At 37.8% G+C, this 144179-nt stretch overlaps 1 protein-coding gene across 1 annotated transcript; it reads left to right on the top strand.

The window, feature by feature from the left end:
* Nucleotides 1-28028: 28028 nt before the first annotated feature.
* Nucleotides 28029-111354, top strand: LOC131064726 (uncharacterized). Its single transcript, XM_057998989.2, has 3 exons — nucleotides 28029-29148; nucleotides 110657-110790; nucleotides 110906-111354. Exons 1-3 carry the CDS (start codon nucleotides 28092-28094, stop codon nucleotides 111095-111097), a joined length of 1383 nt encoding a protein of 460 aa, XP_057854972.1. The 5' UTR covers nucleotides 28029-28091; the 3' UTR covers nucleotides 111098-111354.
* Nucleotides 111355-144179: the final 32825 nt, after the last annotated feature.

Genomic DNA, 144179 nt, shown 5'->3' with positions numbered 1-144179 from the left:
TCTTAAGTGTAATATAGTAATAAGGAACCTACGTAATTAATAATAGATTAATCAATTATTTGGTAATATCCTAATTACATCAACACAAATTATAGAAGTGAAAAACCATACTAACACCAATGGTGTTATTGACATCATTTACGAAATCATTAGGAGTTTAAACCTAGTCAACCACCCTTTCACAAAGTGTCATCAAAAGAACTACCAAGTTCTTCGAGAATTATATATAAATGTAAAGGTGGAAATGTGAATATGCAAAAGGAAAACTTTGTTACTTTGAGAGCCAATTTCACTACATACATTCAAATATATCATGTTAGTGTGAATGAGATTATTTCCTATCTAGTTATTAGTGGGAACCTATTCACACATTAATTTTACTTAGGATCAAAATTATTTTTCCTTATATCCTAGGTGGCATTCTAGAAGTTAGTTATTGTTAGAGTTATCATGTATTAGCTAATAATTATTTATTCAATTATTAGTCTATTATCCTCTACGCTTAAGCTAAACTTAGGCATTTAAAAATATGGTAGGTATTTAATAATATTCTAATTATTAAATACACTTTATCCCTTTAGGGTTTCTTTAGGGTGACACAACTTTAGGGTTGCATATTCTCCTTTTGTAAGGATTGTATTGTACTTTTTATTTAATTCCCTCTCTGAATGATAATCTTCTTCTTCAGAGCCATTATTGCTTTTTGCCTCCATTCTTCTCTTGTGATAGGTATTTTTCTTGCAGGTGTTCTTGGGATCTCTGAAGTTGTATTTCTCAACTTCTTCATGGTATTAGAGCCTACATTTGCTATTACTTGTTCCTGATTTTTCAGAAGATTTTTTGGAGGCCAGGGTTCTAAGTTTTTTTCAGAGTTTTTATTTGCATCTGGGGTGGTTCTTTGTTTTTGGGAATTTTGGGCTCAAATGGACCTCACCATTGAGCTCAAAACACCCAAAAACCCCTCATTTTCATATAAAATTTGTCCAATTTAACTTTGGCTCTAGCAATTTTTATTATTATTTTTGCCCTTATTGGGCACGATTTTTGAGAAAAAAATAATTAAAAAAAAAAATCAGCCAATTTTATGGCGTACCTAGGCTGCTAACAACACCAGCGACCATCGACAATCTCTTAACCGTTGGGGCCAGCCTTGGCGGTTACCGCCGACCTTTCCAACGGTCTTCACAGCAGTTACCGTCGGCCTCCTCACCGCCCGACGATCTCCAAACTGTCCACTGCCCTGCTCGGAGCACAACTGCCACTCAGAGCACCATCATTGCTTGACAACCACAGCATCCCCTGGCCACCACTGCCACCCAGCCTGAGCGCCACCTCCGCCTAGTCACCTCTCCTAGCTCCTCTTTGAAAGCCTTTTGACAGGTGGGTAGTTTTTTCATCATAACTTGGGCAAATGGAGTTGGATTTTCGAAAACGAATAGGCGCTAGAAATCTCTCTTCGAGCTCTATTCAGATCTGGAGGCGAGATTTGCTGATTTTTTTCATTTTGTACCTTTTTTTTATGTTAAAGTCAGAGCTTTTTTTTGCACTTCGGGAGCCATAACTTGGGTAAACGGACTCTGTTTTCGGCAAATAGATAGGCATCGAAAAGGTCTTGGAGAGCCCTATTCAAATTTATGGTTCATTGTTCTAGAAATTTTACCAAGTACACAAGATGTTGTCTGAAGCTTTTTTTGCTCTTGCCTTTCTTTCTAGCTTTCAAATTGTACTGGGGTTTGGTTTTTCATCTTGTGGGGGGTGTTATTTTCTACTTTCTGTAATTTACTTTAGAAAACCAGAACACCTAAAACTCAAACAACAAACCCCTTTCTGCATCCTCTATCTAGTCTAAAATATCACTTAATTAAAAAACACAAGAGCAGGAGAAGGTATAGTTATAGGTACACATGGCAGATTCTTCAGTTGAGCTTCTTACATCTCAGAACTATCATATCTGGAAAGCTCGTATGATGAGGCTTCTCAGATCAAGAGGATTGTGGTTTTGTTTGGATGAGGCTTAGCCTCAATTGCAGTGTCCTTTTGAGATTCTTCAATACATGAATAAGATGGATGAGGCTATGGGTGTCATCTCCTTACATGTTTCAGACAACTTGCTTTTTCACCTTGATGGTTTGTTCACTCCTCGGGCTATGTGGTCCAAATTTCATGATCTCTTTGGTACCATCAATGAGTTTAGAGCATTACAAATTGAGGCAGAGCTCTCTTCCTTGTTACCCGAGTCCTTTCCTCACATTGAGGACTTTCTGAAAAAGTTTAAAACCACCAGATCTATCCTCCATAGTTATGGTAAAAATAAGACAGACACAGAGTGTATCTACCTGATTCTCTCTAAGCTTCGTGGTCCCTATCAGATATTTGCTTCTACATTTTATTCTACTATGGATGCCTTAGGTGCACGCTTCACCATGCCTACATTTGATGTGTTTTGTGATTGCTTAACTCGTGAGCAGGCTCACCTATCTCAGTTGGACACTCTCACAGGTTCAAAGAACAAAGCATTGGTTGCACAGACATTTTAAGAGAACAAGAAGCATAAACTGAAGTTTAAGAAAGATTCAGTTGGCAGTGAGAGTTCCTCGAATCCACCACCTAAGTGTGATTATAAACCAAAGTCCTATCCCAAACAGGATAAATCCTCTAAGTTTGGTGAGTCTTCCTCCAAGACTAAGAAGAAATCAAATGAACTTTGCAGTTTTTGTGGCAAGGAAGGACATCTAGTTTCCCGGTGTTGGAAACGATTAGAGGATTTGGAGGAAGTCATGCAGCAGCATCATATTTCTTCTCCTCAACCTCCCTCTTCCTCTTCAACAGGGAAAGGACATGCTCTTTCTGCACGAGCTATTACTTCTGCATCCACTTGGATTATTGATTCAGGGGCTTCTCACCACATGACACACTCTTAGTAGCTTGTTACCTCACTTGGTCACAGTGATACTTTACAGATTGTAGTTGGTGACTTAGCACAACTTTTAGTTTCAGGTTTAGATATTGTTCCATTGATAGGTGGTTGTATTTAGGATGTTCTTCTGGTTCCTGACATTTTGACAAACCTCCTCTTTGTTTATCGGATTTGTCATTCTGGCTCTGGTAAAATAGTTGAGTTCTCACCACATGATGTGAATATTAGAGAGCTCCATGATCTTGATTTGGTTATGGCTACTGGCATTGTTGATCTTGATTCTTGGTTATATAGGTTTGATGGCTTTGAGAGTCTAGATGGTTTAGGTGTTTCTCTTGTAGCACATGCAGATTCATTGAGCAGACTTTGGCATGAGCATTTTGGCCATGTCAATTACAGATACTTACAACAGATGAGCACATAGGCACTTGTGAGTGGGCTCCCTCAGATATCCTATAGTGATGGTGTATGTCGAGGTTGTGCACTTGGAAAACATCACTGAGATCCCTTTCCTAGAGCCACACGTACTAAGGAACCCTTGGATTTGGTACACGGTGATCTTATGTCATTTCTGACTCCATCCTTTTCAGGGGCTAAGTATGTGCTCACATTCATTGATGACTTCTCCAGACATACATGGGTGTACTTTCTTAAGTACAATTCTGATGTCTTTGATTCATTTAAAGTCTTTAAGGTATTTGTAGAGAAGCAGTATGGTCTTTCTATTCAGAGGATACACACAGATAATGGGAGAGAGTATGTGAATCAGGCTTTTACAAATTTCTGCGCAGAGCATGGTTTGCAGCATTAGTTATTAGTTCCTCACACTCTCAATAGAATGATGTTGCTGAGAGAAAGAACATAACACTATAGGAAATGACCAATTGTATGCTTCAGCCACGTTCTATGCATCCTGCTTTTTGGGCTGAGGTAGTTAATTGTGCCACTTATATTCAGAATTAGATGCCTCATAAGGCATTGCACCAGATTACTCCTAAGGAGTTGGTCCCATGTCAAGCCTGATGTTTCATCATTCCGAGTTTTGGGTAGTGAGGCTTGGGCATTTATTCCAGATGCTTAGAGGAAAGCCATGGAGAGGAAGAGCTGACCACTGATATTTGTTGGCTACTATGAGGATGTTAAGGCGTACGGGTTGTTTGATCTTGATTCCCGAAAGGTCCTGTTTAGGCAGGATGTCCAGTTTTATGAGCGCCTTCCTCAAATGGATTCTCCATCACCAACTTCTCCCTCACTACCTCCTCCTCCCTCTTCATCTTTTGATGATTCCTTATTCTTTGAGGATGATGCAGATGATGGTCCGCCATCTCCACAACCACCACCACCTGTAGCTCAGCCTTTGCCCAAGTGGGTCCGATTTACAATTGATGTTGTTGGTTCTATGACAGGTGATCCTTCAAAGACTCGTCGTACTCATGCACAAACATTTGGTTATATTTTTCTAATTCATGCCATTTCAGATGATCCTCATAAATTTTTAGAGGCGACAAGTCACCCAAAGTGGGATAGGGCCATGGATGAGGATTATTCTTCTTTGATGAAGAATCATACCTGTGATCTTTGTACTCTTCCAAAAGGAAGGAAGTTGGTTCGGTGCAAGTGGGTGTACCACACTAAGTATGTTGTAGATGGTTCTATTAATAAGTATAAGGCTCATCTTGTTGCGAAGGGGTTTTCTTAGGTGGAGGGTATTGATTACTCTGAGACCTTTGCTCCTGTTGGCAAGGTGAATTCTATTTGATTTGTACTTTCACTTGCAGCTTTAGAGGGATGGACAGTTTTTCAGATGGATGTGAAGAGTGCCTTCTTGCATGGAGAACTTCATGAGGAGATCTATATGGAGCAGCCTTAGGGATTTGTGCAAGATTCCTCTTTGGTTTGCAGACTTCGACGTTCATTATATGGTCTCAAACAGGACACTTGGGCCTGGTATGAGAAGATGGACTCTTTTTTGCTCTCCACACTCTTCGCACATTGTCATTCCAATCCCACGGTTTATATTCAACATCAGGGGAATGATATAGTTATCCTTGTGTTATATGTTGATGATCTTATCATTACCGGTAGCTCGTCCTCCTTGATTCAGGATATTCAGAGAGCTTTGATGGAGCAGTTTGAGATGACAGATCTTGGCCTTCAACACTATTTTTTGGGCCTACAGGTTATTCAGTCTTCCGATGGGATTTCCATACTTCAGCAGAAGTATGCTCTTGATATGCTTCACAGATTTGACATGCTTGCTTGCAAGCCTGCACCCACACCTTTTCAGTCAGGTGTTGTTTTGTCTACCACTTGTTCTACACCTTCCATGGATCCTACCTTATACAGGCATTTGGTTAGCAATTTGTTGTACCTGACACATACACTCTCGGATCTTTCCTTTGCGGTTGGTCTTGTCTCTAGGTTCTCCCATGATCCTCATGAGATCCAATGGCAAGCTGGCAAATGTATTTTGAGGTACATTTGGGGCACTACACAGTTTGGCATTCACTATACTTTAGGATCCCCTCACGTTGTTGGCTTTACTGACTCAGATTGGGTTGGTGATTCTCATGATCGAAAGTCTACTTCTGGCTTTGTTTTTTGCCTTGGTTTTGGCCCTATCACATGGTCTTGCAAGAAGCAACCTGCTCTTGCATTATCATCTATAGAGGATGATTATCGAGCAACGGTGTTATCTAGTCGGGAGGTTTTATGGCTTCGATAGTTGATGACTGAGTTTGGGTTCCCTCCTGATAGTCCCACTATTCTTTGGTGTGACAATCACAATGCCATTCACATTTCCTGTAACCCAGTGGAGCACCAGAGGACTAAACACATTGAGATTCACATGCACTTCATCAGACAGTTGATTCAGGATGACTTTCTCATCTTGGAGTACATTCCTATAGAGGAGCAGGTTGTTGACATCTTCACTAAACCTTTCACGTCTTTATGCTACCTTCGGTTCTTCTCTATGCTTGGGGTGAAGGAAGTTATCCTTGGGGGTCTCATTGAGGCCTTCCTTCCTTCATGTTTTTTATAGCATGATTTTTCCATCTTTTTTTGGAGTAGAGTTTTTCCCCACGTGGTTTTCTCTATTTCTCCGGCTCATAGAGATTTGGTTGTGATTGGTTATCTCATCAGGCCTTGTTGCCGGGACCCAAATTTGCCTTCATCATGTAGTTGCATTTTTGCTTCATGCATTTAGTTTTTTAGCTACTCCCTAAGTTCATCTTAAGGGGGGGTGTTAGAGTTATCCTGTATTAGCTAATAATTATTTATTTAATTATTAGTCTATTATCCTCTACACTTAAGCTAAACTTTGGCATTTAATAATATGGTAGGTATTTAATAATTATTCTAATTATTAAATACACTTTATCCCTTTAGGGTTTCTTTAGGGTTGTATATTCTCCTTTTATAAGGATTGTATTGTACTTTTTATTTAATTCCCTCTCTAAATGATAGTCTTCTTCTTGAGAGCCATTATTGCGTTTTGCCTCCATTCTTCTCTTGTGACTGGTATTTTACTTGTAGGTGTTCTTGGGATCTTTGAAGTCGTATGTCTCAACTTCTTCAGTTATAATGGGGCCATGTTCACCTCATTTATTTTTAGACACTTAGCATTTAATATTTGCATCATGCATTTAATGTTTGTATCAAGGGTAGTTGTAATACTACCTTATCACCTTATCTTTATAAGCAAGGCTCCTTATGTACATTTGTATGTCCAATTATGAATATTCAATTGATCTTGTATTGTTAAAACAATCTATTATTTCCATTCTCTCTTATGGAACTTGTTTTCATCTTGTAGGGATCTTGGGGGTGATGTGGAGTCACCTATTTACTCCAACAGCTCCAACTAGTGAAAATAGTGAAAATATATATTTTTAAATAAACACAATAAAGTTTTTGAGTATGGGAATGGAAAGTGCAAACGATAGAGATTTTTTAGTTCAAATATGAGCATCTTGGCCAAGGATGATAGTGAGACCAAGGATGACAATGCAGTGCGTAGATGTCTACACACAACACTATAGTCTCATACAAACTACAAATAGAAATATGCATGGAGAACAAAAAAAATCCAACTCTACGCTTTGGCTAACTTGCAAAACCATGAAGTAAGAAATGTAACTAGAAATATAAATAAATGAATCAATAATTAGATTTAAATGATAAAATGACATAAGTAAACTAAATAACTACAAGAAAACCTTTGTGTGGTTGACTACTCATGAAACTTACACTCATAAAGAACAAGAAATGTGTTTGGAGATTTTGGGGGACTTGCCTTAGTCAACTCCTTGCTTTGGTGTTTCAAAATCCAAAGAAGCCACATAGATAGATAGATAAAATGAATAGACACAAATGATAAATTATTTATAGCCACTGGATGTGATAAATCCCAATATGCTTAAAGACACAAGATGATAGAAATATATTACCAAAAAGACTTGAAGAAGCCAAAAGAGTTGTAAAGACTGAATTGTGAGATCTTAAGACTGTCATAGTAAGTTGTAGAGAGTTGTTAAAGCTTGAGGGAGATAAAGAGAGGGTTTAAGAGCCAAGAGAAAACTAGATAACACTCAAGAGATTTTTTCAGAGAGTCGGTGTGGAGTGAAAAAATATGTAAAGTGAGAAGAGGAGGGAAAAAAGGTCGTCAAACCATTATAGAACATTTTGAATTGTTTCACTGACATGGGTAGGTGACAAGTGGAAAAATGCTAATAATACACTAACACAACACATGAACGTCTATGCTAGGCACTAGTGTCTAGACAAATCATGCTAAAAATGGTGGGATGTGAGAGAAACACATGGTTAATGCAAAACTAACACAAAAAGGGAGTTGTTGAAAAGGACCTTGAGTATCTTGAGAAGGAAAAATGCCTAATGCAAGGGCTAAAATGATCCTACACAAATGTTAAGGAAATGGACACTAAAGTTGATACAAAAGTGTAGGTGAAATTGCAATGGAATGCAATTTTTGACTCTACAACCAATAATCAAAAGATGCTTCTTATACAAATGAACTAGGGTAAAGGAATAATTTTATGTGGGTGACTAACCCTAGAATTTAAGGAGTTAAGATAATGTATAAAACTAATTAAAATTTTGAAATGACAAGAGAGACATCAAGGACTTAGCTTTGGAAGTAGTGAAAGGATACTTTATTAGGGACTTCTCTATGATGAATTTTTTTCTTAAGGATTGGATTTATGATAGGTAAGATTTAATTGATGGTTGAATGTGATATTTTTTTCTTATTTGAATTTATGCCTATGGAATTGGTCTCCATGCTTATGAAAATGGACCTATCATGTGGATTTGATCTATGGTTGTACAAATAAACTCCTTTTGGCTGCTTAGAATATGTGTGTCTTACCTCTTGGAATCTAAATTTACAAAATAAGCATTGTTAAAAAAAACTATTGGGAATTTGTTGGGATAGGATATTCTCCTTTGTTTAAACCCTTGAGTTCTAGTATAATTTCTCTGTAATAAGGACCCAAGATAATAAGCAATTATGTTGTATGCTCTAGTTTATCACTAAATATAGATGTGTCACGCAAAATTCTATAGATTCTAGAAATGAGAATATTGCCTTCCTATTATATAAGAATCCAACACACAAGTTGATGCATTTCACACTCAAGTCAACAAATAATGACTGATTGGGAAGGAATTAAGTTGGTATTGAATTTAACTTTGAATATAAAAGTTATGGGAAGGTTCATTTCCAAGCTCATGAATTCAACCTAAGTGAAGGAATGGGTAAACTAAATATATGACTAGTCCCTATTGATATCGATAAATGCTGATTTACCTCTAGGTTTAGATCATTTACCAATTTTTATATTGAAGTACACCACTTGTACACTAGTCATTAGGTAAAAACACATATTTGTGTCACATTTTCAACTAATGAAATAGTTTCTAGTGAATTGATTTTTCCCTAAATAGTTTTGAGGAAAATAGCTTTGCTTGAAACTACATGGCAAATATGTGGCACATATAGTTTCGAGTAAAACCCTTACACCTAAAACTATAAAATAATTTTTTCCTATTGAAATTTTGAATTACAGTTAAATTTATGCGCAAAGTTTTGGACAAAACCCTTTCAACCAAAATTGTTTATGTGGTTTTCTATGTGGTATCTTAACACTTTTGTGGAACAAATTTAAAAATCAATTAAAATTTCAAATTTCTTCATCTAGGCTTACTTTTATGGAAATATTGAAATACCCTTTTATAAACCTCGAAGTCTAGAATCCAATTTTTTTATATTTTGATTAGTTTTATTATGATATTATGTAATTTTATTGTAAGTAGGTTTTTATAATCAAACATGATACTAATTAGAAATTAAAAAATATATACTAAAACATTTTGAAAAAATATAAGGTGCATTAGAGGAGAGAATCCTCTCTAAAAGGGTATACTTTATTTATTTTAAATGATAAAAAAATTAAACAAAAGTTGATATCCCATTAAAGCTATAACTTTTTGGTGAAGTCTAATTTCAAAAAGTTATTACAAAAAAACTAACAAATTTATTTTTCATGCACTAGATATTGAAGTCGGTTATTTGATAGAAAAATATATTTACTCTTTTTTAGTGATGTTCCATTGACCTCACTTTTTATTGACATTTTTAACAATTCAAATAATACTCTTAAATTTGTACAGATAAATCATTTTATATTTTTATTTTCAAATTAAAAGCATAAACTTTATCAAGAGTTCTGCATTTCATTAGTTTATGTCATTTGAAATTCAAAACATAAAGACCACTTTTATGCAATCAGAGTTGAAATTTTTTATTTATGTTGGTCATTTTTTATTTATGTTGGTCATTTTTTATATAAAAGTATAACACAAATTTTTACTTTTACCCCATTGCAATAGGAACAACCTCAAAGTGAGGCCAAATGAAGGAGAAAAGTGCAGGGTATGCATTTTTCACCATTACAAGAAATAGTAAATGTATACTTATGACCTATTATTTTTTAGTTATAAATTTTGTTAGGCTATGATCATTATTTAGTGATTTCTTTGATAACTTGCTTGTCACTTTGCTTGAAGTTTTTTTAGAATCAACAAATTTGGAAAGCATTTATCTAACACTATAGGTAACTTTCTCAAAGTATGTCCAACTATGATGGCTCTATAAAAAAATTATTCATGTTGATTTCTTATATGTAATGTGTAGGATTTGAGAAATACAAATCCACAGAACCCAAAAGAAACCTGCATGCAAGAAACCTGTCACAGAGAAAGAGAGAGAACGAATACAAGGGTTTTGGCTCTGACAAAGAGAAAAGATGTATTATCAGAGAAAAATGAATCAAGAATATGAATAATACAAGAGATCAATCCTTATAAAGGAGATCAACACCAAAAGGAAAACCTAACCCTAAGGTGTGAGCATTTAATAATTAAATATTAATTATTAAATGACTAATATGTGCATAAAGGGAAATCTTAAGAGGAGAGCAAAGTTAATTAATTACTTTACTCTAACACCCCCCCTTAAGATGAGCTACAATGCAGCTACAAACAATGCAGAAGAAAGCAAAGGAACTACAATGCAAAAGAGGGTCCCGGCAACAAGGCCTGATGAGGTACCCAAATACAAGAAAATCTCTATAAAGTGGAGTAAAGGAGAAAACCCAGTGGGAAAAAACTCCTCTCCAAAAAGAGATAAAGAATCATGCTGAAAAGAAAACATGAAGGAAGGAAGGCCTCACTGAGACCCCCCAAGGACAACTTCCTTCACCCCAAGCATTGAGCGCAACTGAAGATAGCGCGGAGATGCCAAAGGTTTAGTGAAGATGTCAGCAACCTGCTCCTCTGTAGGAATATACTCCAAGATAAGAGAACCATCCTGAATCAACTGTCTGATGAAGTGCATGTGGATTTCAATGTGCTTTGTCCACTGATGCTCCACTGGGTTGCGTGAAATGTGAATGGCACTCTGGTTGTCACACCAAAGAATAGTGGGACAATCTGGAGGAAACCCAAACTCTGTCATCGACTGCCGAAGCCATAAAACCTCCTGACTGGCTAACACTGCTGCTCGGTACTCAGCCTCTGTAGATGATAATGCAATAGCGGATTGCTTCTTGCAAGACCATGTAATAGGACCAGAACCAAGGCAAAAAATGAAGCCAGAAGTAGACTTCCGATCATTGACATCACCAGCCCAATCGGAGTCAGTGAAGCCAATGATATGAGGGGATCCTGAAGAGTAATGAATGCCATAATGTGTGGTGCCCCGAATATATCTCAAAATATGTTTGGCTGCTTGCCAATGGCTCTCATGAGGATCATGGGAGAACCGAGAGACAAGGCCAACCGCAAAGGAAAGATCAGGACGAGAATGTGTCAGGTACAACAGACTGCCAACCAACTGCCTGTATAAAGTGGGGTCTACTGAAGGAGTAGAGCAAGTGGAAGACAAAACAACACCTGACTGAAATGGAGTGGGGGCAGACTTGCAATCAAGCATGCCAAATCGCTGAAGCATATCAAGAGCATACTTCTCCTGAAAAATGGAAATCCCATCCGAAGACTGAATAACCTGTAGACCCAGAAAGAAGTGCAAGAGACCAAGATCGGTCATCTCAAACTGCTCCATCAAAGCTCTCTGAACACTCTGAATCATGGAGGATGAGCTACCTGTAATGATGAGATCATCTACATATAGCACTAGAATCAAAAGATCACCCTCCTGACGCTGAATATAGACTGTGTGATCGGAATGACAGCGTGTGAAGTGCGAGGAAAGCAAGAAGGAGTCCATCTTCTCATACCAAGCCCTGGGGGCTTGTTTGAGACCATACAATGAACGTCGAAGTCTGCAAACCAAAGAAGTGTCCTGCACAAAACCCTGAGGCTGCTCCATATAGATCTCCTCATGTAGGTCTCCATGCAAGAAGGCACTCTTCACATCCATCTAAAACACTGTCCATCCCTGTGAAGCTGCAAGTGAAAGTACCAGGCGTATAGAATTCATCTTGGCGACAGGAGCAAAGGTCTCAGAGTAGTCAATACCCTCTACCTGAGAAAACCCCTTCGCAACAAGACGGGCCTTATACTTATCAATAGAACCATCTGCAGCATACTTGGTACGATACACCCACTTGCACCGAACCAACTTTCTTCCCTTAGGAAGAGGACAAAGATCCCAAGTATGATTCTTCATCAAAGAAGAATACTCCTCATCCATGGCCCTATCCCACTCTGGGTGTCCTGTCGCCTCTGAAAACTTTTGAGGATCATCTGAAAGGGTATGACTCAAAAGACTAGAACCAGATGTCTGAGCACGAGTGCGACGAGTATCTGAAGGATCACCTGCCAAAGAACCAGCTGCATCAACAGTATCACGGGCCCACTTCGGCAAAGACGGAGCAACTGGTGGTGGTGGAGATGGTGGATCATGATCTACATCATCCTCAAGAGATAAGTAATCCTCAAGAGATGAAGAGGAAGGAGTAGGCAATGAGGGAGAAGCTGGTGATGGAGAATCCATCTGAGGATAGCACTCATCAAACTGGACATCCCGCCGAAACAAGACCTCTCTGGAATCAGGATCAAACAACCTGTATGCCTTAACATCCTCATAGTAGCCAACAAATATGAGTGGTCGGCTCTTCCTCTCCATGGCTATCCGCTGAGCATCAGGAATAAATGCCCAAGCCTCACTACCAAAAACTCGGAATGTAGAAACATCAGGCTTGACATGGGTCCAAGCCTCCTCAGGAGTTATATGTCGTAATGCCTTATGGGGCATCCGGTTCTGAATATAATTGGCACAATTGACTGCCTCAGCCCAAAATGAAGAACTCATAGCTCGAGACTGTATCATACAATTTGCCATCTCCCGTAAGGTTCTGTTCTTTCTCTCAGCAACACCATTCTGTTGAGGGGTATAAGGAACTGTAAACTGATGCTGTAAACCATGCTCAGTGCAAAAATCTCTGAAAGCCTGATTTACATACTCCCCCCCATTATCTGTGCGTATCCTCCTGATAGAAAGTCCAGATTGCTTCTCCACAAATGTCTTAAACTTCCTGAAAGAGTCAAAGACATCAGACTTGTACTTAAGAAAGTACACCCATGTACGTCTGGAGAAGTCATCAATAAAAGTGAGTACATAACGGGCCCCTGAAAAAGAAGGAGTCGGAAAGGACATAAGATCACTATGTACCAACTCTAGGGCTGCCCTAGCACGAGAGGCTCGACCCTTAGGAAAAGGATCTCGATGATGTTTACCAAGGACACAACCATGACATACACCATCTGTACAAGAAATCTGTGGAAGCCCAATCACAAGTGCCTGTGTACTCATCTGCTGTAGATATCTGTAATTGACATGACCAAAACGCTCATGCCAAAGCCTGCTCACTGAATCTGCATGTGCTATAAGAGAGGAACCAACAGTGTCTGAACTCTCAAAGCCATCAAAACTATATAAGTGAGATGCAGAATCCACACTCCCAGTAGCCACAACCAAGTCAGGATCATGAAGATCTCGAATAACCACATCATGTGGAGAGAACTCAACTGTCTTACCAGAGCCAGAGTGGCAAATCTGATAAACAGATAGAAGGTTTGTCGAAATGTCAGGAACCAAAAGCACATCCTGAAGACAACCACCATCCAATGAAACAGTACCAGAACCCTGAACGAAAAGTTGTGCTGAGTCACCAACTGCAATATGTCGAGTGCCTGTAGGAGCAAGAGCGGTGACCAAATCCTGTGTGTGTGTCATATGGTGAGAGGCACCAGAATCTAGAATCCAAGTGGACGCTGAGGACAATGCTCGTGCAGAAAGAGCATGACCTTTCCCTGTGGGCTGTGAAGGAGGCTGTGGTGCACTGATATTATGCTGCTGCATGGCTTCCTCCAAAGCCTCTAAACGTTTCCAACACCTGGAAACGGGATGTCCTTCCTTGCCACAAAAACTGCAAGGATCACTTGATTTCTTCTTAGTCTTGGAGGAAGACTCACCAGACTTTGAAGATTTGCCCTGTTTAGAATTGAATTGTGGTTTTGAATCAGACTTAGGTGGTGGCTTGGAGGGATTCTCACTAGCCTCTGAATCTTTCTTAGGCTTCGGTTTCTGCTTCTGTTTTCCTTTGGAGGACTGGGCTACCAATGCTTGGTTCTGTGAACCTGAAAGTGAATCCAACTGCTTAAGCTTAGCTTGCTCACGAGTCAGACGATCACAAAAGACCTCAAAAGAAGGCATGACATGTCGAGCACCCAAGGCATCCATGGTGGAATAGAAGGTCGAAGAGAAGATCTGAAATGGACCCCGAAGCTTGGAGAGAATCAGGAAAATGCACTATGTATCAGTCTTAGTCTTACCACAACCCTGCAAGATAGATCTTTGTTGTTTGAACTTCATCAGAAAGTCCTCAATAGAAGGAAATGAATCAGGTACCAAGGAAGTTAACTCTGCCTCAAGCTGCAAAGCTCTGAACTCGTTGACAGTACCAAAAAGTCCCTCAAACTTGGTCCAAATGGCTCGAGGAGTGATACAACCTTCAAGATGAAACTGGAGACTGTCGGAAATGTGTAAAGCCATCAATCCCATAGCCTGATCCATATTGTTCCTGTGCTGCATAATCTCAAAAGGACGTGTCAACTGAGGCTGAACCTCATCCAAACAGGACCATAACCCTTTTGACTGGAGAAGAGTCATCATGCGACCCTTCCAAGTGTGGTAATTATGCGGTGTGAGAGATTCAATAGGTCTGTCTGCCATCCTGTGAACTGTGCCTCAACTGCTCTGAATTTTTAATTATTATTAAGTGGTCTTTCAGAACTAGACAGAAGATGCAGAAGGGGGTTTGATTTTTTTTGTATTGGTGTTTGCAAATTCTAGTTTTCTGATGTAAATAACAGAAAGCAAGAGAAAACACCCCCCCACAATGCAAAAAACTAATCCCCAGTACAAACTGAAAGCTAGAAAATGATAGAAAGCAATAATAGGTTGAGACAAAATTTGGAGCACCTGAAGATTTTTCTGATGAAATAGACTGTAGATCTGAAAAGAGCATAGAACCACCTTTCCGACGCCTATTCGCTTTCGAAAAACGGAGTCCGTATGCAAAAGATATGGCTCCTGGAGTGCAAAAAACTTGTTCTGACTTCGACTGGCAAAAAACACTACAAAACGGAAAAATCAGAAAAAAAGATCTGCATCTTTTAGATCGGGCTCAGAACCAGCTTTCCAACACCTATTTTCATTCGAAAATCCGAGCTAAAATGCCCGAGTTATACCCGATTTAGTAAAACTGCTCCAAAAGAGCCCAAATAGGCCCTTTAAGCCCTCAAGGGCTTAAAAAAATAAGCCCCTGGTCCTCTGGGCGACCAGGGGCGGGTGCAGGAGGCGGCGGTGCGGGGGCGGCGCTGGGGCGGCGCAGCTAGCGGCGGGCGGCGCGCTGGCTGCAGGCGGGCGGCGCTCGGGCGGGGGTTCTCGATGGGCGGCGCGGTGGGCGGCAGGCGGTGCAGCGGGGGCGCGGCGGGGGTTACCGCCGGGCTGCGCGTGCCTCCAAAAGAGGCTGCGCCCGATTTAAACAAAAACTGCGATTTTTGTTTAATTTTTTTGAAATTTTCGCCTCGGTTGTCGTGCCCTAGGGCCGTACGGCCTTGGGGCCAAAAAAAATTTGCCTCCTGGTGCAACTGTGTCCAAATCGGACGAATTTTATATGGAAATAGGGGTTTTTGGGCGCTACGAGCTCAACGGTGAGGTCCGTTTGGGCTCAAAGTGCACCGAAAAAAAAATACCCCCCTATTCCAAAATAAAAAACAGAAGACAAACACAGATCTGATGCAACCAAAACCTGGATCTCAAAATCTTTCAAAAGTCTGAACAAGCTGCAGCAGATCCAGCTCTGATACCATGTAGGATTTGAGAAATACAAATCCACAGAACCCAAAAGAAACCTGCATGCAAGAAACCTGTCACAGAGAAAGAGAGAGAACGAATACAAGGGTTTTGGCTCTGACAAAGAGAAAAGATGTATTATCAGAGAAAAATGAATCAAGAATATGAATAATACAAGAGATCAATCCTTATAAAGGAGATCAACACCAAAAGGAAAACCTAACCCTAAGGTGTGAGCATTTAATAATTAAATATTAATTATTAAATGACTAATATGTGCATAAAGGGAAATCTTAAGAGGAGAGCAAAGTTAATTAATTACTTTACTCTAACATAATGCCCTTCCCATTTGCATCTTGGAGTTATATAGATCTTGATATTGATTCAATTATGTATCTAGGGATGCATAGGTGGTGGTTGTGTTTTTCTTTTGGGTGATTGCTTAGTGTTTTTGCTTCATTGTGTTCATGGTGGATTATGTTCTTATCTCTCTTGGTGTGTTTCGACCTGTTATCACTGTTTTAAAAATGGATGTTCTCAGTCCATAATTGGCTAATTTTGTTGAAATTTTGAGTTTGGTATTGGCCTTGTTACCTCTGTTTTGTTGTAAGCCAATGGGAAGGTTTAAGGGTTTTAAGTTTTAACCTTTAAGGTGTCTGAGTAAAACCTGGTTCTAATTCTGCGTTACTTTTTACCACTTAAGTGATGGGTCCGTTTGTCATGAGAAGTGTCTCCCCATTGGTATTTCCCTAGGCGACCCCTTAATTCTTCAAATTTATTCGCCTTACTTTGCCTTTTTTCTAATGTTTATCGAGCCCTGTAAGTGTCATACAACTCTTTGTTGACCCAACGGCCTGCATTGATTTGTAGCTGGGAGACGCTCATGGTTTACCTTTCGCGAAGCAGTGAAAAGATGGCGGGTCCCAGAAGCAGGCAGGTTTTCCAATGAGTAAAGAGTGGTTGATTCAGAGAATGATCAACAACCTACGTTGATTCGCAGCCAAAAGGTGCTCGAGATTTAGCCTTCACGAAGTAGCGAAATGACATGGCAGTCCAGTTAGCGGTCCAGGTGGTTTAGGTGGCAAATCAGAAAGTCACACGTGGCCTCGAGGTTAAGTAAATCAAATAATAAAGTCGACGACCAGATGGATTGACCATTGGATAAAAGAATTGCATCTTGATTGTGATCCAACGACTCGCGTTGATTTGCTAGCCCGAGATACACATGGTATATGTTCTGCAAAACAATGAAAACACGTGGCGGGTCCCAAAGACAAGCGGTCTTCCTTAATTAAAGGGTGATCAAGTTGGAAAAGGATCAATGGCTCGCGTTGATTTGCGACTGGGAGATGCACGCGTTCTACCTTTCGCGAAGCAGCAAAAAGGTGGCGGGTCCCGCTAAAGGTGGCAGTAAAGGTGGTAGGTCCAGCTGGCAATGACAAAGCAGTGACGGGGCGTTCAGTTGGCGGTCCGCAGTGGGCCCGGGCGAGGTGGTCACAGAAAGAATAAACAACGAACAAGTTCTTGAGATCTGACGGCCCGCGTGGATTCGCGAAGATAATATGCTAGTAAGTTAGTCATCGTGAAGTGGCAAAAAAGGCCAGTGGGCCCAAAGGACAGGTAGGGCACGAAGTTAAAAGCCGATCAAGTCTGTTTTGATCCAATGATCCTTGTGGTTTTGTGGCCGCAAGCTAAACGAAGATTAATATTTGTGAAATGGTGAAAGACAGGTGGAAATCACACGAAGGCATGACATGGTAGGACAGATGGTGTGTTTCGTAGAGTAAAAGATGACCTGTTCAGTATACATGGTTTTAAACGGCAGTTGAGGGCTCGCCTTGGTGCAATTGGTAGTTATGTGGAGAATAGTGAAGCAAAACACATGGTGGACTCAGAACAGAACCCAAAGGAGCTTCCAAAGCTAATGGTCGACTTCCATGTGGCATTTGTTAACCGGTGAATAAGTAGAGTAAGTGATTTCCGAATAAAGGGCCCACTTAAAAGGTTTGAAGCTTGTTAAAAGATATTCATCTCATGGTCAACCCAACGGTTTTCGTTGTTTCGTGGCCCGAAGATGCCTGCAGCTTAACCTCTACGAAATGGCAAAAACCGTTAGCCGTCAAGATGAGGCGCAGTTAGTAAGTGAGATTGACGCTCCTGGTTAGGGTTAAAAGTTGGGCAGTTAGAGCTTGATCTAAGGGCTAGCGTAGCTTCGCAAAGGAAAAGTACACGAGTGTTAAAGCCCGCGAAATAGCGAAAGAAGGTGGGGCCCAACATTAACAAAGAGAGATCAGACGGAGGTAAAGGCGGTGTAAGTTCTTGTAATCTAATGGCCAGCGTTGTTTCGCGAAAGAAAGGTGCAAAGGTTTTATGCACTGCAAAAGAGCGAAAGACCGAAACAGAGGAAAGACTCAGAGAAGTTATGACCCGTTGGAGCCAGTTTTGAATTCGATTTGGTGAATTCAATTATGAAAAGATAGCCTAAGCATGCGGAGTTAATTTCTAAAAAAATTCAATGCCAACTTGTCCTTTAGAGTCCGCATCAACTTGATTGTTAGTATTGTTTCATCGAAGTCTGTTGCAGAGCAATTGGTGCGGAGCGATTCTTTTCAGGTGAATAATCAGGTTTTTTGTGCTCTTCTTGATAATTCTAGTCCGTTTCTAGTCATTGTTGTGTGAATTATTTCATTAGAGGTTTGTGCTAGTTTCAAGTGGTATAGTTGCTTATTCAGAATGGCACCAAGAAGAGAGCTGACAGGAAAAGTGAATTATCAGGAGAGGAACATCTGTGATGATTTTTTAGAATAGTTAACCATGTCCACCAATGTCGGGGATAAGGCCAAAGAGTTAGTACCAAAGAACCCTCGTTTGAAAATCGGGGATGGCCTGTATGATAAAGGCAATTGGTTAAGGGACCCCGAAAAGGGATATCAGGTCTAAGTCTATTCAAAGTCGGTTTTGGGAAGAGGCATTCCCCAGCTCCTTTAAATAGCATATGGGAACTGGATGTAGGAAAACTTGTGGTCCCTGGAGTATTCATGGATGTAGATCTATTGACCCTAATCGCACAAAATTATGACCCTGCTGCCAGATGTATCAGAAATATAAAGGGATTAGCCCTAGTTGAAATCAAAGATGATGAGTTTAGAAATGTTTTCAAGCTTAGTGAAGCTTCAAATTATCTTGAGCCTATTGATTTTGAAGCATTAGCTCAAGTCTACAATGCACAAAGAGATCGTCTTAGGAGTGGCCCATTGAGAGAATTCTTTGTTAAAATAGGAGGGTTAACGGTTGTAGGCCCTAGTACAATGGAACCATTTTCCTTGAATTTGTTTACTTTAAGAGCTAAGGGAATGTATTGGACACTGTGTCAGATCTTTGGAGAAGATGCTGAGAAACATATGCGAACCCATTATATGCTGATGATTGCCCAAATTCTAAACCCTTCCTTGGCAATAACATTTGATTTTGCCCCATACCTCACTGATGCTATTCACGTAGGGCTTGTAGGGATTAAGAATGGTAAGGTGGATAGGCCATTTGGATGGTACTCCCTGTTAATGCACATGTTTTTGTTCAAAGGTGCTGATTATTTTGCAAAAGATATGGATTTGGTCAAGGTTAAAGATAAAGAAGAGATGCCTGTTCAACTTTGGAGCACTCTCTTATCCTGGGATAGAGAAGATGCTAGTTTTCTGAAGTTTGATAGATGCTTTGCATCTAAGATTAGAGTTCTTTTATGTGTAGAAAACCCTAGGATTCCTAAGGCTCTTTTGGAATTCCTTAGGCCTAAAGAGTTTGCAGAAGATATCAAGATTGTTCACAATTGGGGAGACATGTATTTGTACCTTGTTTCTACTATTTTCAGAGTGTATGGTTTTAGAGGTACTCCCTATTTACTGCCCTATCAGGTCCCATTGAAGATAGGGATTGCAGAAGTGTTGAGACAGATTGGAGGAGTACACGAGGCCGAGCTGACCAATAGGGGTAAAGGGACCATTTTCCCAACTATTACCATGGCCCATCATTTTGTAATTACTAAAGGTGGATGGAAATATTTTGAAGAATTCCTTAAGCCATATAGGCTATCAACTGCAGTTTCAAGATGTGCAGACCCTGAGGATTTCTTCAATGGCATGTTCAGAAAGAGGGCAGTATATAAAAGTAGGCCTCACCAATTTCAATTTCCTGAAGATTTAATTAGAAATGAATCCAGCTTAGACGAGCAGGAATTAAGAAAGGAGAAGTGGGTTGCATACAAAAGAGGGCTTGATTTTATTCATCAATTTGACTCCAGCTATGACTCTCTTTGTAGCTTCAACCCTTTTGAGGAGAAAATCAAATTCTTGATTCTCTATTTTGAAGACCTCATGCAGACCTTAAAAGAAAAAAGGGAGGCTATAATGCAAAATGATCTTGATAGGGTTAAGCTAGTCTTGGCTAAGCCTGCCTTCACTAAGGCTATCCCACCTGGTGACTATGTAATGCAGAAGAAGTCAAAGTACACTGTGATGATGCCAGTGACAGGTGAGCCTTCCACTTCACAAGGGAAAAGGAAAATCGAAGATGTCATTGACATTCAGGATTCCCCTAAAAGGAAAAGAGTGGGAAAGGAGGTTGAAACTGATGAACCTCAATATTCTCCATCTCAGTCCCCTATCCACATAGGAGATGGGCAAGCAGTGGCCGAACAATTGCTACAGTTAGGGAGTCTCGGTGAGATTGCCTATACTTATGAGGAGACCCAAGAGGGGATGCCTGAAGAGCCACCTAGTGCTGCAATGGATTTGACTGATGGTGAGCTAAAGGGCCAAGAATTGGACCTTACTGTTAAACAAGTCAGTGAAGAATTCTTGGCTGACAGTAACTTTGTTACAACAGGGGCTTTCATGCAATTTGTGTGGAAGCAGAACATGGAACAATTCAAGAACAGATGTGAGCAGAAGAAGAGTGAACAACCTCTCAGAGATGCAACTCAGGTGGAAGAAGAAATAAAGAAAGAAATTATGGAAGAGTTTAAGACAATCACCCCTGAGAAAGGAAGAGAAATGGTAGCAAAGGTTGGTGTGTTGATTCTCCCTGAATGGGATATAGCTGATGCTTTAGTTCTTGATGTAGTAAGGAAGGAAACAAAGCCAATGGAAGGAGTGACCTTCAGCAAGGATAATGCTGCTCTTGTCATGTGGTCATGATGAGAACAAAAGGAGGAAAAATGCATCAGATTCTAGCCTCTTAGGAGGCATGATTGTTAAGAGAGTCCAAGATACGGGGGTAGTGGAAGCTGCAAGCACAGTTTTGGAAACTGCAAAGTTTAATGTGGCAGTAGCAGAGAAAGAGGCAAAAGAAAGAGCTAATCTCCAATTGAAGTTGGAGACTATCTTAAAGGCTTGTAATGAGGCTAAAGAAGGAATAGCCAATAGGGACATCATCATTACTAGACTCTAGAGTCAGTTGGCAGGTCAGCACCATCCAGGTGAATCCTCTACACTCATGATAGCCTCCTCTGCAGCAAGACCCCCTCCTACTAGTCCCATTATAGAATACCCCCTTCTCCTATGCTTTTCAGTTTCCAATCAGCTGAGACTGTCCAACATGAGTTGGAAAAGTTAAAACAAGCTCAAGCCTTGTTTGCAAACAAATATGAAGAGAAGGTGAAAGCCACAATTTTGAAGTTTGTTGACTCAGTCAAGGCTTCCATTGTATACATAAATATGAAGAGGATTCTGGAGGTTATGATCAAATTCAGAGAAGATGAGGCCACTTTGGAACCAATCCTTAATAAGTGGATGCCCAGAGGTAAGGAATTGGAGCTCATGTGTTCATCCCATACAAATGCAGAGGAGAACGACCTTCTAAGGTCCACCAGTGAGTTTATAAAAGAGATGAATATTCTCTTAGAGGAAAGGGCAGATATAAAAAGAAAAGACCAACTATATAGAAAAGAATATTCGGATCACAAATTTGAATTGTTTCCAAGAGCTTTCATTGGTCGAATTCAGTTAAAAGAAGAGAAGACCTGGTTAGAGGAGCTAGACCACAATTTGTCCCAAAGGGTCAATCAAATTATCAACACTGATGACACATCTTTATTTGTCCAAACAATTGAAGAGATTGAAAAGGTGAAATCTCATTACGGTTTCATAGAAACAGAAATTGGACATTTAAGAGTCACTTGGAAAAGGCTAGAAGACATGAAACCAGAAGGTTGTTAGTTTTGCTTATCCAAGTGATGATGTTTTTCAGGAATGGAAGGATAGTTATGTGGGACATAAAGAAGATGCTCCGGAGTAGTTAGAAGAGGTTGCGACAGAACAAAAGGCACATGAGGCTGTGGATGTTGAAAAGGACTTGTAACCGCTTCTTGGAGAAGTATGCGGTTGTAACAAACCTTTTTGAAAAGGGTTCGAAGCTTGTATGCATCCATACTTTTATAAATGGATACCAGGACTAATGAGAAATGATCGCAAGAATTTGTAAAGAAACTCTGCATAAATTTATCTGGGCTTTTCTAAAGTTTACAGAGAACTATCTGAGTTTTGTAAGATTTTCCAAATTGAATATAAATATATAGACCATTAACTTTGAGCCTAAAATTTGTGTTGTCTTCTGGTATGCTTTCAAATATTTTACTAGTTTCATTTGGGTAACTTAGGGTTATTTAAATTGAACAGGGATTGTAATGCAATCTTTATAGATATGTTTCTTAGCTTTCTTCTTCAGGAGGGGAATTAAATATGCGAGAAATATCTTTATCAGTAGGTTATTTGTTGGGAACTTTGAATTTGATGAACACTGTTTAGTATAACAAGGGAGGATTCTTATACATGTCAGGCATGTATGGAGTTGGTAGAAGCCAAAGTGATTGAGATGCATGGATATGTTTAATTCTGAAGTTCTTGTTTAACATAGATGACTCTATAGCCTGGATAAGGCACTGGTATCTGTTAATGTTTTCTTTTCTAAATCTCTTGAGGATCAACACTGAAAATGAGCCTAAGGTTTCCTATATTTTTTTAGTTTTTTGTTTAAGGCGATAAGATCCATTGGTTTTTGGACAATGATTACTGTGGATTTTGTTTAAAAAATGTGAAAGTATTCACATAAGGTATACCCGCCTGAACTTTGGATAAGTTCGAAGTGTAGAAGGTTATTAAAACCTTGTCATATGTTGCTCTAAGGTTCTTGTTCCTTGATTTCTCCATTCACATACAGAGTTATTCTTTCTCATAAAAAGGGGATAAGAAGGGGATAAGAATTTGAGAACAACAGGACCACCTACATGTTTGAGATAAGGATTCCTTAAATGTCATGTATGACATTGTGTCAAGCTCCTTGTGAGGGCTAGATGTAATCTTTTAGGGTGATATTTCCTATGATGTGTGTGAGATGGTAGTATACCCAGTTATTATTATGCTTCAATTTAATGATGTGTGAGACATTATTTAGACGTGGTTACAAATTTATGATATCTGAGGCATTAACATTTATGTTGTAATTACATTTTAACATGATTTATATCAGTTAAATGAAATGAAATTATGTATACGATGTACCCCATTGGGTATTTTTCTATGCTTTTCTTATATAAACATTGAGTAGGTACCCTTGACATTTGTGGAGTACTTATAAGGGGTATTTCTTCACCTAGTCACATAGGTATGAGTTATACCTCATCAATGGTTATATGAGAGATGTAACATTGGTTGTAACTATGCAACCTTACCCATCATACTCGGTTTGAGTACAATTTCCTTTTATGTTGCTTCCGTAATTTACCCCAAATGCTGATGATTGGTATACTTCTAGAACCTCGACCCTGTGTGAATATATGATTTAATATTTGGGTTAAATTCATGTTTTACACAAATTAAAAAATTTAAATAGGCCAATTTGGTTTCAAATTGTAGAATTAAATGTTTAATGCTAAATGAAGACTTAACTAAATATCATTTGGGTTTGGGTGAAAAAAGGTTATTTGTAATCAAATTGGGAAATAAATATATTTTTTATTTTATTTTATTTTAAAAAGATATAATTAAAAATTGGAGTTGAATAGGAAAAAGGTTATTCATTTTCATACTTAGCATTTTGGAAGAAAAAAGGGCATGGTGAAAACCCTCTTTTGGATGAAAGTTGATTTGTTGATTGAGAGAGCATTTAGAAACCAAAATGCATGGTATCATTTGCAGTGGAATAGGAATGGGAATGGGAACATGTGTGCATTCATTCAAGCATTGGTAGATCAGGTGTCGAAAACTTCTCATTTGAATCTTTTACTAAAATTGAGCTATTTAAATTGATTCTTTCAATATACTCCATCTTTTTCATATTGAAAGGTTAGATTGTAACCATTAGATGATTAATACTTTTTCATGCTTCTCGATTTATAAAAAATAATAAAGTAGAATTTATTTGTATAAATTTTTGAGAAATATTTAAAAAACGAGGTTATAATGCTAAATTTTTAAAGAAATGATCAAAATGTGTAATTTATGTCAAAAAGTGGGTGTTGAGTACTTTATTTCCAAAAGGATATTTCTTAAAATTTTAATTCGTGAATTTCATTTTTAGTGAAAATTAAAGCTATTTTAATAGAGTTTTAGTGAAATTCCTTGATCTTTGTGCTTTTGAGAATTTTTTTTTTTATGATGGGTTGTGATAAATTATTACGTGGGAATGAAGGTGTACTTTATAGAATGTGAAAATGAGCCCTTTTGGATCATTTTATAAAAACATGAGAAATTGGGAAAATTATGGATTGTATTGGTTTCTTGAGAAATTTGTGCATTGTGTTGGTTTCATGCCATGCTCATTGCATAATGTGATGAGCCTAGGATGTAGATATTAGAGAGGGTTTCTAGTAGTAGCTTCCAATGAAGGATGAGACATAAAGGGGGTGTTGGGATAACTATTTGAAAAGTTGTGGTAATAAGTGAAAACTAAATAAAACATGGGTAATGAATTAACTAATATAATAGATGCCCCTCTCATGCCTTGAGTGATAATATAGTCTTAAGGTGATTTGGGAAGACTTGTGCACTGGTGGGGTATTCATCTGGTGCAATTTAGTCTTCTCATCTCTTGGAGAGGACTACTTGATTCTACATGAGTCATACCTTCGAGCTACATGATGCACTCCCTTTCTTGCTCTCTAATATCTAACCTTACGTAGTTAAGTACTATTCAAAAAATGAGATTATATCTTTCTATGTTGATTTTGATTTTATTCTTGCATTCTTGAATGCTATGTATTTCTTGTGATTGGATGCCATGTATTCATCATGTTTAGATGAGTGTATGCCTTCTCCCCATGCGTCTTATGTTTGTTTGGCCCTTTCAACTCTCCTAGCATGGGGGGGTGAATCTTTTGATTCCACATGGTTGGATGACATGTAAACCACCATTTGGGTCTGAAGGATAGTGAACCAAAATTGCTTAGTGGATCCTTCTATTTTTGTGGTTATTTTATATGCTTAATTTTATCTAGTAAATGCAAATTGTATAATGAAGGATATTTGAGTCCTCATTGATGAAATTGTACTATTGATTTATGGACCTCTCATTGAGATGAAATGTAATTTTTGATGGATTGTGCTAGTGAATATGAATTGGATTGCATGACTTGGTGTTGGAGCCAAACGCAATTGCATTATGAACTGTTCTATGCTTATGATTGGTTAAGGTAGAATGAATGTAAGAACTTGAATTTTGGGATTAAAATGAATCTAATGAGTTTCAAAGTTGTCTTAGATGGTGTTTGTAGACCCACCTTGTAGTTGTTTTGTCCCCAAGCACTAGACCCTATAGTGTTGTGAAGGTTCCAGGTCAATTCAAAGTCTCTTGTTACATTTTGTAAAGTCTTGTGAAAGTCATAAAGTGTCATAAGTGTTTGTGCTTATATCTGGTCTTAGTGCAGGAGGTAGGAGTGTTGATGATGTCATTACACACCTCCTTGCCTTTTCCTTCATGTTTTGGTGGTGTCTAGCACTCAAGGGATTCATTATTTTTATTCTTCCTCAAGTCAAGTTTTGATGTTTTAGGGTACTTAGGGTATTATAAACCTTTTTGTGTGAGCCCTTTATGCATGGGGTGCCCTGGTGATTAATAATCCCTAACTTTGGATTGCTCACTGGCTAGGAAACTAGTGCCAAAATTGGAGTACAACACCCAAACAAATTGCAATGTCCAAACAAGACTCTAGCACCAAAATTGGACACCGATGTTAGACTAGGATTCCAATGCCTAGGCTCTAGTGTCCCTCTAGGGAATTAGAGTCTCATTTGGATGCTAGTGTCCCTAGGCTACCCAATTTTGTTGTTTCATTATCATTTAAGGTGTTTGCTAACTATTTCCTGGGGAAACCTTGTATATGAAAGTCAGTCCCCTTGATCTCTCAAGTCTTTCTAAGTTGTTGTTATGATAACAAGTGTCATGCATCAATAATTAGGGCATCTCCTTGCCTTAAGAAGTGTGTAGTTGCTTGAAAGTGACTCATCATCCTGCCATTTAGTGGAGAGTTTGTACCTTTAGGTTAGGCAATCTCTTATGTAAGTTGGTCTTTATGTTTGAGGATCATCCTTGGTCTTGTTGAGTGGATGGGCTAGGCCCTTGTCCCACTCCTTGTCTCAAAATTTATAAATATTGTTATCTGGTAGAGTAGTGTTGGCTTCTAGGCATCCTTTGTTGGTGCTAATATTTTGAGTGTGTTGAGAGTGTTGTGAAGTGTGTATTGGTGTGGATTGGAGGTGGGTGTTTCCTTCATCCCACCCTTGTGTTTTTTCATGAGAGAAAACAATCATGGGTTTTACCAATCGCTTTTTGGATGCTGTTCCTTTCCTCTCATCGGTTCATCATGGTTGAATTATCTTGTGATTGTTAGTCTTTCAATGGGCCACCTTGCTTATGTAATGGTGAGGTTGTCTGGTTGTCATGACCTTTGTGTCGTCATGCTTCATACAACACTTGTCTACATGTTGTAGTGCAAGTGCAACATGTTGTTGTCGTTTCTTTGGTGTTGTTGTTTGTTGTTTCAAAACAAAAGTTGTTCTATTGGGCTTTGCCTTGGTCATTCGAACAAGGCATTACACAATATTTTTTTGCTCTATAATTATGTAGTCATGAATATAAGAGTAGCCACTAGATTAAATAGATAAATAATGTGTTGTTAGGAGAGGTGGGCTACGATAAAGGAATTATTCTCCTAAGCTTATTATGTAGCTAATTTCCTATCTTGAGATTCAAGATAACTTGTATCAACATATGCTTTATTAAGAAATGTTTAACTTGCAACCTGCTTTGCATTAAAATTAAAATTTTGTTTCAACTTTTGTAGAAAGGAGATACTTAATTGAACTTAGTAAATACATCAATATTACACAAACTATTTTCTTGGTAAGAAAAAGTGTCCAAAGGACTTAAACATTGAACCCGTGCCTATTGTACGTTTCTTTTGCTTTCATGTTTGGATATGATCTTTTGTTTCATAAGATTTAATAATAGTTTATTTGGATATGAATATTATGAATATAATCTTATGCATAATTCTAAACTAAAATGAGAAGAACTAACAAAGGGTTGTAGTTTAATAGGTTGAGTACAAGTGGGATGGTGAGGTTATGTTCTTTGATTACACCATCTACCAATGTTCAAATCTCTTAGAGGTACAATAAATAAGGAATGAATCCCAAATTGGATCTTGACAACTTTAATAAAATAGTTACCTCCCATCCTTAAACTCATAGCTATAAAAATATCACCTTAGACTTATGCTTATTTTAATGAGAAACATGATGTTTTCAAATGAGATATGATTTATAGCTTGTATATCCTACTAAGAATGAAGGTTTTTAATAATGTTCATTCGATATAAAGATTTAAATATTTTATTTGTCCATTCTTTCTTTAGATACCATCCTTTCAAAGTCACACCTACCTAAACATCAAAAGCTAATTGTCCATAAAATCTTAAGAACACGCACTTTGGGATGCACCATTGAGCAAATTTATTAATTAATTGATAATAAAAATTAGAAGAAAATGAGAAAACAGTGCTGCATATACAACTCGAGGAGCGACTGTTATCTGTTTTCACACTAGATAAATCACATCCATACGTAGGGCCCCGAGTGAAGGAGAGTCCAATCGTAGGGGCGAGTTCAGCACAATATACTGAAATCTGTCGTATTAGAATATGTACACCTCTTTCCTTGTACTCTATAAATTGGGTTTGAATTTGCTGTTGTTGAAGTTCATTTTCTTCGATTTCCAATGGCCTCGCTTATGGCGTGTAAATTCCCATCAATCCTCCAAGCACCCCCTCATACAATTCGCCTCCTGTGCAATCACTCTAAACATTCCTTTTGGACTTCATTGGCCTATCAAACCGCTGCTTCCAAAACATGCAGTCTACACATAATTCAAGCTCAAAATCCATCCACCCAATCTTTACAGTCCACAGAATCACTGACCTCTGTAGTAACAGATGAATCTGTACCAGAGGGCCATGCTGGCTTACATGGTTTCCTCTATGGAGACAAAGGTGCAGAAGTTCACGGCTTCAACGCCCAACAAATCATAGCAAAAGCAGGAGAAGATGACGGCTCTTCCATCCTTACCTTCCAAGACTATGTCAACAGCAGGGACAATCTCAAGTTTGGTGGTGTTTATGCAATCTATGATGCACAGGGTGAAATTCAGTATGTGGGCTACTCTAGAAATGTAATTCTGTCATTGAAATCCCACATGGAGAGGGTTGGTGAGTCCATGTGCTGCTCAGTTAAGGTAAAAATGTTCACAGATTCATCAATTATTTCCAGGGGGAAATTAGAGGAAGAGAAGCAAAAGTGGATTAATCAATATGGTGTGCCACCTGGAAATTCTATCCACCAGGAGCTTTGGGAAAATGGGAAGGGAGCATTCACCAGGGCCATGTCTGAAGAGGAGAGGGAGATTTACGAGGAGAGGAAATTGAAGATGAGGAAGGCTATGGGCGAGAATTTGTATGATGAAGTTGAGGGAGAGGATGAGGATTCTAGGAATAGAAGACTTAATCTTCTGAGGGCCACTGAGGGGGATGATTGGAGCGGTGTCATTGATGGCCAGACTAAGGATACCTTAGGTGAAGCTGCTGCTCAGCCTCAAAATGATATTGTCAGTCCCTTCAGTGGAAATGGAAAATCAGGCCTTTATTCTGCTGCAACTTATGATCTCACGGCAGAGAATGTGGATATGGTTCTAAATGACGTGAGGCCTTATCTCATCGCTGATGGAGGCAATGTGGAAGTCGTTTCTGCCGAAAAAGGTGTCATCTCCTTGAGACTTCAAGGTCAGTATGTCTTAACGTTATTTTCCCAAGGCTATGGTGGATTTCTAGTGGCAAACTTCCATTACAACGAACTGTCATATGCTGTTTACTATTAATGCATGTGTATATGCGTATAGACAAATGGATCTAAATGAGAAGACCAACATGATTAGAGAGAAATTATACCTATCTTATCCTTTAATAAAACAATTGGTACGCAATTTTGAAAATGAACGCGGATCTTCAATTTTCAAAATTGTCAGCACAGATCTTTCCAACAAGGCTTTTTTGACAACAACTATAGACGGTGGAAGATACAAAATTTTATTAACTAGTGTAGATAAGAGTAACCACTTCCTGGCTTCCTACAACTCTGGCCAGAATGTCTGCCTACTTTTGTGAGTTCCAAAATGTATGTATGTGAGACAGGCAGGCAGATAATTTGCTAGTCCGAACTAGAATTGCAATATGTGGGTGTATGAGACAAACAGGCAGATAATTTGCTATTCCAAACTTGAGTTTCGATATGTATGGGCGAGAGACAAGCAGACAAATAATTTGCAGATTATCCTTTTATTCATTAGCATATTTTTTCTGTCTCTTTACTTGATCAGCCTGAGTTTGGATAAATAGTTTTTTATTTTGGAATTGGAATCAAATACATAGTTGAAATGTCAGAGTTATATTGTTTTGTGACTCTCTCTAGTCTTATCCTTCTTGTAGTAATTACTGAGAACCAGAGGAACTTCTTTTCCAAGGATATATCACTATTTTACTCCCTAATGTCTCGATCCAAGTTTGTTCAATTGAATGTATCAATTTCTGTATGTAACGTTCTTTTATATTATGTATTAAACCTAATGTTTTTTGTAATTCAAGGGATGGCTTGTTCTACCTGGTTTGTAAGTATTATTCTAAAACTGTTTTCAAGTAAATTCCTTATTCTTAGCAAATGAGGGTTCATGTAGAGAGAGCTCTACAAGGGTTTTCATTTTGTTTGCATGTTTAGTTTCGCTTCCATCTTTGTTAATCTTTCTGCACAGTGTAAGTATTTTATAGTAAATCAAATGAATTAATTGTTTATTTCATTGTATTTCACTTCAATGCCTGGACTTTGTTAGCATACAACATAAAATGAAATATTGTGTGAGGTAAAAGCTTTCTTCAAATTATGAAGGGAATCTCCATAAATATAAACTAAACTAACCCTAAAAAACTATTTACATGATATAGGTACTGGACTTGTAACGGCTGTAATGCACACTTTAGAAGATTTCACTGTAGGGGTTTGCGTAAATGAAAAGGATTAATTCCCAATGTTTTTGCCTTTGATATAGGTACTGGACTGTTAACGGTTGTGCCTCACAGGCAAGATTTTCTGATCTTGAACGAAATAAACTATCAGTCTAGACACAAACAAACACAACAACTTCCTACTGGCTAGAGCATATATTAGTAATCCACTGCAAACAAGATTTGAAGTAATTTCCCTTTGAACAACACAAGATTCCAGGAATTGAGAATAGAAAGTTACAACTTAGATGGATGAATACCATCAATACAAAGCCCGACTCAGTACAATCTACTTTCCATCCAATTCATGAAATTATAAACATAAGTTCCACAATAACTTATGCTGAATAATATTTTTTGTTGTATAAGCTCAACTTTGATTATCATTGAGAATGTCTTGTTTACAATGAATAACTTTTAGGGATTTGAGAATAATAAATAAATATCACAAAAAGAAATGTTATAAAGCAAATCTATACAAGAGTTGAAAAAATAGCGGAAAGGAAGGAACTTTAAAGAAAATCTATCCTAAAACAAGTAATAAATAACAAAATCGACCTCCTCATTCATTCCTCGTAAATAGAACACTAGAAAAACCCACAGTTTGATATGGCCACTACTAAAAATAGCAACTTGCATATGAGTAACCTCTGGGATTTTGAAATAAATCTTCACTCTAAATATTGTCAGATTGCTCTGAAGAACTAGAAACCCCAACCACCATGGATCCATCCTCAAACTGAGAAATAATTCCAAGGGTACTGACAACATATTAACTCAAGTAGAAACATGCAATTTTTAAAGCTCTAGAAAACTCTTCTTTGATCTTGTCACCCATATTCTTCATCAGGTGAAATATTCACTATTGTAGGAAGCAATTTTGATGATTCTATCTTATTTCTCTTAAACTGGTTATGATTGTTCACACCTTCAACTCGGTCACTTGAATTGTGCAAAGCCATTAGGAGGGTTATTTCATATGCTGACTTTCACATCTGATGTGATCAAGTAAATGAGTCTTAGAGTATCAGTGGCATTAGAGGCATTGCTTTGCAATTGGAATGAATAAAAACTCATGTAAGATGAAACTTCAAACATTTTGATTGGAATCTTCCATAGTGACCTCATTGTTTGGAAGTTGCTGGACAATTTGTTTGTAGGACTCTATGCTGCTGTTGATACTGTCTTTCTTGACAATTTTTTGGAGATTTGCTGAATTCTGCTAACATTTGTGAAAATAGAAGAAAAGATTGCCTTGTTTCTGCTGGGAATCATCAATAAAGTGCTGCATTAAGTTTGAAATAGTGAACAATTTGCATATACAGGAATTTGGCTTCTCGCTTTGCATGTGTTTATTTGGCCTTTTGTTTAAATGGGCCGACTAAACATGGTATAGCACCACCTTTCATTAGAATTTTCCCTCAACACCTAGACATGGGTAGAACTTATGCGTTTGTTAGCCGATTGAGTGCACTTGGGTAGAAATGTTTAAAGGTTGAGCCATGTCTAAATGCCAAGGTGAGAACAACTAATGGTCCAGCCATCAGCAAATGCTCCTCACAAACACTTACCTTATCACCTTTAAGGTAGGTAGAGTTTGATGGTGTTTTAGCCTTCTTAATGCTGCTAAGGTGGAAATGACTAATGGTTCAACCAATGGACACGCACGTAGATGGAGAAGATAGTTGGTTTATCCATCATGTAAGTGTGTTGGGTGGAGAACTTGTTGGGTTTGGCCAGGCTAGTTGCATGCTTGGTCAACTTAAGCCACCTTTCATTATTTGGTGGAAAAGACTGATGGCTTAACCATCCGTGAAGTGCACTTGACTAAGGTTTTTTGTCACCTATTTGGATGGAGCTGATACTCCTTATTGCCAGATGGAAACTATTGACATCTGTGCCATGCTTTCACATGGGAGGTGGAAGAAATTGATGGCTTGGCCACTGCAAAAATGCACTTAGGCCAGTGCCAGAGCTTGTCAGGACCTAAAACCATTTTTCACTGCTAAGGCAGAAATTTGTAATGGTGCAACCATGATTCACAGGTGACTCTAGCGCCTTAGCCATTCATGGCAAAAATTATTATCTTGCTGAGGCATACCAGTTGTTTGGGAAGGTTTTGATTAGTGCCAAATTGTCTTAAGAGCAGAAATTTTAGATGTCTCTACCTGGTGGAAGTTTATTTCATTTGAGCCAATTTCATGCTTCTAAACTCCTCTATACATTGCTGATCTTCTTTCTGTCCATCATTTTTTGTGTTGTTTTTTCCTTTGACACTATCTTGAATGTCATCAATTTCATGCTTCTAAACTCCTCTATACATTGCTGATCTTCTTTCTGTCCATCATTTTTTGTGTTGTTTTTGCCTTTGACACTAACTTGAATGTCATCATTTTTCTTTGTTGAACTTGTGGTGATCACCATCATTTTGCAAAAGTTGTTAGATGAAGCATATAGACCATGACAAGATGATCTTGCAGACTGATTGGGGAAACCACAAATTGACTTGAATTGACAGACAAATATTCAAACCTTCAGATCTGCTGCAGCAACCCAAAATGTGAACAGTGATCAACCATGCTATAAACAACGTTCTATGGTCACTTGGAAGTGTCCCAATTGCAGTGATAAGGTTATTAATCTTCATGAAACACACCCAAACATTCCTTATGTGCTCAGATCACCAAAATCGCATTTCCAACACGAACAAACCCTTCTTTATGACTGAAATATTGCTCAAAAATTCGGTAATGGCAGATATGGGGCTGGAAAAGCAGGGCAATAGGTTCTAAACTTCATGTTTTTTCATCTTTTTGCTATCCACACTGTCCACTATCATCTGAAACTAATCACCAAAGACCCAGTGCCAACTTGGAGAAAGTTTCAGTTGCTAAACATGACCCAAACCCTGTCACACATCCAATGTGTTAAACTAAATCTGGGCGACCTGCTGAAAATGGATGACATGCTCAGAAAAAAAGAATATAATTCCAAAATTCTCCAAAAATGCTTGCAATATGGTCGCCCTACTATTAGGAAGAGATTTCAAAAATACCCCAAAGCATTTCTTTGATGCCCTAGCTACTATCTTAAAAAATGAGGGGTTGACCAGAAAGGATAAGGTGTACGGTCAGTACCCAGAAGCCTGCAACCTGATCAAACACTCCAAAAAACCATTGCAACACTCCAAAACAGAAATACCCGAAAAGTTGCTTTCAAAATACCTTAAAAATATTCATAACTGTGCAAACCTGGAACCAAAAATTTCATTAAAAGCTCTATGTTTCTTGTGTGAAAACACTAGACCAGCTAGGGTGGTGTTGATGTGTTTTTTATGCACTTCAAACACAGAATAAAATACAAAGTATTCTATCATCTCTTGAACAAGGAAACCTTATATGCTAAATGATATGATCAAGTAAGGTAACTCCAAGGTTTCTTTAGTCAGGTCTTGACTTTGCAAATGGATAAACTCAGTTGAAATGATGTGATATGCTGGTCTCACAAAGGGACTTATGTTTATGAATCACAGTTGGAACTTCCTCCTACACTTACTCAAACTCAAACAAAAGGCAAAAGGGAAAGGGTTTAGAGAGACTAATCTATGCTAACCTCTAAAGACAATGATAATAACGGATAATGCTTTGATAGACGAACTCCTTCAAACCAAGCTTTGCTTTGCCATGATAACAACAACTAGACAAAACTGATGCGATCTCCTAAGGTAGTGAATGATTTTCATTATTGCAAATATTAATACAAATACCCAAATATTGGCGCAACTTGAACAAATATCCAATCGAACTTGGCCACAATAACAAGGTTTAGGCTAACTTTACACTGTAGCTTACAATCAGCAAATCACAAAAAGTGTGAACTAAGGAGTTTATCACATATCATCACATGTATCCACCATAACCAATGAACTTTATCTAAAACTTGAATTGAAACTCAAGAAGTAGAAACCATACAATATGTTGAAATAACACACAAAATTCACCATATTTTCAATGAAAGTAGTATGTTTATTCCATCAAGCCTTGGCAATAATTTCTATCTTCCCTTCTACCCTACTCCTACTTGAATCTTCTAATTAGGATCTTCTCACTATTAACTATTGTCCACTAACTTCTACAAATGAGAAGGCTATGCCTTATATAGCTCTTCCATTACAAATGAATGACTTTGATTGATTCTTATATCAATGACCAAGATTTAACAATAAAACCCTAATTAGGGTTAGTTACAATTAACTCCCTCTTGACCAATGAGATCATTACAACAATTTGGATACATGTCCTTCTAAGTGAAGGACCAATAAGAAATGCGGTTAGGTACATGGAACTTAGTGTCCTCAACATGCATAGTTGTCATCTTAGGATGAGTTAGGTTCAATGAATCTGGACGCTTTGACTTGTCATAATTTGATTGGTGGATGAAGGTGAGTTGTCGCCATCTCAGCTATTGCACGCCTACTCAATATTCCTAATTGCTTGACTGATTTCGATGGGTTATATTTCCAAATTGTACCATCTTCTATCTTTGATTAACTCATCTGAAACTATCTGCTCAAGAGATGCTCCCATTTCTATTCATCATCTTCATAATGTCAAGGCTTGATCTTCATGTGTGGTTGTAGCTGTGTCTTCCATCTGCATTTGTTACTTCGTACATGATGTCCTTGACCAGGATTACTTCCTTGTTGCATTGACCTTGATCGTGGATTTCCGAAGGAATTCAAGATTGTTGTAAAATTTCCTTCATCATTGCAATGTTGAGCTTTCTTTGCGTTGATGAGTCCTCTTTTTGCCATCTTTATGATGTCAATCCTTAATGTGTTTGATCTTCTTGTAGTAGTTGTAGAACCCTTCATCATCATGCAATCTCTCATGCTGTAATGCCTCTTTGCTTGCACATCTTGATGTCGCTTTGCGTTGATATTGTTGAGTCTTCCATCATCTTGTCAAGATATCTCTTTCCACGCATCTAACATTCCTGACAAAAGCAAGACAAAATACGTAAGATTTCAATTGTAAATGAAACTTATGTAAGTGCAAGGCAAAGGATTTATGATAAAATGAAAGTTCAAGCCCTGCATTACTAATTCATGCTCTGTAAAACAATATCAACAGCGATACCACCAATTCATACAAAATCACTCTACAAATACTTCCCTTCATCTCTCAATGTCAATCCTTCATAATCTGAAAAGGACATTTCATGTTTAAAGTTAATTGTTTCAAATTGATGAGGAAATGAGTTTGAATCTGTTTGTGAATGACTGATTTTCCTTTCACAAAATCATCTCCTTCCCTTCTTCACCCACTTGACTTGATTTGAAAGTTGATTTTCAAGCTCAAATTCACACTCTCTCTGTGCTATTCACCTCTAATCTGTTTATGCTTGCTTGATTTTGTCTCTTATTCACTTTTTCAGGTCTGATTCTGCTCCTTGGTCACTGGCTTCTGCCTTTGATGAGGTCTGCTTCTAATTTCAGGAAATTCACTTTCTTAAGTCTTGAATCCGATTCCTTCTTTGATCAGAATTCACCTCAAATCTGCTTATGTGAATTTACTCTGATCTGCTATAACCTGCACTTAGGATCTGCTCTTCTCTTCCGAAATTCAGACTTACTTATGAACTAGCACTCCTCTTCTTGTGAATTTTGGATCTCTTTTTAACCTGCCCTGTGAATTAGGATTTACCTTGATGCTGAAATGAAATGATTTCATTTCCCATATATAGGCATTTTATGCTTGAGTTGCAATCCTTCACAACAAGGCCGACTTAGCATTATTTACTTGTATTTTTGAATGAAGGGAGGCTGACCTTCATGTTGTTTGTTTGCAATTTCAAACTTTGCATTTCATTTTCGAGCTTTAATTGTCTCTCCCTTAGTTTGGCCTTATGCTTTTGTCAACACATGTTTTGCATTTGGTTTTTACACATTTTGATATAGCCCTAATCGGGTCGGCTGCCCTTGACAAATTTCCACCCTTAGGCTTGTATAAATTAGAATGAAGCGCTCCATCCAAAGCACAATTCATCATTGCCCTCAAATTCCATTAAGTCAGTTAATTCCTCTCTGCCTTTATTCAGGATTCTCTTGTAGTGATGTAAGATTTTGGATTTTTCACACCATCATGTATGAATTCAGGTTTTCATGACCTCCATGTAAGAAATCGGAATTTGCAGCTAGTTGTGCATGAAATCGGACTTTTGACCTCCTTATGTAAGAAATCAGAATTTTGGGGTATTCACGTATAATTTTGGAAGTCTGACTCCGCTGTGTATAATTTTTGAATTTTTAGCAGCTATGTATAAAATCAGACATTTGATGAAGTCATGTATAAGCTCGTCTTTCACCCAAAGTTGCCCTCTCCTTGTAATTTTGTAATCAACACTTAGCTCCTTCACTGAATGCCTAACCTCTTCTCGCTGAAAATTCACCTCTGAAATCCATCACAATCTGCTGTAGGTCACATGAATATATGCTACTCAGATCTGCTCCTCTACCATTTGCATCAAATTACTTTTGAGTGTTCCTTGGAATGAGAGATTCAATCTCTTCTTTATAAGTTTCAAAACACCTCTGAGAGTTGCAATTTTCATCCTAGCTGACCTAACCTTTATCATTTTCATCTTTCAGTGAAGGGGGAGAGGCTGACTTATTACTAATGATTCAAAGTCAGGCGAGATCTCATAATGGAAGTCATGCATAAAGAAGCAAGGTTAGGTTTTCACCTTGCCTGTGCGTATACACCAAGATCAGAATTTCTCTATATTTATGCTTTAAACAAAGGTTGGGATTTCATAGTGTTTGTGCATAAACAAAGGGCGGATTTAGTGAGTGCCCATGCATTAGTCCAAGGACAAGGTCAGAAATTCACACAAGTCTTGCATTAACAAGATAAGGTTGAAATTTGTGAGTAGTGATGTATAAGTTGGTAGGTCAGAATTCCACCTATCTCATGTATTGATCAAAGGACAGAATTTACCCATGATCATGTATAAACCTCTAAGGTTGGAATTCAATTTTGATCATGCATTGTTTGCAAGAACAAGGTCGGATCTAACACATGCTTATGTATAAAAGAGGAACTTTTACTCCCTCATGTATAAAAGTGGAACTTTTAAGAGCTCATGCATAAAAGTGGAATTTTCAAGGGCTCGTGCATGAATTCATCACTTCACACTCTTAGCAATCTTCGCAAGGCAATATCAGGGATACTGTTGACGTGTATTTTGTACACAACCAAACACAGAATAAAATACCCAAATGGTACCTTATCCTCTCTTGAGTAAAGCCTCTGAATGCTGAAGATATCGCAAAAAAGGATCAATCAAGGTGACTTCAAGGTTCTTCGCTGTAGGATCTCTACGTGTGGATAAGCACCAGTGGTCGTTGTGAATGCTGTTTCTTCAAGGGGCCTTACGTATTCTCGATCTGCAGGAACAGGATTTTCCTAAATGCTAACAGGTTCTCAAAAAATAGCAAAAGATAGGGTTTCAAGAGATGGATACTAATCTAATCCTAAGAATGACTCAATGTAGGCTAGACTTGGTAAGATTCTACCAATTTCAGTATTGCCAAGGAATTACAACTCTACTGGAATTGATGCGATCTTCTAAGGTGATTAGTGATTTTCAAATCATCAAGAATTATAGATACTACCATAAAGATACATATCAATATTTCAATAACGGTTGAAGGTTCAAGCAATCTCAATATCTCCAGTTGAGCACGCAAGGCGTCCTTACAATCAGTAAGAAGCTAGTGGTTTGGAATGTGAATCTCACCAAAGATCAAGCACAACTCTTAGTCCTTCAAACTTAAATACTACTTCGACTGAGAATGATTCAAGAAAGTAAACAACCATGAAGATAGCCACAAGAATTGCAATAAAACACCATAACTTCAATATTTTATTGATCTCAAAGCCAAAATAGACAACAATTGTTCGAAATTCTTTCTTCACTACTCAATCTTGCTACAAAATAACTTTCTTCTCTCCAAAGCTCTAACTATTATCTATCTCCTTAATATCTAATGACAAAATGAAAATGAGTGAGGGTATATATAGCATCCTCAATTACAATGAATGGCCCAGATCAAAAGAAGATCAATGGCTGAGATTCTGACACCTAAACGCTAATTAGGGTTTGTTACAAAAAGTTCCCTTTTTAGATGAACACTATTAAATGCATAGCCAAATATGTAATTGGCACAAAAGTCGAGGAAACATAGACCAATGATAATTAAGATGCCACATCATCCTATAACAACCTCTCTTCTAGAACCTTGTTCCCTTTCCAATGCTCTTTCTTAGCATATGCAACGAATCTGGACACAATTCCTTCAACCTCAACAATGGGAATCTCAGGAAGATTCTTCATTCGTTCCTCCAAGTGGATAACCTGATCAAAGGCAGTGAGAAGAGCCGCTTCCCATCCAGGTTCGAGTTCTTTGATCCTCTCAATCAGGAGCATAGTAGTGAACATTAGATCCCGCTGCCCATCTGTGATGACATTCTCATCTTTGCAAAAGATGACCTTGATTCTCTCTTCCAACTCTTGGAGGTCCACATCCGTCTCAACTTCGATCCGCCTACCAAGAATGGTACACAACACTTCAAACACACCTTATCCTGAATTGGATGGATGACGCCTTCAACTTGATTGCATTTGGTGCTGATGTCTTCGAAAAGAACCTCTTTCATCTGGAGTAGAGTTGACCATTGAAGTAGGTTATGAGCTCCTCCATCCATTATCTTTTCTTGTGCTAGGATCTTCCTTGGTGTTTGCCTGATTACTTGCAGAACAGGAATGATAACATCTCTAGTGTGAGCGAAAGCGGCTACAGTTATCATAAGATTGTGGACGATCTCAAGGACCTGGATAGCTCGGTGGATTGTCTTCATCATTCTTGTTGTAAATTCAACAGCTACCGTGTGGGATTTGTCAATCCAAGAGCTCATAAGCTGAACCAAGCTCTTGACTCTTTTTGCCTCGCCAACTGATTCAAGGGGAAGTGCCTGCACAGGAGATATAGCTAGATCCTGACGTCCTAAGGGCTGATTGAGATGACTAAAGTAGCCTCTCCAAGCACCTCTCTCTCTCTCAAGCTTCCTATTCTTTTCCATTTCTTCTCTAAGTTTGCCCTTAAGTGCTTCAAATGAATCGGTTGCCTCATCCATTGCCTGTTCAGTAGTGAGTGGACCAAGCTCAAATGTTTCTACATCATACTCATATGCAAGAATTTCACCTTCATACTTGTCCACTACTGGTGTAGCTATCTGCAATTTCCTGGATCTTGTCTCATCTCTGATCACCTTGGACATCTTGGTGGCCTTCTTCTCTGTTACCTCTTGAGAATTTCCTATAAGGCTCTCTAAGTCAATCACATCCTCTTCTTCTTCAATCACAATCACCCTTGTCAATCTCTCCTTCAACCAATCTGGAATGGTGGATCTTGTCTCTCTCACTTGTATTTCTTTAGGTAGTGGTTCATCTTCTCGGAGAGGAGATGCCGCTTCATCATCATTTCCCTGATCCTCTTGTAGCTCATCAATTTGTAGAGGTTGACTTGATGAATGTTGAGGTGTTTGTCCCTTCTCTGGCTTATCATTCTGTACCATGGATTCCATAGATTCATCAATCTCAGGTACTATCTTCTTTTGACCTTCAGCTTGACTTGCCTTCTTTCCATGTCGAGAAGATGTATCTGATGGGCGATCTCGATTGGCCTCTTGCTTCTTCTTGGAGGGTTCTCTTTTCTCAGGTCTTTCTTTCCTCTTCGCGCCTCTAGGATGAGAATTGTCTTCACTTACGCTTGCTCCTCCTCCTTCTGGTCTTTCCTCCAAAGTAAAAGTCATTGGTACGTTCTGCTCTCTTAACTTCTGATGTTGTACATCCACCCATCTGCGAGTACATGATAAAACTGGAGACATCAAAGCTCTCAAGTCCAAAATCTCAAGCTCGCTCCAATCTATCTTCACTCTCTTATCTTCTTTGTCATAGGATGACTGGAGATGTCTGCCATTGTCCTGAGCTTGATCGGCTACTCTGTAAACTTTGCATTTCCTGATGAAATCTAAAGGTAATCTGGAATGCATCTTTCTTTTCACTTCTAAATCACTTGAGAGATTCATCCAAAAGTCTTCCACCTGAAACTCATGTCCGTACTTCCTAGCAACTGTCTCCTCCATATAACCATAAGGATCAAAATTCTCCCTCGGGGCAAAGAAGGTGAATGAATACAAGGCTAATTCCTTCTCTGCATCCTCCGAAGCCTGAGCATTAGGACATACCTCAATTGAATTCCCCAATATGATAGGTACGGGAATTCCATTTCCATGCTTGTGTCTGGATACCTTTGCACAAGCTACCAACTGCCTGGTTACCTCAAGTAGCACTATCCTGTTTGTCGGATACCTCGGCAACATGTAGGGAGGTGAAGGACACCCCTGAACTCTGATATACGTAAACTTTTGAAACTGGATGAACCATGCACCATACCTCTTCACAAGCTCTTGTGCATCCGGAGATAGTCGATTGTGAATCCCGCCTTGCAATATCCTGGTGATGTTCATCGTGAAGGTATCATTGACTAACTTGTAGTCACTTCCAGGTGGATGATGCAAATGAACATAAGAGTCACAAACTCTCACTTCTCCGGGTCCTCTTCCGATCACTCCTCTCTGAGGTAGCCCTGCATACTCAAAACTCCTGATGAAGGCATATATGACATATGAGCTCATGTGGAACGACTTGGTAGGCCTTAGTCTACTCAACTGCACATCCAGGCTATTGCTAATAATTCTGGCCCAATGAATCGTTCCTTTCCCTTGGACAATCACTTGAATGAAGTAGAACATCCATTTCTCGAAGTAGAAGGCTTGAGGAGCCCCTGTAACTCGATTGAGCAAAGTTATCAAATCTCTGTACTCCTCCTGGAAATCAATCCTATGCGGTGTATTGGGAATCTTGTTCAGGCGAGGACAACTTTTGAGCAACCAATTCTTGTTGATGAGATTCAGGCAAGTGTCAGGATCATCTTCATACATCGACCTGGCTCCCTCTAAACTTTTGTAAATCATATCTTTATGCTCTGGAAGATGAAGAGCTTCGCTCATAGCCTCCTCTGAAAGGTAAGCTAAAGTGTTTCCTTCCTTGGATACGATCGATCTTGATTGTGAGTCATAATAGTGGGCACACTCGATCATCAGCTCATGACACTGGACTGCTGGGGGGAAACCGGCCGCCTTGATGATGCCACTTTCAATTATCCTCTTCGCAATAGGTGATGGCTTGCCAATGTAGGGGACCTCTCGAAACTTCTTCATACTGAAGTTTCCCAAGTTGGTATCTCCAATATTACTCCATTTGGACACGATCCTGGTCTCCAATTCTTCGTTCTTCTGATCTTCCTTCATGAGAGCCGGGCGACTAGTAGATGCTCCCGCCTTTGGAGTCGCCATCTTGACACCTACACAACATTTCACAATTAGTAATATATCTTGAAGCGTAGAAATATAGAGTAGAAAGGAAGATTTAAGATTTTAATTAGGAAACTTCATGATAAATCTTGAGTTATCATTTCCTAATTAACTATGCCAAACTTAGAATTTTCAAAACAAAAGTTCAAAATTCAAATCTTCAACAATGGTGTCAAGATGATTTCGCCATACCTCCTCTTGAGTATTAAACTCTAAGAAATGATGCAAAAATAGATGAATTTCACTAAGCAATTTGTAGATCAAAGCTCTCCCTTGAATAAAATGCACCTCCTTTAGCCTTCAAAAGAATCAACTCCACTTCCTTCTAGTCTCCAACACTTGAAATAAATTCGCTCCAAGCAAACCAGATTTCGCACCTTCAATTAGCTTTCCAAATTCGCACTTGAAGCAATGATTGAATGATTTGAATTGTGAAAAAAACACCCCCAATATATAGAGCGCTCACCCCTTTGCTCCCTCTAGGCTGACTTGGCAAAAAGAGGTTAAAAAATAAATAAAATTCCAAAAAGGGGGGGCCGACTTGGCAAAATAAATGAAAATAAGGCCTTAAGCGCTTTATATTTAATTTTAATTTAATAAAAATTAATTTTAAATGCCTCCAAGATAGAAGTTCGATTTTTTAAGGCTTAAAATTAATTTATTAAATGCCAAAATGTCTTTTATTTAATGCCAATTTAATTTTAATTTTTTCAAATGCCTCATAATTAGCAATTTTGGCGATCTAATGCAATTCGGAGAATATTAATTTTTAAAACAAAGCTTAATGAAACATCCTGAGGATTTCGCCCTGGACCTTCACTGAGGGTCAGGAGCGATTTTTCATTTTTTGCTCAAATTTAGCACTTTTCCACCTCCAAAATTTCTTCAAGACATTTCTACTAGGTCCTTTCATTGAATTGCAAATTTAGCTCAATCCAATTTTGGAGAAAAGGCGTGATTTTGAAGTTTCTCGCTGTGGGCCCTCTCTGAGGGTCCGTAGCGATTTTTGCAATTTAGGCTCGATTCTTCATCATTTTTCATTAAAACTTCATTCATCATTTGGCAATGCCTTCCCTTAATCCACTCCAACCAAATTTGCTTTGTTGTTGTAAGGTAAAACGAGGATTTTCAACAATATCGCTATGGGCCCTCTCTAAGGGTCCGGAGTGATTTTTCGTTGTGGGCCTTCACTGAGGGTCCGTAGCGATTTTTCATTTTCTGACCAAAATCATCAAGTTTTAAAGGCAAAATAATATTCATCTTGCTCTTGGAGGTCTTTTCTCCTTGTCCAAACCTTGCCTTAGCAACATTTTGAAGAAAACATACATTTTTTGAAAATCTCGCTGTGGGCCTTCAGTGAGGGTCCGGAGCGATTTTTTGGTTCTAGGCAAATTCCTTTATCTTTTAATCTTCAAATCACCTCCAAGGCATAACACATCACGTTCTCCTCCTGTCCAAGCAAGATTTTATCTCAATTTTTCAAACCAAGGAGAGAAAACTGGAAAATCGCTATGGGCCCTCTCTGAGGGTTCATAGCGATTTTTGTAATTGCCTTCAAAATATTGATTCTCAACGATTTCTTTTCACTTCAAGGCTTTTCAAACATCGTTTCTAACCCATGCCTAACCTTAGCTTTCCTCAAACTTGGATGAAAACTTCCCATTTAGGTTTCTCGCTGTGGGCCCTCTCTGAGGGTCCGTAGCGATTTCTCGCTGTGGGCCTTCAATGAGGGTTAGGAGCGATTTTTTCATTTTGGGTTGATTTCTCCTTGTGTTGATCCTCCAAATTATATTCAACAGATAGAACATGCTTTCCTTCATCCCTTCCAATCATAAAATCACTTTGATCTTGTAAGAATAATGCATATTTGAAAATCTCGCTGTGGACCCTCTCTGAGGGTCAGGAGCGATTTTTGCTACCTGGACCAAAATGTTTCACTTTTCATCTAAAAATCACTTTGCCAAGGAATATATCATCTTGTTCTTTGCTATGAATAAAAATTCATGTCCAAGAAAGGTCCAAAAATGTGCACACAAAGAAAATCGCTGTGGGCCCTCTCTGAGGGTCCGTAGCGATTTTTCCTTTCCTGGGAAAAACTCCTTCAATTCATCACCTTTGATCAAGTCTGGATACTTCATTATGTTCATTCTATCCTTCATCATGCTCTTGACCTCTCAAATCGACCAAATAATGACCCTTATAAGATTTCTCGCTGTGGGCCCTCTCTGAGGGTCCGTAGCGATTTTTTTGTTTTCAACAAGGTCCTTCATCGTTTCTAGCCAAAACTTCCTCAGGCGGGTGGGGAAAGTCATTTATTTTCCATCTATGATCAAAACTTGGTCTCTTTTCATTGCAAAATGAAGGAAATCAAAATCTCGCTGTGGGCCTTCAGTGAGGGTCCGTAGCGATTTTTTCCTTAGTTTCCAAAATTCACCATCTTTCACGTCTCCAAACTGTCCAAAGCATCAAGTCACGTTCAATCATCCTTCCAGGAGACCCTGCACAAAGCAATTTAGAAAAGTCAGTGACAAATATGACTTAAACAACATTTTCACCCTGGGCCTTCTCTGAGGGTTAGGAGCGATTTTACCCTTTTTGGCCAAACTGCTTCAAATTTAAGTCTCCAAACATTTCACAAGGCAAAGTCAGGTCATTTTCAAGGTCAGGAACCAGTTAGCAAGTTCATCAAAAACAAGAAATGGTATTCAGGATAAATTTCGCCCTGGGCCCTCTCTGAGGGTTAGGAGCGATTTGTCTGTTTCAGGCATCATCTTGCTTCAAAAATTTGATCAAAACTCACCTAGGCAAGAACACACAATTTCACCTTCAAAAATGCTAACACTTAGTCAAAATTGGATTTTACCCTAAAAACCCTGATTAGACCTAACCTAAGACCTATTTGACTCCCCTGAAAGGCTTACCTTATTTCAATCATCTCAATTCTTCGGGAGGATGCTTAACAACTTTCCAAAATTTGACTGGACTCAGCTTGAATAACATCCAAAAGAAACTCCTAAGGTTTAGCCCTAGTCCAGATAGACAACTCACTCACTCAAAACCCTAAAAGCAGAGAGAAAAACAAGCAAAACGAAAGCGAAAAAGAGGGGGTCCCCATTCTAATGGGGCGATGTGTGAAATGGTCACAACAGATACATAGGTTAAATGTATTATTTGGGCGAAATTGCAAGGGACCTTGCGATTCCACTCTTGCAATAACTAAAGCAAGAAATCTTGCAACCTCATCTTTCAAGACCTCTCTCTCAATCTTGAACTACCTTTTGGACTTGTCGAGACAAAACCTTCTCATTTTAAAGCTAAAGACCACAAAATGTTGCCAAGCGAACACTAGACTAACCAAAACACCTAACCTAGCCAGCAAAAAGAGGGGTCCCCATTTGCAATGGGGCGATGTGTGAAATGTCACAACAGGTGGGTTTCTCACCACGAAAGCTAGCAAGACTGAACAGGGTTTTCGTCCTTAACAACACTTGAAAGAACTCCTTTGTTCATTCTGACAACATCTCCTTAAGTGTGCAAACTTTGAAGAAGAAATGAGAGCCAAAACTCCAATTTATATAGGTTGGAGGTAATTAGGGCATTTTAAAAATTGTTATTTTTTTTATCTCCCTTAAAAAGGCCCCCAAAATGTTTTAAAAACAACTTATGTGTACCAACTCCTAGGCGTTCAACTTGGGAACATTCACTTTTAAAAATATTTAAACTCTTAGGTGAATAATATAATGCCACTTTATTATTAAAGTGCCAATATTAAAATAATATCAATCACCTTATGAAAAGCTTGCCTAGACACTGGAAATGGAAACCCATTTGCACTGGATCTGAACTGAAGTTGAAGAAAGATGCTTGGCGCCAAAAATAGCACTTACTAAAAATAGCATTGTAGTGAAACCCATGGAACCGAGAAACTAAGCTCTCCAATGAAACATGAGTCCCCTAAACACGATCAAATAGCCTACTAGAACCTAGGAATAGGCTAACGAGAAGCAAAGTTGACTAGGTGCAAGAAGGGGACATTACAATCCTTCCTCCCCAAAATTGCTTGTCCTCAAGCAATTGCAAATTCGGATGCTATAAGTTCTGCTCACTCTCCTAAGTAGCATCCTCCATTGGTAAGTTCTTCCACTTCACCAAATACTCTTGGATAGTCCTTTTCCATAGAGTATGTTCCCTAAAATCAATCACTGTCTCTGGAATCAGCATTGATTTGCCTTACTCGTCCAAAGGAGGCAACTCCGAAGAGGGAACCACATTATGCCCAAGCACCTTCTTAAGGTGTGATACATGGAAGACATTATGCACCTTGCTTAGCTCTAACTCATATGCTGTAATGTCCCCATTTGGGATTTGCTGTATTTAATCCTGGGACAATCATCCCAACCTATTATAAGAGTTGTATTACATTAATAAATATAATTTTATCAAAACTGCACATTTTATTATAATATTTAACTGAAAAATATGCCTAAAAATAGCCTGGGACATAGAACTTATCTTGAATGAGACAATGGGAAATGTGCCACACACTTATGTAGGACGCTATGACTGAATTGCTATTTCTGATTCAATCTCTTAACATATTCAAATGTAAAGTATGACACTATCATCATTAACTATAGGATTGTGGTTGCAGGTATTATACTTTAGTTCATGCAATGACAAATATGGCAATATCGCTTAGAGAGATATGGCTGTTATTCTCGATGGGAAATATAAGAGATTAATCATTTTAATGAATCACTACCAAAGGTCATTATCACCATAATTGTATGGTTCGTATATCACTTGGAAGGATTCTTATACCGTTTCAAGGGAGACCATTCTGACATGCGTCAGATCTGGTCTGCCCCAAAGTTTATCATTTGATATGCTAGCAACAGCAATCAAGCTCAAGGAACCGGTGAGAACTTTTTATTTGTGTTTTGTAATAATATAATATTGTAAAATTTATATTATTATTTGATAACTATGAAATTAATATTAATATTTAATAAATATAAATTACATATTAAATCTTGTTTATTATTATTATTAAGATTTTATTTAGTTAATTCTTATTCATATATATATATTTTATATTTTAATTGTATTATTATTTATTATGTTATCATGTTCTGATCGTTTAGATGGGGACATCACATATGCCACCTCTACAATCTTCTTGGAGATCCGAAATGGTCCATAAAAACATGGCTTCAACTTCTTTGACCCACTCTTCTTGAGAGTGGATTGTCTGTAGGGCTACAAACACGAGTAAACCATGTATTACACCTCAAATGCACGCTCAACACAGTGCTGGTCTGCATACATCTTCTACCTGATTCTAAGCATGTTGGACGTTATCTCTCAAAAATCTCATGATATCCGAACTCTGCCGGAAAAGATCTTTGGCCTTGGGCACTTTGCTATATCCAAAAAGCAAATAAATAAAGCTAAGAGCTTCATAACCTAATAATGCCATGAAAGGAGAAGTACTCACCTCAATGCAACCACTCCACCCATGCCTTTTGCTGATTTGGAACATAGTTGTGTAGGTATCCTTTCACCCATTTGTTAATCATTTCAGTTTGCCCATCTGTTTGTGGGTGGTAACTAGTGCTAGGAGTCAATTCGATCCCACATAGTTTAAACAACTCCTGCCAAAACAAGTTCATAAACTTGTTGTCTCTGTCACTAACAATGTTTTTTGGCATCCCATGAAGCCACCTCTTTGAAGAATAAATCTGCCACCTGAAAAACATTGCTCAAATGGCATAAAAATGAGAAAATTTTGTCAATTTGTCCACTACCACATAAATGCAATCCTTCCCTTGCACCTTGGGAAGTCCTATAATAAAGTCCACAAAGATGCTTTCCCATTTTTGAGTGGAAATGGGTGGGGGCTGCAACGAACCAGCAAGGTAAGTATTTCCATATTTGTTTTGTTGGCGTATTGGACATTCACAAACATACTTAATTACTTTAGTTTTTAACCCCTTCCATGAGAATCTCTCACGGATTTGCCTATAAGTCTTATAAAAATCAGGGTGGCCAGCCATAGGAACGTCATGAAATGTTTTCAAAACCTTCAACTTAAGCTTTGATTTAGGAACCAACAAGATCCTATCCTCATGAAATGTAAGATCATCCCTTACCTTATACTCGTCATCATGCAAGGAACCTATTGGCGTTTGCATGAAGATTGCATTGATGAACTATTGTGTTGTCATTGATGTCAATTATAACCGGTAATGATGTTGTTTTGCAACCGGTAGGTGAGCTAGTGAAGGAAACCGGTATTACTTGAGAAGCAGTGAGATCAACCGGTAACCCTACTCGTTGATGTGCTAAATCCTAACCGATGGAGCTTGGTGAATCGGTTGTATTGGTTTATGATCAAATGATGAACGGTAATGATTATGCCACATATGCATGTTGCATGTGAAGAGTTTCAAATGGTTTTTGGCGCGTAGAGATAACAGTTTTATCTTGGGAATGAGCGAGTACATTGCATGAAGTGGAAACCGCGTGATGAGTTACAGGAATCGATGAAGCGGTGATCAAAGAACGGTCGAGGTTGTCTTGAATAATGTGCAATGATTTCTATGTAATCCAACAGTCATACTTGAACCGATTTGTTTCTAATCTCTATGAGATCTTAGGTTTGTGATGTGTTACCGACCTATTGTTTTGCTTATAAGGTCGATGAGTTGTTTTGTTGTAGTGTTGGCAATTTTGGTTAAGTGTAAGTGTGATTGGTTGCCGAACCAGAAGGTGTATCTGCAGTATGTGTGAAGGCAAATAAAAGCATGAAAAGGATTTGATCAAGTAGAGTAGTGTTATTCACCAGATCAACAAACCCCTGTTGTTCTCTAACAATTACAACAGTCAAATCCCTTAACCGGGTAATCTTTAACAGACTTAGTGCTATCTAAGTCCTCTAACTAGGTGATCCATTAGCTTGGATTTCAAATCCTCTACCGAGGTTACTCCTAACAGGGTATTGCTTCTAATAGGGCATTATAGTCAATCCCTTAGCCGGGTGGTCCCTAACAGGATTGTTCCTGACAGGACTTTTTGTAAAGCTTTAACAAGCTTGGCTCCTAATAGGGCGAACTTCAGAAGAGTTTAGAATACTTGTGGGTATTCATCCCCACTGTGGTTTTTCCCATTTGGGTTTCCATGTCAAAATCATTGTGTCAAGTGGTGAATGGTTTTTGTGGTTATATTTGCTATGGTTAATTTGCTTAACTGCTAAATTCACTTAGATATGATAAGATGATTGACAGTAATCTGAAATGTGCTTTTACTATTGTTAGTGAAGTATTTGAATGTTTTTGTTAAAAGGTTTTGAGAGTTTTAGAGCTGTTATACTGTTATTCTGTTATGACAGTCAACCGGTATACTTGACAGTGATTTTGCAATTTGTAGTTCAGTGTTTGAACCAGTTAGTTCTGAGATTGACTTGTGAGATTGTTATTGAGTTTGGTGAAAGTTTAGTCAGTTTTCCATCTACTGATTCACCCCCCACCTCTCAGTAGTTGTTTGGATCCTTATTGATTCATCATACCATCAATTGGTATCAGAGCATCTTAGGTCCTCTAGTGTCTAAGCCTAACAGCTTGAGGGAAAGATCTTGAAGAACATGATGAAGAAAGAAGGTCCAAAGTTTAATATGGAAAACTATAGAATATGGAGTGATAGGATGAAAATCTATATCAAGAGTCTAGGAAGTCAATACTGGGAACATGTTGTTACTCAATATGTTGCACCTAGTGGGACTATGTCTGATGATCAAAAGAAAGAGCAACAAGAAAATAATCAAGCATTGGAGGCCATTATCAATTCTTTGTCTGACTTAGAGTATGTTGATGTCCATGGTCTGGAGACTGCTTATGATGTGTGGAAGAAACTTGAGGAAATCTATAGCGGTGGTGAGCATGTGAAGATTGCCAAAGAAGAGAGTCTGAGAGGTAAGTTTGATGACATGCGGATGGCTGAAGGTGAGAATATTCAACAGTATGGTCAGAGGATCAAAGAGATAGTTGGTGAGATCAAGAGTGCTGGTGGTAAAGTGGAGGATGCCACAGTGGTTAGTAAGGTGTTGAGAACCCTTCTACCGGTCTACGCTATCCGAGTTGCAGCCATTTAGGAGCTAAATTCTATTGATAAAACTAAGGTAACTCTTGACTCCATCATTGGTAAACTTACTGCATTTGAATTAAATGGTTATGATGGTAGTGCTCAGAAATCCGAATCTGCATTTAGAGCTTTAGTTTCTAATCCACCTATGAGGAAAAACAAGATGTTAGTCACAGTTATGAGACTAGATCCAATAGAGAAGTTGATGATGAAGACAGTTTGATTGAGCTTGAAGCATTGTTGGCCAAGCGGTTGCCCAAAGGTACCGGTAAGTACAGAGGTAAATTATCTTTGAAGTGTTTTGCATGTAACAAGATTTGACACATTGCAACTAACTGTCTTAATGGTGACAATGAGCATAAGTGTGAGAAGTACAAGAAGTACAAAGGAAAAGGCAAAAGAGATTGTCTCATTGCAGTTGATGGTGGTATCACTGATGAGGAATCTGAGGGAGATGCTAATGAAGATATTGTCTTTGTTGTCATTAAAGAGGAGACATCTGATCAGAAGGCATTAGTTTCTCGCATGGATAGTTCTGATGATTGAATCATAGATAGTGGTTGTTCACACCACATGACTGGTGATCGGAGTAAATTTCTTACTTTGAAGGAATTTGATGGAGGTGTTGTGAGATTTGGAAATGACTCACCCTGCATGGTAAAAGGAAAGGGAACCATTTCTCTTAATGGAAAGAGTAGTGCAAATGATGTCTACTGGGTTGAAGGATTAAAGCACAATCTTTTGAGTTTAGCTCAACTCAATGACAAAGGTTATCCATTGGAATTTAAGAATGGAATGTGCAAAATCTATGGGAGCAAAGGTGAACTAATTGCAACCAACAAGCAGACAAAAGGTAACCTGTTTCACCTAAATCCTAAAGTCAACAACTGTTTAATTGCTAAAGTAGATGATAGTTGGCTTTGGCATCAGAGATTTTGTCATATAAATTTTGATAACATTGTCAAAGTCAGTAAATCCAAGTCGGTAAGAGGTTTGCCTCAGTTGGACAAACCGGTGAATGCTCTGTGTAAGGAATGCCAGTTAGGAAAGATGACATCCTCAACTTTTAAGAGCAAATCTTTCTCAACAAAACATTTGTTAGTTGTGGTTCATACAGATCTCTGTGGACCAATAAGGACTAAAAGTATTCAAGGTGATAGATATTTTATGATCTTCATTGATGATTGCTCAAGAATGATGTGGGTCACATTCTTGAAGGACAAAACATAAGCCTTTAGTAAGTTCAAGGCATTCAAGGCCTTAGCTGAAAAGGAAAGTGGTAAGAAGATAAAGTCTTTGAGGACTGATCAAGGTGGTGAATTTACTTCAGAGGAATTCACTAGATATTGTGAAGACAATGGAATTAAGAGGCAAGTTTCTGCACCGAGGACACCACAACAGAATGGTATTGTAGAGAGGAACAACCGGTCAGTTGTTGAAGCTACTAGAACGATGCTAATACAAGGAGGTGTAGCAAAAACTTTCTGGAGAGAAGCTGTCAGCACAACTGTCTACACTATGAACCGGATATTGGTAAAGAGAGGTAAGGATAAAACTCCTTATGAATATTGGTATGGTAGATCACCTAATGTCAGTTATTTTAAGATTTTTGGCAGTAAATGTTTTATCAAGAGAGGTGACTATGTTAGTAAGTTTGAGGCTAAAAATGATGAAGGCATATTTCTTGGTTACTCCACCAAGAGTAAGGCCTACAAATGTTACAACAACCGGACAAAGAGAATCATTAAGAGTGCTGATGTCCGAGTGGATGAGCATCCTGAAGCTTCAGGAGAAACCAGTGAGGAGAAAAAGGAAGATGAACCTTACATTCTAATTTTGGAACCAGAACCGGTGAAGCCAGAAGCTGGTGAAGTGAATGTTGTAGTACCAGTTCAACTGGAACAGGTAGACTCTGCAGAAGAAGATGATGATAGTGAGGAAGAACCTGAAGATAATGATCATGTTATTCCAAGGTATGCGAGACTCAATCATAATCCTGACCAGATTATTGGAGATAAAGATGCCAGAGTATTAACCAGAAGAAGAATTAGAGAGAATTCTTGCATGATCTCCACTATTGAGCCTAGAATTGCTAAGGAAGCATTTGGAGATGATCACTAGATTAAAGCTATGGAAGAAGAGCTTGACTAGATTGAGAAGAACAATACATGGACCCTAGTACCCAGACCGGTGAATAAAAATGTGATAGGCACTAAATGGGTATTCAGGAATAAACTAAACGAAGATGGAGTAGTAATAAGAAACAAAGCTAGATTGGTATGCAAAGGTTATGCACAGGAAGAAGGAGAAGACTATGGCGAGACATTTGCACCAGTTGCTAGATTGGAAGGTGTTAGGACTCTACTTGCATTTGCAACATATAAGGGATTCAAAGTATATCAGATGGATGTGAAGTCAACATTTCTAAATGGAATACTGGAAGAAGAAGTATACATTGAGCAGCCAGATGGTTATGCTTTGACTGATGCAAAGGATATGGTGTGTAAACTGCACAAGGCACTCTATGGTTTGAAGCAAGCACCAAGAGCATGGTATGAAAGACTACATTCACACCCGATGAAGATAGGTTTTCAGAGAACCAGTGAAGACAACAATATATATCTCAAATTTGAAGGAGATAAGATACTGGTTAGTGAAGTGTTTGTAGATGATATCATATTTGGAGGCAATGATGACATGAGTAATGACTTTGCAAATGAGATGAAAAGTGAATTTGAAATGTCTCTAGTAGGAGAGATAAAATTCTTCATAGGTTTGCAAATTCAACAGATGAAGAGTGGTATTTTTATCACACAGTCTAAGTATGTGAAAGAGGTATTGAAGACATTTGGAATGAGTGACTGTAAACCAGTTGGGACACCAATGGTTACAGGTTGTAAACTGTCTAAGGAGGATGATGCCGCATCTGTTGATGAAAAGGAGTACAGATCAATGATAGGGAAACTGCATTATGTTGTTCATAGCAGACCGGATATTGCTCATGTAGTTGGTTTAGTTGCCAAATTTCAGAAGAATCCAAAGGAGACACACTTGGTAGCAACTAAAAGGATATTTAGATATTTGAAAGGTATTATTGACTATGGATTATGGTATCCATATGCAGGTAACTTTGATTTGAAGGTTTATACAGATGCAAACTGGGCAGGTAATGTTGATGATAGGAAGAGCACAACCAGTGGTGCATTCTTTCTTGGAGGAAGACTTGTATCTTGGAGCAGCAAGAAGCAGAGCTGTATATCATAGTTCACTGTTGAAGCTGAATATGTTGTAGCGTATATGAATTGTACCCAAGCAATCTGGATGAAACACATTCTCGAAGGATTCAAGTTGAAGATTACAGAACCAGTAAAGATTTTATGTGACAACACCAGTGCAATAAATATTTCAAATAACCCGGTGTTGCATGCTAGAACCAAGCATATTGAGCTGAAATATCATTTCTTCAGAGAGAAAGTGCATAGTAAAGATGTGTTACTGGAGCATGTATTTACTAAGGAGCAGCTATCAAATATCTTTACTAAACCTCTGCCTAAGACTACTTTTGAGTATCTTAGAGGTCAACTAGGGTTGTGCCCCTACATGAGGTCAATTGAGTAGATGTGGAATACATTAATCACGGAGCTAATTGAAGAATCTTGAAGCAGGATTGGTGTAGAGTGGAGTTATTCCACAGGGGGAGCATCAAGTTGCAGATTGTTGATGCAGAACAGTGAAGTATGACACTGCATGTTTACTTTCACTTTGACATTGTTGTCAAAGGGGGAGAAGGACTATATGATTATGGGGAGAAGAATTGTATGATTGATAGAGAAAAGATCTATAGTCAGTTACCAGCTGAAGACATGGAGACTCAGTTGAAGGAGAGTACATGGTAAAATGTAAACCAGGATTCCTATACCTGTGTATGTGCATTACTCTCAATCATCACAATCAAGGGTATTGATACTTGTATTGCCATCAATGCCAAAGGGGGAGATTGTTGGCATTTGCATGAAGATTGCATTGATGAACTATTGTATTGTCATTGATGTCAATTATAACCGGTAATGATGTTGTTATGATGTTGTTTTGCAACCGGTAGGTGAGCTAGTGAAGGAAACCGGTATTACTTGAGAAGCAGTGGGATTAGTCGGTAACCCTACCTGTTGATGTGCTAAACCCTAACCAATGGAGCTTGGTGAATCGGTTGTATTGGTTTATGATCAAATGATGAACTGTAATGATTATGCCACATATGCATGTTGCATGTGAAGAGTTTCAAATGGTTTTTGGCACGTAGAGATAACGGTTTTATCTTGGGAATGAGCGAGTACATTACATAAAGTGGAAACTGCGTGATGAGTTACAGGAATCGATGAAGCGGTGATCAAGGAGCGGTCGAGGTTGTCTTGAATAATGTGCAATGATTGCTATGTAATCCAACAGTCATACGTGAACCGATTGGTTTGTAATCTCTATGAGATCTTAGGTTTGTGATGTGTTACCGACCTATTGTTTTGCTTATAAGGTCGATGAGTTGTTTTGTTGTAGTGTTGGCAATTTTGGTTAAGTGTAAGTGTGATTGGTTGCCAACCAGAAGGTGTATCTGTAGTATGTGTGAAGGCAGATAAAAGCATGAAAAGGATCTGATCAAGCAGAGTAGTGCTATTCACCAGATTAGCAAACCCCTGTTGTTCTCTAACAATTACAACAGTCAAATCCCTTAACCGGGTAAGCTTTAACAGGCTTGGTGCTATCTAAATCCTCTAACCAGGTGATGCATTAGCTTGGATTTCAAATCCTCTACTGAGGTTACTCCTAACAGGATATTGCTTCTAATAGGGCATTATAGTCAATCCTTTAACCGGGTGGTCCCTAACAGGACTTTTTGTAAAGCTTTAACAGGCTTGGCTCCTAACAGGGTGAATTTAAGAAGAGTTTAGAATACTTGTGGGTATTCATCCCCATCGTGGTTTTTCCCATTTGGGTTTCATCAAAATCATTGTGTCAAGTGGTGAATGGTTTTTGTGGTTATGTTTTCTATGGTTAATTTGCTTAGCTGCTAAATCCACTTAGATATGATAAGTTGATCGATAGTAATCTGAAATGTGCTTTTACTATTGTTAGTAAAGTATTTGAATGTTTTTGTTATAAGGTTTTGAGAGTTTCAGAGCTGTTATACTGTTATTCTGTTACGACAGTCAACCGGTATACTTGACAGTGGTATTGCAATTTGTAGTTCAGTGTTTGAACTAGTTAGTTCTGAGATTGACTTGTGAGATTGTTATTGAGTTTGGTGAAAGTTTAGTCATTTTTCCATCTATCGATTCACCCCCCTTCTCAGTAGTTGTCCAGATCCTTATTGATTCATCATACCATCAAAACCATCCAAAACATTGTTGGCAAGGGTGTTCTCGGCATACTCAAGAAGGATTTGATCTTTCCAATCTACTACAATCTCCGTTAATGAGTACTAATGTGGCCTCTTGACAAAGCATCAACCACTACATTTATTATCCCTTTGACATACTCAATGTGAAAATTGTAAGCTTGAAGCTTAGTAACCCATTTTTGTTGCCTATCATTAAGGTCCTTTTGATTTAGAAAGTATTGGAGGCTGTTTTGATCATTCTTAACAATAAAATTATCTCCCACAAGTTATTTTCTAAATTTAGCCAATGCATTTTGTTGATCCCTAAAAAAACTTGTGCTTTAATAAGGGCAGTCCAGAAGTTTCACAGACATGGGATTTGATTGTGATTTGTGAACAACATCCGGGATTTTAGAAACTGGCTCTTTCTTTTTAAAGGGCAATGGAAAGGAGAAGGGGAAAAACATCAAAATCAACCAAGCTAAGGCAATACACTGATGCAAGCTTTTACAACACTTCAAGCTCCCTTTCATAACAAGCATAAGGAAATATTAGTTTTTGAGATTGAGCACATCACACCACAAACACTTTTGTTGTAAGGAGAACGAAATACACAAAGTTACACAGACATAGGGTATAACATTCAGATCCTCTTGTGGGAAGCACTTGCCAAGGCTCAGTAGAAACATATATATCCTTAGGGATTTTCACAATAATTAACCATTCTTCGATTTCATTTATCAAAGCATATTCTAATTTCCTAATCTAAGGAAAATGGAAGAATAAAGGGCTCACATGGTCCATAATTCATAGATTAATTAGGAAACAAAAAAGCTAAATTGAGCATATAGTGACCACTTTCATGTTCAAATGACATAGAGCATGTCTATAAAAATAAAACAAGCAAAAGGCAAAACAAAGGCACAATCCCATGCTTTATCTAAGAACAAACATACTAAGGTCTGATCATGGGTTGCAAATTACCGAGCTCTTAAAATATATTTTCTTTCTCTTTTAGAAAGAGAATTCAAAGTGTTGAACCCATATTATAGAATGCTAGTAGGCTCAAATAGAATTCCTTTTCCAGATTGGAAATGGTTTTTGCAATCGATGTCATGCCTGCACATTCGCCATGTGTCTGTCTCATCACGATTACCTTTGTAATTGCCTTTGCGTTGGAGATCCCAAATCATAGCCTTTTCCTATGCATGTAGCATGAATGCCACCTAGACAGCCCATGATTTTCATCAAGACAATCTGAGTGCTAAGTCTCCCTTTTTTCTTTTGGTGCTTCTTTCCTCACTTGGGCCATGCTACATGCTTCTACTTGATTAATGGGCTTGAGAATTCCTTGGAGTTTCGCTTTTTTGACAAGTGGCCTCCCTGAATGCAAGTCCTGAGTTTGCGGCATAATCCATTCATGCCCCAGACACGTGGCGCATTGGTGGGGATTTTTGAGGATTCCCTTTTGTTCTTGCTCTAGCTCTCCATGAAGCCTTCATGTGGCGGGTAGGTGAGCTCTTATGCAAATGGAGAGGTCACCAAACAAAGACATACCTTTTTGAGAACATATACATTGGAGGCTGCACCTGTGAAGTTAAGCAAAGTGAGAAACCACGGGGCCATTGCTATTTTGAATTGGAGCTCGGCCCGATATAGCTGTGGATAGAATCTACACATGCATAATAGTTAACATTTCCTTGTTAGAAATGGAATAACCTGTGCTCCCCCTAGTTTCAGGGATGACAAAATGTGTTTTCGGTACAAGGTACTTTTGGGCCATTTTTAAGGTAATGACAGGGGATGGCTGTCAAAAAATAGGGAGATTTTAAAAATCATAGAGAAATTTTGAATATTCATAACATTGAAAAGGCATTCATCATAGACATTGTAGAAGCTTAATAGATAGCATCAGAGTTGAATTGGGATTTCACATGAAAATTGACAAACAAATTAACAAAATTCAAATGCTTTCATTGTCAATGTGCATATATATTATATAAGAATTATAACATAAATGCGCAAAGGCTCTAAGTTTCAACTATACAATGACATAAACATAGAAAATATATGGTTGTACTTAATCAACAAATGCAACCGGTAGGTCTAAACCAAAAGTAGAGCTTGAGTTTTAGTCACTACCAATATGAGGGGCTACCCTAGGCAATGGAACCCCAACCAATCTCTTTGTGTCTCCTCATTGATTTGTATAGCATCTTTGAGATCAGCATCCCAACATAAGGTTGGAGTTTGACAACCTTGGAGCCGCAAAGCAATGTGTATAGACACCAATCTCTCGGATCATCTAGAGGTAAGGTCATTTCTCTTGACTAATTGGATGAAGCTACATGTGGACCAATTTGTCTCTGTAGCAAAGGAATTGGTAAACTATGAAAGAAGACGAACAACAAGTAACCTCAACTTCAGTGCATTCTTGCCATACCATATCCACCATCCAATAGGGTCAATTTGAGCTAATGTAGTTGTATCTGACTTTGCCTCCTATTTGTTGAAGGTTGGACCATGAAGATTGATAAATGCAACCCACTGTGTGCAAAGTAAAGCAGATTCCTCTTTAATATACATTTTCCCATCGGACTTCATGAAGCCTTCTTTCACCTCTTTATCATGGAGATGGAGGCACTCTCCCAAGTCCTTCTGCATACCATTTGGGATTGGAAGCATAGGCTGCCATATGAAGTAGGGTGTTCATAGTGTTCCATCGTCGTATCGTAATGGGCCTAAGATGCTTCTCATAAAATCCCAGGTCCTTTCTATGAATTGCTTGGTGTTTATAGTGTTCCATCGTCGTGTCACAATGGGCCTAAGATGCTTCTCATAAAATCTCAAATTAGGGTCCTTGCTATGAATTGCTTGCTTGATCTGTCCAAGTATGCTATCAAAGGTCTTGTAAATCTCTCCAAGGCAAGGAGAATTTGTATCAACATATCTAATCACTTGCACAGTCGGCTTAATGAAGGAGCAAACATAACATATCTGCAAGTGCAAACAAGTTACAAAAATTAAAATCATCAAAAAGAATGGAAATGTTTTACAAGTTAGAAACATTAATAAATTATACAATTACCATTTTAAAAATTAAATAATAAAATCAGCAATTTTCTTGACTCATTGTGGACCACTACTCATCATCAAGAAGTTTTTGTTTCACACTTCTTACTTCTGGTGTGCTTGCCTCTTGCCATCTACCCCACTTTGCAATGACCACCATCAATTGTAGAGCCTCCTTGACCTCAAGCATCCTCTCTATCAAAATGAAGTAGCTGACATATCTAGTGTCCACAAGCCTGAGGAATTCCTTCCTCGAGAATGTCTTGAATAAAGCGAGTGAAGTGTGATGGTTGCAAATGAACATCTGCACATCTCTAGCCGTTGACACCACTGCCTTCACTCAATCTATCTTCCCAAGGTCACTAAGGTGTTGTTCAATGCATAAACACAACATCGGGTCCAAAAAATGTGCTTTTAAGCACCCTCCACCATCAAACCAGCTAACTTACACACATGAGCTGTCTCAGTCACTACTTGTACAACTTTAGAGGCTCCAACCTCTTCTATAGCATCTTTCAAAATTTGAAATTGGAAGGTTGAATCCTTCCTTTTCCCTGAACAGTCAATAGCTCAAAGAAAATTAGAGTCAATTGAACTTGTGACAATAAGATTGATGAATGGCTGATGTTTGATATTGGTCCACCCATCCATGATGATGGAGTATGCATCCCTTATCCATGTTTGTCTCATATCTTCCATTAACACACTCACCTTGGAATATTCTACATCAAGGTGGGTTGTGTGTAGCTTATGTTCTCTAGGTGGAACAAATGAGAGACCAACAACTATCACATCTTTGAACATTTGATTAAAATATGGTGAACGTGCCACATGAAATGGTATGGCATGAGCATAACAAACTTAGCAATAGAGGATTCAGCTTCATCTCGTGATTGTATGTCAAACATATTTGCAATAGTTGTACTTGTCTTCTTTCCCCTAGAAGATGTAGGACCTTCTCTTCCATGAAATCCAACATTCACAGATCCTGTAGGCAAGGACACACGAGGCTGCGAACTCCCCAATGGAATCCCTTTATTTATTATCTCCTCCTCCATATTCAATCTAGTTGCCTCAATCTTCTCAGTGTAATGTCCCCTACTAGATATAGGCCTGTTTAATAATAATTAATCTTATATTGGATGAGTGTAGTCTTGGAAGGACAACCTGCACCCAAAAAGAAAGGCAAACACCTACATACATGTTCAATTATAATTAGACTCAATACATTCTAATGCAATATTAGATAGAGATTGGTATATGAGACATGAGAGGGGTTGTATGGGTCCGTTGTCTACCAAGCCCAAGGAATGGTTGCTTCTAACCTCCTTGCTAGACTTGGTGGCCCATGTGGCTTGCCCTTCAAGCCCATTACCCATACACACAACATCTTTTGAGTTTGGCATGGGGAGTTCAATCTGGTTCCTTGACTCCAAGGGTCCTTATGACCACTTGTGAGTTCCTCGTCACCATTTGATTACACCTCAAACCTCTTCCCACAAGATTCAACAAACAGATTGAACCACTTCTTCAAGTGCATACATCTCATATGGGATAAATCTAAATAAATAATGCTACTGTATTTACAAACATATCCAGTTTGGAATCGATTGTAACGAATATTTACTTATAGATATGTATCATATAACTTATCATATAAGGCTACTACGTACCTCAATCCCTGCTTCTGTAGACTTAATTAATATGATTGGTGTTGATGCTAGGTTGCTGGTATAAGTGATTCCACATACCTGGCCGTATGTTGTTTGCAACTATAAATCAATTTCACTGAATGTTTGAGAGACAGACTTATTGCTGCCCCTTCTTGTAGTTGGAATGATTGTCTTATATACTATATAATGGCAATGAAAGTCATGTTGCAAAATACATGACTCTTGGCTGTTCATAACCACCACTTTCCTTGCACCCTTTCACATCTATTAGCCACCAACTATTTTCTTAATTAATTCGCTTATTTGTATTCTTCTTCTTCTTGCTGCTCGATATTATTCTAAATGCAGTGCCATATCCTTCCCCTCCGTGTCCTACCAAGAACAAGGATGTTGCTGCTTGTAACCTAATAACAGTTCTGATCTGGTCTGATCCATGGTGATGTCCCTGGATGCTTTTGATTCTTTTCCTTTATATCTCTCAATGTGAGGGAGAGGTTACACCTCTTCATCATATATGCCCTTTGGCAAGAGACACACCCTTTCACCATTAGCACCCTTTGGAAGAGTGCAACTCTACCCTTTGAAAGGGACACAACCTTTCACAATCAGATCTGCACTTCTGATTCCCAAATTATTTCCCCTCAAATGATGTTCTCCTCTCCCTTTTATATCTTATGTTTGAGGGACTCACAATTTTTCATTCCATCTCTTTTGACCCTTCATTAACTTAATTAAATTATATTCTTTTATATTTTAATTTTTTATTTTATTTTTATTCTTTTGAATTTTAATTATATTATTATTTACCATTAAATTCTATTCTAAAGTGGGGACATTACACTCAGTTGGAGTTATTTTTTCACAACCTTTCACCCCCTGACCACCTATCCACAAAAGATGGCAACAAACTCTTGTTGCTGATGGAAGACCAAAAAGACCAAACAGATGGAAGCAAAGGCAAGGACCAAGTTGCTGATCAAAGAGGTGGATTCAAAGGTTCTAGGGGCAGATTTGGAGGAGGCAGGAGTTCAACTACATTCACAGGAAGATGCTACAATTGCAATGAGTTTGGTCATCCAGCATTTAAGTGCCCTGAAAAACAAGGTTCCACTTCAAGTGGTGGAGAAAGGAGAAGTGAAAAGAGAGTGCAGTTGGTGCAAGAAGATGAGGGTGAGTGTGTAAACTCTTCAACTAGATATGCTGATCCTGAAACAGGGGAATCATTGATCGTGAGAAGAACCTTGTTGAAGACATCTAAGGAGCAAGACACCAGCCAAAGGAGGAGTCTCTTCAGGACCACATGTAAGTGCAGAGGTAAGGTATGTAAGGTAGTAATAGATTCGGGTTCAACAGATAATATGGTGTCTAGGGAAATGGTGGATAAATTGAACCTAGAAAGAATTCCTCATCAAACTCCTTACAAAGCAGCTTGGGTAAGTGATAATCAATCACTTTTGGTAGATGAACAAGCATATGTTGATTTTCAGATTGGGGAGTATAAGGATAGGGTCTTATGTGATATTTTGCCCATGGATTGTTGTCACCTACTTTAAGGAAGACCATGGCAATTTGATAGGCAATCATTGTATGATGGATATGCTAACACATACACCATCAAGAAGAATGGTAGAATTTTTGTGTTGACTCCATTGCAGGAGGATGCTGAAGCAAAGAAGGCAGCCAAGGTCATCTTGCTGGGCAAGAAAGAGTTTGTGAAGATCAATGAAGAAGAGACAAGATAAGTTGAAGATACCTCAAGGAGTGAGGTTGCCAAAGACCAGAGTTTGAAGGTGGTTTCAGTTTTGAATGATGGAGATCAGACGGTGGTGCCGAAGTTGGATCCTAAGAAGGCCAAAGAGCAGGTCTACAAGCAGCCACAAGGTGGTTGGAAGAGGGAAGATGCAATCCTAGTGGGGACTATTGTTTGTCCTCTAGAGCCAACAAGAGTTGAAAGGCAATCATTTTCCACCATTGCAGAAGTTCAAGGAGCATCAAATGAGGTTTTGAATGCAGGTGTTCAAGCAGGCAAGACAGTAAGGAAGGATAGCAAACAAAGAGCAGGTCTGATTGCAAGCACCCACTCATGGCAAGGTGTGAATAGGGCCTACAGTGCTAGGCATGAGTTTCTGATTCCATGGCAGCACGTTTCAGTCCAGAGATCATGGGGAAGACATGAAGATGCAGAGGAGAAAGGTGGAGCAAGACAAAGAATTAACTCATGGGGCATGAGTTCTTTTCTAGGCCAGGTGTATGGTGCAGGAGCACCAAACACATGATGGCCACCATGATGCCAAATTGGTAATAGGTTAAGGTTTTTGAGTTCTTGTCATGAATAAGGTCTTAGAAGACGATCTTTGATGTAATAAAGGTCATAAAGATCATTAGGTGGTGTGTTGAGTCCTATTAGGAGTCATGTTGACAACAATTGTCAAAATTGTCATTATATTGAAAATGTGTATCAATGGGTCACATATGGTGTTTAATGATGTGTAAAGGTCTTATAGACCTATTTGAACCTATTTATATCAGTTTTGAGACATTATGGTCTTAAGTTAAGTCTAGGATCAGATTTAGACAAAATTGCCAATGTTGTCAAAAGTTGACAAAGCAATTTTATGCATTATATGGGGTGATTAGTTGTTAGTTTGGTGAAACAAGTTCAAATTGCAGTTATAACCGTTGGGGAGGCTTGAGTAACCTTTAAATAAGCCTATTCTCCGGCCATGAAGGGGTTGGATACAAGTTGGTGTATGAGAAAAATCAAAATCAATAAAATAACAGTGTTTCCTGCAATTTTCTGACTTTTCAAACGTAGCAGTCTGTTCACAAGCACTTTCATTGTTAAAACTTATTCACTTGCTTGGAAAATCAATTGGATTTGATATGAGAATGAGTGCACTGTGATTTTCCTTTTGTTTCATTTAATTTCATGCTGTTTTGATAAAGATATACCATTTTTTGTGAAGATTGTCAATACCCTAACCTAGGGTAACCTGAGACTGCACAAATATGGTTTTTGCTTTATTTCCACGTTGAATAATCACACCAATTGGTGGAAACTTGTAAAATATCATGCTCTTTCATATCTTGGTGTTTGCAGGATCCCGTGAGGTATTTGGCACATGTAAAGGTGCAGAAGAAAACTGATTTCTGTGTCTTAGTCTTAGAATATAGTGGATTCATGGAGTTTGGATGGTATAAATGCATCAATGGTCCTTGAGAGGTCTAGTGAAGGGAGAGAGGGATGTATGAGGGTCCCCTTGACATGGTTCAAAGGTTATTAAGTTGAAGAAACACAGCTAACAAACAAACCTTTTGACTGTCCACAGAACAGTATACATGACTGTGACCTTTGTGCAATAAAGGTTGGTTACGGATTGGTCGGTGATGAAGATGGGAATGTGGGAAAAATGGATTCATTGAGAACATTCAGGGTGTTTGGGAGTTCCTTGGGAAAAGAATGGTTCCTAAATGTTTGACTGTCCCTAAATATGCCATGACTGTTATAAATAACAGTGAAACAATATTAAATCTTGTTTGTGACCTCTTGGGTGGTTGGGGGGGTAAAGAACCATGGTTGTACATGTCGAGAAGTCCTTGTAGGAGTGTCAAGGAGTACATTTTCTTGTGGGTATCTATTACATGTTGTGAGTTGGGTACTAGTGGAGATTGGGAGTCCTAATAGGGGGATGGTCTTGAGTGAGTGGCTACAAAGGGTGTTGGTGGTGTTGAATGTTGGAGAGTTTGGATTGTGACTTAGACATGTTGATTTGTCCTATTTGAATGTGTGTCAATGGTTGGATGAGGGTTGATGAGCAAGGGTGTACCTTTGGGGTATTGAAACCTTATGAGTATTTAGTGGCCTTGTAAGGGATCTTGTGAGATAGTGAAGGGTTGACACCTATTTGAATAGGTGAGTTGGGAGAAAGATCTCCCTAGTTGGTTGAGTTTGTTGGATGCTATGCATCAGATAATTGTTTCATGGAGGCAGTAGTGCCACTGACTTCATGGGTCTCCAAGCTTTCCTATGAAGTCTCTTAGGATGAATGTATGGCTATTGCAAAAATTCTTCTCAAATTGCCTACAGATCTGAGTGAAGAAAGATTTGGAACGTTTAATGAAATCATGGGAAATTTTGTTGCAAAGACAAAAGGTGATGCTAGCATGACTTCAAAAGGAGGTACTTCAAAAATGAAAAGAACCAAGAAGTTATCTACTTCATCTGCAGAGGCCTCTTCTTTTGATCCTAAGATATTAAAACTTGAGCATGTGAGTCTAGTTGAGAAGGAAAGTGTAGACATTATAGTTGTGGAGAGTGATGAAGGTGAACCAGAGAAGGTTAATGTTGAGAAAGAAGAAAGATTGGTGGCTTACCCTACATCTTTTGGAGAAAATCCACTTGAGGTCGACAAAGTAGTTGACATAATTGGGTGTCCTAATGGTTTGAAGGACATAGGTAGTCTGTACCTTGCGGTACCTATGTATGATCAGGAGGTTATTGAGTGAGCATTGGTTAAATATCTATTCAGAACAACCTTGTTCCTAATGACATTGCTGACCTGCTTCCGGAATTGTTAGTGGAGATTCTTATTGAACACATGGCTTCAGAAGGTGCTGATAGTAGTGATTTAGAGGAACCTTGTACAGAAGTGAACTTGGTTGATAAGATCAAAGTTGGAAAACTCAGACTCGCCACGGACTTGGCAACCCAAAAATTGGACTCGGACTTAAACTCGCCACAGACTCGCAAAAAGACTTGGCAAAAAAAAAAACTGTAGTTTCACAAAACAAAATAAAAATTAATGCATTTAGAGAACATAAGAGCCATAATTGAAACATTACACATGTCATATGATCTCCAAAACACTTAATATTTGAATTTTCATCATTCATACTCATAGTTTCAAACTTTAAAATGTATAACAGCAGCATAAGTTTATAAATGTTTACAAAATTATATATAATGATATGTCCAAATGTTATAAACATAAACAACAAACTAAAGAGAAGACTACATCTTCCTCTTTTCTCTCCTAATATAGCTCAATTTTTCAGGGCTTGAGCTAGTAGTAGTAGCAGTAGATGTTGAGGTATCTAAATGGTGAGATGATTCTTCTTCAAAATCAAAGTCCTCATCTTCGTCCTCCTCCATTCCATCCAATCCTGCTACTTTTGCTTCTTGTGCTGCTCCTCTCTCTATTTTTGCAAGATCTTCGGTAAGGTGGACATCATCACCATCATTTTCTTCATTGACCGTCCAATCACCATATGGATCAATTTCATCCAAGTCAATGGCCTCATGTGAGACACCCTCCACCTTTGTAGCGCGAAGGTGAAGGTTGTATCGAACGAAGACAAGCTCATTGAGGCGCTTTTATGTCAACCTATTTCTTTTCTTTGTGTGAATGCTCTCAAATAAACTCCAATTCCGTTCACACCCAGAAGCACTGCATGGTTGGGACAAACTCGGATGGCTATCTTTTGAAGATTAGGCGTGCCAACACCATAATTCTCCCACCTTAAATCTACAAAAAAACATTTAGAAATATTAAAATTGAGAAAATAATGTAACAATCAAGTTTGTAATTTTTTTCTTGTTGTATTGAACTAAATTTTTTACCTGGTTGTTTTCCTCTCCTATCAATTGCTTGTTGTGAAGAGAAGAGTCTCCCCTCTGCACCCTTGTACATCTTGAACAATGAACATTTCCAAATTCATAAATAGATAGTCAAATTCAACAATGAACATTTCCGAATTCATAAATAAAGATATATCATATAGCAAATGTCAAATCTCACCTCCAACTCATCAAGAACCTTGTCTTTCAACTCAAGATGAGGTGCCATATTATCAATACATGCAACAACACCTTCCATGACCTCCTCCTCGGCCCTAAATGAATTAGAGAAGTCGAATTTCGGGTTCAAGAAGTAGGCGAAGGCATGTATTAGTTGGTGGAGTTAATTTATCCACCTACGATCAATGATGCGCCAAAGGATGTCACATTTTCTTGTATTTCTGCCATAGTAATGTGAAATGACCTCTTTGGCCCTATCCATGGCCTCATAAATGTAACCCATTGGCATGCCTTCTCCATCCAGTTTTGTTTGTGTTTGTTAAAAGTTCACGTTTGTGTTTGTTACTTACCCCAATCAACTCCTCTCCACTTTTGGCAAACCCTTCATCAAAAACAATGCTTACAATCTTCTTCGCTTCAGCTTTTTTGGAGTATGCAGACGCCAACCAAGCATCATACACAAACATCTGCTTAAGATGAGGAATGGCAACAAGAATGCTCTGCAAAGCGATGAAGTGACTAGCAAATTGTGTCACTCCAGGTCGCACGAGGTCCTTGCCATTTGTGTGTTTTCTCATTAAAGCAAGGACCCAAGTATGGTTGTAGACGAATTTGGTGACACTTTTTGCATCTTCAACCACCTTTTTCACCCATCCAATCTTCCCAATGTCCTCTAACAACAAGTCCAAGCAATGTGCAGCACAAGGACTCCATGTAATCGTAGGATGCCTCTCCATAAGCATTCTACTAGCGGATACATATGCAACTGTGTTGTTTGTGATAATTTGGACAACATTCTCAACTCCAACTTCCTGAATCACCCCATGCAATAGATTACACAAAGTCTTTGCATTTTTTATTTCATTTGAGGCATCAATAGACTTTAGGAATACCATTGCACCATTTGAAGCCACCAAGAAGTTGAGAAGATTCTTATTCCGTCCATCTGTCCATCCATCCGGTAAAATGTTGCATCCTTTTCTCCTCCAATATCTTTTCTAATCATCAACCACAACTTGTATATTTTTTACAACTTGCTCTAGCAATGACCCACTGAAGTCTTTACTTGTTGGTGCCTTAAACCCCTTACTTGCAACTGTAAATGCATTGACCAAACCTTCCCAATACGCATTGTTTGCTGCATTGAAAGGTATGTTATTGTAAAACCAAAAGTTTGTTGTTGCTATCCTTGGTTGTTCATGCTTCTCTCTATTCCATCCTGTACCTTCAAGTGAAGGTTGTGCTCTTGGAACATTGCGTGGAACAAAAAAATTAGGGTTTGGTCTAATAGGAGAGCCACTAGCTTCATCCTCATTGTCACCAAAAGATGAAAGTGATTGACGTAAATTTGGGCTTCCAAGACCATGAGTGTGACCAAGGGGACCCGAAGAGGACAATGGGGGATTCATTGCAGCTGCCATGGCTTCTTTTGTTTTTTGCCTTTCTTCCTTTTGCATATCATGCTCGGCAAGAAGGGCCTTCATCTCTCCAATAATCTCCGGAGTTGTTTTGGGGCATATCTCCACATTATATGCACGTATTTGTGCAAGGTGGTATTTTAAAATTTAATCTATTTATTCCACCAGTCATCCATTTTGTACATTCGGTGCAAGTGACCTCCCCCTTTTTGTTTTGTGTTATCCCATACTTCATGCTTTGTCTTTTTGTCTTCTTGGCCTTGGGGTTGTCCTTGGATTTGAACTTGCCATTGCTATTTTAACATGAAAAAATATAAAAATCAAAAGGGTTTTGTGGAAAATCAACAAAAAAATGATAATGAATCATTTGAAAAAAATAGCATTCAAAAACAAGAAAAAAATATAAGGAAATAAGTTAGGAAGGGAAATAGAAAACATTTTGGCAGCATATCTCCTTGTTTCTCAAGTTTTTTATTTATTTTCAAAACATGGAAATGAGAAAAAAAAGAGAAGAAAAATCCTTACCTAGATCTCTTTTGCTGTTTTAATCTTGTTTCCTCTCCTTAAACCCTATAAACCTGTTTTCAGCAAGCAACAATGCCAAATAAGTGAAAAAAGAAAAAAAAACCACTTTAACTCGTGGCTGGGCGTGCAAATTGGGCGACACGAGTCCTTCCAAAAATCTTGCGCAAGTCAATTAAAAAAATTCGCAAGTCTTTCGTTTGGACTCGCCAGGACTCGGCTCGTGAGTCCTTGGTGAGTTGACTTGGCCCGCCAATGGACTCGCAAGTCCGTGGTGAGTCCGCGGCGAGTTTGGCGAGTCTTCTATCTATGGATAAGATGACAGAGATATGTGTAAGAGCACATTAATAATTCAAATTCAACTTGGAGAATTTCAAAAAGGTTGTCGATGATGTTGTATGGTTATACCGCTACCGTTTGAGGTGGCCAACTGCTACTAAGAAGTTTAAGAATGAGATACTCAATTGATCTCAACTTACTGAGTTATCCTATTCTTTTGATAATTACAAAGATGGTAATGGTGATGTGCGATCTAAGATTTGAGAGCTTCATTCATTGTCATCTCTACGACAAGGACAAAGAGATGAATACAAGAGGCGGTTTTGTAGTCTTAAAGATGCAGTGGAGTTGTGGATGTCTTCTTTTATCAAGTTACTTGCAGATGCTGAAAAGGTAGACCAGAGTGTGCAAGATTCTGATATTTAAATATTTTTGATGTTGCAATAGATTTGTATCTTCAATGTGAGTGTCATAGTAGAATTCTTTCTGCCACTATACATTCATGGGATTCTTCTTTTGTGGGACTTAAGAAATAATACAAGGCTATTTGGCCCGGTAAAAGAACATAAAGTATGCTGATTTTATGGATAACTGTTGGATGGGCTATTTTTTCAGTTTTCTATTGTAAGGGATTATTATTTATAGGGGGAGTTACAGATCCACATAGATAACATGGCAAGTCGGGTTGCCCTTTGTCTTTGATGTCAAAGGGGGAGAAGTATTTTGTATATGTGCAAGTGTTGCCATCAATGACAAGGTGTATTAATGGATATTCTGTCTTTGTTTGGAATGAGGAAGGTGTATGTTGGATAAGTGTGTGGATATATTGGCTTGTGGAGCAACTATTAGAGGGCACAAAAGGTTCTTTGATTTGACTGTGACAAATGACTGTAGAGTTGTGTGTAGATGGTGTATGTACAGATGTTGTGTGGATGCATGGAAACTATCTGAAGGTGTTCTGAATGGCAAATATTGATTGTATGTTGTGTTTCTAGAGGATTGATAACTTCATGCTTGGTCCGAAAATCGTATAACTACTTCAGGTGATTGTTCCGGTGAACAGTATCTCCATCTGATGGCTTTTGGTTGTACTGGACATATATCAAATGGATGTGTGGATTGGAGAGGAATGGTTATGGTAGATCAATCTCTACATAGTTTATTTTTTAGATGGACAAATGTTCTACTGTAATAGTTATTTGTGTCTGTGTTGAGGGATAATGCTGTTATAGGATATTGCAGAGGAATGTATTGCATTCCTCGACTTGCTAGTACTAGAAAGGTGTTGTGAATCGTTGATCTATATTCCCTGGCACTTTATGTTTCCTATGCGATGGTCTGCAAGTCTTATTTTTGGTCCAGATTAAAAGTTTGAGTAAAATAGATTGGTATGAGTAAAATGCTTTATCTTGTGAAGTTGACTTATGTGTTTTGGTTCGAGCGGTCGCATGTGGTGAGTGTAGAACCTTTTTGGAGATATTTCAAAGGTGTGCTGACATGGTGTGAATCTTCACATATATCTTTTGCCTTCCGCATATGATGTATAGATCATTTTGGTGCTAATAGTGCATATACACACTACATCTTTTATAGACCGACCTAATAGAGGATATTGTAGATCGGGTTGATATATAAAGGATAGAATAATTGAGTAAAAGTGATATGATGTGATTCTATGGTTGTGTGGCACGTGAAGCTAATGTGAAGTAATTTAGAGGTTCAGATGTGGTATAGTGCAGTAATGAAGGCTGGATCAAATAAGTATTAAATTGTGAACTGTTATCCGCATATTGGTGTTGTGACCTAATCACACATCTCCCCATCCCAGATAGGGACCCCCTACCTTCTAGGCCCTTTTGGTCGTTTGGTTTTTGTTTTTTGGGGTCTTTTGGTGGTAGTCTCATTAGTCTCTCCATTTTGCGAGTGTTCAGGGGTCAAATTGATTAAGTCTGCTTTTCGTTTGAGTGATTTTGGTAAAGTCTAGGGCCTGGTTTCGTCAATTTTAGGGTTTCTGCCTTTAGTCCTAGATTTGAGGGGTTTTTGTTAGGGTTTTCGAAAAACTAAACATACAACTGGAGTCAGGACCCTTAAAGGAACCTCCCAGTAAAATTTGAGCCAAAACGGAGCTATTTTTTACAGATTTTATTGAGTCGCAGAATGTCGTCATTTTGCCAAAAATAAAACTTACTATTTTTAGTAAGTTTCTATTTATAGTAAGTCATTTTGTGTCCTGTTTTAGGGTCTAACACTGACATTTTGAAAAGTTTCTATTTTTGGAAAGTTAGTTCTGACAGGACCATTCAGGCAAGGTAATAAAGATGAAGCATTCGTGGCTACTTCTAATTCCGGAAAGTCAGAAAGCAGATAGAGAGAGTAAAAATGGCTAAGTGTTGAAAGCCCATTCCTGAAAGGGAAAGCCAAAAAATTCATCTAAGTCCATGAGGAATCCAAGACAAGTGAAATTCCTTCACCCATGCCAAATCACAACCATGGAGAATCCAAGGCACCAAACTCAGGTGGAGATGGAAGGAAGGAAAAATGATGAATTCCTCCATGGTGAAAATCCGCCCAAAGTCAAATAAGGGCGCTAGAATGAAGGAAGGAAAAATAATGAATTCCTCCTCCATGGTGAAAGTCCGCCCAAGCACTCAGGAAGGCGCCAAAGTCAACAAGTCATGGAGAATTCAAAATGCAATGAAATTCCCTCTCCAATGCAAAATTCCGCCCTAGGAAGTCAAAGGGCGCGAAAACTACTTTATCATGGAATTCATAAAAGGGGTCAAAATTCCTTCCTCCTAGCAAAATGCCGGCCTACTCCCCATGAAGGTGCCAAAGTCAAGAGGTCATGGAGGAATGCAAAATTATTGAATTCCTTGGCCGGTGCAAAAATCCGCCCCAAGCCAAGGGAGGGCGCTAAAGTTGATACGCCTTGGAGAATGCTTAAACTCATGAATTCCTCCTCCATGGAGAATTTGCGCCCAAGGGTTCATTAAGGCGCCAAAACACACAAGGCGTGGAAGATGGAGAAAATTCAAGATTCCAGGGAATGGAGGGATCAATGCCTTGGTTAATAAAAGGGATATCAGAATGGTTAAGGCATGGAAATGATGAATTCCACCATGCAAAATGAATTCCATGCCCAAGCCGGAAAACTAAAGAAATTTGTCGAAGGCATGAAAGTCCAAGGGTCAAGGAGGAATGAAAAGCAAAAATCCCCTCGGGCAAATTTTTGAATTTTCCATTTTTAGGCACTGAATCTTATCATAATCTAGAAATTTTTTGTGAGAAATTTCTTTATCTAATGGACCCAGCTCCTAAATTTTAGGATGATCCCTAAAAAATAGGGGATTTTGAAGAAGCATGTAAAATTCCCTTCGAAGCAGGAAAAGTCAAGCTAGGATGGAGAATCAAGCGAATCTTGAAGAATCTTTCCATTTCCCTCCGAAATTTGAAGGAATGGAAAGTTAATGAGTTGGCAAAGGGAATATTCTAAGTATGATGCGCAACTTAGTGCATTAAGTGAAACTTCTAAATTCGAACTCACTTACAAGAGAAGTTTCTTTTGCATGGCGTAGTGATTGGGAAAGTATGACGCATAATAAATTCAGTTGCCAAATTAATGCCTCCTAACTTAGCAATACGATTTGAAGAGTTCTATATAAGCATGGAGAGGCATTTCATTTCTCACATGCAGGATTTGAGAAAGAAGAATTGGAGTGAAGAGAGGTCATACTTAGTCGATTTTTCATCATTTTCAGGGTGCTTTTCAGGATGGCGGAATCAAGCAAGACGGCTACCCTCACTAGGCAAGCATTGATCAAGGCAGAGATGAAAGGTTTCCTTCCTAGTTCCCAGATGAATTCCAGATGGAAGGAAATCATCAATGCCATTGAGGCACTATTCGCAAGGAAGCTCAATGATAGTGGAATAACAGTGAGCTCCTTGAAATCTCAGTTACACGAGTTCTTCTTCGTAGGTTCATTCCCTAAGGAACATTTTGCAAATATTTCTTCATTTTCCACTATAATGAAGAAGACACAGGAAATCATGATGGAATGGGAAAGCTTCTTTTCCAAGTGCGAGGAAGAAATTGCTTTGATGGAATTTGATATTGAAAATGTGCCAAGTGTCTCCATTGGAGAGCTGGAAGCCGTCGTCAGCAAATTCGTTGCATATGCCATAAATGAACATGATAATGGTCGTCCATTCTTGGACGAGAATCTTTTGGCTGAATAGTGGCGGCACATTTACTGCTGGAATATTTTTGACTTTGTGGTGGTCCGGTCAATGCACGTTGAATGCATGAGGAATCTTCTTGCATGCAGTCGCCTTATTAATGATCCTATGACAGATTCTCTACGCATGTTGCCATCGCGTGGAGAATGATGGGCATTTATTTCTTGCATGGAAATGCTCATTGTATTTTGGGCATGTTTGATGTAGTGGGTGCATTTAATGCACTAATGGACGCCATTTTTGGGCTTTTATAATAATTGTATATGGGCTTCGTGGGCATTAATAGCCGATTCCCATCTTGTTGCATCTTGAGTGGGGAATCTTCTAGGGTGAAACCCTAATTAGGGTTTTGGCATGTAGTCATGGCCTGAGGCCTATATAAGGGGTGACCCCCCCTCATTTGAAAAGGGAGGAGAGATTATTATTTGAGATTGTTGCTAAGGATTGTTGAGGTAGCCAACTTAATACATTGTTCGACTTTGATGGTGTATTCTTGTTCTATTTTAGCAATCTGCATAGTCTTGCTCTCTTCATAGATTAGATTTGCTTTCATGTTGTTAGAAGAACTGGATTTGATAGGATTACTTGTTGCAAAGCCCAAGATCATACTTTTGGTGTGCCGTTGATTGTTGCATACCGTGCAAAGTTAGCCTGAGCCCCCTGTTATGTGTCTATGCTTAACTTTGATTATCGATGAAGATTGTTCGATTCGATGGTTTGCATTGGTGATCTGAAAAACCTCTACACACCCTTTGTAGATTGCACCGCCTTCGCGTAGTTGTGCTCTGTTGGCGAAGCGAAGCGTGGTTTGATTTTGTATGAGTGATCCCGTCTCTTGTTCTTAGGATTAGATTAGACTCAGCATAGTTCTCTCTACCCTATTCTCATTTACTTTCAGCATATTTCGAAAATCCAAAAATAGGGCTTTCATTGCAAATCATTCACATAGTAATCCTTGAACTTGCATAAGTTGGTTATCCTCTTCAAATGAATATGTAAGGCCGCTTGGGTTAACAACAAACCCATCAATCAATTGAGTCACATCCACGTATTGAAGGAACATTGGAGGAGTTAGCCGTTTGAACTTTTTGTGCAATCTTAGCATACAGACTAATTTTGATCAAGAGAGAGTAAGGTGACCGTTGGTAACTTTATTCTGTGTTTTACATAGACATAAAAAACACTTCAACAATTGGTAGATGCCACTCTCTTGTAGTTCAGTCTCTTGACTCTATTGTATCTGGACAAATGTTTTGTATCTTGTCCTGAAGAAGTGATATTCAGCTGTGCAAATCTTTTGTATCTTGCCCTAAGGTTGTGTGCCTTAGCCTACAAGTCCGAAGTAGTGTGCTTCTTGGCTTGTGGTTTAAAACTTTGTAAGCAATATTATACATACATTGTGAATGTGATTCTCATCGTGGTTTCTCCTAGTTTGGGTTTTCTTCGTAAGAATCTTGGTGTTCTTTTGTGGGTGTACTTGCTGTTTCGATTATTTACTATCATATATGTGTAATGAATGTTATACTGAATACTTAATGGAATGAATGATTTAATCAGATCAAGTTTTAGTATATGCCTATGGTGATTCACCCCCCCTCATAGCATCCGGTAGTGTTCAACAGATGTTATTGAGGTACCAGACACTGCTGAATCTGAGTCCTCACTAATAGGGATGATAATCTTGGCTATGCCTGCTAATAGAAGTATAGAGTTTTTGAAGGTTGCTAGGGAAAATAGTGGAGACATTAGAGCATTGGCTTGTAGGAAGTTCCTGTCCGATGATGAATTTGTAAAGTCAAAGGAATTCGAAGATTTTGTTGTTAGAACAAGACAAGATGCATATCAAAAGAAGATTGCAGGAGAGAGAAATAAGGTGGACCCATCTAAACAGTAGGATGTGGCAGAGCAAGGCTTGTCACAATTTTATTTCAAAACATCACTATTGATCAAGGATGACAATTGGTTTGAAATATCCCCTGCAGTAGATTGACTGAAAATGCAAGGAATATTTGCTAACAACTGTCCAACTGCGTGTTATGTGGTTTTGCTGTCTCAGAGTTTTCAGACTTTTTCAAGAGATATGAACCATACATACACACCAATGAATGACTATCAACAACTTCTAATTGATAGAATGATCACCTAGGATGATTATGGACTAATGCAAGATGTCATTTCATTCATTTGAATACATATACATATACATTCAGCTAGCTGACATTTCATCGAACAATTGGCATGTAATCTTTGAACAACATACAATTATGATGCAACCTTATTACTCCCTTCTTATTCAAAAATGATTATCAAATAAGCTCTTACAATATCATTACTAATGACCCAACTTTTCCCATTTATTTCTCAGAAATTCTGAGTACTTAAGACAGCCATGAACATTACAAACTATCTGAAAAGTACATGAAAAATAGTGCCAAAGAACCTGAAAGAAAATCGCCTAGCTTGTTAGTTGAAGAAGCAATCGATATCCAAGTTGTTGAGCCTTCACCAATACCAGATCGAATGGTTCTTCAAAATCGCCCCTGCTGCTAATGAAGGTCTGGTAATCATTAATTATCAGCTTCTAAGTCTTCACTCTTTCACCAAAAATGATCGCTATCTCCCTCAAATCAAAACGCCAATGTCAGTTGCCAAATTCGATGCAAATATGGATGTCTAGGAGAAAAATCGTGAGACTCAGCAGCCTGATACAGTTTGTCTTCAGAACTGATGTGGGCCTGATTTCCTCTTTAATACTTCTTCAAAATACTCCCAAAGGCATCGCCCTTCATCACCAATACTAGCGCTGACCTCCTATGTATAATGCAATGCTTCAATGATGAAATAAGAACCAAATCGTGGGTTTGATGGGTGAAACCCGATTTGGATCAGACCTGCAATTTGATCAACATTCACCTAATTTTCACCTCCAAATGATCTTCAATAAAATCGCCTTCCTTCTTCAATGGAAATAGATGCATTTAGGACATCCAATATGATAGGCTGAATATACCATGAACCTCACTACCGTGGAAATGTAATCAAAACTCATTAGGCACAATATGGAAGACTAAGTTATCTCCCACTCTCAGCTGCAACCCCTCGGAAGATTTTTCACCTCCTCAGTGATGCAAATCATAGGGAGTTTTCGTTCCCAAATGATTAGTTTGCAGAAACCCTTGGCTCCACAAGTCTACACGAGACGATATCCAAACAACCAATGATGAACAATGAACCAACCTCCTCTATTTATTCTTTTCTCCTCCAATCAATTGGTTCTTTCTAGAAGATTCTTCTCATATCCTTTTGTTACACACTATAATATTGTAATTAAAGTGCACATGTCTCATCATAAGTGTAAACTCCTTATTTCACCATAGAATCAAGTAGACACAAAATGTGAAGCCACAAATCAACTGCCAAATCGACCCCCTAAATCGACCCCCTAATCAAACTCCTTGGCCTACGAGGGTCAAATGATAGGCCAATCCCGTGAATGTCTGCGGACTAAGGAGAAGGGGACATTACATGGTTGTAGATAGTATAGTGTTACTATTATCAAATTGGGACATAACAACTGCCCTTGCATTTGATACAATAAAAAGGAAGAATAAAAAAGTCTACTCCATTGAAGAACAAGCTAAGGAAGCATTTTTTGGGTCAAGGTTTAGCTCCATCTTTTTGTAACTCTTGCAATTTGGGCATTGCCACCAAATACAAACAAGCCTAATGTTGTAAATAACATAGAGGAGTTGAAGAGACACATCATAACAAAAAGAGTATAAAAGACTCTTGCTCCTAAGATTGCATTTTTGGTTGTTGATAATACACTTTTCAATGAAATGATGGTAAAGAAATTGCAAAGTGATCATAATGAGGTGCAACGGAGATCGATGGAGGTTTTGGTAAAGTTAAGGGCATATAAATAAAAAAGAATTGGCATCCTTGTAACAACCAAAAATTCTAAAATGGAAAATTTCATTTTTTTAATATTCCACTGAAAAAGAATTGCATTTCAATCAAGTTCAGCTGAAACTAAAATAGTTATTAACTAAATTTAACTATCAACTAACTAACCATTTCAGCGGAAAGGAAATTAACTAACAACTAATCAACTTTTGATTTCCAAAGAAATGAAAGAGAAGGGTTAAGAATTTATAGAATAACAAACTTCTCGAAGAAACAAATGCATAACTCAGTACAACTAGGAGAGGGAGAGCATCATCAAGGTCTTTTCCACCCAACCACGGACTTAACTCCATTGTGCCACCTTTCTCCTAGAAGGGCCCGACCCTTCACAAGGGTATTAGATAGAGGATAGAACAATTGCCATTAAGCCTCTGAGCTTGGTGTTTAGAATCTACATTAACTAACCGGTCATACACTATAGGTATTGTTGATGGTGTTTTGATGCACTATCGAACATAGAATAAGGTATTGAATACTCTATCCTCTCTTGAGTAAAGACTCTCAAATGCTAAAGATTCACATAAGGATCACTTGAGATGACTTCAAGGTTCTTTTATGTCAGGTCTTGACTTGTTGGATAGCTTCAATGGTGTATGATGTGATTTTGCTGGTATCACAAGGCGGACTTACGTTGAATGCTTGAATGCTCGAATGATGCTGGAACATGGGATTTCACTTGATTAAAAAAAGGAAAAAGGATAAGGGTTGAGAAGGCTAATCTAACTCTAAGAATGTAAGAGCAAAGGAAAATCTTTGATGAAATTCAACTACGTCTTGCTTTGACATGCAACGAACATCTCCATAAAGCTAGTGCGATCTTCTAAGGATAGCTTTATGATTTTCAAATCATCACTACAAGCATAAACACCATCAAGTTGATGCATATCAATGAAGAAGCGATAATTGAAGTTAAGCTTTAGCTGAATGATTCCAGTTGACCACGCAAGGCACTTTACCATTGCCAAAGTGTTAGTAGTATGGATATATGAATTTCACCATTGATCATACACAAAGTCTTCCATTGATCTAATCAAAATGAAATCAAATTGAGAAGTAGAGACCATGCAAATTGTTGAATCAACATATCAATTTCACCATTTCTTTAATAAAGTTTACACATCTTTTGCAGCAATGTCTTGGCAACAATCTTTGCCTTCTCTTTCTACTCTACTCTAGCTATCTGCTATTGAGCTACTAACTATTGACTATTAACCTTACAAATGAAGAAGTGAGGCCTTATATAGTGTTCTCATTACAATTTAGTGGCTTATATCAATGGCCAAGATTGAAAGATAGAAACCCTATTGCAAAGCATTTAATGTTTGACCAATGATACAATTACATTTGACAGGACACATGTCCTTAGAAAATTCGATCAATAGATGATGGTGGTGGGTACTGTTGATGTTTTTTAACACACATGCGAACACAGAATAAAATATCCAAAAAGTATCTTATCCTCTCTTGAACAAAGCTTCTCAAATGCTGAAGATTGGCTTAAGGATCACTTGAGACAACTCCAAGGTTCTGGTATGTCGGGTCACGACGTGTGGATAAACACAGTTGGTTGATGTGATTGTTGGTATCACAAGGGGACTTACGTTGAATTGTCGAATGCTTGAATCGCTGGAATTTGATCATCTGATATTTCAATCTTTTGATGCTTTTTGTCCTAAACTAACTTGAATTGAAAAAAGGGCAAAAAGGTGAAGAGTTGAGAACGTCTATTCTAAGGCCTAGAATGTGAGAAGATGGATGAATGATTAGGCGGAATCCTACTGGGCAAGGTCTCACCATCAACTTGAACAATTTGACACAAGCTCAGTGCAATCTTTTAAGGATATTTCAAAGATATTCGAATCAATACCATCAAACATCGATCACCATTCACGTTAATGCATAAGCAATGGATGTATAACGATTCGAAGTTAAGTTCATATCATTCCAGTTGACCACACAAGGCACGTTTACAATCAGTAAGAGGCTAGTGGTGTGGACAAAACAGATTCCACACAAATGCATTCAACAAATTCTTCCATTCAATCTTGTAACATACATAAAAAAAAATCAAGCATATAACGGCTAGTTTTGAACATTAAATAACAAGAAAGCAAGTAATGGCTAGTTTAGCCCCCTTTTTTTTGTTTGAAAAAGAAAGTGATGAACATGAAAACTAATGCCATTATCATATGCATTTTTATGATAAAACAAAATTACAATGCAGGAAGAAAATTATTCTTCATTGAACAAAATAAACATCAGTTCTTTGGAAACATGAACAGAAAAATATGTTTGCAACTATTTTCTATATAAAGGAAAAGATGAAGGGTTTAGAATGTACTTTTCATTTGTTATCTGGCAAACTTGCTCATCTTTAAATTCTCTCTAAATCATAGAGGGGGAAAAGATATCACCAGGGCGTTTATCCACCCATCCTTAGACCGTTCCGATCCCCCTTGCTCACTTCTAACTGAAGTGGCCCGACCCTCTGCAAGGGTAAGGAGAATGGTTACGTCAAGTCATGCTGGAACTGGTGTAAGACCCTACAGTTGTAATCAATTACACCCTATAGCTGCCTGCTAACTGGTATAATTTCTTGACTAGGACTGTATCTGGATTCTTAGAACTGACAAGCACTACATACAACTAGTGCACCTTGGCCAAGGATTTGTCTACATGTTTTTAAGAGGCTCAGTTCCCACCCTATCCGACTTGCACTTTTAATTTATTAGCAAAAATAAGAAACAGGAATTTCACTAGAATTTTCTTATGGTATTTTTGAGGTTAATACCTTTAACTCACACTTATAGGTTAATCTTCTTCTCACTGGGTGTAACCCTTATTTTAAATTTACCATTCATAAATTAAATTCTCATTAATTTCTTGTTGTGGCAGAGGTTCCTACTGAACAGTAAATGATTATATAAAGAAAGCCAATACTTGTTTTTTTACAAAAGCCTCCTTCAGGAACAACAATGCAGAAATAAGAAGGAAAGAACAAATAAAGAAATTTTTGTTGAGTTACAAAGTAAATTTATCTAGCTGGATTTCTCAGGAGAATACAACACTTAAAACTAAGACCTCTTCGTAGTCTTAAGCTAAGCCTCATTGCAACAGTATATATGCTCTCAACTGAAAAGAAGATATAAGAGAGTCCACATGCCTGGAATGTGAAAGGATTTGCACAGCAAAAGGATTGAACAACGTGACTATAGAGAAGTCCTGGCAACTACGGTGGCTGGATGCACTTCCTTCCACTGTAGAAGAATTAGAAAACCAGTGCCTTCACTCCATCCCGTTGGTTCTTCCATCCATTCCAGAAAATGAAAACAAGAGCTGCTGAAGAAGAAGAGAAAAGAAAAAAAATGATCCTCAAAAACCACATCCCCCGTCGTGGCTCTGAAAGGTGGAATCACATCCAATGAAAAATAAAAATAAAAATTTCAAAAGCCTCAAACCCCCATATAATAATCTATTTGAAAATATAATATATATCTCGACAAGGAGAATAGAATGAAAAGTATTCAAACGTAAATGGAATTAATATTTATTAAAATTAGATTTAACAATAAATGAAATAAGGTCCAAGAAAATTAAAATAACTAAGTCATTTCATATATATTTTAATAAATACATTAAGTTATTAATAAAAAATATTTCTTTTTTTAAAGACAATTAAAATTTAATAACAACACTTTTATTAGAATGATTTTACAATTGATCAAAATATATATATTTAACGTAAATATATATACGGAGTCGACTTTCACAAGTCGCAAACATGTCTAATAAAGGTATTAATTAAGACAATAATAGAAGATACATAATAATGATTTCGCAACGCAAGAACAAAGGTTCGACAAAAGAGCCGGAGCAAGTCGGAGACACTAACGGACATAATTCCCTTGGTCCTAATAGGGAAAACTAGGTTGACAAGGTCACACTAGCTGACATTAGGTAGTACATACCAGTATTATATTCCATACAATCATTGACCATGACCATTTCGCTTCCCTCTTTCCTGGTGATATCTTTTTCCCCTTCTTGGAGGCCAAGTCATTCCTGCATCCACTTGTCCAAACTAGAGTAGTTAGTCCGACATCTCGACAATTCAACCTTAATGTTTATATTCGTTAAATCAAAAGATGAGTTATATCATTACTTTACATAAATGAAACATCACAACATTTCATATATTTATAATATTCAAGAATGAGAAATAAAGCAATTTCAACTAGGGCATCATTTAGGCTAAACCACTGTTTCTAGCATTCAATACCATTTAGGGCATCATTGTTTAATCGAATACCACTGTTAGCAAAACCAAAATCTTGTAGGGCATCAAAATCATTGTTTCAGTAACCAGTATCCATCTAAGACACCAACACAACTAAGTATCAAAATAAGAGTATATAAGAGGGGATGTGACAAATCTAATTAACATAAAAATAAATTGAGAAGTAGAACCATGAGGCTTGTTGAAATAACAAATTTCACCACAACTTGAATGAAAAGAGTATCTCACTTACATGTCATAACAACAATTCTTCCTTCTCCTAATCTACTCCAACTTTTATTCTAATTGCTATTCTATTCCTCTCTTGCTACTAACTATTCGCTATTACCTATTAACCTTTACAAATGAGAGACTTGAGCACTTTTATAATGTTCAAAATACAATTCAATGGCTCAAATCAATTTGAGATCAATGGCCAAGATTTTACAATGAAATCCCTAATTAGGGTTTGTTACAACAAACAGTTCTGGCCAATGAAATGATTACAACACTTTGGCATGACCAATAGATAATAGGGGTAGATGTCTCGAAGTTTGTGCCCTTACGAGTGAGTCAGGTACATTGCATCTAGACATGCTGATGTGGACCTTCTCTAATTGGTAGAGATAGTGATTGGGATGATGACTAGGATTCCACCTTTAACTTGCACTTTGTAGGCTTGGTAGATCATCATGAAGGAATATTTCTTGATACTCAACATTGTCCAGCCTCAACGATGAGACGATGATCTTCTAACTTTGATTAACTCTTCTGAAATTGTCTTCTCAAATGCCTTGATCATGGAAGTGTAAGGTATAAATCTTAGTTTTGAATTATTGATGAACTTCTAATGTCACCCATTGTCTCTCTCCTTCGGAATTCCTTCTCTTGTGACTCCCTTCATGTCGTTGATGTTGTAGATCATGTCTCTGTGTGAGTGAATGCTTCTTGTGCGATCTCCTTATTTCTTTCTTCATCTCCTACAAAACAAACAAGCAAGTATCAAATACACTTGATATATAGGTTTAATAATAGCATATAAAGAGAATTCGCCCTCATGAAGGGACACTTGAAGTTGTTGTTTTTTTGCTCGTAAAAGGGGGGTCTTGAAGTTTACTCCACTCTTGATTTTCATGAAGTTGTCCTTGTCTTTGAACTTACTATCCTTCATTATATGAGCTTAACCCAAAATGACTCTTTCCAAACTTCAAATCAGTTTAAGGTAGTAATCATGTAACCAATCTTGCAACTTTGCCTTCAACTAGGAACACATGAAGTAGAGTTCACTCACTTGAAATTCGCTCTTGAAGCTCGATTTGTAAAATTTGCTCATGTGTCATCATTTTTGAAGTTCGCTGATGTAGCTCAATTCCTAAAGCCCACTCATCTCCTCCATTCTGTGAAGTTTGACATGAAGTTCTTGAGGTCTTGGAGATGAAATGAATTTCAAATAAACTTCCCTTCAATCTTTTTGTTGTTTCATTGATTTAATCCTTACACTTATACATACACTCAAACAAAGCTCTTAAGGAAAATTCGCTCATCTCCCTCCAATCATGAAGTTCGCTCATGTAGGTGACTTAAAGAAGTTCAATTCACTTATGTATGTTAATTCATGAAGTTGAGATTTTCTCATGTAGGTTTGAACATGAAGTTGAGATTCGCTCATCTCCCCTGATTTGTGAAGTTGAAATTCGCTATTGATGCTTGCTACATGAAGTTCACTCATGCTCATGTGCCTCCAAACATGAAATTGAAATTCACTCATGTATGTTTGAAGATGAAAATCGCTCTAAATGGTGTGCACATGAAGTTTATTTCAATCACCTTGCTTATTAAGTTCGCTTGTCTCTCTCAACTCATGAAGTTCGCTCCATTTCTCCAACTCATGAAGTTCGCTCCAAATCTCCAGGTCATGAAGTTCGCTCCAAATCCCTCAACTCATGAATTTCGCTCCATTTCATCAACTCATGAAGTTCGCTCCAAATCTCTCAATCATGAAGTTCGCTCCAAATCATCAAGTCATGAAGTTCGCTCCATTTCATCAACTTATGAAGTTCGCTCCAAATTTCTTAAACATGTTCGCTCCATATTCTCAACTCATGAAGTCGCTTCAAATCTCTCAAACATGAAGTTCGCTCCAATTCCTCAAACATGAAGTTCGCTCCAAATTCTCAACTCATGAAGTCGCTCCAAATTGCCAAGTCATGTAGTTCGCTCCATTTGTTGAATTCATGAAATTTGTTTTCAAATTGAATCTATTCAAGGCTAAATGCTATTCGCTCATGTAGGCTTGAATGTGAAGTTCGCTTATATGTGCTCATTGATGATGTTCGCTCCAAATATGCAAGTCATGAAGTTCGCTCCAAATATGCAAGTCATGAAGTTCGCTCCAAATCATCAAGTCATGAAGTTTGCTCCAAATTGTCAACTCATGAAGTTCGCTCTTGAGTGTTTGAACATGAAGTAAGTGTTCTCAAATTTCCTTCATTCCTCTATCTTCAATTTCGCTCGTGAAGGCTTGAAGGTGAAGTTCACTCAAAATGTGCAAGTCATGAAGTTTGCTCCAAATCCCCAACTCATGAAGTTGAAGTTCACTTCTCTGACCTTGAAGGTGAAGTCTCTCTTGAGGCTGAGCTTATGAAGTGGATTTCAAATCAAGACTAATCTCTCCTTTGCTCACTTTCACTTACTCTCTCAACTTCAATACATGATAACATGCTCAACATGAGATCCTAAGATGAGTTTTCGCTCCATGGGAGAAGTGCAAGAAGTTCGCTAAATAAGGGGTGCATATGAAGTGAAGTTCACTCCTCAAGGGGAGCACTTGAAGTGACCATCTAATTAGCAATTCTCATGATATCTAGACTTTGCAAACTTAACTTACTTCACGCTCATGCAAGACTTTCCTCCTGACTCCTAGCCATTTGAGTGCCTATACCTCTCTAATGCAAAGGCTAATAGCTAAAGACTCAAACACTATCTAGAAAGTAAGAAAAAAGTGGGGGTCCCCATTTGCAATGGGGCAATGTGTGAATTACCTCACAACAGGTACATTGAACTTTTTGCCCATGTGGTAGTTATCTTCTTTTCTGGATGAGTCAGATACATTGAATCTAGACACCGTCTCATGAAATGATATGATTGGACAAATGATGACTAGGCACCACCTCATCTTGCTTGATCTTTGTAATTTATCACAAGTTGCAGTTGCAAATGAATGAGGCATATCTCTTGATACTCAACATGTCCAAGCTCCTGATGTGATGATGACTTAGCTGGAATGGATCTTCTAACTCTTCTGAAACTATCTTCCATCTTGATCACTTGCATTATTGAGCTTTTGTCTGGCTATACTGGCAATGATTCTTGTATTTCCGAAGGAAATTCAAGATTGTGAAAATTCTATCTTTGGACGCTTGATGTTGATAGTAATTACTCCTCATGCTGATTACTTGCATCAAACCCTGCCATTGCCTTGGGCGCTTTGTTCTTCTTGTATTCCTCTTGATGTGTATGACTCATAGCCTTGCCTTGTTGAGCTTGTGACTTTATGATCCCAACAGTCGCCTTGTAGAAACTTGAAGTGCGATGTCCTCCTTGATGTGAGTTTGTCATGTTCCAGCCCTCTTGCACCTGTAAGAGTTGGCTAAGTTAGTTCCATGAGATGGCATTTACTTGCAAATATGAATTAATCCCCTAAGGCAAGAAATTCTAAATCATAATAATAACCTTGAAACCTGTTGACGTGTATTTTGTACACAATCATACACAGAATAAAATACCAATAGGCATCTTATCCTCTCTTGAGAAAATAGTCTCTAACTGCTGAAGATTCGCGTAAAGGATCAGTTAGGTAGACTCCAAGGTTCTTTGATGTAGGGTCTCTACGTGTGGACAAGCTCCAGTGGTATGATGTGATTTGCTGGAATCACAAGGGGACTTACATTGAACTTCCGATCTGCTTTGCTGGACACAGGCTCTTACTAACTTAGATTAAAAAAAATGGAAAAAGGATAAGGGCGAAGAGAGGATCTAATCCTAATACTAAGAATGTAGGAGCAATGATTGATTTTTGATGAAACTCTAACTAGGTCTTGTTTTGACATCAATGGAACATCTACACAAGACTAGTGCGATCTTCTATGGGAAGCTTTATGATGTTCAAATCATCACCGCAGGCATAGATACCATCCAAGTTGATTCATATCAATGAAGAGGCGACAAATTGAAATTGAGCTTAAGCTGAACGATTCCAGTTGACTACACAAGGCAAGTCTGCAATCAACAAACTGCTAGTAGTATGGATATACGAATTCCATCATCAATTAATCACATTTCCTCCATTCATCTAATCATTTACCATCTAAGATTGAAGACTCAACAAGAAACCATGCAAATTGCAAGAAAACGACATATTTCACCATTACTTCAATGAAAATGGAGTTTGTTTACAATCAATGGCAACAATTTCTTGCCTTGTCCTCCTATTCTACTCTTTATCTACTAACTACTTTCAACTATTTACATCTCTCTCTAATCATCCCTTTTACAAATGAAATGTCTGGGCTTATATAGTGCCCACAATACAATTTGATGGCTTAGATCAATTCAAGATCAATGGCCAAGATTTTACAATGAAAACCCTAATTAGGGTTTGTTACAACCATTACATAACATTTAATGCTTGACCAATGACAAAATTGTATTGCTTGGACACATGTCCCTTCTAGAAAAATCGACCAATGGATAGCCGGGGTAGGTACATCGGAGTTTGTGCCACCTTCCATAAGTTAAATACATTGAATCTGGACATGCTGAGATGGACTCCACTGATTGGAGAAATGATGACTAGGACGCCACCTCACTTGACACCTGTAACTTGGTAGATATTCAACTTGATGTTGTTGAGAAGCTTGCTTTAATGAATTCATCTGGAACTATTTTGCTTCTTCAACGAGCCCTTGTTCTAACTCCTTGTGTCCTTGATGTGCAGGAAGATGATGTACCTCGCCTTGGAACACTGGATTGAAAGAGGTCGCCCATGTCTTGGCTTGATCGTCCTGGCGAAGACCGTCCTGGCGAAGATCGTCCTTGATCCGGCTTGATTTTCCTTGAAGAGACCTCCATTTGATGCCTACACAACATTTCAAAATTAGTAACATGATTTTGCAATACATAACATAAATTAGAGAGCAAATTTTTAGGAAACCTAATGATAAGTCCTTTGTTAACCATTTCCTAAAAACAATTGAGCTAAGGAAAAACAAAATTTCAAAATTCAAAATTAAGGCAATGACGATGAACAATTCAAAATCAAGACAATAAAACCAATATCGCCATACCTCAGGAGAGAGCTAACTCTAGAATGCAAATGAGAAAAATTTGCCTAGGCAAAATTGATGTATAGATAGTCTTCAACGTGATCTTTTCTTCAAAATATCAATTTCGCCACCTTTTGAGTTGTCCTTGACGTGATCTTCAATGCCTTTGACAATTCGCACCAATAGAAACTTCAAGATTCGCACCACCTTGCTTGGAATGAAATTCGCTCCTTTGAATACAACTTCGCACTTCTCAAATCGCATGTGAATGAAGAATGATAATGTGAAAATGAAGATTTCACCACCCTCCCTTTATAGCGCTCACACCACAATTACCATATAGGCCGACTTGGAGATAAAACCACTTTTTAAAATGATTTTTAAATTAAAATGACAAGGCCGACCTCCCTTTGTAGCGCTTCAAATTCGATTTTTATTAATTAATTAATTAATTATTAATGCCTTACGTTTTTTAATTTGCAAATTTCGATTTTAATAAAGGCAAAAATAATTAATAAAAGATCAACGCCATATTAAATGCTAATTAAATTAGATTTTCAATTTTATCGAACTTAGCATTTAAGGAAATTTGAATTGTTTATTTGGCGCCAAAACTATGAAAACAAAGGGGACGTACCTCATCGCTCTGGTCCCTTGGAGAGGGACAGGAGCGATTTTGCTCTTGTGGGCCTCATTTCACTTCATCACCTTCGAAAATTATATTCAACGGATTCGCAATGCCTCCTTTCATTCATTCATGCCTTGAGATCGGTTGAAATTTGGCGAGAAAATCATCTACAACAAAAATCGCTCTGGTCCCTTCCTGAGGGACAGGAGCGAACTTAAGCATTTTGGTCCTTTGTTGACGTTTGATAATCTTCAATTTGTCTTCAACGGGTTCGATTGACCTCCTTTCTTGCCTTCGAACATAAAATTTGCTTGATCTTTGCCCAGATCGTTCCTTATGAAGAATTTCGCTCTAGTCCCTTGGTGAGGGACAGGAGCGAATTTGACCCTCTAGGCAAAAACTTCATCATTTCATTGTTTTTGATCAAGTCTGGATGCTCTATCATGCTCATTTCGTCCTTCACCATGCCTATGATGTCTCGATTCGTCCAAACAAGGTCAGGAATGGCTCAACTAAGCATTTTCGCTCTGGTCCCTTGGTGAGGGACACGAGCGATTCGCCTTGGTCCCTTGGAGAGGGACAGGAGCGCTTTTCGCTCTGGACCCTTGGAGAAGGACACGAGCGAAATTTGACTTTTCGCACTCTCTATCAGGATAATTTTTATGGAATATAACATTTCCTTCTATGTTTCTTCTTTCTTATACTTTAAGTTATATTCCATATATACTTTCAGGATGTTTGAGAGTGGTTTCAGACCTCCAGGAGTTATATTGCAAAATCTAGTTTTTGGAGGTTTTTTCAGTTTCCAGACTCAGTCAAATTTCAGGATCAGGGCATTCCAGACTTAGCCAAATTTCAGGATCAGGACCTTACTCAAGCCGGACCTGCTACCCTGTTGATCTCCCCGACAGCGTTTCAAGTTATATTCATTTGATAAAATGCACCTCTTTGGACCCTTTCACATCGTCAAGACGTTAAAATCTTGCAAGGACAAAGCAAAATTGGATTTGTAGCTCTGGTCCTTCACTGAGGGACAGGAGCGATTTTTCCCCTGGAGGCATTTCTGTGCTCATGAAAATCTTCAATTTATATTCAATGGAAAGATCTCGCCTTTCTCCATCACTTCCAATTCGTAATTCATCTTGACCCTGCAGGAATAGTAAAATATTTGAAAACGAGCTCCCGTCCTTCACTGAGGGACAGGAGCGATTTTGCTCATACAGGCCAAAATATCATGATTTTACACATTTTATCACTTCACAAGGCAAAAACAAATCATTTCCAATGCCCAGGATCAAATATCAAAAAAGTCAAAATTTGGTCAAAATTACTCAATTGGACAAAATTCATGTTTCATCATCAACACTTAGACAAATTTAGACTCTGCGTTCAAAATTCCAATTGAAAATAGACCATTCTGGCGAATTCATTGCATTCAAAATTTGCATTCTAGAAAAGGAAATTCAAAAAACTCCCAAAACCGACTGGATTTTGGTCCGAAAAGACGGTAATTAAAACCCTAAGGCTTGACCCTAAATCCAGACAACTAACAAACTAACAAAACCCTAAAAAAGCAAAGTGAAAACGAACAAAACGAGCAAAAAAAACATGGGTCCCCATTTGCAATGGGGCGATGTGTGAAAACGTCACAACAAAACCCTAGGCTACCTCTCTATCCTTTGGCTAAATATAATTATCTTAAGCTAATAATAATCCTTTCAATATGCTCTAAGATGATCAAAACAAAATAAAGAAGGCTTTTATAATCAATGGTCCTAACATAACTAGCATGAGACATAATCTAATCTTCTGTCACAAATGATTGAACAAACCTATTTCAGGCCCAGGATCCTCTCCAAAGTAAGCAAATATACTGATTTGGCTGCCCACTCTGGATATTTTGATCAAACACAGTGATCAAAATAGATACAAATTCGCTGCACTCAAACAAACTGTACTGTCACCTTTGTGTATATTTGCTGCTTTCTAATTGTCTTCAGATGTGATCACAAATGTTTAAACAATTCGGTTGGACAGATTTATATGTATTCATCATCTTATCACCTGCCAGATTTACAAAAAGACTCGAATTTGTCCTCTCTATTGAAGTTGTTGTGCATGCAATTTGCTGTGGCACAGTGGCAAAATCTAAATCACCACGCCAAAATGCCAAGTCATTAATCAAAGGGAGTTCGCTGTGAAATATTCGCTGAGTGGTGATTCCTTGTTTGTCTCAGATTGGAATTGATTGATCACACAGTAACTGTAGATGCATTGTTTTCATTCACAAATTTGTGACCTTAGAAGATAACTAGCTGATCTCAAAATCTTATCATGCTATCAGAAATGTTGCTCACTTATCACCATGAACATGGAGTCGATCCCTGTGGGGATGAATTCGCTATCCTCAAATTGAGATCGCCTTAAGTCAGAATTGTTATATTGCCATCAGAAAATCAGAATTGCCCTTCCTCCAAATCACGTGAGGACTAACTCGATTTTGTTTAAGGTAGATTCACTGGTCAAACTCGCACATGAAGGCCTGCAGTCGCTGTCCAACATGAATCGCCCATCTCTCAATTTGCTGGTATCTTCTTATTGCCAAGTCGAAATCATTGATATCATATGGAGTCGTAGCATGCAAAAGATGAAATTGCTGTGTCTAAGGATAGATTCGCTGATTGGCAAGATCAGAATCGCCACCTTAATTTGATCAAAACTGAATCGCTGGTGTATATATCGGCTGTGTGCAAGTCGATCATAGGCAATTAAAGGCAAGTCGATCACAAATTGATCAAACTGAGTGATCAATTTGAAACTTATAATAATCGGTAACTCATCACATCTTGGGTGATTTTATTAAATGAGCCTGAGTGGGTACCTCAAACAATTCGACCACCTCCATTTAATGTCCAATCACAAAAGTTAAATGACATTATTGCTTTTCAAAATCATTGGGCATCTCCATTTAAGATTGTTTGATTGAATCATGATGGTTTTAAAATTTCTAAGTTGGAATCGAATGGTAATCTTGATTGACTGATTGTGAAGCATCGCACATTAAATGATTATATCGCCACCTTGATTGAATACCTCCTGTCGAAATCATGGCCCTCATATTTGTTTCAATTATTTAACGCTTCTTAGTCACCCATGAATTGCATTGAATTTCGGTTTTTGTGTTACTTGAGATCTCCCTCGAGTTTTAAATTGATCATTGAATGTACTCTAGGATTGCATCGTGGAGACTCACAAGTCTTGGGATCGATCGCTCAAACATTTGCATTGCATGTGCTCTTGTTTCCCATTCAACACCTTTCATTCATCAACTCGAACTTGCACTTGAAAGTTGATCAGTACGGGCACCAAAGTCAAAGGACGAGCCTCTTGGTCAAAGGATGATGTGTTGGTGTTGGAACCACTTAATGTTCTTAGCCTTGTATGGATAGCATCTCTTCTTAGAACACCTTACCTTAAGCAGTTTGATTGTTTGAAGGACGAGGTCTATGTTCAAAGGACGAGGCCTACGTTCAAAGGACGAGCCCTAGTAGACTTGAACTTTATATTTGGACGGGCTATTTGAAGCAAGGACGGGGTGCTTGGTCAAAGGACGGAGGGTCTGGTCAAAGGATGGGGGGTTTGTTCAAAGGACGAAGTTCTTAGCTAGAACGCCTCAACTTTTTCCATGCCTTAGCCAAAATTTTATTTTGTTTTTAATATTTTAATTTTTTAATTTTTGATTTTTTTGTATTTTTTGTATTTTTGATTTTTTTGTATTTTGATTTTTTTGTATTTTTTTATTTTTGATTTAAAATGACTCTTACTCTATGCTGAGGTGGCATTATTAATGCCTTAGAAAATGTTTTCAATCTCCTTCATAATACTCTATGGGGCCAACATACCACATAAAAAAGGTTCCTTAAAAAAACTTTTAATTCTCCATATTAAAATTTGTGGGCCCAAGCATGTTGCGTGGGGGATGTGAAGGAAATCATAATGTCTTCAAAATTTTCAAAATTCCTATGTTAAAAGCTTGTGGTGGGTCCTGTTGATGTGTTTTTTAGCACAATCGAACACAGAATAAAATACCAAGGTATCTTATCCTCTCTTGAACAAAGTCTCTCAAATGCTATGCTTTGCGATCAAATGAGACAACTCCAAGGTTCCTACTGTCGGGTCTCGATGTGTGGATAAGCACAGTTGGTCGTTGTGATCGCTGGTATCACAAGGGGACTTACGTTGTACATGAATGCTTGAATAATACTGGAACTTGATCATTTGATATTGCAATCTTGTGATGCTTTCTTTCCTAAACTAACTTGAATTGAAAAAAAAGGACAAAAGGGAAAGGGTTGAGGACCTCTATTCTAAAGTCTAGAATGCAAAAAAGGGTGAATTATTTGATTGAATCCTACTGGGCGAGGTCTCACCATCAAATTGAACAATCTGACATAAGCTTAGTGCAATCATCTAAGGTATAATTCAAAGATGTTCAAATCATTACCATCAAACATTGATTACCATCCAAGTTAATGCATAAACAATGGGCATATAACAATTGAAGTTAAGCTCATATAATTCCAGTTGACCACGCAAGGCACACTTACAATCAGCAAGAGGCTAGTGGTATGGACTAAATGGACTCCACACAAATAGATTCAACAAATTCCTCCATTCAATCTAATCAACATGAAAGCAAATGAGAAGTAGAAACCATGTGACTTGTTGAAATAACACATTTCACCATATCTTCAATGAAAAGAGTATCTCCATTTACAAGTCTTAGCAACAATTTCTCCTTCTATTCTAATCTAACTTCTAACTACTATTAACCTCCTATTTGCTATTAACTATTAATCTCTACAAATGAGAAGCTTCAGCCTTATATAGAGAGCTCATTACAATGAGTGGTCAGGATTGATTTCAGATCGATGGCCAAGATTACAAGATGAAAACCCTAATTAGGGTTTGTTAGAACAAACTATTCTTAGCAAATGAAATAATTACAATATCTGGACACAGGTCTTCTTAAGAATGTTTGACCAATAGATAGTGGGGGTAGGTACATTGGAGTTTGTGTCCCCATAAGATGAGTTAGGTGCATTGCATCTAGACATGCTGATGTGGGACTTTTTGATTGATGGAATGTTGACTAGGATGCCACCTCAACTTGCACTCGTGGATTGGATGAATGAGTATTGATGTCCTGGGTAATATCTTTTGATACTTAACATCTCAAGCCTCAGCAGTTATGATGATGAAGGCGTGTTTCCAAATTACATCATGTTGTTCAAGCTGATCTTCTAACTTTGATTAACTCTTTTGAAACTATCCTCTTGAATGTCTCGATGCTGAAAGCCACGAAGGTGCAAGGTGTATATGTTGACTTCCTCTTAGTCTTGAATCTTGATATTGCTTTGGAATGATCCCTTGATGTCACAACCGCTTCTTCACTCCTTTGGAATTCTTTCTTTGTGATCCCCTTCATGCTGTTGATTCTTTCTTCCACATCCTTGGATGTGTGGATCATGTTTTTGTATAAGTGAGTCCTTCTTGTGTGGTCACCTTCCTTGATACCCTTGTACTTGCTGACGAAATCTTTCCTCTTGAAGACATCTTCCTTGTATCTTGACCTTGATGTTGAAATTTCCTCCTTGGGATACTTGTTCCGATCTTCCTCCAACCTGGTCCCTTTGATTTCCTCCTTTACCACCTGCAAAACAAACAAGTAGGTATCAACCATACATAACATATATCTAATTTCATCCATCTTTTATTCCTTATGTGTTCTGATTTTGTCTGATTTGGACAATTTTAACCTTGATTTGATGCTCCTGACCTAGGGATGCATCTGATAATGCTTATGAGCTTTGCTGATATTGGAAGTGGATGAATGAATTTGTCTCATACTTGATGAAATTCGCTCCTCTTCTGATTGAGCTTGCTGTCCCTTGATGAAAATTTGCTTCTTCTGGTGACTGGATCTTCTCCTTTGCTGACTGAATCTGCTCTTTGTTGACTGAATTCGCCCCTTACTGAAGATTAAATCTGCTGCCTTGCTGATTGAAATCGCTGCTCTGCTTTTAAATTCGCTATTTAGAGAAGGAAAATGCATTGAAATGTTGATCAAATGAGTGATTAGATTTGACTTTTATATGTGTTTGAAGGAAATGATGTGTCTTTTAGATCATAGGCCGACCCAATTTAGTCAAATAAAATTAAAATCATTTTCTCAAGGTGGCCGACTTGATTAGTTTTTTAAACATTTTCCTTTTCGACTTTTGGTGCCAAATGTGTGTGTATATTGCTGGGTGTGGTAGTTAGGCAATTCACTCCTAAGGGGAAGCAAAGGAAGTTAATTTCGCTCCTAGAAGGGAGCAAAGGAAATGAAGTTTGCTCCTAGAAGGGAGCAAAGGAAGTGAATTTTGCTCTTGAGAGGGAGCAAAGGAAGTGAAATTCACTCTTGAGAGGGAGCAAAGGAAGTCAATTTCGCCCGCCATCTAGCTTACTTCTAGCCATCCATTCATCAATTAGTCTCTTGTCACCAATTCATACCTTAAGTTTCTCATCCTTCTTGCGTGGAAATGCTTCAAATGATCTTCAAAGCATGTCTTAGAGGCCATTTCACTCTCATGAGGAGCAAAGGAAGAGAAGTTCGCTCCAATTGAGGAGCAATGGAAGTGAATAGCGTTCCTAAGAAGGAGCAAAGGAAGTGACCTCAATTTGCCACTTAGCTAGGTTTCATCAATTTGCCCTCTTTTCATCAACTTATGTCTCATCAAATTACCTTCAAGGAAGGCCTTAGAAGCAAATTTGCTCTTATGGAGGAGCAAAGGAAGTGCAATTTGCTCCTTTTGAGGAGCAATGGAAGTGCATTTCGCTCCTATTGAGGAGCAAAGGAAGTGACTTCAAATTAGGACTTCCAGTGATTCTTTATCAAAATTTCCATGAACTTGATCCTTTTAATGATCAAAGCGAGGGTGAAGGCTCTATGTTCATTCTTCTATTAGTCAAAATTCACCAAATCACCCTTAAGTATGCAAAGGAAGTCAAATTCACTCCTAGGAAGGAGCAAAGGAAGTCAATTTCGCTCCTAAGAAAGAGAAAAGGAAGTGACCTCATACTTAGTCAAATTCAAGGTTGCTGATTGAGAATTGAGTTCATCTTTTGACAAAGGCAACATATGATGACCACAGGGTGTTTTAGATGTCATAGAAGGTTTGGGAAGGAAATTTGCTTCTAAGAAAGAGCAAAGGAAGTGCACATCGCTCCTAGGAGAGAGCAAAGGAAGTGTAGTGTCCCCTTTTCCGCGCTAGTTTGTTTTGGGGGCCGTTAGCCTATTCCAGAGACCCGTAGGCTAGTCGGAAGCAGAAATTAGGGTTTCCTACCTCTGGGAGGATGTTTCTACAGTTTCGAAGGCTTACATGTTGGAATTTGTTAGTTTGGATTTTGGATTCCTTCCGGGTTTTCAAAAAGCTTCGCAATGAGGGTACATCAGAGAAACGAAAATCGCCCGAAATCGCCCAAACTCGGCGAGTCCGAGTCCGAGTCAGGCCAAACGAGTCCCAGGGGCTCGGACTCGGACTCGGTCGAGTCTGGAGAGTAAACTCGCCAGACTCGCCGAGTTGGCGATTTTGGCTCAAAATCGCCAGACTCGCCGAGTCCTGAGCCCCAGACTCGGCTACTGGCTGGGTTAATAAAATGACAAAAAAAAAACATTTTAAAAAGTTTTTTTAAAAAGTAATAAGTTTTTTTGGAAGGGCGAAATTTGACATTTTGGTCTCTCCGTCAGGATTATTTTATGGAATATAACATTTAAGTATAAGTGACATTTCCTTATATCTTTCTTCTTTCTTATACTTTAAGTTATATTCCATATATACTGTCAGGATGTTTGAGAGTGGTTTCGGGCCTCCAGGAGTTATATTGCAAAATCTAGTTTTTGGAGGATTCTTCAGTTTTCCAGACTTAGTCAAATTTCAGGATCAGGACATTCCAGACTTAGCCAAATTTCAGGGCATTTGAAGATCAGGATGACATTCCAGACTTTATCACTCACCAACTTGACCTAGCTTGGACCTTCAAGAATGATACTCACCAAGCAAGACCCAATTAGCAACAAGTGCAAAACCAGGCCCTAAGGAAGACTCTCAAAGAAACCCTAATTCAGACTTGTAATAAGTTTTTTTGGCCTCGTGGGGCGCTGCCCCTCGACCTCGCCCTGTATCGCGACAGGAAGCGCGCAAGGGGCGCTGCCCCTTGACCCCACCTTGGGGGCGCTGCCCCCAAACCCCCGTCGAAAAATATGGGGGAAACTGTGTCGATAGAAGTAGAGAAAATTTAACCTCCGAGTCTGACATTGATTGGATCGACCAGGTAGATATAGAGGTTGAGACTGTAGCCATGGCAGAGGAGGAGCGGAGAGCACGAGCACAGACAGGAGATTCAGAGGCAGATAGTGACACGGATGTTCCTAATGTTGGTGAGCATGGCATGGTGTCACGGGGAGCGGCTATGGCAGTCGAATCATCCAGGAACTACCTTAGACGCCTTCGCAGGGGGCTGGGGCCGGATGGTGCAGGCTCCTCTGAGCCATAGACTTGTAGTTGTATTTACCTTTGGTATTTGTATGAAACATTTGATGATGATCATATGATGACATGGATTTTTTATTCCATGAGTTTTGTAATATTGTATACATTTGACAATATTTATATATCTATGTTTGTTATTTTCTTCAGCTACAATTTGCGTTTATGCTTATGTGATTGATGTATACTTGTGTATGTAATCAAATGAGCCGAGTTTGATGATGTTATTGTGTCTTTAAGGTGTATTCAATAAAGGGTGCATGAAACAAGTTTTAAATCTTAAAAAATCTCTAAATTTTTTGAGTTTTTCACTTTCCCGAGTCCCGCCGAGTCTGGAGCCGAGTCTGACGCCGAGTCCCGAGTCCGAGTCCGATTTGGCCTTGCCGAGTCCGAGCCGAGTCCGAGTTTCGTTTCTTTGGGGTACATGCATAAAAAGTTACGGAGTTTGACCAACTTACTATTTTTAGTAAGTGGAGGCAGAAGCAGTTGAGTTCTTTGGGTTTTTCTGGGTTTTCTGAGAGCTCTGCGATGGTATAACATGCAAACCAATTTGAGGACCTTTTCGGGACTTACTATTTTTATTAAGTTTGGCAGCTGCTCAAAATGTGGTAAAAATCACTTTGGAAACACTTACTATTTTTAGCAGTATGCTATTCATAGTAAGTACTATTTTTGGTAGGGATTATGCAACTCAGCTCAGTGGCTATTTCTGGCAGTATTATTTTGGCAAGATCCTGTATTCACTCAAATGACTATTTTTAGCAATTCAGTTTAGAGCTTCAACTCAGTTTAGTTTTGGTGATTTCCAACACTTCAGTCTTCGGCTCAATTTGGCAATAATCAGTATTTGAGGAGAAGGTATTTTTAATATATTAATACCTTAGGCATGAGGTATTAATATTTGATTATTTTATGGATGGACGACTTAGGAGGGGAGAAAATATTAATTTTATCCTAAGTCTATTTGGGCAAAATTTGCATATGATTTCAAGGGGGTCGTCATAGTGTTAATAATTAAATTATAGCTCAAGGCAAATGGGGTGATTTTCTAAGTATATTGCCTTAGTAATATTTTTTATTTGGAAGTCATAGTTGGGCGCCCACTTTACACTTTATTTTATGACACTTATATTTATTAAAAAGGGCGATTTTGGGTGAATGTGAGTTGGGCGAACTTGTGCAAGGAAATGAAATGAAATGCAACGTCAAATGTGGATGAAATGGAATGACATTTGGTTTGGGCGCATTTGGAGAGCATTTGAATTTGAATTTGGCTGGCAAAAAGTTATAAAGGCCTTGGGCTCTCATTTGGTATGTATGAAAATTTGTATAACGAAGTGTTGCCGGAATGCTGCTAGATTTGAGCTTTGAAGTTGCGAGCTTCCTAGCCTATGCCAGTTTCGTGCTTGAGATATAGCACCTAGCTGCGGAGAGACTATTTCTCACTTAGAGGAATAGATAGAGTTTATTGGGAATGGATGATTCAGTTGGTTTTGTATTTTTGGTGTGAGTTGTTTGTTTTCTTGGTTGCTGGTTGGCGTCATGGCTGAAGCGGATTTCCACTCATAGTTTCCTGTGTGGGCTTTTGTTGATTCTAGGTATTGGCTCTAAAGATTTCTATGCTCCTAGCGATGAGATTTGTAAGTTTATAGCTCCTATTATTGAGTTTCCAAATTTTAATTGCAAATCGAACTTTTCAGTTGACGTTTTTGTTAGGGAGTGCATTGGGATGTGTGCCGAGTGTTTGGGGTTATATTGCTGCTGTTTTCCTATTGGTTCTTAGTCGCTCTATGCTATTTATCAGTTTGGGTGTGTTGTTGGGTGATTTGAGTGGGTTTTGAAGAGTTAGGAGCATTTTGGTGTGTTTGGGTGTTCCTGGTTATGCATTTCCATCTTGCTGTCATAAATATCAGATTTTCGAAAGTTGGTCTTTGGGTGTGCTTTTGAGAGTGTGAGTAGATTGGGTGGTTAGGTGATGATTGTAGGTGTTGTTGCAGTTGTCAGCTCATAATCAACACTTGATTATCAAATTTCATATTTATTGTAATGCTGGTTAGTAGTACTAACAGCAACATTTTGGCTTTCTGCTGTCCCACTGCATAAGTGGAAGAGGCTGGCTTAGCCGCCTATCTTAGATTAGTAATATTTCTTATATTCATAAATCTTTGTAATGAATTTGTAAAATTGGTTAGTAGTACTATAACAGCTATCTTTCAGATTTCTTATTTGGTTCTCATTGCATAAGTGGAAGAGGCTGGCTTGGCCGCCTATCTTGAGTTTGTAATACTGTCCTCCTACTGAATAAGCGGTGGAGTTGATATTAATTTCCATTTCTAGTTCTCCCGTTGCACAAGCGGTTGACGATTGCATTCTTCAATTCTTTGGCTTGTCCTTGGCTAGTTTACCGCCAGGTGATTGCATTGTTTTCAATATCCTGTTGTATAAGCGGAAGGGGATGGCTTGCCACCCGAAGATTGTAATCATTTTCAGTTATTGGCATCTAACGATCCCCTCAACACTGTATGCTCTCACCCTCCCAGATTTGGCTGTTGGTGATCAGACAGTGGAGGGTTACTTTCAGCAGCATTTGGTTTTCATTTCCTAGCCATAACAAGTGTTGTGTTGAATGTAATTGTGGAAAAAATTTGGGAAAAAATTAAGGGGGATATTATAGTGGTATTAGAGCTAGTTTTCCTGCCAGCCTGTGAATTCAGAGTGATTAGAGTTCTCCATGAGTGACATAGACATCAGTTACTGCAACAGAGAACAAAGAAGACAACAGTATCAGATTCCTGCAGTTCCAATTGAAGAGACCTTTTTAGAGGTTTTGAGAAATAAAGACAAAGTAGTTGATTTAGCTGATTCTATGGCCGAGAGAATTGCAGAACAAAATGAGGCTCTTGATGCTAGAATGGAAAGAAAGTTTGAAACCATGATGGACATGATGTCCCAGTTGTTGGCCAAACTTAACCAGAATTATGGTGGGACTCCTAATCAGACCACTAATGGACCTGAAGCTCGCACTTATAATAACCTTGGAGGAAATGGAAACGAGAGTAACCATAGGAGCAACAATGAAGGAACACCTAGAGGGTCAGTTTCAAGACCTTTGCAACCCGTCTTCATACCCAAGGAAGTGCCTCAAGTTGAAATTGAGATACCAACAATGGATGAAATAAGGAATAGTTACATGGAGTATGCTTCTCTCCCTGCAGAGATCCGGAATATCCTCACCTTTGACCAGTTTATGAACCAAAAGAAGAAGATAGGTGGAAGAGATGATAACCATCCTTGTGCTCCACGAGATTATCAGCAAGCCCTTGGAAAGGTTACTCTAGCCCACTTTGACGGGAGTGATAAGTGTTCAGCTAGATCGTGGGTTCAAAAGTTGGACAATTATTTGTCCTTGAGACGAATGCCGGAAGAAGATGAAACAGTAATTGAGGTTGAGCACGATGAATCTCTTAATGTTTCTTATGGAGCTAGTGATAGTGTTGAATGCACTCATGTGCTTCTAGAGGAAGAGCAGATGAAAATTGAAGATATTAAACAAGAGGAAAAGGTTAACAGATTGTTGGATGGAGATTCATGTCATGAGTCTGAAAATATTGCAGAATATGATGAAGTTCCTAATGACCAAGAGGCTGTCCTATTTTGTGAGTTTAAAATATACCAAGATGATGACATTCAAGGGGCAAATTTAGAGGACCAATCAAAAATTGCCTTTCAGAATAATGGTGTTGAGACTCATAGTTTGAAAAATGAGCTTGACCAAATTTTGAAAGTCTTCGACTTGGAGTAGTGTCCTAAATTGGAATTTTCAGATTTAGGACAGCAAGATAGTTGGTCTCAATTGGAAAAAGGAAATACTTTTCAGATTGTTGATAACCCATTGTTTGAGATGGGTATAGTGAAAACATATGACAATCCACTTTTTGAGTGGGAAGATGGAACATTACTTGGTTCTAGCATTGCACTTGGTGAAAATAACAATGTGTGGAAACCAAAAGAAGATTCAAGATCTAAGTTGGCTGATACTTGGAGCTATGGTGAGCACTTCTTAAGTGACCAAAGTAATCAGCCTTTTAGTATTTGGGATCCAGTTGTGAAGGCAGGTAAGGACGATGAGGAGACCGTGTGGGATGAATTTCCCTTTGATCTGGATGATGAATTGGAACTTGATGAGGATTCTATATCAGCAAACAATGGTGACGTTACACTTGATCTTGGGGCTTCTTTCTCGTTTGATCAAAGTGACAATGAGGTGGAAGTAGATTTAAAAGTCTATAAGGCTCCTGATATTGAAGGGTTTGATGGTGTTCTTGAACATAAATCAGATTTATTAGTGCACAGTGTTGATCATCATCTTGGTGTTGAGCAATGTCATCACGTGGATGATGTGGGGTGTGAGATTAGGGACAACCAAGGAGTCGTTGAAGACAAGAATGGAAATTTTGGTTGTAATCAAAGGCTCGACGAATTAGTGAAGTCTAATCCTATTTATGATATTGAGAATTTTCAGCTAGTTGGTGGAGTTAGAAAAGAGTCTTGGAGCAGCAATTGCAAGAAACAAAGTTCTTATTTTTTCTTGCAACCCATCAGCAGTACACCATCTTTGTATTCTTATGAGTGTGATGGCTTCCAGGTTCTTGATAACCCTTTCTTTGAAGTGGGTATTGAGAAAAGTTGTGATAACCCTCTCTTCGTGATAGATGATTTCAATATCTTTGACATCCAGGTGTTGTCAAAACACAGTTTAGTTGCCGTACAAGGTTTCATTGTAGCAGCAAGGGGTGAAGATTTCAGACTTGTTACTCATGGAGTAGGGGAGAAAGAAGGACTAGGACGTGGTGATTGCATGCTTGATAACCTATTCCTTGGGTTGAATGATAATAAGGTTCATACTAGTCCATTTGGGAGTTGGATTTGAGGATAACATTTGTTCCATACTCCAATGTTGTTGAAGCTTTCACGTTTAGGCTTCAAGGGTTTGCTAGAGGAGACATCAATTTCTTAAGTATGCTCTTGGTCCTTACTAGCACTTGGGGATGTATGGAGTTCTCTTTTCAGTATGTTGAAGATCACTATCGGTTGTGTATCCAGGCTCGAGATCGTCAACATGGTCTGATGGAGCTTATTACATGTGGAAAGAAGGATCTTTGGAGGGATAAGGAACAAATTCAGACTTGATGGTGTTGTTCCCTTCTTTACCAGCCATTTGATGGTTCCTTTTGCTCATCAACTAGTGGATTGGGAAGATATTTTGAGCAAAGGATGGTTCCATGCGGAGTTGGAGTCACTAGAGAGGATATTTCCAGCCTTGGACGTGAGCAGACGTGTTGTTTTGGATGACTATTTCCTGTGTTGCAGCAGCTGTTCATCTTCTTGGATGCTGATTTTCCTAAAATCAGATCTCATGTAAATCATTTCAGACTCGGTGGGCTGCTGGTGTACTCTTTTTTAGACTTCACAGTCTTCTGGCAGGAGGGGTATATGGTCTTAGATGAGAGGTATGGCAATGTTCTTTTCCAATATCCTGTGACCCTCTCCTTGATGATACTCTTCCTCCCTATTGAGGGTGTTGCGATTCCTACAAACACTTGGGTCACAAGAAAATTCAGTTAGCCACATCTTAACTGTATTGTTGAATTCATAATATACTACTAACTAAATAACTTCATCAATCTTTCTCTTTTTGATAAGAATTTTATTCATAGAAGAATAAAAAACAATGTCATTGATTAGCTAGAACAAAGCATATTAAGCTTTTTCCAAAACTGAGAAAGAGGGATGTAACATATTCCCCCCCTTGTGTATCATTGTCCTCGATGATTATTTAACATAAATCAAAATTCCAAACATATAAGCAACTTCATTATTTCTCTTTGCGATAGTTCAATGGTTTTTAAATAGATGAGGAAACTTCTGAAGGATTTCATCATAATCCTCCCAAGTAGCATTTTCTTCTATATACTGCTCCTGCTAGACCTTGCATTGCATAACCTTGCGGTTATGTAGGTGCAGCTTACATACCTTGAGTAGTGGTTCGATCATGACCATCCCTGGATCTTGCAGCTACAAGGAATTCTAGTGAATCATATGCTCAAATCTATCACATACTTCTTAAGATATGAAACATGAAAAACATTATGCAATAGGGCGACAGCTAGTGGTAGAGCAAGTTTGTAAGCTACTGGGTTAATGACCCCTGAGACTTCAAAGGGTCCCATGTATCTTGAGGCTAATATGGAGGCCTTCCCAAACTTGATGGAACTTTTTTGAGGTTTTACTATGAGGAGAACCTTCTCTCCTACTATAAATTGTCTGGGAGTTCGTTTTGCGTCGATGTGATTCTTATGTTGTTCGTTAGCTTTTGCTAACCTTTGCTTGATCAACTTCACCCAATTTTCCATTTCCTTGAGCATTTTAGGACCGAGGGTTATTTTCTCCTATAGCCTATCCCAACTGATGGGAGTTCTACATTTCCTTCCATATAATGTTTCAAAGGGTGCCATTTTATGGTGGATTGATACGAGTTGTTGTAAGCAAATTCTACTAGAGGAAGGTATTCCTCCCATTTATATTGCTGATCCATGCAATACATCCTTAAGAGGTCTTCCAAAACATGATTCACTCTCTCTGTTTGACTGTTTGTCTTTGGATGGTAAGATGAATTGATGTTTAACTGTGTTCCCAATGTTTGCCCAAATTTGGACATCATTCTAGCATCCTTGTTTGAGATAATTTTCTTGGGTATTCCATGCAATCAAAAGATCTCTTGAACAAATTTCTGAGCAACTATATGTGCTCCATCAGTTAGATTCCCTGGTATGAAATGTGCTACCTTGGTAAGCCTGTCAATTATCACTAGAATGACATTATGTCTATTTCTTGTCATGGGTAGACCCTGCATGAAATCCATATTGATAATTTGCCACTTCCAATCTGGTATGGCGTGGGATTGCCGTAGGCTTGCTGGATGTTGATGTTTTGTTTTCACTTTCTGGCACTCGAAACAACCTACCACAAATCTCGCGGCGTGCTCCTTCATACCTTTCCAGAAGTATAAGGGTTTAGCATTTGCTAACATCTTCGTCACACCAAGATGTCTTGGGTATGCTGCCGAATGTATCTCTTTCCATAGTAGCTTCCTTGACTCTAGGAGGTTGGGTATGTACATTCTCCCTTGGTACCTCAATAGGCCATCCGCCTCAATGTTGTACCCATCATATCGGGGGTCTTGGAAATTGCTTTATAAATCCCCTCGTACTTGATTGTAGTATTCATCGCCTTCCAGGTTTTGCAGTACTCAAGTTCTAAGATTTGTGTTCACGGTTGCCATAGCCAACAAATGTCTTCGACGACTTAATGCATCTACTACCCTATTCTCCTTCCCCTTGATATAGCTGATTTCAAAATCAGAATCAAAGATTAACCCTAGCCATCTTCTCTGTTGAGCATTCAAATTAGGTTGGGTAAATATGTACTTCAACCCTTGGTGGTCGGATTGAAGTTCGAATGGCTTTCCCATAAGATATTGCCGCCACATTTGTAGAGTGTGCACAATAGCTGCTAACTTCAAATCGTGCAGTGCATAATTCTGCTCATAATTCTTTAACTTAATAGACTCTTAGGCGATTACCTGATCATTTTGCATGAGGACTCCTAAATCCTTGCCTGATGCATTTGTGACTACCACAAATTGACATTCTAGGTCTTTTATCTTCAAAATAGGTGTAGTAGTCAGCTTCTCCTTTAAATATTCAAACGCCTTCTAACACTTATCTGTCCACTCAAATCTCTTTCCCTTTCACTGGAGGGTGGTGATGGGATGTGCTATCCTGGAAAAATTCCTCACAAACTTTCTGTAATACTCGGCTAAACTTATGAAACTCCTTCCTTGTACGTTTCTTGGTACTGGCCATTCCACTATAGCTTTTATTTTTGTTGAGTCCACTGCTCTTCCTTCTGCAAAAATTATGTGTTCTAAGTACTGTACCTCTTTTTGGAAAAAGGTGCATTTGGATAGCTTTCCATATAGTTTATGTTCACGTAAATGTTGAAGGACTATTCGCATGTGTTGAAGGTGTTCTTCCTCATCCCTTGAGTAAATCAAAATGTCGTCAAAAATTATAACACAATTTTGTCCAAACAATCTTTAAACACACTATTCATTAAATTCATGAACGCTACTGGTGCATTGGTTAGTCTAAAGGGTAAACCTTAATACTCTGAACTCATAGTGTCCATATCTTGTTCTAAATGTCGTCTTATGATATCTTTTTCCTTTAGCCACAACTGATGATAGCTTGACCATAAGTCAATCTTGGAGAACACTGCGACCCCTCTCATTTGATCAAATAAATCATCAATTCTAGATAGAGGGTACTTATTCTTGATGGTGAGCTTATTGAGCATCCGATAGTCTATACAGACGTAGTGCCCCATCCTTTACAAATATCACGAGGGCTCCCCATGGTGACACACTAGGTCGTATTAACCCCTTCTCAATGTGTTTGTGTAATTGTGCCTTCAACTCCATCAGCTCCAGTGTTGTCATTTGGCAAGGGACCTTGGATACTGGATCGACTTCTAGCACTAAGTCTATAGAAAAGTCAAACACCCTCTTAGGAGGTAATCCTGGCAACTCCTTTGGAAATACATCTTGATAATCCTGCAGATAAGGGTATCTTTTTGCAAAGGTCTCCTCTTTCTTGTCATTTTTTGACAACCCTTCACTACTATGACTGCTTGCATCATACATCATCATATCGTTGTGGTATACAGTCTCCCTAAGATCCTGAACCTATTCCATCTTAACAACAAACATGTGATAACCTTTTCTTTTACATTGCTTCATTTGCATGGCGGAAATTTTCCATCATTCGATTCCATGCTGAATTTCTTGAAAACATATCCTATTACCCAAGTCATCAAAGCATTCTACCTTTTTGGAAAAACAGTCCACTTCAGCCTTGTGCTCCCTTGGCCAATTCATTCCTAATATTACATTTTAGGATCCCAAGGGAGCCACATAAAGGTTTACTTTGGTTTCGAACCCTGGTAGATCAACCCTAGCTTCGAACAGACATTGCTCTACCTGAGCTCTTGTTTGTTTGGCATACTCTACAGTCCATGTACTAGCCATATAATTAGTTCTTTTAGGAAATCTATTTAATAGTCTAAGCGAAATAAAGCATTTTGTAGCGCCTATGTCTATCTACACTGTTATGGAGTTACTGTATAGCTTATCGGTTACTTCAATTGGTGTAACTTGGTACTCTGGTTGTTTGCCGTCTACCATTGCATGGATCCTTTGCTGAAATGTTGTATGTTGGGGCGGTATCGGGTTTCGTTGCTGCTAGCCACCCTAGCCTTTTGTAGGACACTAGTTGGCATTGTGGTCTCCTCCACCGGTGAAACATCCACCATGTGGTCCTCGCCTTTTGGAAACTTTGTCAGGTTTGTACAACTTTGAAGCAAATCTTCAGGTTTGTTTCTTGACAATTTCCAAGACTCCCGATAGGATGAGTACAACATTTTATGGTCAGGTTTGTTTCCCTTATAATTCTTCTTAAAATTTGAAGAGAACTGATCCCATTTGAATCTTACGGTTCTTATCCCGATAGGAGTCATCCCTTTTTACCTTTTGCTCCTGCCTTATCGCCTTTTCATATGCCTCATCCATGGTTTTGGGCGCAAGCACATCTATTCCCCCTCCCATCCTGTGGTTGAGCCCCATAACAAACTTCTTAACATGGTAGTTCTCCTCTTGATGTTTAAGAGGCATGTACTTGATTAACCTGGTAAAATTTTCTTAGTATTCATTAATTGACATCTCTCCTCGCTTAAGGTCTTGAAAATCTTGTTGTTTTTTATCGTAAAACATTTGTGGGAGCCATCTTTGTTTGATAACTTCCACAAACTGCTTCCACGAAATTTCTGTTATCTTTAGTCCCATCTCCACCTTCTTGCTTTCCCCATGTGGCAGCCTCTCTCGACAGTTGATAAGCCCCCAAGGCGCTTTGGAATTGTGGGAGTAATTCCGAATTTCGAAATACTTCTCCATCTCCATGAGCCATGCCTTAGTGATGTCCCTTGACGCAGATCCTTCAACTTTGGTGGTTTGATCTTCTTAATGTCATTGGAAAGATCATCTGCTAACTGATTTTTCTAATTATTGAAATCTAAGGACTCTGATTGTCTTTCCTCATGTTGTCGGGTTGTCCTAGATTGCTCTTGCCTATTATAATTAACCCTTGATTGGGTTTCAAATTCATCATCCTTAGATTATCGTTGACTCTCGAACTTCCTTTCAAGGTTTTCTAACCTTCACTGGGTTTTATTCATGGCCTCCAAAATTTGCCTCATCATGGCCATGGGTTCGTGAGTGTCCTCAGAACTTCCTATATTATTCTTGGAATTGTCCATGTTCTAAGTGTTCACTTGATTAAAGAGAATTAATTTTGCTTATTAGATTCATATCAATTTTCACCTATTCATTACAAGAGTATAAGTTTTTATAACAAAATACACAATCCAAAAATTTAACTTTATTACTCAATCCAAAGTTAATTACATTCAAATTAGTTACAATTTTTTTTGACTCTCATTTAGGAGTCGCTATCACTTCCTATGATAGGTTCTTCTTGATCACTTAACTCTGAGAAAGGAACAAGTCTATAACCAGGGGTAGGTACATGATGTTTCACAGGTTCAACAAAGGTTATATTCTTCCCAAGTGGTTTCTCAAGCACAAGTAAAATTTCAATTCTGAATTCCTTCATAATAGATGCCTTGACTGTCGCCTTGCTGCCAACCGTCCATTTACATCTTCCTCTTTGAAGCCGCTCAAGAGCCTCAACCATGGTTTTCATGTCAAAGGGAAAAGAACAACAGGTAGAGTCATGCTTTAACCAAATTTACCAGAGTTGGGTACACACAGGGTGTCAGGCTTTCTTCTTGGGTGTTCGTCAGATCCACACCCTGTGAAACACAACAGCTAGGTTCAGTTTCTTATCTATGTTTCAGGTAGCGAGCTTGAGGTTTTAGTGTCAAACCTGGTAGCTTTGATACCATATGTAATAGCCAAAAATTCTAAAATGGAAAATTTCATTAACTTTTAACTATTCTACTGAGAAAGAATTGCTTTTTAATCAAGTTCAATTGAAATTGAAACAGTTACTAACTTCAACTATCAACTAACTAACCATTTAAGCGGAAAGGAAATTAACTAACAACTAATCAACTTTTGATTTCCAAAGAAATGAAAAAGAAGGGTTACAAATTTATAGAATAACGAACTTCCCAAAGAAACAATACAACTGGGAGAGGGAGAGCATCATCAAGGGATTTTCAGCCCAACCACAGACTTAAGTCCGCCGTTCCACTTCCTACTAGAAGGGCCTGACCCTTCACAAGGGTAGCAGACAGAGGATAGAACAATTGCCATTAAGCCTTTGAGCTTGGTGTTTAGAATCTGCATTGACTAACCAGTCATACACTATAGGTACCCCCTAACTTGCATGGCACTCTGGCTAGTGGTGTATCCGACTCTTGTGAATTGACAGACACATGCTGACTGCAGCGCCACCTTGGCCAAGGTTTCATAATAAGCACGTAGGTGTGCGATCAGTGTCCACCACCCTTACTTGGCATAATGAAAGGAAGAGTTGCATACTTGCAACATACCTTTAGGTCTAATTGACCATTGGTAATCATTGGCAACTATACATCAAGGTGGATAGTGGTATAATCCTACCTTAGGAATCAAGACCTTAACTTAGCACATGATGCTGGGTTTTACCACACCATAAGACCCGGTTTAGACAAAATCACAACGAGCTTAACACAAAGACAGAGTCACAGAAATACAAAACAGAGCTATTCAACATTATATTACAAACTCTCTTACTTCCCTTACTAAGGTACAAACATGTTTAACTAGCTGCACATGATTTCCTTATTTCCAAAAGAGTAGTTTGAATCAGAATAGATCGAACATTCGTTTACAAGTCTAGTAACATTCTCAGTATAAATAGAACTTCACATACTTCGTATTACGAAGGTATTGGACATTTGGGTCTCCCAATAGCGATACCATATGGTGGGTACGCTGCCTAAGGTCCCCGGTGAACACATCAATACATTCCTGTTCTCGACATTTCAATATGCATGCAATGGAAGAAGCAGAACAATAAGCTTTGCGGACTCTTTTCAAACTTAATTGTTTAATGCATGAATCATTTAACTTTAACATATTATGAATCAACTCTTGATTCTTTCAAGCAACAAATAAACTAGCTTCAAAAATACATTCATAACAGAGATAGAATAGGAATATCTCTTGCCTGAGAATTTGATGGAACAAACTGAAATGCCAGCCGAATTCAATGAGAATTGGCTTGAATAGTGAACAAAGATACTAACAATGCTCCCAAGCTTCAGGAAAAACACAATAGCGACTTGATATTGTCGTCCTTTAGCACTTCCTTCCCAAAACAAGATTGGCTTAACAGAAAAATCAAAGATTATAGAGCACTATCGAAGCATCATCATTGATGTCTTTCCACACCACAGAAACAACCACCCCCTCATTATGGCCCGAGTCTACCATATGTACCATCATAGTGGCTAACACCCAAACAAGCTTGGTAAGGAAACACCGACGCCGAGATAGCCAGGGAAGTAACGTCCCTTTTGTTACACAAGAAGGCTTACGCCACAAAGGTGGTGGCCTCCTCGACATGCTTGTTGGTGATCACCAAAATGAAAACCGCTACCAATGCGATACTGCATATAACATAAACATACCAAATGAAAAGATGGATATATTCATATTCATACACGTACGACCATCTCATACGTGTGTGGATATGAATATGTTCCTCAATAATAAATCAAAACAATATTAAAGCACTTAGAGAGACAAAATAAACAACAACACTTAACATCAAGAAATTGATTCAAACCAAAGATACCAAACCACTCAATGGTGCTAGGGTTACAAGGTGACTCTAGGTCAACACCAACAAGAAAAGTGGAACAGACCTTACTCAACCAAGGCCGTGACACTCAAGGAATACGCCCCAATTTATGGACTTAGGACTTGATGGCAATGTTCTTTTCCAATATCTGTGACCCTCTCCTTGATGATACTCTCCCTTCCTCTTGAGGGTGTTGCGATTCCTGCAAACACTTGGTCACAAGAAAATTCAGTTAGCCACATCTTAACCGTATTGTTGAATTCATAACATAGTGCTAACTAATAACTTCATCAATCATTCTCTTTTTGATAAGAATTTCATTCATAGAAGAATAAAAAGCAATGTCATTGATTAGCTAGAACAAAGCATGTTAAGCATTTTCCAAGACCATGAAAGAGGGATGTAACAATCCTCTAGTGCCCCTGACCCAATAGTCACAAATCCCTCAGGTTCTGGTGAAACTTTCCCATCAGATAGAGAGGCTCTGCTCATAGAGATCAAAGAGTTGAAAGAGCAAGTGCATGAGATGAAAGAGAATAAAATCCAGATAGTAAGCAAAATGGTTTCAGACTTGTTTAACCACAGGTTAACTAGGATAAATGGCAGAGTGGATGAAGAATACAAAGCTTATGCAGATCTTAATTTTGCATGGGTGTTAGTCTAGATTAAATATTTTTTATGGTCCAAAACTTAGATATGAGTGTGGTGGTCACGAGATATATCAAACATATGAAGGGTAGAAATAAATGAGGATATAACAATATAGCTATAAAAAATTTAGGTAATCTGTCTGATAAAAATGGAAGATATTTGCATTGGGAAGGGGCACTAAAGGATTTTTAAAAATAGAATAGTAAGAGGTAGAAATGAAAAAAGGGATATTATTTATTACCCTATGAATAAATGTGATATGAAATAGGTTTATTTAGTAAAACTGTAAAATTTATGTGGAAAAAGTGCAACGAGAAGCAGCAAATAACATTATAATGGATGGTTTGATGTAATATCCCAAACTCGGATACTGCTTCAAATCTGATATGGGTTTTCATTTTTGCTCATATTTTGTTCATCATAATATAATATTGTGACATGCAAACATGCAGATTGAACATGCAAGATCAACAATACAGATTTTCAAGGAAATCAATCAATGTAATACAGAGAATCTAAATAAGCCAATGGTATTCTTTGATATAGAAAAGTATTACTGTTTACAAACGCATGCTGCTGTTACAAATCAAAAGATGCCTAATGCCATCAAGTAACACATACTCGGAATGCCTCCATACATAAAATAACAAACCTTCTGAAAATCTGCAAGATAGATCATTGAATCTCCATGAAAACTGATTAATGATGTGCAACTGTGAATCCTGGGATGAATTCACCAAGTGGGCTGATCTGGGTTTCTATCCCTGCAAGCTAAAGCTCTCAAGCTCTCAAGGAAAAGTTTCTTTGAAAATAACCACTCAAGAATGAATCCTCATTGCACTTTTTCCTCCTTTTATAATACTTTTCCTTTTTGAAAGTAATACTTTATTTTATTTCCCTCTTAATTTACTTTTCCCCTCAAAAGTGACTTTACTTTATAATTTGTCACTGACATTATTATAAAGTCACTTTATAGAATAAAGTATGTCCAGCTACTGATTAATTAAATTTAAATAATCCCATAGGACTTGGGACTATTTAACATTTAATTAATTAATTATCACTCGAAGAAAATGGGACATTACATTTGATGCTTAGTGAAAGAATGAAAATAACATTAAGATGCAAAACAGAAATAGAACTGTAAGATTGGTAATGACAAATAAAATTTAAAGAACACGGTGTGTTAATCAAGAACAAAACAATAAGGGGGAAAAATGAAAGCTTGATGTCTATCAATGAGCAACAATCATTCAATCTCTCAGATCGCCATACATGACTTTGTATAATTTAATAAGACAGTTCTAGCATGTTGCTCTCTAGTCTTTTGAGTTCTCTGTCTCAGCTATCTGAATGTTGTAGTTTTTGTACTTTATCATTTCCTAATTGTTTTACTTTTCATACAACACTCTAAATTCTGGTTTATTGTGTTGCCCCATGTGTCTCCCTAGGATCTGAATGAGTACGTGTTAATATTCCATGAGTTCATTTTTTAGTGATAGAAATACAAAAGCAGATGTACATGATAAAAAATGAAAAAATTCAACTGCATGTCTTATGAAATATAATTCTTATTATGGTTGTCTTTGCTATTGATTAATTGATTGTTGCATTCTTTATTTGGTTATTTCTGATGTGCCCCCTCATCTTTATCTTTTACTAGGCATTTAACCTTAATTGAATCAGCATCACCTCATGCCGTTCATGTGGAGTTGAGTTTAACTTGTAACTTGTAAATAGTGTATTTTTCATGATAGTTTTAATATATTCATTAAACTTCTAATAGTTGCACTTTGGATAACACTATAGGGGCATGTGGGACATGTCCCAGTTCAACAGTCACAATGAATCTGGGAATTGAAAGAGTTTTGAAGGAGAAATTTGGAGATGCACTGAAAGAAATTCGTCAAGTTGATCAGCAAGACATGAGTGCAACAGTAGTGGTACAAACATTAAATCATTGCACATTTGTTCAAAAATACATTACTTGAGAAGATATGTAAATTTAGTTTCTAGCCAAGATGTTCTAATAATTCGTTAATTTTGCCCATGTTGCAGTCTGTTAATTCTCATTTGGACATGCTGAGGCCAGCAATAAATAATTATGGTGGCTCAGTAGAAGTGATATCCGTTGGGAATGGCGAATGTCATGTAAAATATAGTGGTCCAGGTCCAATTGGTATGGGTGTTCAAGCTGCCATCAAAGATAAGTTTCCTGATATAACGAATGTTGTTTTAATAAATCCTTGATATTTTGTTCCAATATGGTGGTGTACAAGTATAGATCTTCAACAAGATGGTTTATCAAAGAAGCGTGGTGATTATCCATGGATGGCTAATAATCCAGAAAAAAAACAAAAACATTTCAGATGTTAAGGTGTGCAACTGCTTTCTGGCATTTGACACCATAGAGTTGCCATTGGTGACATGCGTGTATTTGTAAAGAACAATTTTACTTCAAAGATTATCCTTTTAAATTGTTACTAATGGTTTTTTATTTATATTGATATGAGCTGTCAGAAATACTGTCATTAAAATGAGATCCTTTTTACAGTCTTTAAAGAGATGGTACAAAGAACTTTAGGTTCAGGATTGTATTACCATTTTTGTGAAGTCTGGGATCCCACATTATATTTTAAGATGAATAACATGGAAACATTCAATGCAAGCTTGCGAAAGAAATTTAAAGTCATTGCCATCTAATCTACTGCAAGTTTCCATAACGTTATGTAGCACATATACCAATGGATATCATATTATGTTAACTTTTTTTTTTTGGTGAGATCTGGGGTTTTAGAAAAGTCCTGAACATAGAAGGGCCTAAAATAGAAAGTGATGGGAATGGTATTATGGTTTGTTGCCTGGCTTAGTAAGATTAAAATTTCCATCAATTAGGCCTTATGATGTTTTCAGTTTTTGTAGTCTGGTAGTGGAAGTCATGGGTAGTTACAGTTACAGTGAAATCAAATAATAGTGGCCGCTAGCCAGCACGAATGGACAATGAAGTGTAAGCAAATTCAGTATGCTTGCATGGAATAATGATAACCACATTGCATTCCAATGAATAATTCTTTTAACTGAATTTATAGGCCAAGTGGGGCTCAGTAGTTGCACATGAAGGTAAGACAAACTTATTGTCGTAACTAACTAATGGTTTGTTTCCCATTTCTCTCTATGATTTAGAACCACTATATTCTGCATATGTAAGTTCGTTGAATAAAACACATCCAATCTATTATTGACTTGCTATTTACTGATTACACTATAGAAAGATAATACTGACAGTCATGTTAGAGCATTTGAAATTGAAATTCGAAGCTAATAATGATGTAAATCATCATGTCGCACTTAAATTCCTTGAAAGATCTTGAAGAATATCAATTTAAACATCAAGAATTTCACAAAAGATTAATGTTGTATCAAGTCACTCATGTGTGTGCCATCTGCAGTCAACAGACTCAAGGATATATTTGAGTGTCAAGAATTTCAAGAAAGCTTATGTTTAATATGGAATGTATCAACTCACTCAATTGTGTGCCATCTGCAGTCAACAGATTTAAGGATAAATGTGGATCACCAATTTCTCATCTGTTCTCTGGATAATTGTCAATAACTGTTACTGGGTAAAGATCAGAAATTACTTGTGATCATTTTCTGACTATTTGATATGACGAATGCATATAATGGTTGATCACCTTGACTGAGTAAATTCAATATCAATTGTTTAGAATCAGACTTTGTATCAAACTGTTCATTTAACCTGCTTCCTGATGACTAATCTGCTATTTTGGACCAATCTTCTCTGTTGGTTACTAGTTCACATCAATAGACGTTGCTCTTTTGCAACAGGAACTTCGTCTATAAGCATCAACTACTTCGTTGTGGAAGATAATGCTTGTATAACTGTTGCTGATTCGTTTTCAATCACCAGCATTTCCAAGACTCAATTGATTTTCAATAACAATTTCCTTTCTTTAAATAGAACCAACATTAGTTTGAAAACTTGATGGCAAAAACTTGGCACACAAAATTTGACTCAAACTCAGTGACTTGGCAGAAAACTCAACAACTTAAATTCCTCAAATGGCAAAATTTTTTGTGCAGAGCAATCACAAAATGCATCAAATGAGTTTGTAAAATATTAGATTAGTGTTTTCTACAATATTTGAATAATAAAGAGTACAATATTGCATCATCATGTGAATATGATGGCCAACCAGTAACTATGATATGTTTATGAATTTATAATGATTGTTATTGAAAATCAATATAATAAATTGTACTTATATACGGGTTACAACAATTTACAAGTTTCTCCTCCATTCTAGTGAAAAATTAGGGTTAGGACTACTCTTTGTAGTCAGTTGTGGCTCCACCTTGGAACTAAATGGCAAAGACTTATCCTCTGCCTCATGTTTAACATCATTCGTAGTGATATCATCCAATCGAATGTCTTTTGCTTTTGTCGTAGCTACATTCCCCCTAGCCTTCTCTCAAAATCGGTGATCTTGTCTGCTGTAATAAGGAGCTTACTTATTCTACACAATCTAGTCTATGTACGGATCAATCTCATCGAAGTATATAGGCTCTTGAGTAGTTGTGTCATCTACTTTTTTTTGGTGCAAAAGAAAATGTTATATTGCACAAAACTAGGTCAGTGAAGCAATTTAGAGAAAACTATTTGTGCTTTTTTGTGTGAACATTAACACTATTGTTTTGAAAGTTTGTAAAAGAGTAGTCAGAAAAATCTCAAGGAGCTTATGATTGAATTGAATCTAATGATCTCCATTTAAGCCGTGTTGTGAATTGATGAAATTTAGATAATTGGGATCTTTTTAAACATGCTAATAATGCAATGTATGAACACTATTTTTTAATTAAGTGAGAAGTAAGAGTTTTAAATGTGTCCTATAATCTTTTACAAAGTCATAAAGATATATTCTAGAAAAAACACAAAACACATAAATAAAAAACCAAGGCTAAAAAGCAACCTAAGCCACACAACACCAAAGAAACAATCAACAATTACTTTTACTTAGTTGAAGGTTAACTTACAATTAGCAAAAAAATATGGGCTTTGATAACCTAGACTTATTGGACAACAAGATTATTAAGGAATTTAGTTGCACTTTAATCATTTTACAAAGCTTGTATTTTAAGAGATAGGGCATCCTCTTATTCTTTTATTTCACTTATTTTTTCATCTACCCTCTAGTCATCTTGCTCGGTCCATCTTGCACTTTGATGTTCCCTCTTTCTAGTGTTATTTTGACTTGCCTTCTTGTTTACTAGTTATATTTTATTGCTAGCCTCCCATAGCCGATGACTCATTCTAGACTTCTCACTTTATTTCTAGATTAGCCATTGCCTCCTTAATTTGAGCATTTTCTATTAGTAGTTTCACCTCATTCATCAATTCCTTCTACCTTCTCTTTTTGTTCAACTCAAGTTGCAAATCCTTATTTCTTCATGCATCATCTTGTTCTCACTAACCAACCCTTACCTAGTTGGAAGCTTTCTAAAATTTCCGCACCCTCCTTAGGATATCACCTTCATGTGTCATTATATTAGGTATTTTAGGTGATAGGGTAGAGATAGGGTTGCATATGGAAACTTGAAATTATTCATGGACGACTAAGTCTACCTCATCAACACTTCTCATAAGGATATCACATCTTCAAAGAACACAAATTTCTTAGGATATCAAGAAATTGTTGCTCTCTTGTCCTTGAATTTGGGCCTTAAAACTTAGTTATTTGTATCCCTCCAAATTGACTAGCTCCTCATTAGAGGTTTTTAGGATTTAGCCACAAGGTTCTACAACTAGAACTACCATTCTCCATGCATGGAGATTTAGGGCCCATAATGCTTGTATTATCAATTCGAGGATAAATAGTTGGTTTACTTATTTGAAAGGGGGGAAATACTGGGACCTAGTGAATGGGAATGCCATTATTTTCTTCTTAATAGTCCATTTTAACATTGTCCAAAGACAACAAAGAAAAATGAGATGTTCACGACTTTGTTATGCCTAAAAGGGTTCAATAAGAAGTGACAAGACTACCAATTTTTGTACCTATCTTGTAGAGTGGCATATTTCATAATCTGTAAACAAATGTCTTCCTAGAGTGGAGGCAAAGATGTTCTTACAATACCATCCTCTAATTCATGAGTTCTCTCATTATTCCTATAAAATGAGTCTATTTCCTTTCTCCTATCTTTAAAAAACTCCAAACCCTTGGTAGACATACCAAAGACTCTTGCCATAATATCCTTTGACACCTCAATCGTGACACCCCTTTCTGTGACTAATCTATCTCTGAAAGTTGAATCGTTCCCCTTAATCTTTTCTATACATTGATTCAGCCCACCTCTCTTTAGAATGGTCTAGAGCATATTATTTCTTGTCAAGGCTTCACAAGAAGAGGGCTCCATGCAAAGGTGGTCTACCCCCAAAGTTCTCCACCAAACTGCAATCCTTTCCTCATAAATCCTTAATCACTTTAGATCCAATTTGTGAAGGTAGAGAAATTTAAAGTGTTTATCCAATCAACTAATGGAGTAAAATCATTCAAAATGGTTTTTGTAATACCCTAAAATTGGTCATCTAAACCATGGGCCCCTAATCGAGCCAACATCACCAAGGTCCTAACCAAAGGCAATTAAATTAATTTTGAGCACATTATTAATTCTTTAATTATAAAAAATCGCATGGCAACAACTACTCAACATTAATTAAATATTGATTTAATTAATTGAATCATTTCCAAGAATATCATTTTGATCAATTATCCCATTTTAATTTATTAAATATCTTTGCATATTTAATTAAATTAATAAATTTGCCATTCAATCATGCAAAAAAGATTAATTTATTACAAAAGATGAATTAATTTATTACAAAGAGTTGAATTGAAACAAAAAAAAGAAGAATTGAATTAAGAGAGAAATCAAACGTGAGATATTATTTCTTTTTCTAAATTTAGAACTTGAAATCAGAAAAGCAATTTAATTGAATTATGGAATTATTCTCTAAAATTGGAACTCAAAGTTTTTCAGAAAAAGAAGTTCAGTTGCATTAAAAAGACCTTTTTCTTGAATGAATTAAATATGTGCATGGAATTATCTATTTTTATCAGATGTGCATGGAATTAATTTATTATTATTTTCCAATGCAACTTGGACTTCTAATTTGAATGCATTTCAATTAAACTATAATTGAAATCTATCTCAAGGTTAATTGAACATGATTTCTCAATTATTTTCAATTAATCCTAAATTGAGCTTTTTGTGATTCTCTATAAATTCAGTCTTCAACTCTCATTCCAATTCACCCCAGAGATTTTTGAGAACACACTTGGAGATTATTATCATGCTAATTTCGCTCTGGAGTCATTGAAATCATTGTGCTTTTTTAGATTACTTGCATCCATTTTACATTCATTATTGCTTGCATCCATTATTGCTTGAATTGGTTATTATTGCTTGAATTATTCATCCATCTTGCATCCATATAGCTTAATATCATATAGATTAAATTCTTCGTCTTGGTGTAGTCTAGTCACTGGTATTGCTTATAAAAATCTGAGAGCAATCTTATACTCGTATCTTTTAGAAGGCAATTAGTCACTTTGGTATGGTTTATTTCTTATTGATTATTGATTACTAACCATGCATATAATGACTTAATTGAAGTGTTGTGCTTGTAGCTACAGGTTCACTTTTTCACACACACATCTCTGACGCCCACCGTGGGGGTCAAAGACTACATTTTTTTGGCCTCCAAGACTGACTGCTTTATTTTTTGTTATTTTCCAGGTTTCAGATTTTTCGGTTTTTCGTCCGTACATCTCGTACGACAATTCTTACAGGCTGAAACGACAAACTGCAGGTGTCACACGAATTACAAACATATTATCGTACGAGTAGACCCTCTGTCGTACGAGCAGATACTTTGTCGTATGATCAGAAATCATCTGTCGTACGATCCAACATCATCAGCAATCTTGTTTTGTACTATAATGCATCCTGTCTCGTACGAGTCAAGTATCTGTCGTACGATTCTGTATTTTTTGGTAAAGGACGCAAATTTCATATTTTTTTCATTTCTGATTGATTATTTTGATGACTGATCTTGACTGTTTATCTGTCTATCTCAGAATTTTTCACAGCCTAACTAGTTTTGGCAGAACGCTTGTCGAAGAATATGCTTGTCGCACAAAGACAATATGACTACTGATTCGTTGTCTTTGCAGGTTGCACATTGTGTATTCTTTAAATTCATTTTTTGGAACCTAACTTGCTATCTGGTTAAAGAACAAATTTGTCTTTTGTGCTTTTAGAAGATTCTGAGAGGTAGGAGAGTATGCTCTTGTCTTTTTCTAGACAATCAGAAATCCAGACCCTTGAAGCTTTTTCTTTGTTTGAGATTTGTACATCTTTAGCAGGCCTACCCTCCCGAGGGGTTGAGAAACTCTTAAAGCCTTTACGGTCGGTGTGAGGGGAACGACCTAAGTGGGAACGACTAGACACCAAGTACTCCAACCCACTATAAAATAAACGTGATTTGATGAAAATCAAGTCAATGGCAGTGCTTGGGAATAGCTCTCCTCCATACCTTCGGGTATATTAAACCTTGGTTTTCAAGGCTGGGAGACCTCTTAATTGAGTTTATACCCCGACGCGCCGAACGGATCCCTGACTAAATCCAATTTGAAATTAGAAGCTACCCGGTTCATCTCCGAAAGGGGGATAATCTTTGTGCAAGAGAGATAGTAACTCTCCCAAGATACTTGTCATTTCGTGCCCCCATTAGCATTTGGAGTCGAATAATATGGCATTGAGAATCCATTGCGTGAGACTCAGCGGCCATATTCTGATTAGCTATTGGGTGTGTACTTGAGTCTACAAGCAAAGGTTTTCTTTCCTCACCAAATTCCTTAGGGTTTGCATGATGTGATTGGAGTCACTATACATATTACTTGTTTTCTGTGTTTTCATCCCTAAAACAAAAACTGAAATACCAAAAATCAGTGAAGACCAAAAACAACTCAGTGAGTCAAAACTTTGTCCGTGTCAGAAACTAGTCCATCCTAAGTCGAAACTTTGTCCGTGTCAGAAACTAGTCCATCCTAAGTCGAAACTCTGTCCGTGTCAAAAACTGGTCCATCCTAAGTCGAAACTCTGTCCGTGTTAGAAACTAGTCCATCCTCAGTCAAAACTCTGTCTGTGTCAGAAAATAGTCTATCGTGGTCAAAAATCAGTCCATCTCAGAATTGGTCATCCTTAGCAATCGAAAAAACTCAAAATTTCTAGGCTCTGTCCTGTGAACAGTCGTACGAGTCTGATAATTCATCGTCCTATATCACAACCTGTGTCGTACGAGTCTTCTGGTTTGTCATCCTAGACCCAATTTTGTGTCGTACGAGTCATTTCATTTTGTCATCTAGCTCTGTATCCTATTTCGTACGAAACATAACTGCTCTCAGTTATTTTGTCATCCTGCACATTCCCATTTGTCGTACAGTACGAGGCAGCAACTCGTACAAAATATAATTATTGTCGTCCTGTAGTTGCTAAATTGTCGTCTGGTCCAGAAAATCCTATCGTACGAGTCTCTGGTTTTGTCAGAACAGAACAATCAAACTTGCCTAAAAACAGCTTACAGCAAACATAATATTGGTTATCATTTTCCTGAGCATAAACAGATCAAGACAGTGTACCTCTGCCATTTGCATTGCACGATTTGGTTGATCACCTCTTAGCTAGTTCAATCAACTATCTATCAAATTTTAGTCACTTAGGTAACATCTTATACAGGATAGATCATTCCTAAAACCAGACTGCATCTTACACTACGCTTAGAATCAACTTGGATAACGTCTTAGACAGGATAGATCGTTCCTGAAACCAGACAAAATCTCAGTTGTTTCTCCCAAACAATACTCTAAACAGAACAACTAGCTCTGAAATTGATCTTGACCTTTGCATCACAAAACAACTCTAGGTCACACTAATCCATAAAAATGCCTATTCAAACCAGGAGTTCTCGTAAGAAACAAGCCAAAGGCAAAAAACAAACCTTCACTTACCAAGATAATCCATTCTATGTGAAGGATCCCCTCACTGACATACCGTCGTCATCAGGCGGACCAATTTTTGATGAACCAAAATCTCCCACTATACATGAGACATAATACAATGATGGAAACAAAAACGACCGTAATATTCCTGAAAATCATAATGACTCCTCATCATCAAGTGAGATTGACGAAGCTGCTGAACCTCCAGAAAAAGAAATCCTTGACTGTCAGAAAGACAAAGACTTTAGAAAAATGATGAAAACTATCATGACCCGAGAAAAGGAAGACTATTTCTTAGAACTAGCAAATCAAGGTGCCAAACTTCCTATTGGATATGATGTTCAGACACTTGTTACTAAAAGAGAAGACACCTATAATCATGGTACACAAATAGTTACTAGCTTTGCGGACAGAGCTCATAGAGCTGAAGAATAAGGACAAGTCCCCGAAACAATATTCTCTGGAAACAATATGTCCCTTTCCATTTGACAAGAATTTACACATGCCTCCATTCCCTTCACGAGGGGAAATCCCAAAATTTGACAAATATGATGGTACCTCAGATCCTCAAGATCATGTTAGGGAATTTAGTGCTGCTTGTATGGAATTCATGCACGATCAAACCTACCTCACGCGTCTCTTCCCAAGGAGTTTAGGGGGTCAAGCAATGGAATGGTTCTCAAGTCTACCCAAAGGAATAAAAACATTCGAAGAACTAATCCAACTGTTTTTACAACAATACTCATACATTCAACATCCTGTGACTATGATCGATCTTTGTAATACTCAACAGAAAACAGGGGAACCTCTTCTTACTTTTTTCTGACGTTGGAGAAGGATGTTCTCTAGGTACCCACGACCTATTCCAGACTCTGAGAAAATGGATATATTTGTCAATAACTTGGTTCCCGAACTGAAATATAGCGTACAAATGCAAGTACACCCATCATTTAACAAAATGGTAGATAATGCAATTCGAATGAAAGATGTGCTCACAAAGAAGGGAGATATCACACCTTGGAAAGAAACACAAACATGATCTAGCTCTAAAGAGAAGAACAAGTATATAAATTTGCCAAAGACAACAACAAGAATGTTGTTAATGATGGAGTAGTAGACACTGTCAAAACCAACTCAAAATCCACAATATTCAACCTGGTTAGTGGTACACAAGCACTTAAAGCCGCTGAGATTGTAGCAGAAAATCCGCCAAAGAAAACAAAGGAATGGTTCAAAGAAAAGCCTTGGCTTTCTGAACCTAAGCGTGATTTTACTCTTGAAGAATCATATGAGTCTGCTTTCAAAACTCTGTTGGCAAACAACTTGATAACACTACCAGATAACTCCAAACCATATGATCGGGATGTCAAACCAAGATGGTGGAGAGAAAATGAATACGGTGACTTCCATCAGAATAAGGGTCATAACATAAACAATTGCATGAAGCTAAAACATTAGATTCAAGATCTCATAGACGCTGGTAAAGTTGTTGTTGGGAATCATCCAACCAATGCTGATCATAAAGCATTTAAAGATCCTTTGCCTGCTTATGAACAAGGTGATTCCTCAAAGACCAAAGGAGGTGCCAAGGTAAATTACGCTTATGCCAGCCAAGACAACGTTACCAACATGATTGAACCTTCACACTCAGAATATTGCAATGTGATTATAGTTCAAGATAAACCAAATGAATCATGATATGCAAAAGCTCTGACCATATCTCAAAAGAAAGTTACCCTCCAAGGAGCTAGTTCTTCCAAACCGGCTCAAGAAACATCAAATCCAACAACCTTGCCAAACAAACAAAAGGAATCAACCTTGGACAAATTTAAAAGATTAACCTCATTATCATCCTCTAGATACAACGTGGTTGAACAACTGAAAAGGACAAATGCTCAAATTTCAATTTTTGAATTGCTACAGCTCTCATCTGCTCACAAGGAAATCCTAGACAAAGCATTGCTCACTACCAACGTTCCAAAAGATTTAGACATTGATCGGTTTCAGTCTATGGTGGGTCATCTGACTTCACCTCACTATTTGACCTTCTCTGAGGAAGATGACAATTCATTAAATCATCCACATAACCAACCATTGCATATTGAAGCCATGATCCACAAACACAGAGTTAAACATGTTTTGATAGATGGAGGCGCGAGGTTGAATATCTGTACTTATCATCTGCTTACACAACTAGGATTATCTGAAAATGTCATTGATCTAGGCAAGAAAATAACAATTAAAGCCTATGATGAAGAAGAGAGGAGCTCCAAAGGTTTGGTATCATTACCAATCAGAGTGGGACCGGTAGAGAGAGATGTCCTTTTCCAGGTTCTCGATATTCCATTGTCATACAATATATTATTGGGCAGGCCATGGATTCATGAAATGAAGGCAGTACCATCAACATATCACCAATGCTTAAAGTTTCCTTATAATGGAGCTGAAGTCAATATTCTTGCTGATACAAATGTCATCTCTAATGCATTGACAAAAGGTGCAAATACTTTTGTGCCTCATAATAGGGAAGCCTCTCCAAATGAAGATCCAGAAACATTGATGAAAGACTTAGAAAAGAGATTGAAGATTACAGATACCGGCATAGATGGCTACAAGATAGAACCGATACTATCATTAGTTTCTCTCCCTCCATCGCCAAAACAATTGGGCAAGCCATCAGAGGCTATAAGAACACAAACTTCAGCTCCGTATACTATATATGATGGTCTCTTCATACAATCTTCTACCTCCTTGGCGGATGAAATAGAAGAGGATGCTGTGCTTAACTGGCTCTTTAAGGAAGATAGTCCAAATGAGGAGGTACGACATTGTGAGATTTCCTCAAACCAATATGGTCGTGGTTACAAAATGATTTAGCGCATGGGGTACTCAGGTACTGGTCCTTTGGGCAAACGAAAAGAAGGTATTACTGAACCAATTCAGCTACAAACCAAATCCACACATGATAAGGCTGGACTGGGATACAATCCTAAAAAGACATCAGAACAAAAACATGTTTCTAAGTCTAAAGGCTTGAAAAAGATATCACCTTTAACATTACATGAAGCACACACTAAACAAACAAAAAAAGAGTGTAGAAAAGAGAAAGAGGAATCAACGGTCAAGAAAGAAGAAATAGTCAGTGCTCAAGCTTCGACGGTATCTGCTACGATAATACAAGAAGTTGAGGTTCCTAAGGATATAAGAGATGAAGTTGTGAGAATCAGAGAATTGTTTGCACCATTAAAAGTTCCAGTCAGATATACTGGCAGGCAACAAGTAGATGATTCAGAGACTGATTCAAACGAGTATGAATGGGGTCCTGACTATCTTTCAGACACATCCGCTACAGAAACTCCAGAAGAATCTAGTGGTGTCATAGATGATACTCAAGAGCTGATGCGCATAAAACTAGAGAGGGAAATACAAGAAATTAGACAAAAGAGGCAAGCAAATTATGAACAAGCATTGAAAGAAGGAACAATACTAGAAAGCTTCTCATCTATGTGTCCTTATCCTAAAATAGAACAAATTAGTTATAGCACTACACAGGAAGAGTTAGAAGCTGCAGAACAAGAACCAGTTATCAGTCCAAAAGAAGCTGAATGGAGTAGACGACAAAAAATCACAGAAACAATGAGATCATGTCAATAGGTGTGTCAGATACAAATGACAAATGAACTGCAATATGAAGGAATTTGTAGCAATAAAGATATTAGTATTGATACCATACATATGCTTACTAAATCACCTGAAAGAGACTTGGAAACTTCATCCGATAACTCTGATGATTCTGAGGACTCTAATAACAGTCCTGTTCATGATGATACCCACTCATCCTCAAATTCTGAATCATCTGATACAAACAATGAAAAGTTGCCTACTTGTCTTATTGTTGTTAAACCACGACATGACGTCCAGTCCAACGTAGTAAACGACGTTACAAGTATATCTATTGGATTAGATCGATTAAATATTAACGTGAACTTTAATAATCATGATCTGACTCTTCCTGGTCTCGAGACACTTACGCAAGGTATCATTCTGGAACTTGACTTTTCGATCCACAGTTGTGATAACAATACCATGAATGCTCTTGAACCTATCCAAAATTTTTCCTTAATACATCCCGAATTGATTGACTGTACTTTACAGAATCAACCCATGGATATGCCTACTTTTGCCAATGACTATACATTATCCTATTGTCTCAATGCAGTCGAACCTATGAACTCTTCCACCAGTGAACGAAGTGAAAATATGACTGAAGAGGATATCAAGTATCTTAGTCGCAAAAACAAGAAACATAAAAATAAAAGATTTAATGGCGAAAACCATATAGTGACGGTGTCAGAATCTAAAAAAGAGAAAATAAAGGACGTACCTAAAGGTGAAAACCTCTCTGAGGCACCTGAAGGTGAGATACTTGGTATACTGCCCAGTCATTTTCAGGAGCGGTCTTCCATATTGATCGAGCCAACTTAGCCAGTGAATATCGGGAATCAAGAGACACCACAAATTATTCACGTAGCTCAATCACTATCGGCAGAGGAATTGAAGGATTTCACTTAGCTATTTTTAGACAAGAAAATAAATTTTGCATGGATGTACTCTGATATGCCAGGCTTGGATCCTGATCTCATTATGCACCATCTCTCAATTACACCAGGAGTAAAACCAGTTAAACAAAAACTCCGTAAGATGCACCCGCATGTCGCATTATTGGTCAAAGATGAACTAGAAAAACTACTCAAAGCTGGATTTATCAGAGCAATAGATTATGCTGAATGGATTTCCAACATAGTACCTATTTCGAAGGCAGATAAATCTATCAGAGTTTGTACAGATTTTAGAGATCTCAATAAAGCATGTCCAAAAGATGACTTTCCATTGCCAAATATTGATATGATAGTCGACATGACAACTGGGTATGAGATGTACTCACTAATGGATGGATTTTCCGGCTACAATCAGATTAAAATCGCTCCTAGAGATCAAGAAAAGACAACTTTCACCTGTGCATGGGGAACCTTTTGCTGGAATGTTATGCCATTTGGGTTAAAGAATGCAGGAGCGACCTATCAGAGAGCAATTACAACTATCTTTCATGACATAATGCATAGGAATATGGAAGATTATGTTGATGACACCTTAGTGAAGACTATGAAAAGATCAACACATATTCAAGAGTTAGGTCCTATACTTGACAGAATGGAAAAGTTCAAGCTCCGATTAAATCCAAAGAAATGTGCATTCGGAGTGACATTTGGTAAACTACTTGGCTACATCATTTCAAAGAAGGGCATCAAGGTTGATCTTGAAAAGGTCCAAGCTATAATGGAAATGTCGCCTCCAAAGAACATCAGTCAAATGAGAAGTCTACAGGGACGTCTCCAATCCATTAGAAGATTCATTTCTCAACTAGCAGACAAGGCTCAACCTATTACAAAAGTATTGAGAAAAGGAATAATATACAACTGGGATCATCAATGTGAACAACATCTTGTGTAGATAAAAGAGTACCTATCTAATCCACTGATATTGATGCCACCTATTCAGGGTGAGCCACTAATCTTATATATATCAGCAACTGATTCATCACTGGGGGCACTTCTGGCGCAACAGGATGACAACAAAAAGGAAAGACCTATTTATTACATTAGCAGGACATTGGTGTCTTATGAAATGAGCTATAGTATAATAGAAAAAGCATGCTTGGCATTAGTCTTTGCATCACAGAAACTGAGGCACTATATGCTCGCACATTCAGTCAAGTTGGTGGCTAAAATTGATCCACTTAAGTATCTTCTTAATAAGGCAACACTTACCGGACAATTGGCAAAGTGGGTAATGATCCTTACAGCGTTTGACATTGAATATATGGAACACAAAGCCATAAAAGGATAGGTAATTGCTGATCAACTTGCTGAAGCTCCACTTGAGGATACTCAACCACTACACATTGAGTTCCCAAATGAATCAATAATGCATCTTACTCAACAACCCTTGAAGATGTTCTTTGATGGTTCCTTTACTCAAAATGGTTCAGGTGCTGACATACTATTCATTACTCCTCAGAAGTACTCAATTCCAAAGTCTTATAAGATTCTATTCCCTTGCACAAACAACATTGCAGAATATGAAGCTTTGGTGAATGGAATAAAACTAGCCATTGAATGGAATGTTGCTGAATTACATATTTATGGAGATTCTCAGCTGGTCATCAATCAAATCAACGATACCTATTAGACTCGAGATGAGAAATTGATGCCTTACAAGAGGATGGTAGATGATCTCAAGAAGTACTTTGCTTTTGTATCATTCCAACAAATTCCTAGATCAGCGAATAGAGCAACAGATGCTATGGCTACCTTGGCATCTATACCTGAGCTATAGGAGTCCAATTTTCGCTTTGATTTCCTGGTGGAAGAGTTATATTACCCTACTTATGATTCTCCTGAGACCCAAATAGTCTGTTCTATTATTGGACATGACTCATCTCGATACAGCCACATCTATTCCTATCTATGTGATCAAATTATCCCTGAAAACCTTACTCGTAATGAGAAAATAAACCTAGCTCGAAACGCTTTGCAGTATGTTATCATAGCTAACGATTTATTTAGATGAGGTTTAGATGGTACATTGCTTAGATGTCTAGAAACTGAAGAATCTAAACGTGCATTATCAGAAGTCCATGAAGGTATTTGTGGATCTCATTTGAATGGTTTTACTTTAGCTCGAAAACTATTATGGGCTGGCTACTACTGGCCAGATATGGAAAAAGACGCCATTAAATTTGCTAAGACTTGTGAGAAATGTCAGCTTCATGGAAATCTCATACATGCCCCGACAAGGGACCTCATACCATTTATAACACACTGGCCTTTTCAGCAATGGGCCTTTGATCTCATTGGTTAGATATATCCGGCTTCATCCAACCGACATAAATTCATCATAACTGCCATTGAGTATTTCACCAAGTGGGTATAGACAGTTTCGCTCACCAAGGCAACTGGTAAACAAGTCACCTTATTCATCCTAAACTATATAATTTGCAGGTATGGGATGTCCAATGACATGTACGAACTCCCATCGGAGCAAGAATCATATTGGCTACAAAAAAATGGGTGTGTCTATAAAAAATATCCTATCTATAAAAAGAATCATCTAGTTGGTGCCCTCTCCCTCATCGCCTGGTGGAGGAGGAGGAGCCTGATGCCCGAGATCCTGGCGTGGTGCTAGTGCTCCCTCTGATCTAGCCATATATTGTGAATAGGGTTGCACCTGCTGTGCAACAGGAACTGCGACACTATATGCCGCCACATAATATGCAGCCCTACTACTCTAGAGTAGCACCTCCTGTCGAAGAGACTCTATCTCTACTCTTGAATCGACTCTCAATGCTGTGATCTGGCGATCACGCTCTGCCCTAACCTCGACTAGCTGTCGGTCTCGCTCTGCCAGCTGAGTCTGAGCCACTATTAACTGTGACTACAGCTCTATAAGGCATGCTCTCATCGACCGACCCGTGTCAGCCCCCTGCTCTCTCGCAGGCTCTTTGCCGCCATCTCCACCACCATCTCCACCTGTGGCTCCACCCTGCTCATCCTACCGCTGCCGGACCTGCCTTAGAGTTGCTCGCTCCTCCTCTTCGCCACCCAACCTCACGCCTACTCTCCCAAGGGATCCACCCTCACCCCTCTGCTGTCCAACATCAACTCGCACTCCACTGCTGCTAGCACCAGGATCACCACCAGTCCGTCGTGGAGCATCTGGTCTCTGGCCCTGTCCCTACCTATGGCCTTGTCTCTGTGCCTGTCCCTGTGCTAGTGTGGGGGCATCATCCTCCACATCCTCAATATGAGGAGCATGCTCTGCAGGATCCGTAAATTGAGGGAATGGATGCTGCTGAAAGTAATCCCTGTACTGGGGCAATACCCCCGCATCTGCTATATCCTCCAGGTAATCCCACCTCAGTTGGTGTAAACCTGCCAGCTCCTGCATCACTAAAGCATAGGATAGCCTAGGTGACCATCCCTGTCTCTCCTCATCAGCGTATCGAGCATACGCTGTATACTCTTGAGAGATCCTTTGCGGTTGGCTGTACTGCCTCATCACTCGTGAAATGATGAATCGCTCCACAACAGTTTGCTATCTCCCAATCAGTGGGTGTGTAACAAAAAGATCTCTCCGCACCGCCCGCCAGTTATCCCATGACTCCAACCCCCTGTACGGTCTCCATATAATAGCTATCAAATCATCGAGCTGTCGTCGCTAGAAGTTTGTCTTGCCCAGATGGGGCTGCGTAATATATCCGACATACCTATAGATAATAGGCTGCTCGGGCTCTCTGCTATCATCGACTATCAGCCGACAAACGGGAAGGTGCTCCCAAGCCCACACCTATAAAATGTAAACCCCTGCAGCCATGCTCCACCCATCTCTGTAGACAATCTCATGCATCTCCCGATACATGTGGGCCAATAAGCAAGAGCCCCAGCCAAGTCTTTGAGGGGTCTCTATCAACCTCTCCAGCATACGACTCCATCCGCTCTGAAAACCTTGTTGCCCTCTGTCTGGCATCAAGAAGCAACCAATGAAACCTGCTAGGACACATGCCGACGGATACTCCTCACTATACCTGCCCATCAATATATCCCAACTCATAGAACGAGTCAAGATATCAGGATCCTTGAATACGTTCCTAAGAGCTTGTAGTCCAGGTAACAATGCAGTATCATAATCCACCTTATCCCCAGCAAAAGGGATACGAAGGATCCTGTACACATCCTTGGGAGTGATAGTCAACTCCCCAACTGGCAAATGAAAGGTATTATGCTCTGAATGAAATCACTCTACCAATGCTGTCAGCATCCAGTGGTTCACACGGATATCAAGTAACCTCATCAGGTGAGTAAAGCCACACATATCAATATGAGCCTGCTCGACCTCAGACAAATCACGAACCAAAGCCATAGTGGGAGGATATACACATTTGAAGAGCATAGGAGGTAAGCACACCTGCACAAAAACCCAACAACGATCATCAGAAAACATTCCACATGAGCATACAAGAGAAGTTAAACATCACGCAAATCCAAATAAGTCAAATGCAAAAGCAAAATTTCATGTTTACACTTTAAAAAATGGTCACTATTTTTCAAACGACAAAACACAGTTAAACATAATCTCGTATGAGTTAGGAATGACTCTCGTACGAGAAAATAGCCTCAAACAACACTTTATTGGACTCCGCATGACAAAATAGTCTCCTAACCGACCTGTCGTACGACACAAGGGTTACTCCCGTACGACAAATCTAATGGTCTTAAACGATAAAAGATAATTTGCCAGTTTCTCGTATGAGATAGGATCTTGTCTCGCACGATAAACCGTGACACCCGACCCAAAACCCGTGAAAAACGTGAAAAATAAACAAAAAATTTCAGAATTGGAAACATAAAGAGGCTAAAGATTGATCACTTACCGCTGGCTCGTAGTTTTAGGGTTGATTGTGACGTCTCTGGCGCTCAAATCGATGTTGATGAGTAGGGACCACCATTTTTCTTCGCAGAAGGCTTTTTGAATTTTCAAACTTGGAGAGTTAAAATGAATTGAAAATGACACTTTTGTCCTATATATAGCCTAAAACCTAATTTTTCAACTTGCTCCGATGGTCACAAAAATTGTACCCTTAGCTACTATGCCTGCTCTGATTCAATTTTCGGGATCGAAATTGAAATCGAAATTTGAGATCGTTTTCTTAGTCAATTTCAAAATTTTGACCACTTTGCGCTTTTTTTTTCATCAAATGCTCATTCTTTCTTCAAATTGCGCTCAATTTCAAACACTGAATCTTAATTCAATTTCATTCTACACATCAACATTACAATCAACATATTTCACAAGAGGCTCACAACAGTAACATCATTGGAGTCACATGTTTGTGACATTAAACCCTAATGGAGCTGGGAGGAACAGGAAGCGACAATGGGAGAACTCAAAATTCAAATTCTTTGAAAGGCGGGAACTCTGGTTCCAATGGTGGGAGTGCCCAGAACAAAGATGTTGGTCCTATGGGAGAGATGGACAAGCCTCCGGATATTCCGAAGGCTGTTGACATTCCGCAAACTGGTGGTACTCTGCCAGAGAAGGAAGCTGGTTCTGGGTTTTCGGGGGAGGGGTCCAGTGGGGGTTCCAGCCCATGTGAAGAGCCCTTGGAGAGCAGAAAAGAATCTAGAAAATGGTCATCCCTTTTTGGAACAAAACCATCTAGTAAATCCTCTTTACCTCCTGTCAAGAATATTTCTGATCCAACTGGTGGAAAGTTCGCTATCTCTATCCCTGATCTGGTTCTGGATCATAATATAAACAACATGTCGAACTGCCTGGTAGGTAAATTTATGGGTTCCCGTCCAAACATTAAATTTGTTAGGGTTTACGTCAAACAAAAATGGGCTCTGATGGGTAACGTTGAAATCTCAGCATTGCCTAAAGGCCTCCTTTCTTTTACTTTCTCGTGTGAAGAGGATAAATTAAGGATACTATGTGGTAGTCCTTGGATGGTAGGAAGGACAATCTTGGTCCTTCGGAAATGGCATCCGAATCTGAATATGAATGACTCTCTTTTGGCTCAAGTTCCAGTTTGGGTAAAGTTACCAAGCCTGCCTCTTGAATATTGGGCAGAAAGTATCTTCTCAGGAATAGAAAGTTCCTTTGGTGAACTCCTCTTGATAGACCCAGTCACAGCATCTAAAAGGAGACTCACTCATGCTAGGTTTTGTGTAGGGATAGCTCATGATGCAGATATGCTAGAACAAATAGATATAGTTTCAAAGTTGGGGATATGGAAACAACAAATAGAATATGAATCTATCCCCTTTGCCTACTTTCATTGCAAGAAAGTAGGCCATTGGGCAAAATCTTGTCCTATCAAGCCTAAAGTAGAGCTCAAGTAGACTAAACCCCTAGGTGAAAGTAAAAGGGTTCCAGAAAAAAAGGTTTGACAAGTTAAAAACTCAGAAAATAAGGAAGCGAACTTTGTTGACAACAACTGTTTTGAACCCTTGGGGGAAAATAAGGAAGTGGTCTCCTCAACTTCTGTCCTTCCTATACAGGAAGTATTGAAGAATGATTCAACAAAAGTTAACAACCCCATGACAGAGCAGATCCGAATAGAGGAATTGAAAGAACATACTGTATCCTCAAAAGATACAGCTGAAGTGGTAACTACTGACACTTTTGTTGGTAAAGAAATGCAAAATAAAGAGGAACAACCTGAGGAAGGGGAGATCATTGGCTCCCAAGAAGAAAAGACTGACTCTCTCCTCAATAATTCTGAAGTGGTTCTTGAGAAAGATGCTGACTGGAAAATACCAAAATACAGGAACAAGAAAGGATCCACTCCCTCGGCTTCACAACTAAGGAAATCCAGCAGAATTGCTCAAGTTGATGTTGGGTACATTTCCTCTTCCCTAGGTCGACCTTCTAACCACAAAGTTAGAAACAAGGAGGCCAGTAAGAACATTGCAGATGGGACTCAGAAAAATCTTAAGGAGTTAGGAATCGGTAAGTAACTATGAAGATTATCTCTTGGGATATTAGGGGACTTAATAATCCTCATAAACATGATATTATTAGGAATATGATAAGGGATAGTAAACTTGATGTTTTTTTGATTCAAGAGATCAAAATTAGTAGAGAAAAAGTTGAAACTCTAAAGTTTTTTAAAAATGGGAGTATCAGTGGTGGTAGCTCAAAAGGTGCTTCGGGAGGAATAGCTACTATGTGGAATCTCAATAGTGTCAAAGGACATGTTCTTATTCAAGAAAAAAATTTCTCTTGCATTAGATTTGAGAATTTAAAAGATGGAACAACCCAGTTTCTGGAAATTATCAGCAGACTCCATATTCTGGAAACTATCAGCAGAATCCAGATTCTGGAAATTATCAGCAGAATTCAGATTCTGGAAACTATCAGCATTGGTGAAGGGAAGTCAACAATAGATTATGTTGAGGATTTGACCAAAACTATTGCTAGAGCTGAAAATATGAGAGACTCCTTCAACCCCAGATTTGAGCAAATTGAGAAAGACCTGATTGAGAGGAAAGAAAATGCCAATGCTATGGATCAAACAATGGCGGAAACTATCAATAAAGTCAGCAAAATTGAGGAATGGCTTAAAATTTTCACAGAGATTCTGAAGGCGTCTGCTGGCAAAACCAAAACCCTCATCAACAATTTGGAGGAGGAGAAGGATACCCTAGAAATTGACCCTGACATTGAAGGAACAGGAGATTTTCAAGGACCCAGAACAAGAACCAGTGGAAAAAAAGAGAATAAGCCAAATAAGGACTTGGATGAACTTAAAGAAGCTCTGGCCAATTACGACTAGCTGATTATTAAGGCGGAGGACCTCCTGAAGGCTTTATAATTGTGTAGTGTTTTCTCTGGTTTCTTCATTTTGTTGTTTCTGTCCATTGCTGTCCTTTCTGTTTACTGGCTTTATTGCCAGTCATTGTGTTAGTTGTTCTTTCTTGGTCTAGATTCTCTTTGATGATCCTGCTTAATCTCCTTTGTTAAAGGTTTTGGGTCCTTAAAACCTGTTTTTCTATTAATCAGAACATTACAATCAACTCTACGCTCAATTTCATATCAATCATCGTCGAAATTTTCAAAAAAATCCTCATGATCATTTTGTGCTCAAATAAGTTATTTTTTGTCACACAATTGCCTATAATCAATCCCTTGCTATCTTTCGATTTCGCTCCTGAGGGGGAATTACTCACGACCTTATGACTTCACATCTCACAAGTCGAGAAATTTTTTCAAAAGTTGAGCAAAATCTTTTCAATTAAAGAAAATCAATCCTTATTGCTAAGGGGCATCTCAGCTTCATCGCTTTACATCAAGTTGAGATCTCTTGATCATCTGAATCAAATCAATCGCTAGAGGCATATCAGTTTCATCGCTTCAAATCAAGTTGATATTTGTCTTTCATCTGAATTAATCTCTTAACATTAATCAGTTTCATCGCTTCAAATCAAACTGATTATTCGTTTAAACTCAATCAAAAGTTTAAAGAGTTTCTTTGATCACACTAAATCTAAGCAGGTGTTCAGTATTCGTTTCTTTATCAAGCCGAACGGTTTATTCTTCACTCATCGTGTCTTGATCAATCAAGTTCAAGATCGATTTTTATCATCACTCACTGCATCTAAGATCAATCAAGTTATAGATCAGTAAGATCCACTTCTTGATCAATCAAGTTCAAGTTCGGTATCTTTGTTTTCTATTGTTCCTCAGTTCAATCAAGTTCGGGATCGGTATCACTTTAATCAGACTTCATTTAGCTTTGTCGCTTCGAATCAAGCTAAACACCTTGCTTTTTTATCTAGTTTGTGATCAATCAAGTTCAGAACTGGCATCTCCTAGACATCACACATTCTTTGAATCAAAGCGCTGCTCGCACATTAATTCAAAGAGGGGCAAATGTAATACCCTAAAATTGGTCATCTAAACCATGGGCCCCTAGTCGAGCCAACATCACCAAGGTCCTAACCAAAGGCAATTAAATTAATCTTGAGCACATTATTAATTCTTTAATTTTCAAAAATCGCATGGCAAATCAACTACTCAACATTAATTAAATATTGATTTAATTAATTGAATCATTTCCAAGAATATCATTTTGATCAATTATCCCATTTTAATTTATTAAATATCCTTGCATATTTAATTAAATTAATAAATTTGCCATTCAATCATGCAAAAAGGATTAATTTATTATAAAAGATGAATTAATTTATTACAAAGAGTTGAATTGAAACAAAATGAAAAAAAGAAGAAGAATTGAATTAAGAGAGAAATCAAACTTGAGATATTATTTCTTTTTCTAAATTTAGAACTTGAAATCAGAAAAGCAATTTAATTGAATTATGGAATTATTCTCTAAAATTGGAACTCAAAGCTTTTCAGAAAAAGAAGTTTAGTTGCATTAAAAAGACCTTTTTTTTGAATGAATTAAATATGTGCATGGAATTATCTATTTTTATCAGATGTGCATGGAATTAATTTATTATTATTTTCCAATGCAACTTGGACTTCTAATTTGAATGCATTTCAATTAAACTATAATTGGAATCTATCTCAAGGTTAACTGAACATGATTTCTCAATTATTTTCAATTAATCCTAAATTGAGTTTTGTGTGATTCTCCATAAATTCAGTCTTCAACTCTCATTCCAATTCACCCCAGAGATTTCTGAGAACACGCTTGGAGATTATTATCACGCTAATTTCGCTCTGGAGTCATTGAAATCATTGTGCTTTTTTAGATTACTTGCATCCATTTTACATTCATTATTGTTTGCATCCATTATTGCTTGAATTGGTTATTATTGCTTGAATTATTCATCCATCTTGCATCCATATAGCTTAATATCATATAGATTAAATCCTTCGTCTTGGTGTAGTCTAGTCACTGGTATTGCTTATAAAAATCTGAGAGCAATCTTATACTCGCATCTTTTAGAAGGCAATTAGTTGCTTTGCTATGGTTTATTTCTTATTGATTACTAACCATGCATATAATGACTTAATTGAAGTGTTGTGCTTGCAACTACAGGTTCACTTTTTCACACACACAGTTTTGAATCATTCACTCACATTTTAAAGATAATGCACATAGGTTTTCTTGTATATACCCACTTGTATTCTCTACAAAACAATATTTAAAATGCTTAGTTCACTACCTAGGAGGTGTTCATGGCACTTCCCCTCAAGATTAGTTGTTTGCTACTCAAAGGTACTCATTGTATTTTGTTTCTCCTCTCCTGATTGAGGTGGGTGATAGAAAAAAACCAATACTTATTGTGCACACTCAAAATTATCCCAAAGGTACTCATTGGTTTTGAATCATTTACTCACATTTTAAAGATAATGCACATAGGTTTTCTTGTATATCCCCACTTATATTCTCTACAAAACAATATTTAAAATGCTTAGTTCACTACCTAGGAGGTGCTCATGGCACTTCCCCTCAAGATTAGTTGTTTGCTACTCAAAGGTACTCATTGTATTTTGTTTCTCTCCTGATTGAGGTGGATGATAGAAAAAAACCAATACATATTGTGCACACTCAAAATTATCCCGCTTCTACATTATGTCAATATTGCTAATAATTCTTTTATATTAATTAAACAATTTTAATTATTTAACTAATCTAATTTTATTCTTCTAAGTCAATAATCCTCTTTTCCATCACAAATTAATTATTCAATATCTATCTTAATCATTTAATCAATCAACGCTTTCCCCTATAATATTAATCAAATAATTTTATTATTTAATTAATCTCGATTATTTACTTTAATTAAATGATTTTTATTATTTAATTAAATTAAATTTTATTTTCCCATAATTAAATAATTTCTTTAAACTATCTGATTATCTAATTATGTCCTCTAAATTAAATAAATTTCATAAATTTATTTAATCTAATTTCCCCTTCACAAATTCAATTTTCTCTTCAAATTCAATTCATCTCCCTTCAATTTCTTTTCATTTAACATTTTTGAAAACTCAAATTCAATCCAAATGACATTTCAGTTCAATTTCCTACATCACATGGGAAAATACTTAATTGTCATTGATTTCAGCTAACTCTTCAATCACCTTTTTTTTTACTAATCAATCAATTAAGTTAACATTTCATTCAATTCTCCCAACTATTCAATCAATCTAGTTAACAATTCATGCAAATCAATCTTGTAATCAATCAAATCAATTAACTCTCAATTAATTATCTTAACTCTTCAATCAATCTAGTTGATCTCTTGATTAATTCAATCCAATTGAATCATGTAGGCAGTTCACATCATAATTATGTCCAATCAAGTTGTCTCATCAAATCTCAATTGTTTGATTAATAATATTCTCAAATTGATCTCATCCATTCAATCAATCCTCTCGAAATCTATAAATTGAGCATTAATATTCATTGATCAATAACCACTATCTTTGAATTCTTGTGTCAACATATTGCAGGTTTTCATAGCTCAACTTTGAGAGACAACTTCCCACAAGGAGAAGAAGAACAATAGGAGTCCCAATGCACATGATCAACAATGGAGTTTGTTTAATTCGTTTAATTATTGATTTCATTTGCATATTCTTATTGGTTTGCATTTTGGAATTTCATGATAGAGTTAAGTTTACTGGTTGCTTAACATTAATCTATTATGCCCATGTGTTCCTTTGATTTTCAAGTGCAAACACTTATCAATGAAGATAGGCTCATTTAAGGATGACGAAACTTTAAGTTCTTGTCAATAACCCACCTTTAGATTGTAGCATTCACTTGGACTATAGTTACTAGAGAAACCAATGCAAGTATATATCATAGCTCATCTTTGATCAGTATTTGGGCTAATTCTCTAAAAGATCAGTAGGATCGCATGATGACACGTCTAGTTGATCGCCAAAACATAAAGAACTTCCAATAACTTACAATAAAAGCACAGGGCAACAATCATAGGAAGTTTAGGAAATTAACCAGTGACTATGGACTTCCTATCAAAACAATGACATGAACTTGCCCAACCAATCGATGGTTTTCAGATAACCAATACACAATCAGAAATTTGTCAACAAGAATTCTTATGAATCAATAGAACAAACAATAACCAAGAAATTGATGACCAAACCCACTTGAATAACAAACAAAGAACATCTATTCATTTATTCACTCTTCCACAAGGATGACACCATTACATAACAAATTATTTGTTTAGCAAAGTAAGCCCGAGCCTGGTCTTAGACATGCTCCCATTGCTTCTATCACTCTTCCTTCAAACGTTTAACACTCTTCCTTATTCAATCTGCTCGCTATCTTATCTCCTTAGCCCACCTGGTTCTCATTCGTCCTTCCCTCAATGTTATGCCTCCTTACTACTTCTTTCCATTCCTTACTTCCATCAATCTTCATCCTTTTCTATTGGTTTTCTGTCATTCCACTAGCCCACTAATAATTTTGTCACCTATCTTTTGTTTCCCCTCTTATCACGCAACTTTGGCTTTAAGACAATTCAACCTTACTCCTTATGGGCCTTGGCCTTTCTTCTACACTGCAACCATACTATATTGGTTTAACCTGGTTCTCAAACTAATCAACTTCCTCTACATTCAAATCGGGGCTTGTTTTCCCTCTGAGACCATTCCATCTATTTGGTCTCTCTGGCCTCTTTCGTTACTTCCCAGTCATTACCTCCCAACTATCCTTCTACTTTCAGTTTTCTCCCTATTTCACCATTTGTTGTCCTCACAAACTGCTCAACCACTCTTGATCATTTCATTACCATTTGTAACTAATTCTTTAAAAATGCTCATTAATCGTTCATCTCCATTTTGCCAAAGGCAACTAACACATTATGTCCATCTTCCTACCCATGTGGCGACATGATCAGTGACTACCCAAACTGAATATTGGCTTCACAAATCCAACCAAGCACTTAACAAATATATTAATACAATGTTCCTGCATTAGACTTCTAAGGCACAAAAGAAAGCACGTGCTCCTGCACATGGGAGTAACAATTCGAAACTACCTTCTTCCATTCGTTTTCTTCCACTTCTTCCAACATCTGTTTGGCTCAACTGTCATGTTCCTCCAATTTCGTTGTTTACTGCCTTGGTTTTCTCTCATGAGGTTATCTTGACTGTTTACCATCCTCCACCAATCTCTCCTCACCCATGCGTTAACATAAATGATTATATGAAAATATAAGATCTCCGTGTCTTCAAACTCACACACTCCATACATTGACATTCCAACATTCATGATATCTATCACACCTACACTTATTACCTCATCTTCATCTTTCACAACCCCATTCATTACCCTTTCCATCTTTTCTTCTACAATGGCCACTATCTAATAATCTTCCACTTCATCTTCCAAATAAGGACTCACAATATCAATAATAACATCTGCATACATTATTCCACATTCCATCTTAGCTGCAACAACTTCTTTATTCTCAATTATAATCTTCATCTTTGCATCATTCACTACCCCATCTGTCTTCACACCTTCAATATTGTCTTTCCACTCTTGGTTTATTTTTGTAAATTGTTCCCAACGATCATCTATACAGTTTTGTCCATTTCTCCCCTTTCCAATTCCATCTTTGCAACTTCTTTGTTATGCATTTGTTTGTCTTCGTCCTTAAACACTGCTACTACAACATTTGTGGTTACACTTTCCACAACACCTTCTTTTTCCTCTTTACTCTTTGTGCCTTTATCAACCCATGCTTTTGATGTCCACTTTTGGTTCCCATTCCTCTTTTCCAACTCATTCTTCTTATGCATTCCACACTATATTTATTCATTCGAAGCTTTCCAATCTATCTTCTTTTCCTTTCCTTTTTCCTGTTGTATCTTTCCCTTCTCATGTATTTTTCATCCACATCTCCACAACTCCATTTCATGTTCATACACATCAATGTCTTCAATCACTTCCTCATCAATTTCATCTTCATCAACAATTCTATTCGAAATTTCAAAAGTATCTTTACTGAAATCTTTTACTTTCACTTGTGTACTTCTCACCTTGTACATGTTCTCCTCAAGCTCTTGCCAACTTGATGTTGCAGCCATCTCAATCTTCTTCTCACATCTTCCATTCATTTGAAGTATTTTCCACCATCATATCCTACAACGCCACTTTCAACTATCACACGCTTGGCCACCCACACTTTGTTTTCCTTAGTTATGGGCTGATGTCTTTTTATCTTTGCACTGGTTCTCCATAACCCATGGTCTAATTTTTGCCTTGTAGCATCTTCTTTATGTTTTATTTCGTCACAACTTGCCTTATGTTCTTTCTTCCCCTTAAACTCTATCATGGCCTTCATCTTATGGACTTGTTTTCTAGCATAAACTCCAACATAATCATCTTTTTCCATGTACCTTAACTGTTGCCTCTCACTCACTTGTTTCCTTTGCCAATGTGGTATCATATAACCATGATCCCAACCAAGATTTGGAATTTCCTTTCTTCTTTTCTCCTCTTTAGCTATCATATCTACACACTTTGTTCCATATTTATGATCAAAATCAACACTCCCACTTCTACTTACCTTTGCAATAGACCGTTGTCCCAATTCTCCTTCATTCATGTCTTCACTTCTTATTACTTTCTCCCCTCTAGGGATTTCATCATCTGCAACATCTTCTGAAGCATCATAAAACTCTAGGGCCTCTTTGAATCCTTCATTATAATACTGGAAACTATCAACATCATCCACCTCATCTTTAGATACTTTATGATGCACCTCTAATGTGTATGGTTTTCCCATGGCTTCCTGATAGGCTGTTGCAATTTGTCTTCTCTCATCCTCATTGTCAACACTTTGTATGGTTGGTTCACTTTCCTTTTCTCTCATCATCTTCAAGGTCTTATTATTGGCCTTCCTTTTCAGGTTTCTCATACCTACAAATAGATACTTAAACACAACATTAGCAAACAATACAAGAGACCAATATGTCTCCCTGAGAGCCTCCTTCGTGGACACCATCCTTTCTTGGTTGCTTCCACTTTTCAGTTCTTCTTCCTACACTAATCTGCATTCATTCTTTCTTTCTTTCATGTTCTCCATAATGAGAACTTCGTTCACCTCTTCCTTGACATGATTCTTACTTAGCAACTTTCTATTGTCCAAACCTTTTCTATCTTCTCTCTTCATGGCAACCATCTTTTGCCTTCTCTTTTTCTTGACAATCTCCTTTATAGGCCACTTTACCTTCCTTCTCATTGGCCAAACCTAAACATATTCTTGGCTTCTCTCCTCAAGCCATTCCATCACCATAATCTTACACTTCTCGATATCTCTTCTCAAATCTACCATTTCTTTTTCAAACTCTACATCATGTCTTGTCATTTTGGCTTTCATCTTGTATTTCCTTTTCAAACTTTCTTTCTCTATATGCTACTGCATATTTCAATTTCCTCTCTTGTCTTTGTGATAACACATCTAGAGCTTCTCTCCTTTTACTCTGTCCACTATTTTGGTACCCAATCTGCAACACACATAACTCTTCAAGAATACATGAACATCATTTGTATACTTCTGCAAAGTTCAATAAATCATTCCCACCTTCCTTACCCAAATCTTTTGGGCTCTGATACCAAATCCAATGGCACGTCTAGCTGATCACCAAAACATAAAGAACTTTCATGAACTTACAATCAAACCTCAACGAAACAATGATAGGAAGTTCAGGAAATTAACCAGTGACTATGGAACCAATCGATATTTTTCAGATAACCAATACATAATCAAAAATTTGTCAACAAGAATTCTTGTGAATCAACAGAACAAACAATAACTAGGAAATTGATAACCAAACCCACTTGAATAACAAACAATGAACATCTATTCATTTATTCAATCTCCCACAAGGATGACACCATTACATAACATATTATTTATTCAATAGAGTAAGCCCAAGCCTGGTCTTAGACATGCTCCCATTTCTTCTGTCGCTCTTCCTTCAATGTTCAACACTCTTATTCGATCTACTCACTATCTTATCTCCTTAGCCCACCTGGTTCTCATTCATCCTTCCCTCAATGCTAGGCCTCCTTACTACTTCTTCCCATTCCTTACTTCCATCAATCTCCATCCTTTTCTATTGGTTCTCTGTTGTTCAACCAATCGGCTAATAATTATGTCACATATCTTTTATTTCCCCTCTTATCACACAACTCTAGCTTTGAGACAATTCGACCTTGCCCCTTACAAGCCTCGACCTTTCTTCTATGTTGCAATCGTACTATATTGGTTTTACTCGGTTCTCAAGCTAATTGGCTTCCTCTACATTTGAATTGGGGCTTCATTTCCCTCTAAGACCATTTTGTCTATTCGGCCTGTTTTGTTACTTCCTAATCATTACCTCCCAACCATCCTTCTACTTTTGGATTTCTCCCTATTTCACCATTCGTTGTCCTCACAAACTACTCAACCACTCCTGACTGTTTCATTACCATTCGTAACTAATTTTTAAAAAATGCTCATTAATTGTTCATCTCCATTTTGTTAAAGGCAATTAACACATTCTATCCATCTTCTTGTCCATGTGGCGATAGGATCTGTGACTACCCAAATTGAATCTTGGCTACACAAAGCGAACCAAGCACTTAACAAATAGATTCATATGATGCTCCTGCATCATCGTGTTAAAGTTCATAACTAGTTTCCCCCTCGAACATTTCAAGAAAGTTAGAAGGGAACACTAGAATTATAAATAATTCAGCTACGACAATTTCCATTTTGAGCTAGTATAGACAACCAGTTCTCATTTGTATAGGGATAACTTCACAAAGAATATTATTTTCTATTGACTAATATTTCTTTAAAAAAAAAAGTTTTATCAACAATTTTTTTTTGCATTACAAAAAATTTGTAAAAAAATTTGGCAAATATTTTTTGATCATTGATTTCCATTGATTTCAACAATCCAGAAGTAATTTTGGCCCCCATGAGCATTACAAATTTTAGGTACATATTACCTCATAGAATACAATGAGGACCATTAGTTTATATTTTCAAATCAATGATGGCAACTAAAGATTGGTGTTATGATCCTAAAGTGACTAATAATTATGATATGTTATTGGCGAATTAATTTAGATTTCTATAATAACTTATTAAATTTAGGCGACTATGATCCAATCATGTGTCAAATATTGTGAAAATGTTTTGAAATAAAAAGTTTAATAAAATAAATGCTATAGAGATTTAAATAAGAGAAACAAAATTTTGTAAAAAAGTGGCAATTTAGGTCACCTTAAAACTTGAACTATTAGCAAAATTTTGATTCCCAAATTTTAACTTTTAGCCAATTGGTGAATATTTGCCGCTAAGAAGTGTACAAGTGACATGATGCTTATCATTTTTCAAATGATTCTTGTGGTAATTGCCTCAATTGGTGAATCATGATAGTAGGAACTTCTCCATAGAATAAATAACCTTACATTACTACCTTGCTCATAATTAATATTATAGACATTTAATTGTCATTGGATTGTACAAATGGGGAGGTCTATGGAACTTGTCCATTTTGTTAAATCTTCACTTGTACATATCTATTTGTAAACCACTCTACACTTCTATTGTCTTCTTAGTAAGTGGATAATTTTTTATTTCCTCAAAAAATTTGAAGAAGTCTTTGGACATTCTCAACAATGCTCTTAATAGTCTAACTAGGTGTAGAGGTTTCATGAAGATCATTATTCATGTGTAGCGAGTCACCTTCTATGACCAAAAGTAATATTTAACTTAGTGGCCAAGTATATTCTCCAAATGACTGCACTTGCTTTCACAAAGTGAATTTGAACACCTCATGGTCCTCCATAAGCTTCCATGAAAGCTTCATTTCTACATTTGATCATCCCTCCTCCTCCTCCTACTTTGCTTAGGTTACCTTTTGATGCACCATCAAAGTTTAGCTTTAACAAATAGCTTGGGGGGTCTTGTTCACTTGATTAAACACATCTTTGCCTCGTTATGCATATTCTTTTGTAAGGAAAAAATTATTTCCCAATTATGGGCTTGGATCTCCTTTTCTTTTAAAAATAGTAATTTTTTTTTTACTTTTTGTGATTAAAAGGCTCTTCTTGATAAACTCAATAATCAATAATCCCACTCTTGAGACATTTCTTTTCTAGTTCTAAAAAATTATTAGGTTGCTTTTTCTTCAACCCCCCAAAAGGTTGGGTAGAGTTTTCTTACATAATTTTTGAAGGGTAGTGGACAAGAATCTCTCATTTCATAAAAAAATCCAACATTAAGTATGGTCTAAACCAAGACACGTTATATAAGGTAAGGGTATTACCCAATATATTTAGGGCAAAGGAGCATTTATCTTATTTTCAAAAAGAACGCATCTAACCTTTAGGCTAAAAAGTTTCTCCCTAGGGAATCCATCTATGGATTGAGTTAAGTAACATGACTTGATTTGACGCTATAGGTTCCATCGTCTGAAGTTAACGAAACCAATTGATCCTATTTTGGGATCTAACTAATATACTCTTTTTAGTTTTTGGTTAAAAGAGCACATATTACTAAAAAAAATCAGTATTTGTTGTCTCCAATATAATTTTTTCTAAAATTTCCCTCCTTTTCCATCTATCCAATAGTCTTTAACCCTTTTGTGAGAGGGTCTTTTGAAGCTTGAAACCAAAAATTTCCAAGGATCCATAGTACTTAAGGGGGAACACTAAATATATGCATCATCCCATAATAAATCCTTGGTGTTATCACCAATATTCTATCTACAATCTTTTCCCAAAAAAATTCCTACTCTTAACTAGACATTTCCAAAAAGTTGACCTTTATGGGGTGATTCCAAGGTTAGAAAGCATTCAACGTCCCTAGTTTCTAGATATTTAGCTTTAATAATATTAATTCAAATTTTATATCACATTTTTCTAGGAGGGCATTGTTCCTTGCCCTTATTCTCCTTAAAATGAAACCCTCATGAGATTTGGAGGGGGTCACCTTCTCCTAGTTCACTAATGAAATCCTATTCTTTTCTTAGTTCTTGAGAAAAGGAACCTTTCTTGAATTCACTCCATCCTCATTACAATTTACAAGAAACCTAAAAAAATAACCTAAGCTAAATTTAAAGACTTTGAAGAAAACTCGAGTGGTTAAAGCATATTTAATTGAGTAATGAGACAACCTTTCCAAATGGCCAACATACATTGGGACCTATCCAAAAAGGTTCCATTTGGGTTCCATTCTACCTTTAAATAAGGGCATTCCCAAATAAGATAAGGATATTAATTGAATATAACATCGTAAAATGGTCAAAATTCTTCATTCATAGCTTTCAAGGTTTGGTAAATAAAAGAGAGATTTTATCTAAATTTATACATGTTTTTTTAAACCTCAACATAGTCTCTAAGGATAATCTTTTATGATCTTGATTTCCTGAATCGAGGCTTCCTCTAGGATGAAAGTATTTCCACAAATTGTTATTGTGTAATGGATGCATATTAGGAGCAATATGGAGAACAATTGGCCAAATGGAAACGTATTCCCAAAAAATTAACCATGATGGTACTAGTATGGGGATAATGGGTCTCTCTACCTAATGCCTCTTTCTATAGGGAAGAAACTAGCTGGAGATCCATTGAATAGCACCAAAAATCTAAGAGTGTATAACAAGACAATCACATTTTAAAATTTTGCATGGAACCTCAATCTTTTTAAGATCTTCTCCCACAATCTCCAGAGACCCTATCATATCACCCTTGAACTTTTAGATTTATATATAGAATTTAAAGCTTCATGGATCATAATTATGTTATAAATGATTTTCCTTTCTAAGACAAAAGAATCTTCATGTAAAGAGTAATTTTGGGAAACAAAACTTGGAGTCTTAAAGCCAAAATCTTGGAGAAAATATTGTAAAAGTTATTGCCCAAAATTATTAGTTTGAATTTTTTTTTGTTTTATCCCAACTCTTCTAGGATTGAGAGACAGGAAGTATCTGTTTATTTCTTCAAGAATGCTTTCTAACTTGAGAAATTTTGTCACTATTACAACCATGTCATCTTCAATGATGTTCTTTAATTTTTGGAAATTTTATCTCCTTCCATAGTGAAGATTTCATACTTAACTTCTTATACTGAAGAAGGCTTGAGGATCTTCTTGTTATCTACATGACTAATTGTTCTAAGAAATAAGTTCAAGATAACTTCTTCCATGTCCATCTCAAGATGGGCTCTCCCAGAGGGAATATGTTGGCAATTGGCAGTCATTGGAATCATATGTTGTCATTGATGGCAACAAGATTCTACTGAAGGCATATACCAACATTTGGAGGCATACACCGACAAATACTAACATTGAGTATTTAGGGTCATCACCGGCATCGACCTCCAACACTTCAGTGAAGCTGACATCAGTATGGATCCAAAAGGTTTTATTGTAAAATTATTTTATAATTATTGTGTAAGGTTGACATTGAATATCTTTTGTATTGTAAGCTGACATAAGGCATATTATTTGCAATGGTATATAAGTCAGTTTGTTAGGTCATTTTGAAGGAGAGATAATAGGACAAGGTATATGACATGGTAGCAGAAATGTGTGATGTGAAGGATATGTATGTAGATCATTTGTATGTGAATGTAATATCATGCTATGATCAATAGATAGTTTGTAAAGCATTCT

This window comes from Cryptomeria japonica, chromosome 1 (genome assembly GCF_030272615.1).
Source record: "Cryptomeria japonica chromosome 1, Sugi_1.0, whole genome shotgun sequence".
NCBI classification, from domain to species: domain Eukaryota; kingdom Viridiplantae; phylum Streptophyta; class Pinopsida; order Cupressales; family Cupressaceae; genus Cryptomeria; species Cryptomeria japonica.
This window is presented reverse-complemented; position numbering and strand designations above follow the sequence as displayed.

Coding starts and splice junctions, on each gene's coding strand:
- LOC131064726 (XM_057998989.2), top strand. CDS start 28,092: ATGGCCTCGCTTATGGCGTGTAAATTCCCATCAATCCTCCAAGCACCC. Junction 29,149..110,656: donor CATCTCCTTGAGACTTCAAG/GTCAGTATGTCT, acceptor ATAACACTATAG/GGGCATGTGGGACATGTCCC. Junction 110,791..110,905: donor ACATGAGTGCAACAGTAGTG/GTACAAACATTA, acceptor CCCATGTTGCAG/TCTGTTAATTCTCATTTGGA.